The 118,730-nt window shown below is 32.2% G+C and overlaps 5 protein-coding genes and 4 long non-coding RNA genes across 10 annotated transcripts; 4 read left to right on the top strand and 5 right to left on the bottom strand.

Annotated features, from left to right (window-relative positions):
- Window positions 1-5,960: 5,960 nt before the first annotated feature.
- LOC123221392 (probable disease resistance protein RF45) lies at window positions 5,961-14,581 on the bottom strand. Its single transcript, XM_044644247.1, has 3 exons — window positions 13,954-14,581; window positions 12,241-13,835; window positions 5,961-6,212 (listed from the first exon to the last, which is right to left on the bottom strand). Exons 1-2 carry the CDS (start codon window positions 14,579-14,581, stop codon window positions 12,265-12,267), a joined length of 2,199 nt encoding a protein of 732 aa, XP_044500182.1. The 3' UTR covers window positions 5,961-6,212; window positions 12,241-12,264.
- Window positions 14,582-17,199: 2,618 nt separating this feature from the next.
- LOC123221829 lies at window positions 17,200-19,247 on the bottom strand. 2 transcript variants are annotated; one of them, XM_044644751.1, is made up of 4 exons: window positions 19,008-19,247; window positions 18,156-18,268; window positions 17,976-18,074; window positions 17,200-17,826 (listed from the first exon to the last, which is right to left on the bottom strand). In XM_044644751.1, the coding sequence occupies exons 1-4, from the start codon at window positions 19,173-19,175 to the stop codon at window positions 17,754-17,756; spliced, it is 453 nt and encodes a 150-aa protein (XP_044500686.1). In that variant the 5' UTR covers window positions 19,176-19,247; the 3' UTR covers window positions 17,200-17,753. The 2 variants fall into 2 exon arrangements, with proteins under 2 accessions (XP_044500686.1, XP_044500685.1); XM_044644750.1 differs by lacking the exon at window positions 17,200-17,826 and having other exon boundaries at window positions 17,833-18,074.
- A 3,971-nt stretch (window positions 19,248-23,218) lies between these two features.
- On the top strand, window positions 23,219-24,141 carry LOC123221831. The gene is made up of 2 exons (XR_006503295.1): window positions 23,219-23,421; window positions 23,823-24,141. It is a non-coding gene; the product is annotated as an uncharacterized LOC123221831 (long non-coding RNA).
- A 12,117-nt stretch (window positions 24,142-36,258) lies between these two features.
- On the bottom strand, window positions 36,259-36,792 carry LOC123221391 (norbelladine synthase-like). Its single transcript, XM_044644246.1, has 2 exons — window positions 36,663-36,792; window positions 36,259-36,572 (listed from the first exon to the last, which is right to left on the bottom strand). Exons 1-2 carry the CDS (start codon window positions 36,790-36,792, stop codon window positions 36,259-36,261), a joined length of 444 nt encoding a protein of 147 aa, XP_044500181.1.
- Window positions 36,793-38,536: 1,744 nt separating this feature from the next.
- LOC123221830 lies at window positions 38,537-39,350 on the top strand. Its single transcript, XR_006503294.1, has 2 exons — window positions 38,537-38,650; window positions 39,052-39,350. It is a non-coding gene; the product is annotated as an uncharacterized LOC123221830 (long non-coding RNA).
- Window positions 39,351-55,614: 16,264 nt separating this feature from the next.
- LOC123221390 (norbelladine synthase-like) lies at window positions 55,615-56,202 on the bottom strand. The gene is made up of 2 exons (XM_044644245.1): window positions 56,019-56,202; window positions 55,615-55,928 (listed from the first exon to the last, which is right to left on the bottom strand). The coding sequence occupies exons 1-2, from the start codon at window positions 56,200-56,202 to the stop codon at window positions 55,615-55,617; spliced, it is 498 nt and encodes a 165-aa protein (XP_044500180.1).
- Window positions 56,203-57,362: 1,160 nt separating this feature from the next.
- LOC123221832 lies at window positions 57,363-57,845 on the top strand. Its single transcript, XR_006503297.1, has 2 exons — window positions 57,363-57,485; window positions 57,648-57,845. It is a non-coding gene; the product is annotated as an uncharacterized LOC123221832 (long non-coding RNA).
- A 31,669-nt stretch (window positions 57,846-89,514) lies between these two features.
- Window positions 89,515-90,354, top strand: LOC123221946. Its single transcript, XR_006503328.1, has 2 exons — window positions 89,515-89,638; window positions 90,042-90,354. It is a non-coding gene; the product is annotated as an uncharacterized LOC123221946 (long non-coding RNA).
- A 27,372-nt stretch (window positions 90,355-117,726) lies between these two features.
- On the bottom strand, window positions 117,727-118,260 carry LOC123221389 (norbelladine synthase-like). Its single transcript, XM_044644243.1, has 2 exons — window positions 118,131-118,260; window positions 117,727-118,040 (listed from the first exon to the last, which is right to left on the bottom strand). The coding sequence occupies exons 1-2, from the start codon at window positions 118,258-118,260 to the stop codon at window positions 117,727-117,729; spliced, it is 444 nt and encodes a 147-aa protein (XP_044500178.1).
- Between the last annotated feature and the right edge of the window lie 470 nt (window positions 118,261-118,730).

The raw sequence follows: 118,730 nt of genomic DNA, 5'->3' as shown, positions 1-118,730 counted from the left end.
ACAAAAAAAAAAAAAACTAACAGAGAAACATAATAGAATAAAAGCAGAACAGAGAAGACTAGAGCAGAGAAGAACAGAACAAGTAAACAAAACAGAGCAAAAAATAAATAAATAAATAAAATAAAACTGAAGGACAGAATAGTACACAACAGAAAAATAAACAGCAGAAAAATAAAACACAAATAAACCCTCCCCCATACTTAAACCAAACATTGTCCTCAATGTTTAAACAAAACAGAATAATAATAAAACTGAAATTTAAAAGAAAAAGGAAAGAAAACTTCTCTGGATTTAGGGAAAAGGAACAGTAGTTCAAATTATGGAGAGTTGCAATTGATGGAGGATTCTTCAGATTTTGATAACAGCTCTGGTGTAGGAGGCCTCCAATGGGTGGGTTTTTGCTGCTCTTTGATGCTTGTGAACGGGTTCTGACCATGGCGTTGCAGAATGAGGAAAGGGGCTGTTAGGTTTTTATTTTAGTTGGAGAGAAATTGTAAGGTGTAGGTTTGGCGAATATGGTCTCTAGAAGCAAATAAACCGAGCCTTATAATTACGCTAAATCATATGGCCCCCTTGAATTTAAGAAAATAACAAAGTAGAAGTTGGACTTTTGACAAAAGCACATGACCCAGTTCCAGAATACCAAACTGCAGATTCCTCCCTCGTGAACATTTATAGAAAGCTAATTGGGACCTGCAGGAGGAAGAAGACGATTGAACAATAACATTAAAATAAACCTAAGCAAAAATCATAAAATAATTGCTAATTAAATATCTAAAAATCATAAAACTAAAATTTAAAACTAAAATTGGAAAACATAAACCGAAATTAAAAGCAAATTTCTAGAAAATTAAAATTGCAGCGTTAATCAAAATAAGATTGAAAGTTTGGGTTGCCTCCCAAGTAGCGTCTTTGTTTACAGTCATTGGCTCGACGTAATGTCTTCATCTATTTATCTGGGATCTTTCAGCTCCACTTCTCCGATGTTTTCAGCTGGCACTCCTTTGTAAAACAGTTTGAGTCGATGGCCATTAACTTGAAATACTTTTGATGTCGCTAAGCTCTGAATCTCTAGCTTCTTCGGAATTTACACCAGTTTCTCTTCTTGCTGCTCATTTAACTTGTTGGAAATGATCACTGGTAAGATTTGCCCATCTCCTAGGTACACATATTTAAGGTGATTTGGAAGAGGTTTCAGTTCTAGCTCTGGTACCTGCAAAATAGAAGGTAACAATTTTTCATTTGGCACTGGCAGCTCAATATAAAATAAATTACCTGTATTTTTCAGCTCTCTGAACTCATTCATCTTTGTCCCTGCATTCTGCACATCTGAAATTAATTTAAATTCATCTCTTTCTTTCAAAATATTTTTATGGTTAGCCACCTTTAACTCATCATCACCATCGAGTATATCCTGCGCTAGAGAATCAATTAAATCAACTGAATACATAGGAAAATCCACATCAGAATATTTCATAGCATCATAAATATTAAATTGGACAGCTTCACCATCAAACTCCATGGTCAGTGTACCTTTGTGAACATCAATTTTCATTTTAGCTATTTTCAGAAAGGGTCTTCCTAGCAAAATAGGTGTGGATTGGTCATTATTTTCCATGTCAAGAACATAAAAATCAACAGGAAAAATTAATTTATCATTAACCTGAACAAGAACATCTTCAATTAACCCTTTGGGATATACATTTGATTTATCGGCCAACTGAATAACTGTGCCATTTTTTTTTAAAGGTCCAAGATTAAGAGCAGAATAAATGGAATATGACATTACATTAATAGATGCTCCTAAATCTAACATGGCTTTTCCAATTTTTGTGCCTCCTATTGTGCAAGGGATGCAAAACATACTTGGATCTTTACATTTTTCAAGAAGATTTTTACGAATTATGGCTGAAACATTTTCTCCTACCTTTATTTTTTCATACCTTTTGAGTTTTTGCTTTCTTTTCAATGTACACAGCTCTTTCAAAAATTTAGCATAGCAAGGCACTTGTTTTATTGCATCAAATAGTGGAATATTGACTTCACACTCTCGAAAGGTCTCATATAAATCCGCATTATATTCATACTTCAGTTTTAAAGCTTCAGGAAAAGGAGGAATAGGTTTGTATTCGCTGAAAGAAAGATATTTACCTGTCGTTACCCTTTCGGAAGAATTATTTTCTGCTGCCAATTTTTCTCTGTTTTTTGCTGGCTGTGCTGGTACAGGTTGTGCTTTAATCGGTATCTCCAGCTCTTTTCCACTCCTCAACATTATGACACTCACATTCTCCTTTGGGTTCGTCACAGTTTGTGACAGTAGTTTGCTTGAATTTTGTGCTTCCAGCCTACTGATTGCAGTAGCCATCTGACTCATTTGATTTTCTAGATTTTGAATGCTGATTCTGGTTTCCTGCTAAAATTTCACAGTGTTAGTAGCCAAAGTTTTAACAATATTTTCAAGAGATGTACCTGAATCAGAATTTTGAGTTGGTTGCTGCTGTTTAGGAATATAATGCTGCTGGTATGGCTGAAAATTATTCGAAGGCTGATTCGCATTTGCATTCCCATAACGAAAATTAGGATGATCTCTCAAACCGAAGTTGTAAGTATTCGAATAAGGATTATAATTATGATTTCGCTGCTGCTGTTCTAAAAATCCCCCTACTGCATTAGCATGTTCAGAGCAGTCATCTTGAAGTGTTGGGCACATATTAGTTAGATGTCCTCTAATTGAACAGATTCCGCAAACTTTTGCCGCCTCTATTTTTTCTACAGCCATTTGACGTACAAGAGTAGTTAAATCATTAAGTCGTCTCTCAAGAGAAGATACATTTACCTTGTTGACACGCCGAGACGAATGGTCTAATCTGTTCCCAAATTGTTGTGAATTCGACGCCATATTTGCAATTAAATTTTGGGCTGCTTCAGGTGTTTTGTCAGCCAATGCTCCACCACTCGCTGCATCAATCATATTTCTCTCATTTGATAGAAGTCCTTCGTAGAAATATTGAACAAGCAGTTGGTCACTAATTTGGTGATGTGGACAGCTTGCACAGAGTTTTTTAAAGAGCTCCTAGTATTCGTATAAAGACTCTCCACTCTGCTGCCTAATGCCACAAATTTCTTTCCTTATGCTGGCTGTTCTTGATGTTGGAAAAAATTTCTACAGAAATAATCTTTTCATCTCATGCCAAGTAGTGATACTTCCAGCGGGTAAATAATACAACCAATCTTGCGCATCATCTTTCAACGAAACGGAAAAGCCCCCATCTTGATTTGTTCTTCGGTTACTCCATTCGGTTTCATTCCGGTGCACACCACATGAAATTCTTTCAAATGTTTATGAGGATCTTCACCTGCAGAGCCACGAAAAATAGGTAAAAGATGAATTAGTCCAGATTTTAATTCGAAGGTGGTATTAACATCTAAATTCGGAAAAGTAATGCAGTGTGGTTGATTTAAATCTAGAGCAGTAAGCTCCCTTAAATTCTGATTTTCAGCCATGTTTTCCTCTGTTTCGTGAACTGCTTTGTGTGCGTGCAGTCTCCTTTTTGTTTCTTTTCTCAACCCTTTTGCAGTCTTTTCAATTTCTGGATCAAACTATAAACTAATTTGTTTCAAAGATCGCGTAACGAACATACAAATGAAAAAACTCCCCAGCAACGGCGCCAAAATTTGGTACGTGCTGTCGTTGACACCCAAATTAAATCCTAAATTCCTGCAATAAAAATGTAGTAAAGGAACGCAGGGATCGTTCCCTCGAAGAGCTTTGATTAGTATGTCGTCACAAATAAATCGAAACAAATAAATAAAAAGAGGGGTTTTGAAGTGAATGCAAATTATAATGAAAAACACTAATTAAAAATTCAGTAAAATAATTTAAAAGGAATAAATCGATTTAACAAACCTTGGTCTTCGGTCACATCCACCATTGAAACTACGATTGATCATCGAAACCAAAAATATCAAATTAATTATTCAAATATTCGTTGTGGTATTAAATTTACCTGTCATTCCTTACGATTAGTTAACCAAAAATATGTATTCCAATTAACCCTTATTGATTAATAATTCGGATACGATCTCGAATTTAATTAAACAATAACATTACGAATTAGAAAGACCAACGAAACAAGACAACACAAACGTACGACGTTGCATTTAATCTAGTTGATTATTTTCCTAGGATTTAAAGTTTCTGACGCAGCAAACGATAAACCTAGTTGCCACTTCGATTAGGTGGATTGAACAATTACAGATTCAACACCTAAACTAGCAATAGATTATATTAATTGATAAACTAATTGCGCACCTTAGAAATCAACCAACATAATCATGAAAAATAATTCAGAAAGATAACCAATACTCAAATAATTAAAAGATGCATTAAAGAACAAAAATAAATCTCACAATCATTGTAGTTCCATGGTTTCAGATCCCTTCAACCAAGATAAATTATTCAGCCACTGTAGACCATGTTTTTCTCTCTCATTCTCTAAGTACAATGGTTGATAATTCTCAAATAAAAATAAGAGTATATATATTGTCTTCCTACTAAAAATCTGGAAATTGAAAGTCAATCCTAATCTCCTAATCCAACCAAGCAAAGTGATGCATATCTTCCCAAAAAGAAAGGAAAAGATATGTATTTTTAATGTATATCCTTCCTCCAAAAATATCCTTCCTTATCTATCTCAATTAATCCTCTTTCCCAACTGGTAATTATCCCTTTTCTAGGAAGCAAATCTTGATATTTAGTGGACCCTTGCAACAGATCTGGACGTCCAGATTTTATTTCCGCATTCTGTTTTCGTCTTTCACGTGCCCACGCCTAGTCAGCATCACGAAATTTCCAGTTTAATAGATCTGCTCCAGTTTTTCATCTTTTTGGCCCAACTTATTCCAAAAATGCTCAAAGCTTCCTAAATGCAAAAAGATAAGTAATTCCATTAGATTGAATCAAATTTCCACACAATACAAGGGAATTATAAATCAAAATAGTAACAATTAATGACCTTATCATATACACTGATCGCCTCATCATGGTTAAACTATTTTTAGAACATTTGCTTAAACATGTATTAACATACTATAACAAACAAATATAGACATATAAAATTACAATTATAACATTTATTAATAAATTTATATTGTTATGGGGATTGGCTCTAAGGCACCAACCCCAACAATTACCTCCGTTTATAAACAAACTTTTCACTCATTTGATTCATTTAAAAAAATTACTTAACCTTGATATCATCATTATGGTTTTTGTTATAGATCTTAATTATTCATAAAGATCATTTTTATGAATAAAATGGGAAAAAAAGTGATGCATCATAGATATTTATATTTTTATTACTTACATTTTAGAGATTTATATGCGTTTGCAATGTAATAGAGATACCACGAATATAACTTTAAAAGTCTTTTAACTAAGTTTTGGTTTTAGGGTTTATTAATAATTTAATTAGATTGAATGATGAGTGTGTTGTTATGTGTGAATAATAATGTAAATAAAGAGGATTTGAATTGAGTAGTAAGGAAAATAGGCAAGATTAGTGTGGCTGAGGAAGGTTTATTATGGCTTCTATAGTATACATTTCATGCACATAAGGAACAAGTGATGGTGGGGGTTAAATACATATTTCCATGTGCACTATACATAACATGCATAGTGAGGGTTATTGAAATTCTACCATGTGTTTAGCTATAAGTATGCGTAATACACATAGTGGAAGTAGCTTATTAAAAATTTACCATCCATTAATAATAGGTATGCACAATACACATACTCAAGGGCTATGACATTTTACCATGAGTGAAATATTAATATGCATAATAACATTATAGGGTATTTGTGGTATAACATCCATTTTAGAAGTACTATCATCTGGAAGGAAGGATTACAAAACTTGACTATTTGAGCATGCACTTAATATAAATCCTCATTTAAGTATTCATAATTTGTAAATACCATAAATACCCATATAAAAATATTACATATGAAAAACATACAAAGAATATTTGAATAATGTAACCATATACTCCATAAACCAACTAGTATGTAACATATATAGATTGTCCACACATATCCACAAACATAAACTCAAAGTGAATAATGCATAATCTCTAAATAATTGACAATTATGTCCTTATGTCTTACACTGCGCTAACCCTTTTGCACAACAGTCATCATGATCACTTGCTACCTGCAAAAGATGAAAAGTAAATGAGTGACTGATAATCACTCAATAAATTGGATACTCTGCTTTAACTTATACTTAATCTACATTTTACCCTTGACTTAATCCATATTAAACAAGTCATCATGAGTGCAACTTTAGACTCCATATCTTGATGATGTGAAACTTTAGACTCCACACTTAATTTGGGATCTCTTTTAGTCCCATTTGGCTATTTCAAGGAACTTTAAGGTCCCATACGATCATCTATAGGTTCTCTCGGGATCTTAACTTAGATGGTTCTTTAAGCTTATAAATACTTGGGTGAAAACACTTAACTTTAATTTTAACTTTAAGCTATATCATTTGTGATGATCAAACTAACTCAAGACAAGGATCCTACATATTGGCCATATAAGTCATATACCATATAAGTCATATACCATACAATCCTATTTCCCTACACACACTATTAGAATAAAGTATAATAACTCAGACTTACTATGGTCCACTATATTCTGCTATGGGTGATTGTGTTCTATTATAAACTACTACACCTACTATAGGTGACACCTAACAATGACATGTGCAAGGAGTATCTCACGGTCAAACTAACTAGATGATCATGAAAACCTATTAATGTATCTTGAGCCAAGAACTAACCTCAGGCTTATAAGTTACTTTCAACTTAACATCATTTTTCTCACTTTCTTGATATGTTTCGATAACACCACATATACTACATATCTTTACTATCCTTTGAGATCATTGTACGACATTTAACTTTAATACTTAATGTAAACTTATTTCTCACTTAGGTGTACAACCATACACCACAAAAGCACAATCACGTGTCCTTCTTTTTATGCCTAACTTTACCTTTCATAGGTAACTTTGGTCATGATATAGTGCATAGGCGTACATATTAGGTACATATGGGTACATCCTTGCCATGAATGTTCACCAACTTTTCCTCATAGTTAAGCTAAAAACTTAGAGATAATATCATGATTTCATCTTGTGAATAGTCATACACCGCTTTTGTACAATCATTCACCATGACCTAGTCTATATATAAAAAATGGATATGTGTGTCCTTTGCATAGGCATTCGCCAATCATCAAAGATTTCTACTAATAGGTGTACAGACATGCATGGCTACATGCACAACCATGCAATGTGTTATTTTTGTAATTATAAAGTATGTCATAGTTGTGTTTATCCTTAGGATGGGTGTGCATGCATATATATGAAACCTATTTTACTTATTTTTATTAGTTTTTGATATAAATATTCACAACATATTCTAATTATCATTTACAATTTAGTCATCTACATATTTACACAAAAAACCTTTAACACATGGTGAACTCAAATCATATCATTCTTGAATTATAACTATCATAAATAGCATGATTACATATAAAGAGACTGGGATCTAGACCCTTACTTACTTGGTCAACTAAGCAATAAGATTTATTGCTGATTTTCTTCTTTTTCTTCTTTTTGACTCACTATAAAAGGTCATCGGATGCCAAATCCTTTTTTGTTGCATTAAAACACTCTCACACTTGGTGTTGGATAAGAATACATTTAATTAAAAGAGGGGATATGATCCCTCAATGTGTGATACCATGCAATTATATAAATATTTTCCAGAATTAACTACACGAGCATGCATCCTAAGCTTACATGAGCATGCAACCCAAGCAGGCACCACTATGCATCACTTTACATTTTACAACACGACATGTTATCCATATGAATAATATGGTATTAGATAAATGTGCACACAACTTTCGTGAATAGTTGTTCATCAACTTAATGAATCAAAGAAAACATGTTAATTCCTAAGTCATGTTACATCTATTTATAGTCAATACATATATAAAAAGACTATTTTACCCTTGAGGCATTCATGTGGGTTTAACAATTCCTCTTTTTTATCGAAATTGCATCCTCAAAATTCTTGTGAAAGAGCTTCGGATGTTAGCTTTGCATGTCCTACTCCACTTATTAGATAACCTCATCAATTTTATAATTCGTAGTAATGAAACACTGAATACATTATGGATACCGTATATTGATTAGTAGGATATGCGTATATTTTAGTTCCTTAACCTTTTTGTCTAATATTTTCACTAACATTTTCACATAACTCAAATTGCTTGCTAACTCTATCTCGTTGGTTCTCATCACATGCAACATATCTACAAAGTACTTCCATAGTAATGAAACACCGAATACATTATAGATACGGTCCATGCTCGCTAGCAATGTAAACTTATAAGCCACATTATCAACCCGCTCTATTATCTCATATGGGTTGATATATCTTTGAGCCAATTTACCATTTTTTTAAACCTCATGATATGTTTGTATGAGGTTATTCTAACAAAAACTCTATCACCCACAATACTCCAAACTCAATATCTTTGATTGACATAACTTTTCAGTTGATCTTAGATTGGTCTCATGTTTTGTCTAATCATCCAAGCATCCCCAATTATCTTTTAAGTCCTCTCCAACCCAATTGATGGTGCTAATAAGTCTCTCTCACCCCAACGTATAGAAGAATGACACTTCCTAATATACAATGTCTTATAGGATGTCATCTTAATCATTGTCCGATAACTATTATTGTAAGCAAACTTTATTAGAGATAATAGCTTAACCCAACTTGCCTTATGGTATAGACATCAAGCCCTTAAAATGTCTTCTAGCACTTGGTTGTTTTAGGTTAACCATAGGTTTGGGGATGGTAAGTAATCTTGAAAATTAAGTTCATACCTAGTGACCTCTTTAAACTTTATTGAAACATTGGCATAAATCATATGTCTTTATTTAACAAAACTGTCCTAAACACCATATGCAACCTTACTATCCCTATTATATAATTGATCCAACTTATTTGTATAAGTCGTGTCTTTCATCGATAAGAAATGTAATCTATAGCGTATTAAAACCTTATTGTACCTTCAGGAGCCTTATAACAAATCCATGGATATATACTCCTATTTTCACTTCAATACACTTAGAGGCTATAATAATTATGATGGTTTCTAATATTTATCCTTGACTTATTAGCATATGAGACACTTGGCTATGAATTCATTTGCATCTTTCTTCATTATTGACCACCAGGAATTCCTCCTTAAGTCTTAATACATCTTTACACTCCTAGGATGGGTTGTGTAAAATACACTATACACCTCTGCTAGAATCCTTTAACTCAACTCCTCTTCCTTTAAATGTATTTAAGAGGATAAATATTTAGAGATGGGTATTACATCTCTACTGGGAAGCCCTTTAATAGGAGGCAACAAATATAAAACATTATATGCTTTGAAAAGTATTTAGGATCCCCTATCTAAAGGCACCTAACCATTGTTTGTTTTATCATAAATTATAATCATTTGAGAAGCAAGCGTTCTTTGATTTGACTAGAAATTAGAGGGATTGGTGTCTATAATCTTGCTGTTGGGGTGGCTTATATGATTCTTTTGTTTTTATGTTAAGGATGACACACTGAGAATTAGTATCATTTCATCAAATGGTGACTTGAGTAATACATTCACAATTGGAGTCATGACGTGAGTAAACTTACACTTGAGAAATGAGAAATGGTGTATAAGGAAAATAGCACACTACTTGAAATTAAGGGACCTTTTTACTTTAAAGGGTCATAACATGTCACAATTGGGTATTTCTACCATGTATGTTGTTTGCTTTTGGCGAGTTAAATTCTTACACTGGAGAGACACCTATACATTAAATTTTCACTTGATCATGGTGCAAACCTTTTGTTAGGTATGTTTATATATGTATGGGAACATGACTATTTGGAATTTTTTTGTGGAAAGTTTTGAAAAGGATATTTTACTTAATGTCAACACTTCAATAGATTTATTTGCCTTTTGGAAGATGTGGCAAGAGTAATGTGTCTAAGATTGTTGATAAATTGAGATATTTGGCGAAAAGGCCCTTTCTTTAATGCCAAACTGCTGATAAGATTTCTTATTACCAATTGATTTATGCAATCTAGATTCTAACATAAGATAGACTACAATAATGGTAGTAAAGATTAGTTAATTAGTCTTGATATTCACTACAATCTTTAAAGGAAATATATTTTAGAAAACCATTAGCTTTCAATATTATAGCTAGTGCTGGATTTGAAGCGAGTTTGTTTGAACTTGATATGATCTTTGCTGGAATGAACCCAATCTTGAGCTTGACATATACAAACTCAAGCTCAAACCCAATCTAAAATATATTAAAAATTTTTTTTTAATGATGTCATCAAACCATAAGGAAACCAAATTCGAGATAGCAAGTTTGGTGAGTCCAAGCCAAGTTCGGCTTGTCTACAAGAACCCAAACCGAACACAAACTTTTGATCCATTAAGTGAGCCAAACATGAATGAGTTATACTCTAGGCTTGGCAAGCCAGAGCCCAAGCTTGAACTAAGCCCTTTAAAAATGAGTTTTATCTTATTCGGACTCAATTTGGCTTAAATCTAGCCCTAATTGTAACCCCTCAAAATTGCTTACCCTCATTAATCATGACTACCTATCATCTCCAACTATAAAAACAATGTGGCATTTCACATTGCTAAAGAAGGAAAGGTGAAATGATAGTTTTATCCAATGAATTCCTTTAAATTTAACACCAAGTTATATACATGATAACAACTTTTAAGAGAAGCCTAGTTGGTAAATATGCAAACAGTTTTAACTGATGAATTGGATAATCAGATGAAGTGGTTGACTTCTAAATGGCACATAATATGAGTTAGTTTTATTAATAATTTCAATATTAGTGATTAACATTTTTCCCTAAAAATAATTTATTTAAATATCATAATTAAGGGGTTTATACAAAATTGAATAATCAAAAGTATATTTGTAAAAATACTTTTTAAATTTGGATACAAAAGAGATATAAAATGCTTATATACAATCTTAATCCAAAACATAACATAGCCAATTAAATGAGAGAGATAGGAAGATATTCATCATACTACTATCATTCAAGTTCAAAATTTTCTTTTCAATAGAACAATGAAGACCAAAATATATTATTGCAAGACTACTGATATAAAACTAACAAAGTAATAAGTTTCTCACTTTGATCAAGTCACTGATGTAAATTTTTGTTTCCTAGTGTCAACAAATTAAATGATGGAATGATGAATCAATGAAAAGAAAAAATGGAATTGTTTGAAATTTTCAATTTTGGAAGAAAAGGAGTGTAACAATTCATTGCTTGGGTTTAGTTTGTAGACATACTATGTAAAACGATGCCATTTTGTATATTGTAAAATAGTATATTGTAAAATAGTGCCATTTTGTGCTTTGTAAAAGAAAAAAATTCAAAATATGACAATAACTTATGTGATTGTTTAATACAAAAAATATATAAAATAAGTATTGTATATTCACTTTTGATCTAAAGATACAACCAAACATGTTTAAAACCATAAAGAATAATGCTATGTGTACCTATTTTTGGTACATAATTCTTGTATACAGTAATGTGTTATCATATAATTAGGTGATTTTAAAACATGTGTCATCATATGATAAAGAAACATTCAATTATATGATAATACCTTATCTATGTATACAAATTATATATTAAAAATAGGTGCACATAGTTATATTAAACCATAAAATCAACTAACAAAAGAAAAATAGAAAGTATTAAAGAAGCCCGGGCCGTAGGTGGCCCAACCCAGGTTTGGCCCTCCTAAACATATATCAGACCTAGACTGCAGTCTCGAAAATTAGGCTAGGGCATACGTTTGCCTAGGCTCAGGTTTTGGCAGGGAAGTCTGGATGTGCCTAAACTCTGGGTAAAATTCCTAAAACCCTTTATAATAAACAAATTTTAGGAAGCTTCTTAAACTATCCAAATACCTGAATAAACAATAATACTAAATGTACTCAGAAGTGTGCAACTGAAATAAACCCATACTATCAGTGTCAAACAAGGAGGCAACTAGACGTGCATTTTTGAACTTGAAAAAATAATTAAAGAGTTCGTACTCACCGGCAATCGTTAATAAGGAGAGTTTCACCACTGGTTGATTTTGACGGATGTATTTGTATGGTGCCACAGCGAGCGAGATTCTGATGGCATGTTTGTTAATGTTATATCTTTCAAAGTGGTAACATTTTCCAACCCTTGAATAGATGTCAATTTTGTGCAGCTTCTGAGCTCGATTTCTCTGAGGCAAGGCATGGCTTCTTTCTCAATTATCCAACATTCCACTGCTTGTAGCTTCCAAAGTTTCAAGACCTGAAGTTTGGGAAATTCTCCAGATTTACATTCTATTTTTTCACCCGCGTAGGAATCAGCAAAAAGCCTGAGGATGTTCAGTTCAGGCAACTCCCCTAGTATTCGCATTGGGTAGTCTATTATGCCCGACAGCGACAAGGTTAACCTCCTAAGGTTTGGAGGGAAAAAATTTTTTAATTCTGCATAACTCCGTGGTACTAATCTGCCTCTCAAATACAGGTCATTTAGCCTGTACAAGCTTTTCATGTCTCCGAATTCTGGATGATTTTCATTATCTAAGTATGCCAGCTTCAACGATTGAAGTGTAGTAAGTCCAGAAGTCCACTCATATATTTTGCCATTCACGAACAAATGACTGAACTTCAGCTTTAGCTTTCTGAGGAATGTCTGCTTTTTCAGATATTCCATTATACTCCGATCATAATTGCGTATCCTTAGCCCCCATAATGTGCGCACGTTCTTTAGAAGAAATAATGTGTCAGCAAATTCCTCAATAATCCAGTCAAAATAGAGATGTTCCAGCCTGCATGCAGCGAGGCTGGTTAAGTGCGTGCGCTTCAAATCTAAAGTCTTCAGATCTGGCAATTTCCACACAGAATGTGGAAGGTACTCAATAAAAGTTGATCTCAAGCCTAGATACCTCAACAGCAACAGTTTTTCCACAAAATAATCTCCTATCTTAGGCTTGTATACACCCTCAAGATCAAGCACTTTTAGCAAGCAAAAGCTTCTATTAGATATAGAGGAGTTGAGAAAGAATTCAATTCCTACAGTACCCGGGCCTCGTATTTGGGAGTCAAAAGCAACATAAGAACGTACATGGCGAAGATGATGAGGACGATTTGAAGATGACTTGATGTCATTCAAGTAAAGTGAAAGTCGCCGAACAACAATTTGGTTGGATGCATGAGATGAATTTTGTGGATTGTAAACGAACCCCAGATCCGATGCTTTTTGACAGAAGGCATCATATACAACTCTGGGGATGCGACATGATTTTGGACATCCACCATATCTCCATTTAGTTACTTGAATCAAGTTTCTGATAACTAGTTCTTCAAAGTACATCTCTGCAACATCTTCCGGGTCTATATTCTGATAATGAGAGTCAAATGATGTCGTAAATCCTTCAGCACACCACAGATGAATCAACCTCCTCACAGGGATCTCAAATGCTATAGGAAAAAGCATCAAGTAAAGAAAACATGATTTTACTTGTGCAGGTAAATCTTGATAGCTTAAAGCTAACACATCTCCCCTGAAATTAGTAATTGCACGCTCAATCACTTTTGACCACTTATCATGGTTTCCTTCATTAGTAGACAACAAACTTCCAAGCACCACCACTTAGAATATTTTGGATTTGCTCCTTGAATTCTATGACCTTCGACTCATCTTCTGATTCTGATAGTGCCTTCTTTGAGAACAATTTCCAGGCATTCTCGGGGTTTAATCTGCGTACACGTAAAGCTGAATGAGCAGCCTCCAATGGTAAAAATCTTTTCTTGCGAGCAGTGATAATTACTCTGCTATCATGTGATGATGAGGAACAAAGAGCAGCTTGGAGAGATTGAGAAACTTGGAACGCCTCGATATCATCAACGACAATAAGATGCCTGGCCTTTTTTAAGACTTGAGTAAGCTTAACCATTACTTCTTCATCTGAGATTATTGCTTCCAGGAAGAACCCATCTGGATGAATTTGATTTAGTATGTCCATGAACACATCTCTAGCTTTCAACACATTAGAGGCTTGAACCCAAGCACGTTGGGTGAAATGTTGCTTCACATCAGGTCTATTGTATACACTTTTTGCCAAAGTTGTTTTGCCGGAGCCTCCCTCACCAACGACTCCTATAACTTGAGTGGACTGACCTCGATCATCGTCATCGGGTTTGGGAATTAACCGAGCTACCAATTCCTCTATTTGTTGTTCAACACCAACAACATCTGTTTCCTCCTTTAAACAAAAATCAGCAATTCTTTCCCAGGCTCTGTAATTTTCAAAGTTGGTTTGAATTGAGAAGCCAACACTGCCTTCATTTTCAGTTTGACAGCATAAGGCCTGGAGATCAATTTCCAGTTCCTTCATCTCATCGGTGCTAAAAAATGGATGCAATCTTTCTCGCTCTTTATGCAATTTTTCTCTCTCTTTATGCAATCTTTCTCTCTCTTTATGCAGTCTTTCTCTCTCTTTATGCAATCTTTCTTTCCTTTTCTTCAATATTTCTCTTTGTTTCACCCCTTTTTTTCCTTGTTTTCCATTTTCTTTTTTTCCCTCTTCCAGATTCTCTAAATACATGAGCTCTGGTTCTTTGTATAGAAAAACCGTGCTCTTTCTGTGAAATTCCCTAATATCTTTACGCAATCCTTCACTCTTCCTCTCCCTCTCGGCAACTCTTCACTCTCTTTCAGCAACTCTTCTCCCTCTGTAAGCAACTCTTCGCTTTCTTTCAGCAACTTATTATTGTCGAAGTCCTTATCCCTCAAATCCGATTGGAAGTGAACCAATCTGCTTCTCTCTTCGTAAAATTTTTTTCTCCAACTCTTCGATTCCCTCCTTGCAAGCCAGGTGTCAATACAATCCTCTGCGGAATAAACTGCTTGCAGAAGCATGGTCATCTTCTGCTCACTCGTTGAATGACCCTGTAAGAAGAGTTGATTGTCTTTGATGAGAAATTCTTTCAACAAAAGGAGCTGTTTTCTAATCATGGTTTGAGCTGTTGTTGATTCATTTTTCAATTTTTCAATCAAACTAGAAACAATTATTCCAGCATCCATGGATTAAAATATTTCTTGAACGGAAAAAAAGAGAGACTTATTTGTTTGAGTGTTTCTGCTCTTTCTTTCTTGTATTTTATAGGATGAGAAACTAAGGTGTAATACTGTTGTTTCTTGCTTCTTTTTTTCTTTTAATCTTGCATAAGCAAGGCTATGTTCAACTGTTTCACAAACAACGCACCATCATTCTTTTCTTGAAAGTAAATTAAAGAATATAACTTTTGCTTTGTTATATATTCTTTAATTTTGCTTTGGGAAATCTAATTTTTCTTTTCTACGACAAGACAATACTTTTGACACCCCATGTTTGTCGACAGACTTTAATAAATATGGTCCTAATCTTGTATGAACAACTGATTGATGTCTTTCAACGTTATCTTATCTTTATATTAAAGAGAGAATATAATAATTAGTTGATTAATTAATCAGACATATAATTAATTAAAATATTTGTTTAAAGGAAAGAAAAAGAGATTTATTTAAGTGTTTCTGCTCTGCCTTCCAATCATACTGTTGGTTTAAGTGTCTTTTATTTTTTGTTTTTTAAAATCTTCCATCACAAGGTTATGTTCGACTGTTTCACAAACAATGTAGCAACGATTACTTTTTCTTGTAAGCAAATTAAAGGATATAACTTTTGCTTTGTCATATATTCTTTAATTTTGATTTGAGAATTCTTTTCTATGACAAGATAATACTTTTCGTACGCCTTGTTTGCCGTGAGACTTTAATAAAAAATAAATGATTCTAACCTTATATGAACAATTCATAGATTCTTTTTACATCATACCATATCTTTGTATACAAAAAGAGAATATCATAACCAGTTGATTAATTAATTAGTCTTATAATTATTGGATTATGATTATGAAATATAATTAATGTTTGGTACAACTTATAATCATTGGAGTATGAATAATTATAATCAAATTATGACTGTCTGACATAATCTAAAAAACTAAGTATTGACCTTAAAATGTTCAATATACCTAATAATTTAGCTTTTGAATTAGATATGTAAAAAGTTCATTAAGTATAATAATTTTAAAAAAATGTTAATCTTATTAGCTTTTTTAAAAAAAAAAAAATTAGAACAATGTTAGATGCATCAAATTTTGAATATTCAATTAGATATCTAAATAATATTTTATCATGTGATTAGACTATTTTATTCTTAATTTTAAATCGCTGAATATCTTATTAAATATCCAAAATTAGATGTATATAGTTTTATTATTTAAATTATGACTTAAATCAACAATAAATGTGATGATAATCAATAATTAGATTATTCATATAAGTTATCTTAAACATGTCATAATCTAATAATTTGAATTAAATATGCTATACTAAATAGACACACACGTCTAACATAGCTTAAAATGGCTAAATTATAATTATGAATTATGATCATAAAAATAGTTGATTATATGATAATTTATACTCTAAAAAGTATCCTACTTGTACTATGTGAAACATGGTAATGGCTCCATCCTACTTTATAGCTGGAATTGAAGTTTCCATGGTAGACATTCTATGTCATCTTCACAATTCATGAAACTTTAAAAATTGGACATGAGCTAAACTACCCCCTTACCCATCTTGATGCAAATAAAATATTTGATTCTTAAACCAACCTCTATGTTGCTTTATTTTATTTGTTGCTAAAACTCTGCCAACATTTTGTAATGAATTCACTGAGTTCTAAGCTGAGGACTGTGTCACATCCTAAAATCTTGATAGTCAAAATATATCCCAAGCATGTGGTACCAAGGGGAGTCGAAACCGGGGGCTAACTGCTAATATAATAGCATATCTTTGCCTTAACATACACAAGGAAAGACCTAGACTAAATGTATGTTAAATTTTAAAATCCTGCAAGAACAATGAGTTTTAAATAGAAGCTGGGATTCTAGAATCTATAAATGAGGAAATAAGTTGCTTAATTATTTCATGGTCTCCCAAATGAAAGGAAAAAAGGGAAACCACTAAACACATACAAATGATAACTGAAGAAAGCGAAAGTCACATTCTTTGGTTTGGTGTCTTTCGTCTAAAGTCCAAATAAAACTATACTATTAAAGTTTAGGGTTCTATGGTTTCATGTTATAATAGCATCAAGAATAATAGTTGCCTCTCTGTGTCACAATCTAGCCACATCTGTAAAAACTTGCATAATATCATATTATATCCAAGGTGATAACATGCTATCTCATATCTCAAAACTACTGCAATGACTCTTTAAAACCATACAGCATGTGTGTTGTGTTCCCATATAAAGAAAGAATGAACATGATGTAGACCTATTTGCAAGTAAAATACTAAATTATATTTAAAAATTTTTAGATTAATTTAGCACATAATACCAGAACTATAGGCACAAATCTCAGAGTGTGCCCCTTCTTAGTAAGTTCTTGAAGGAGCAGACCATTGCCAGTCTCAGCATCAAGTATACTCCAGTTAGACAAGTACTTGGCAAAATATTACCGCTGCAGTTGAAGACATAGACAGCAAGGCACCAACAAATACCCCTTCTGATGCCTTAGCACCACACAACTGCAAAAGGCAAATAGATTTATCCATCAAAAACTCAAAGTATAATATCAATGAACATAGCAGTAGCAAACATAATAAAAAGAGATGTGCATGCAACATTATAAATCAATAAACATGCTGAAATGAAAATCAAATCAATGGGTTCAGGCCTCTCTGAAGAAACCACATCCAAACGTTGAGAACTAAACGATAGCTTGTCAATCAATGGTTCATCACCACCAATGTGCCTCTCCCAAAATTTATACCACCTGCACAAACACAACAACAACTTAGTCTATTAAAAATAATAATAACAACAACAATTAAGAATAATAAGCATCCAAACTTACAAAATGAAAAGAAAATTTTCCACAAAATTAAGGATGCATGAATGCAAGCAACTCCTTGCGTTCTCTATCATCAAAACCAAAGAATCACGAATTGTTATTTTAGATTTTGCTCCCTATTTACACACATTCAGCAAATCATAGGCATTAGTAATTTTAGCTACACCAAATAATTAATTCTACATACATCATGACTAAACCACTCAAGGCTCATACATGTTAGTAACCTACATTACTCCCAGACTTGATTTCTCTACATTTCACATCTACTTCCTACATATCATCCATAAGCGGCAAAAAAAGATAGAAACAAACAGCTACTCAAACATCATACACAATAGTAATATGTATTGCTCCAACAACCTTAGACTCTGTTTTCTCCACTTTTAACATCTACTACTTTCACATCATCCAATATACCACACACAACTATCGAAACAAACAGCCAAATCTACATATAACAAAACAAAACTCCTCAGACATCATACATATTAGTAATTTAACTAGCTTTGGCAAACCTTGGAAATTATTTCTCCACATTTCCACGTCCACCATCTTCACATCATTCATGAACCACAAACAACAGTCAAACGAACATCCAATTCTACAACTAACGATTCAAAAAAGCGTAAACCACATACACATTTCTAAATCAAATCCTCCACCAACCTTTACAGTTCATTGCCTCTAGATTTTCACAATCACTACCTTCACATAATCGATAAAAATACACTAGACTTTTAAAGCAAACACTGAATTCATCAATTCGCTCAGATCTGTGGAGACGAATCAATCAAGATCATTCGAAACAACTAAAATGAGAAAAAAAGAAAGAAAAAAAAGGATCGGCAATACCTCAGCGGATGAGACACGGACCTCCCTTAAAAATGACTCTCTTGAGGCCGTTGATGCCCTTACAATGCTCGACGAAAAGCTTATCGTTGCCGGAGGACGTCGAGCGATCCATGGATTGGTCTTTTTCTGTGTCTCTGGATCGGATTGAATCGAATCCATTGGAATCATATGGGAGAATTTATAGGAGAGTGAGACTGCAAGAAAGTTTAATAATTTTTAATAGATTTTTGGGGGTCTACTAATCTTGGATGATAAATACGGGAATGAGAAAAAAAAAACATAAATTATGTGAGTATACTATAATAAATAGTAAAAAATATATTTATAAAAAAAGTTTTTAAAATTTATATACGAAAAAAGTACATATATATACGGGTTTAATATGATATATTGTCAATAATATATTTATAAAAATATGACAATATCATAATAATTTTAATACTTTTGAATACTCTTTTATTGTAAATCAATATAATAATTCAAATATAAAATATTTAATTAACTATTAGACCTAATATAACATAATACATAATTAAAATTCTTTGTATAATGAATAACGTACCAGTCAATTGGAAAAAGTAAACAAATTAATCAATTTGGATTTCAGAGTTCAAATCAAAGTGAACTTTGTATAGGCCATAAGAGAAGAAAACACAAAATTAGGAATAAAAATTAAGAAAGAAATGTTTTGGGGTTTTTTTTAAATGACAGTGATATTTTTGTAAATAATTAAAAATAGAAAGGATAATTTTGTAATTTAAGTTTAGTCAAAATTTCAAAAATAATTAGTAATTTTAATTGTTTGTAGAAGGGACTAAGCTCACAGGACAACAATCCCTCAAGGATGCACAACCTGTTTTCTTGATGTAGAATAATTCAAAGATTTTTATATCAATCAACCAAGTTGCTTCCAATAAGCCTATTTTCTTTTATGAGAATTGATCAATAAGTTGACTTTGACATGATGATAATTTGATCTATAATTTACAAATAAAAATATTAGTAATTTTATTTATAATTAAAATTTATTTTAATTATGGATTTAATTAATTAAAATACTCTCACTATTTTTCTCAAGGGTCTAATGAATATAAATATCTCTTAATTTTTCACTTGGTGAAAGTGTATCATTTGCTTTGGTAAACAAGGATCTAATGAATATGAACTTAATTAGGGCATTATATTGAAAAACATCAATTTAATCTAGGACTTGGAAGATTGTGTAACAAGTTGTTCATGGCTACTTGCCCATGGATACATGGCCAATAAATAGGCAAACCCAGGTAATTCTAATCACAACACTTCAAATCAAGTTAAAGTAATTAATCATGTCATTGAATTTTCACTTGTTTATTTATCTTATTATTGATTTCTATGTCATAATTTTAATTGCTCAAGTATCCAAAGGAAAATACCAATCCTACCCATTTGAAATTCATCTAGAGGAAGTATGAATCTAGTGTTACACTTGACAAAACTAATGCAACAACTTAATCCTATGCATAGTAGGATAATAATTTAAAAAATCCCAAGTTCTTATTAATAATTTATATAATTGAAAAATAAAAGACCAATCATAATTAATAAAGATTTTTGCTTTCTTTAATGAATATCCCGGTTAAAATTCTGACCAATCATATGTATCAACTTGAAATAATAATTAATGTTATACGAGATTTTTTTTTAACTTATAAATTAAACAATTAATAAGAAAATTCAATTGCCAAATTCACATCAAGACATAAAACATAAAGGTAAAATATAGTATAAGCATTAAACACTTCAGAAGAAAATGAAACTAAAGAAGAAAACCTTCTACATGGTATTAAAAATTTGTAATAGAAGGGCCATTTTCACTTTTTTTTTCAGAAGGAAATTAAAAAACTTATCATTAATGAGTTTTAATATACGAAGGGTAACAAAATTCCTTCTTAAGAACCAATAATATTTATTCTATTTTCCAAGGGAAATTTCCAGGATGCATGTAAATGTCAAACTAGGAATTCATGTATAATGAAGTCTTTATGGTCAACAGCGTGAACAATATGCACACAGAGAACTGTTCTCTACCTTATTCGCAAGTTAATTTGCTGCTTTCCTTTTCATTGATTTTTCTCATATTTATTTATTTGGTGCCTTAACTTCCGCCAATACTATTGCCATTACCAACTTCAGCCCTCTATTGTCAAGTATTTTAAATATACTGATTTGAGTTGTGGTCTCTTTGTAGTATTAAGATATCTGTATTATGAGTTCATACAAATAGGAAGATTTTCGTCAATCAAGTTCCTCACACCAGTCTTTACACTACATACCCTCTAAAAATCTTGCAATGGTAGATTAAGATTTTTAGTCTGTCTCACTTTACACAGTTTATATTATAATGGTAGATTAAGAAAAAAAACGTGTAAAACTGGCAAGAAAGTGGAGAAACTCAAAGATTCGAGCAGAAAAATATTTAGATAAGTCTAATAAAATTTTGGGGAAGGAATAACCTAATAGGCCTAAAGACTCCAACCCAAGGTTTAGTGCATCGCCAAACACATATTTGGTAACTATCAAAATTTCAAATACCTACTCGTGGATTATTAAAGTTAATAAAATTCATTAGTAGTAAGACTAAAGTCGTCATTTAATTAATTATATTAAAAAAATAAATTTCATCTTATTTTCCCTCATTGGTTTTAAAACTAACAATTTTTCTTAAATTTAAATTTTGAAAAGTTACATTTTTCTTACTAAGGTTTCAATTTCTTTGGTGAAATCTCTCCCTCAAGTTTGTAGATCAACAAAGATCATCGATCAGGAGAGAGTTTGTTGGAGAAATTGAAACCCTAGGGGAAAAACAACTTTTCAAAACTTAAGCTTGAAAGAAAATTGTTAGTTTTTAAAATTAAGATGAAAAATAAGATAAAATTTTATTTTTGTAAGATTACTAATTAAATGACGATTTTAACTTTAATACTAAGAGATTTTGTTAACTTAAAAAGCTCACGGGTAAAGATTTAGAATTTTAATAGTTAGCGAATATATGTCTGACAATGGACTAAATTTTGGGTAGTAATAAGTCTTTTAGCCTAATCAAATAGCAATCAACAAACTGGTGCCTTTGTAGTTGCACAAACACCATCATTTTGCGATTCACAAAACACCATTGTATTGCTTAGTTAGAATAAAAAATACAATAAAAATATATGCAAAAACAATCACACATCATTATATGATTAGATAATTTTGAATTAAAAATAAAATATCACTCAATTATATAGTAAGATGTTATTGTTTATGTACAAGTTTATATTCATTATTTGTATACATAGTACTACTCTAAAAAATAAATTTGAATAAAAATCTGAACCCCATTTTGCCATCGTTTTCTCTTCTCAATGGTTTTTCTTTACCTCACTTGATCGCTCCAACTCCATCATTGAACCCACACCGTTGAATATTTTGATACGCCCATTGGTATGATCACTCCGACGAATGATGATTCGCACCAACCATTAGAGGTTAATATGAAATCTAAGAGTGCCAAAGATACTTGGACTTCTGGCGATCAGGTCCTAAGCCTAATCCATAATTTTAAAACTTTCAATCCTTATGGAATTAGTGTTTAGATACTTAGAAAACATTTTCTTTATTGTGTTGGGAAGTGAAGAGGCAATTAGGATTTTGAATTTGACTTTTAGTTTTAAAAATGAGATTGAATGGAAAGGAGAAATAGATAATAACAGGGTGAAGGAGATTAGATCAATTGTCTGGACTCAAGAGGGGGAAAGATCGTTCTTGTGAGATCAATTGTCGGGACTCAAGAGGGGGAAAGATCGTTCTTGTGTTCAGAGAGATATAATAACTAAACCTTGGGTGGGAAATAGTCCTTCGACCTTTTTTAAATTGTACTCTTAGACTCTTATGTTAGCACCTTTATTTCCTTTTATTTATTTTTATGATATTGATGAGAAAATTGATTTGAGGAAAATATTATTTAAATTAGTAAGCCATCAAAATGAAAGAGGTAATCTCAAATATGGCATTTTACTTGAAAATTTAAACTTCGAAATTGGAAATCAAATTTTCAAAGTCATGCACCCCCGTCCTCACGTCATTTGCCAAAATTAAGAGCGTAGAGAAAAGAACTTTTCCCATGAAAATTGACATCTGAAAAAACTTTTCCCAAGAAATTGGAAATCAAATTTTCAAAGTCATGCACCCCCGTCCTCACGTCAAAAAACTTTTCCCATGAAATCTGCTAAAAATTTATCCACATAACCAATATATTAATATACCATATTCCTAGCTAATTGATCAATCAAAATGGCCAGCAAGTTCCCATTTGTGTACTTTCTGGTGACCTTGGTTTTAATTCTCTTCTGCTCTTCAACGATTCTTCCTCTTGCAGAAGCAGCAAAAACAAGTGAGTCCATCTTCTATATATATTTCTCTTCAAACTCGTATAGTTACTTAAATTAGGATATTGAATTTAAAACAATGGATTTGTATGAAGGATGAGATTGTCACATAAAAATGATGTAATATATAAATGTAAGTCATAATTACTTTTACGAAGAAACAATTAATCGTCTAATTATCTAACCTGTGAATCTTATGGTTTTGCTGCTTTTAATTCTCTTGTACTCTTTGAGCACTACAAAAAAGTCAGCCCATTTCTTTGTATTTCCGTCAATTAATGTCTCTTTGTATAAAATTAATTCATGATTATGTTCATAATTATGAAAGATATATGATACAACTGACAGGTTACGATCATGATAATCGAAAATAACAAAGCAATAATTTTGATGATTTTTGTAAAAGGAAAGATGGCGGCAGCACATGGCCACATGATTAACGGAATTAAAAGCACTGTCGGTGGAAGCTACTCTAAGCGTGCATCTCACGGTTGGGTTTCTTCTGGTGGGCGTTGAGCTCACGGTAAGGTTCCTTCTGAGCCTACACCTCAAAGTGATGCATGTGGTGGCGAGTTGCTCAATCAATCAGCTGTTGCTATTGCTATTAAAATAAGTGTTTGCTTGTATTTGGTTTTTAAGATTCTACTCCAAGTTGGTTTATGATCATGTATGCTATTTCTGTCTACATACAAAAATTATAAATAAATATAATAAATTCTATTGAAGTAATGCCAATTCATGTAATATCTATGGTTTTCGCATTTTCCTGTGATCATAAATATTAATGTAGAAGAAGAAAATCTATACTGTTAGATTATAAAGTTACATGTATAAGGTTATTTGACAAGATTGTCTTTTATGTTAATTTAAAAATCTGGTTCAATTTAAAAATAGGGACAAAAAAACTGAATATTTTCTATGCCTCTTAGTTTATCAATAAATGGGGTTCCAAATTTCACTCGGCCTTACAAAACCTTCCGAAGAAAGTTGAGTTGTATTTGACAAATAATTGCTTTGAGAAGCATAATTAGAGGATGCCGTAAGAGACAAATAAAGATGAAGCAACATGAAAGATGAAAGAAGCTTCATATTTAGGAAGCGTTTTGGATATTGTAAAGTTATGATAAGTGTATCGAGAATGAATTAGGTACTTAAATAATGTGTCATCATATGATTTGGTATTATTTAAACTTTAATTTAAAAATCATTTAATCTAATTACAACATATTATATATTTTTATTGAAAATGAACAACTCCTCACTTTATTGAATCAGTAACAAATTATAGAGAAATGCAGAATTTATACAAGAAATTTCCGGCCAAACTACTGCTAACTATTGATGGCTGTCAACCTAAAATCTGCACCATACACCAGAAAATGCATCTAAGAGATTGTAAAACGACAGCCTTCGCACCTGAATTCTTTGACCACAGTCGCAAGAAACTCAAACGTTTGTACTTCTTCAGAAAATAGAAAGAAAAGCCCTATTCTTCACTCTTCATTATGCGTTTGATTGATACGGTGCGTTTCCCACTCAAAACGCACATCACTGAAGACATCCGTTGCTTGCATATGCACTACCTTCCTCTACTACTCCAAGTAAAATTTACTCTTTCACATCCTCCCTCAATTCTAACTATGAAATAGTTAGAATTGCACTGAAGAGTAAATTTCCCGAAGTAATGGAAACCAAGTTACACTGTTCTTTGAAACTCGTACCTCTTCTTATTTTTACACCTAAAAACACTGCAGTACTCCTCCCTGAACCATTAATCCTCCATGAAGTCCAACTAAACTTCAGCAACTTTCAGTAAGTTCTGTTTCAACAGTGAAGTTCATTGTATTTTCATCCTCTCCTGTAATTTACACTACTCGAAGTCTATCTCTGAGTTATTGAAATCTAGCAGCTGAAAGTGCTTTAGTAAACACATTAGCTGGTTAATGTTGTGATGGCACATACTGGATTGCCATTGACTTGGAAACCACCTGCTCACGGACATAATTCACATCAAACTTAATGCGCTTTGTCCTACCAAGAAATACAAAATTTGCTGCCAAAGAAGCAGCACTATGTTATCACACCATATCACTGCTTCGCTAAACCACTTTAAATCCAACTCACTAAACAAAAATCTTAACCACGTAACCTCTGTAGCAGCCTGACTAAGTGATCTGTACTTTGATTCAATAGATGAAAGAGCAACCACCCTTTGCTTCTTAGAGCTCCTCTGAATCAGAATACCTACAAGATAAATGCAATATCCGCTCATAGACCTTCTATCCTCCAGGTTTCTAGTTTAGTCTGCATCTGAAAAAGCTTCCAGCTTCAGTATTGAAGAAGGCCTAAACATGATGCCATACTCCTGTAACATCCACAGCTAAGCCCAAGGGCATTTCAATTTTTTTCCTAGTTTTAAATTTAGCGATTTTTGAATTTCTATAGTACAACCCATATATGGAGATATACACAGTCTTGTATAGTCAACAAAAAGTTAAACTTTCAAATCAAATAGTGATCGCAACGAAATAAGAAGTTGTCTTAGTTATTCAATTAGACATATAGTTGTGTATAGCCTATACACGCTAGTGTATCGTATCTAGAAATTAAAATAAAAATGTGATAACCCTAACTCTCTCCTATTATCTTTGTTAGCCGCAGAAAGCAGAGAGTTTGAGAGAGAGAAGAGGTATTTTCATTGCCTATAAAGTGCCCAACGATCATCGGAATCACCGTAGATGTTTGATCATGAACTTTATGAAGTTTCTTGTTGTACTCATGATCTAGAGTGATTTAGGCATGATTGTGATGATCTAATTAATGAAATGGATTTCATATGCGAATATGATAAGTTATATGCATGTCTAGTTTCTTGGTTGTGTGTTTTGGCTTGAATATTCATTGTTCTTAGATTTAATGCCATGAAATTTTGTATATATGCATTATGATTAAAAGAATGGTGGAAACAAAATGTTTAGGATGCTTAAAGATGGTTGTTTGTGCATTGGTTGGATGAGTATTGTTGAAATCAAAATCCGAGAGGCGTAGAAACCTTAGGACACGATTTCCAAATTGTGACACACGGTTGTGTATGGTCCTTTACATACTTGTATGTTGTTCCAGAAATTTTGAAAGCCTAAAGATCCTATGCTCGTTCTGAAAGGAGAAATATGTAATCGTGTGGTATAGGACACACACCCATGTATGACTTTCAAAAAGTGGACGACGTGCACCAAAGGACACATGGCTCGTACATATGGATCCAAGTGCATAGAAGTGTGTCCAAGTCAACTCCCCATGTGCATTTGCTCTATATAGTGTCGTGTGTTGAGTGTTACACGCTCGTGTATATGATTCAAGAGGCAAACGAGCGTGGGTTGAGAAGCACATGACCTTGTACCCTAAGACAAAGACAAAAGATGATTATACCCTTAGGCTATGTGCATAAAAAGGGGAGAGTTATGTAAGAGGAATTATGAGCTAATAGAAGATAAAGAATTCAAAAAAGTAGGTGAGGTGTTCGACTGTATGGATGATGACACAAACTTAGACTGAGTAAAATCTGAGTCGAAAAGTCAGTAACCTTAAAGCTAGTGTCATACAACTAGATAGTCATTAGCTATGTACATAAGTGACGATATTTGTGACAACAATAGTGTTGGATACCCATGAGATGGATCATACATTTGGCACCAAAGCACATAACCACCTAATTCAGTTCAAGTGTGCATGGTAAGGATATGACTTTTAGATATTCCTTATGCAATCAATGAGATACACCACATATGTACCCAAGGTAAGGGCCATCTTTGAATGGTTAGTCAGTGGTTCTGATCAGCTTATGTGATAGGGGAAGAAGTTGATATCAAAGATTTTCTTGTATGATTAGGTGTCCTAGTTAGATAGCCCAATAGGTCATTTGTCATGTACATAAGACATACAAGTAACTTTCACTAGAGCAACAGATATGTCAATTTCAGCTTGGGTCTTCATAACCTTCATGGATGACCCATGTTAGGGCACCAAGGTGCTATATACAATAGCTACGGTGTTTGCATATGAAATTTGGAAAAGTTGAAATTTGCTACAGCCATAAGTTCAGTAAAGAATATTCCCGATGAACACCTACTATTGTGAATCATGGACTTCGTATTGTTGCATATTGATTGGTTTAAGAACCATATTGGCAGATTTGAGCACATATCCAGTAAGCTTGTCCTCAGCCCATAACGTTAATAGATGAGATCTTTGACCTATAAAAACAACTAATAAACACAATGAGTAAAAGAAACATCAAACCAATTTTAGTCATACGTACTAGCCATGTTTCGCCAATTGAAAAACCAATGTTGCATTGTGCTCTTCAAAAGTTCAACTAATATGGTGACAGACAAAACACAAGTAGTCCGTGTCAAAGCATTGAAAGACTCAATGATATTGGTCGTCATGATGTTGTATTGTCATCCTCCAAAGTGGGCATGTATCTATCTTTCATAGCCAATGTTAATCAAATAGGCTACTACAATAGGATTTACTTGAGCAATTCTACTCATGGTAGCTAAGAAGTTCCTGAAACGATATGCCTTAGTAGCTTTCCAAAATAATCTTTCAATTTTTGAACTACATACACATGTTATCCTGTATATGGTAATTACAAAACATGATGGGCATGAGGCACTACATTCGCCACTGACGTAATTATTGAATGATGGCGATCAGAAATAATGGTCAATTCTAGCAAATCACCAATGCACATGTGTAGGTATGTCAAAAGGAGTGTCCATGTATTGATTCCCTTTTTGTGCCCAATATCGAAGGTGAGCAGGTAAACTTGTACTTTATAATTTCTTCAAATTAGGCCTTAAATGCAATACCAATACAACCAAGCTTCATACACACGTATTTATAACACATTAAACTATCATATCATCAAGTGATGTATAAATATTGATGAAGGCAAGACAATAAAAAATAGAAGAAAATTATAGTGGCAATTCTATAATTTTTATGCAACTCTATGCCAAGACAAGGAAAACAATGCACACACCAAAATGGCACCAAATTGGAACACAAGCATAACCTAGGCATAAAGGATAAATCCATTAACCTTGGAACTCCACCACCACTCCATAAACACAAGAAAATGGATAAAAGAATATAGAGGAATGAAACATGAAAAATTTAGGAGGGTTGGCCGAAAGCTAATCCTTGGCTTCCGCTAACCTGTTTTTCATCTGGCTTTTTATCCAGACCTAAATTTTCATATTTTTTAACCATCAATATAAAATTAAACAATATTATAAAAACATTAAACAATACAACAATATGAAATCACAACATTAAATAATCTAATAACATGAAATTACAACAAAATTATATTTCACATAAAGTCATAAATATGAATCTACCATACATTATTTGATTTTCAATTTTTCATTTAAAAAACACATAACATAAAGACTTGAATTAAGATTGATTTGAATGTAGATGATTTTTCTATGAAATCTTTGCAACAAATGTTAATTCTCTAAAGAAATTTGACAATTTTCCTCTCTCCCTCTCTTGTGTTTAAGTTGAATATTTTATAATGACTTTTTCTCCTGGGTTCTATTATTCAATTATAGGTGTCTTCTTTGTTGAAGAATATTTTTTCATGTTGCAGAGATGTCTTCCCTTACTAGAAGGCTGAGGAAAAAAAGAAAGATTACTGTTGTAGTATTCTCTCTTTCTGCATGAGTTATATCAATAAGAGTATTTTGGAAAAGCGAATTATTGTTGTGATATTTTTGTTTAAAGTTTGAGATGAGAAAGATATATGTATACATAGTTAAAAAAAGGGTAAAAAATTCAATATCCTTATAATATTTCCTTTCATATGTATTCTTTAATTTTGCTTTGGGAAATCTAATTTTTCTTTTCTATAACAAGATAATATTTTTCATTGCATGTATTCCTTGAGAGACTTTAATCAAATATGGTTGTGACCTTACATGGACAACTGATTGATGCCTTTCTACATCATATCTTACTACTTATACAAAAGAGAATATAATAATTAGTTGTTTAATTAATTAGATTTATTTTGATTATGAATTATAATTAAATGAATATTTGATTATGTTATAATGTTTGGTATAACTTATGGTGATTGAATTATCAGTTACTATAATCTAGTAATGATATTTTGGCAAAATACTAGAAAGCTAATTATTTGCCTAATAATGATCGAAATGTCTTAATTTCGCTTTTGGATTAGAGATGTAAAAAGATCATTAAATCTAATAATTTAGAAAAAAAAAAAAGGGTTACTCTTATTAGCTTTTGGATTAGAGCCATATTATGTATACCCAATTTTAAGTACATAATTGAGTACATAAATTATGTGTTATCATGTGATTAGGTGTTATTTTATACTTGATTGAAAATTATTTAATCATATGATCATACATTATCTAAATATTTAATTAAGTACCCAAAATTAGATGTAAATAGTTTTATCATTTGAATTATGACTTAAATCATTAAAAAATGTGATTATAATCAACAATTAAATTATTCATATAAATTGTATTAAACATGTTGCAATTCAATAATTTGGATTAAATAAACTATAATATATAGACACATTCATTTGACATAACTTAAGATTGCTAAACTTTAATTATGAATTATGATTATTAAAATAAGAGTAATGTTATATGTACACATTTTTTATATACAATTTCGGTACATATGATAATATATCATCCTATGATTGAATCTTACTTTATTTTTAATTCAAAATCATTCAATTATATGATGAAATATCATTTGTGTATTAAAAATATATATACATAGTTTTATTGTAAACATAATTGGTTATACCATAATTAGCATCCATTGATTAAAATATTTGTTAAAAGGAAAGAAACAGTTATTTGTTCAAGTGTTCTTGCTCTTCCTTTCAATCATACTGTTGTAATCCTCTACGGAATAAACAACTTGCAGAAGACTGGTCATCTTCTGGTCACTTGTTGAATGACCATGTACAAAGAGTTGATTATCTTGAGCGTCTTTGATGAGAAATTCTTTCAACAATTGGAACTGTTTTCCAATCATGGTTTGAGTTGTTGTTTCATTTAGGATTTTTCCAATCAAACTAGAAACAATTATTCCAGCATCCATGGATCAAATTACTTGTTTAAAGGAAAGAAAAAGAGACTTATTTGTTGAAGTGTTTCTGCTCTTCCTTTCAATCATATTGTTGTTTAAGTCTCTTTTTTCTTTTTTTTATCTTCCTTCACAAGGTTTTGGTCCACTATTTCACAAAGAATGTAGCATCAATTACTTTTTCTTGTAAGCAAATTAAAGAGTACAACTTTTGCTTTGTCATATACTCTTTAATTTTGATTAGGGAAATCTAATTATTATTATTTTTTTAATGACAAGATAACACTATCATATATGGTTATGGTACGTCATGTTTGCCGAGAGACTTTAATCAAATATGGTTATGGTTCTAACCTTACATGATCAACTTATTGATGTCTTTCTTCATCATACCTTATCTTTGTTAAAAAAAGAGAATATCATAATTAGTTGAATAATTAATTATACTTATAATTATTAGATTGTGATTATGAATTATAATTATATGATAATGTTTGGTAAAACTTAAGATCATTTGGATTACAAGTAATTATAATCCAATTATGATTGTCTAACAAATAATCTAAAAAGCTAATTTTTATCTGAAAATATTCAATGTACCTAATAATTTAGCTTTTGGATTAGATATGTAAAAAGTTCATTAAATCTAATAATTCAAAAGAAAATGTTAATCCTATTAGTTTTCTCATTAGAGTAATGTTATATGTACTTAGTTTTGAGTATTTAATTTGGTATTTAAATAATGTATTATTATCTGATTAAATTATTTTATCTTTAATTCAAAATCAGTTAATTACACTATAACACATCATCTGAATATCCAATTAAGTATCTAAAATTAGATATAAATAGTTTTATTGTTTGAATTACGACTTAAATCATCTGTAAATGTGATTATTATAATAATTATATTATTTATATAATTTATCTTAAACATGTCTTAATCCAATAATTTGGATTAAATAAGCTATACCAAATAGACACACACGTTTGACATAATTTACAAGGCCAAATGACCATTTCCTACCCAAGGTTTGGTGCAAACATAATTTTCTATCTACTAATTGTCGAAAATCTAAATACCCACTCGTTTGCTAAATTTCATTGTTACTGTCAGGGGTAAAATTATCATCTAATAAAAATATTTAAAAACTAAAAATTTATCATATTTCCCCTTAGGTTTAAAAATCTAAAAAATAACCCCTACCCAAAGTATAGAAAAAAGAACATTCCCTCTAGGGTTTTTTTAGCCACTGTGGCCAACAATCGATGGAGATTACGACGGCCACGTTCTCTCTTCCTCCTAGCTTCTCTCTCCTTTCTGTTGCATTCTCGACCATTGTCGACTCAAGAAAGGTGTCAATGAAGACAAATCGCTCATCTCCAAATGAAGATGCGATTCATCTTTGTTGGTGAAGAAGACGTTTTATCTTCATTTGAGATGGAGACGATACGCAGTTGTCATCTGAGAGATGACAATTACACGTCATCTTTATCTTTGATAAAGACAAATCGTATCTTTATCTCGATACGAGTGATTTATCTTCGTTGATACCTTTTGTTGGCCAATAATGGTTGAAAATGGAGTGCGACTGAGAAAGAAGCCAAGAGGGAGGGAGAACGCCACCAACAATGGGCTGGAAAAGCCTTAGGGGGGAAATGTAAGTTTTTAAACTTTGAGTGGGGGAATTTGTTAGTTTTTAAATTTGGGGGTGGAAATGTGATAAATTTTTAGTTTTTAAACATTTTTGTTAAATGATTATTTTACTCCTAATAGTAATTCTGACATATAACAGATGAGTGAGTACTTGGATTATTAATAGTTAGTAGGTGAGAAGTTAGGTTTGTAGCAAACTTTGGGTGGCCTAGTTTAAAATTGTCAAATTATAATTATGAATCATAATTATAAAATTAATTGATGATATGATAATTTAGCATCCATGGATTAAAATATTTGTTAGAAGGAAAGAAAGAGAGACTTGTTTGTTTAAGTGGTTCTAATCTATCTCTATTGTATTACCTATGATGAGAAAGTGAGGTGTAGTACTCTAGTTTCTTATTTCTTTTTTACCTTATTCTAGCTTTTGAAAAAACATTTCGGTGTTTCAAAGCACATGTTTCTAATTCATGCAAGTTTGTTGATTAAGAACCATCACTTTAAATATAAGATATGATCATCTGATAATCTAATTTTGCATGTTGGGACTATATATATAAAATCAGTCGTACTCTCTTAATTGGAAAAGAGATGGTATATAGTCGAAGCATATTCATGCATAAACTTTATCTCTATAATTAATGATCTTGTTCGGACAAGAATATAAAAATTTTTGGGATTGAGTGGATACATTATAGCTTTGCTAAAGAGTGATGCCTAATAATGTACGTGAGAAAATCCATTGCTTTGACGTTATTCCCAAAATTAACGAAATGCGAGGTATTTGACCTATTGCAAATTTCATGTAGACTTTATCATGGATAAAGTGACTATAAGAATGATACAGGTTGATAAAATGGTCTCAATCATAATAGTGATATATTTGTTGTATCACATTTTATAATTGTCAAATGTGGAAATTCTGTGATTGGTCAAATTTAGTGAAATTCTCATCCAAAATTAATATTGGTGCAATTAGATTGAATTTTAAAATGTCAAGCATTTGAGTAATGGAAGATGATTGAGAATATAATAAACTTTCGATTTTATGTCTTATGCTTAATTGATTGAGTTGTGTCTGACGTACGTTTCTGTGATCTAATTAACTATAACATTATAAAACATGATGGGTGATTTTAATTATAATGATACTGAATAAGGATAATTACAATATGTGACATTAAAGATGCACAATATCGTACATGAACAAAAAGCTTTAGAGGTCATAAATCAAGTTATCATAAAATCACAACTAACAAAGGGATAGAAACCTAAATGGTGCCTTACATAAATGTGATGTGGATGTACACCATGCATGTATGAAACAAGACTCACTTCATGTGATATCTTGGCTAGTTCCATGAATAACGATATGGTATACAAGTACCAGTAATGTTTAACTATATATGTCATAAGTATGGTTTTGATAGAGAAGTTTGGAGGAACTGCAATCCTTGAATTAAGGAAGTTGATCACTAAATTTGATAGAATATCAAATATAATTATGGAACAAAAGTCAACTAGGCATAACCTAACAAATGAATAACAGGTTCAGGTAGTTGAATGATCTCTTCCCAAGAGTGAGAGTGTATGAAAGTGCATATGACCCACAATGAGAATATAAGGTCTTTTGTTGGTAGTTCTCGCCATATTGAACTAATGGGCAAGTGCCCTTAAGGCAGTTGGATCATGTACTCATGCATACGTTATAGAATTGAGTTCCAAAAGTTGTTTGTGGTTTCAAAAGCAAATGGCTTAAGTTCGAGTAAGGGAAAGAGGTCCTACGAGACTTAAAGAATAAGAGCAAGGAATTAAAACGAGTGACAAATATATTGGAAGAAGAGACATAAACATGATGAATTGTTACAATAGAAGCAATGAGAGTTATTTCCCCCATGAATAAACAGAGTTGCAAATGATATTGTCTCATTCTATATAAAGTGATGAAACTTTAGTTACACTAGAATCAAACAAAAATGACATCAATATAAATTTTGATCTGATCCCAGTGTATTGAAGTCATTTGGCACCAATTTCACTAACTGTGTTGAATAGCTTTGGCAACAACTTGACAAACTCATGTGCAAAACTAAACATTAACATTAACGTTAAATTAATTTGAGAAGATGAAAATGACCTAGATTTCCGATAGTTAAACAGATGACCACAGATGATTTTCATAAGGTTACAAAGAATGGAAGAAAGATAACGCGGGTGGTCTTTCTAGCTTGTTTTAAATTGACTGTGAACTGAACCCACCAAGCCAAATGCTATTAGCCATTAGAGACACCTATCTCTGCGATAAATTTATAAGATTGGATGAGTGCGCACCTCTGTTTGCTTTTTTAAATATTTATATATTATATAAAATTATATATATATAACAAGTGCATGCAGGTGCAGTATCCTCGTGCATCTGCATGCACCCTTACGCACCTTTTCACATCTATACGCAGCCATACACACCCTTATGCACCCATATGCATCCATACACACCCTTTCGCATCCATAAGTGCCCATATGCACCCTACACACCCATACGCGCACCCATACACACCCTACACACCCTTACGGACCCATACGCATCTGTGCGCACCCTTGCACACCCATACGCACCTTTCTTGCACTTACGTTAATTTTTTTGTTATTATCTTAATTAAAATAAAAATTGATCATTTCAAATAAGTTTTTGAATCTTTGAATCATAACCTAACAAACATAGAATGCTCATAGGTTATCGAAAAAAAATATTCTGATGTAATTAGCCAAGAAGGTAACGTAATTAGCCGAGAGGGGAATTATTAGAAACAAAATTAAATTTACTTAAAAAAGTAAAATCACTGTAAATATGCCTAAAAAAGTTTAAGCTTGTGCCTATTTTAATTAATATCTCTTTTATGATCACTTTTTCATATGGTCTTTTTGCATATAAAAGAATAAAATGTTAATTATAGACATGACATTGCCGAATCGAAAATATATGGTTATGTTATTAGGTTAAACTGTATTGTCCGGCAACGAATTATTGCAGCTTTTTACCCAATGGAATAGGTGGTGTTACTAAACGCGCCTTTGGGACAGCAGCCGGCCACCACCAGTGGTTGATGAATCCAAACACCTTGCTATCTAGTTCCAAACTTCTTTCAGTTTTTTTTTTTTTTAATTTTTATTATATTATATTGATTAAATTAATAAATTGTTTATAAGAAATTAGAATATAGGTAAGCCTTAATGTGTTTTTATAATTAACCATTTCCAAAGCATTTTCTGAATTCTAAAAGCAACAAATTCTTGCTTTGAGAATCCTTTATTAAAACATATTATTTCATAACTAAGCAGCTTGTTGTATGATCATTTTTCGAATTGATTTACCAAACATCTTTCATATTATAGATTATAAAATAAGTTATTATAAAAGAAGCTACAACAACAAACAAAATTCTTACAATCAAGTAATTTGGGATAAATTATTCAACCAATCAAATCTTGGCTGTAACCAAGTAAAACACTCTTCAGCTCTTTCCTGCTCTTATACCTTGGAAAAAAGAATTACATGTGCACGATATTTTTCAAAATAAACTCTCATATAAATGCTTGCTGCCTGCCTTAATAATTTTCATCAATATCTCTTTCATTATTTTCAAATATAGTCTTCAGAGTCTTCTTTTTCAGCGACCTTTCTCACATGCAGTTAACCACAAATTCATGGTGGAATTAACTTGCTAAAAATATTTTGAAAATCAGATGAATATTTTGATATAGGTTATTCAATCGAATACACATGTTCAAATGGAGACAGTAACTGAGCAAAGGAAAACCAGGGTTCACACTCATAACTCGGAATATGAGTTTTTATTACAATATAAATATATCAGAGTAAATTAAGTTGGTAAATTCATAAAATCAAAGTTGTAAACTAATTAATTATGTAAAACTTAAAAAATTGATTTGTTGAATACAATATAAAAGCCAAAGCGTAAAAATATTAATTTTATTTAATATCAATCGATATCACAAAAAAGTCCCTTTGAAGATCCTAGTAAGGAAATGGAGAAGGAGAAGGAGAAGGTGCAATCTCGCTCAGGTACTTTCCAACGGTTTCTGCAAGTGTTTCCACCAGACTGGTGTTGACTAGAGAAGTAAGATTTGCTAACTTATCATCAATCTCATACTTTATTGTTGATCTTATTATACTAGATGTATAATTTTTCTCAATAACTTTGTATTGAGTTATATAACGCTTGAACCCCGATGCTAAAAATCCTCCTTCAGTGGTTTCTGTTTCCTTCACACGCTTCTCATTATCAACCTTTGTGATCTTTTCTTTCATATAGCCAACTCCAGGAGTTCCTGAAACAATAACCATATACAAATATTTAAATAAATATATATTCAGTAGCTGAAATTAATTATTTATTAGATAAATAATTTACTAATTACCAGGTGGAAATGTAACGTTTAGAAGTGTTCCAACATGTCCATCACCTTCAAAGACTTTAACTGTTCCAAGAACATTTGGCAGATATGTGTAAATAATTGTGAGGACCTGAAGGGAGCCGTAGATATCCATCAAGTCTGTAGATCAATGAAGATCATCGATTAAGAGAGATTTTGTTGGAGAAGTTGAAACCTTAGGGGAAAAACAACTTTTCAAAACTTAAACTTTGAAAGAAAATTGTTAGTTTTTAACATTAAGATGAAAATGAGATAAAATTTTATTTGTTTAATATTATTAATTAAATAGTGATTTCATCTTTAATACTAAGGGATTTTGTTAACGTTAATAGCAACGGGTATCCATTTGGCAATGGACTAAATTTTGGGTAGTAATAAGTCTTTTGGCCTATTCAAATAGCAGTCAACAAACTGGTGGCTTTGTAGTTGCATCAAACACTGTCATTTTGCGATTCACAAAACGCCATCATATTGCTTAGACTGAATTAAAAATAAATATATACAAAAACAATAACACATTATTATGTGATTGTGTGATTTTTAATTAAAAATAAAATATCATTCAATTATATAATAATATGTCATTGTTTATATATAAGTTTATATTTATTATTTGTATACATAATACTATTCTAAAAAATAAATTTGAATAAGAATCCAAACCCCATTTTGCCATTGTTTTCTCTTCTCAATGGTTTTTCTTTACCTCCCTTGATCGATCCAACTCCATCATTGAACCCACACTGTTGAATATTTTGATACGCCCACTGGTATGATCACTTCGACGAATGATGATTCGCACCAACCATTAGAGGTTAATATGAAATCTGCGAGTGTCAAAGATATTGTGGCGGTCCACACTGATTCGCGAAACCCCTACATGGGCTTCTGGTGATCAGGTCCTAAGCCTAATCCATATTTTTAAAACTTTCAATCCTTATGGAATTAGTGTTTAGATACTGAGAAAACATTTTCTTTATTGTGTTGGAAAGTGAAGAGGCAATTAGGATTTTGAATTTGACTTTTAGTTTTAAAAATGAGATTGAATGGAAAGGAGAAATAGATAATAACAGGGTGAAGGAGATTATATCAACTCTCTGGACTCCCGGTGTGGGAAAGATTGTTCTTTGTGTTCAGAGAGATAAAATAACTTTTCTTGAATAAATGACTTAGTCAAAATAATCGAAGATAACGGTGGATATGTTTGTAATACATATGGTAATTAAAAATCTTCATTTTTTAAATTTCATTAATTATCATTAATTAATTATGTTGAGTATCATTAATTGAAAATTAGAATTTTAAAATTTTGTAAATTATAATAATTATGTTGATTTAATTTAAATTTTTATATAAGGGTAATTTTGTATTTTTATTAAACAGTATAAAAGTATTATTTTTATTACACTAACAAAGAGTAAATTAGTCATTTATTTTTAAATTAACAAAAATTATTAATTTTAACAGTTTATAAATAAATATATAACATTTTCAAATTTAACGAGTGGAAGTTTGTCATTTCACTAAATCTTGGGTGGAAAATAGCATCTTTATTTTCTGTTAACATCTTTATTTTCTTTATTTATTTTTATGATATTGATCAGAAAATTGATTTGAAGAAAATATTATTTAGATTAGTAAGTCATCAAAGCGAAAAAAGTAGTCTCAAATATGAAATTTCACTTGAAAATTCAAACTTCCAAATTGGAAATCAAACTTTCAAAGTCCTGAACTCCCGGTCCTCACGTCAATTGCCAAAATTAAATGCGTAGAGAAAAAACTTTTCTCATGAATATGGGCATCTGAACATTTCAAATTTGCTATAAATTTGTCCATATGACCAATATATTAATATACCATATGCCTAGCTAATTGATCAATCAAAATGGCTGGCAAGTTCCTTCTGGTGACCTTGGTTTTAATTCTCTTCTGCTCTTCAACGATTCTTCCTCTTGCAGAAGCAGCAAAAACCAGTAAGTCTATCTTTTATATATTTCTCTTCAAACTGACATATTTACTTAAATTAGGATATTGAATTTAAAACAATGGATTTGTATGAAAGATGAGATTGTGTCACATAACAATGATGTAATATATAAATGTAAGTTATAATTACTTTTACGAAGAAACAATTGATCGTCTAATTATCTCACCTGTGAATCTTATGGTTTTGTTGCTTTTAATTCTCTTCTACTCTTTGAGCACTACAAAAAAGTCAGCCCATTTCTTTATATTTCCGTCAATTAATGTCTCTTTGTATAAAATTAATTCATGATTATGTTCATAATTATGAAAGATATATGATACAAATGATAGGTTACGATCATGATAATCGAAAATAACAAAGCAATAATTTTGATGATTTTTGTAAAAGGAAAGACGGCGGCAGCACATGGCCACATGATTAACGGAATTAAAATCGGTGTCGGTGGAAGCTACTCTAAACATGGAGCTCAGGGCTTCCTTCCTTCTGAGCCTACACCTCCCTAAGCCATAGCAAAGTGATGCATGTGGTGGCGGGTTGCTCAATCGATCAGCTCTTGCTATTGCTATTAAAATAAGTGTTTGCTTGTATTTGGTTTTTAAGATTCTACTCCAAGTTGGTTTATGATCATGTATGCTATTTCTGTCTACATACAAAAATTATAAATAAATATAATAAATTCTATTGAAGTAATGCCAATTCATGTAATATCTATGGTTTTCGCATTTTCCTGTGATCATAAATATTAATGTAGAAGAAGAAAATCTATCCTGTTAGATTATAAAGTTACATGTATAAGGTTATTTGACAAGATTGTCTTTTATGTTAATTTAAAAATCTGGTTCAATTTAAAAATAGGGACAAAAAATGGGGAAATTTTCAATTCCTCTTAGTTTATCAATAAATGGGGTTCCAAATTTCACTCGGCCTTACAAAACCTTCCACTGAAAGTTGAATTGATTGAGCCGTATTTGACAAAATAATTGCTTTGAGAAGCATAATTAGAGGATGCCGTAAGAGACAAATAAAGATGAAGTAACATGAAAGATGAAAGAAGCTTCATATTTAGGAAGCGCTTTGGATATTGTAAAGTTATGATAAGTGTATCGAGAATGGATTAGGTATCTAAATAATGTGTCACCATATGATTTGATATTATTTAAATTTTAATTTAAAAATCATTTAATCACATTATAACATATTATTAGATACTCAATTGGATGTTTAAAATTGAGTATATATACTTTTATTGAATCAGTAACAAATTATAGAAAAATGAAGAAATTAATACAAGAAATTTCCCGCCAAACTACTGCTAACTATTGATGGCTGTCAACCTAAAATCTGCACCATACACCAGAAAATGCATCTAAGAGGTTGTAAAACGACAGCCTTCGCACAGTCGCAAGAAACTCAAACGTTTGTACTTCTTCAGAAAAGAGAAAGAAAAGCCCAATTCTTCACTCTTCATTATGCGTTTGATTGATACAGTGCGTTTCCCACTCAAAACGCACATCACTGAAGACATCCGTTGCTTGCACATACACTACCTCCCTCTACTACTCCAAGTAAAATTTACTCTTTCACATCCTCCCTCAATTCTAACTATGAAATAGTTAGAATTGCAATGAAGAGTAAATTTCCCGAAGTAATGAAAACCAAGTTACTCTGTTCTTTGAAACTCTTACCTCTTCTTATTTATACACATAAAAACACTGCAGTACTCCTCCCTGAACCATTAATCCTCCATGAAGTCCAACTAAACTTCAGAAACTTTCAGTAAGTTCTGTTTCAACAGTGAAGTTCATTGTATTTTCATCCTCTCCTGTAATTTACACCACTCGAAGTCTATCTCTGAGTTATTGAAATCTAGCAGCTGAAAGTGCTTTAGTAAACACATTAGCTGGTTAATGTTGTGATGGCACATACTGGATTGCCATTGACTTGGAAACCACCTGCTCACGGACATAATGCACATCAAACTTAATGTGCTTTGTCCTACCAAGAAATACAAAATTTTCTGCCAAAGAAGCAGCACTATGTTATCACACCATATCACTGCTTCGCTAAACCACTTTAAATCAAACTCACTAAACAAAAATCTTAACCACGTAACCTCTGTAGCAGCCTGACTAATGATCTGTCCTTTGATTCAATAGATGAAAGAGCAACCACCTTTTGCTTCTTAGAGCTCAACTGAATCAGAATACCTACAAGATAAATGCAATATCCGCTCATAGACCTTCTATCCTCCAGGTTTCTAGTTTAGTCTGCATCTAAAAAAGCTTCCAGCTTCAGTATTGAAGAAGGCCTAAACATGATGCCATACTCCTGTAACATCCATAGCTAAGCCCAAAGGCATTTTAATTTTTTTCCTAGTTTTAAATTTAGTGATTTTTGAATTTCTATAGTACACACCCATGTATGGAGATATACACGGTCGTGCATAGTCAGCAGAAAGTTAAACTTTCAAATCAAATAGTGATCACAACAAAATAAGAAGTTGTCTTAGTTATGCAATTAGACATATGGTTGTATATAGCCTATACACGCCAGTGTATCGTAACTAGAAATTAAAATAAAAATGCGATAACCCTAACTTTCTCCTATTATCTTTGATAGCTGCAGTAAGCAAAGAGTTTGAGAGAGAGAAGGGGTATTTTTATCGCCTATAAAGTCCCCAACGATCATCAGAATAGCCGTAGATGTGCAATGGAAATGCTTTCACGGAAATCCAAGTGGAATGACTTCCCTTGTTTGATCATGAACTTTATGAAGTTTCTTGTTGTACTCATGATCTAGAGTGATTTAGACATGATTGTGATGATCTAATTAATGAAATGGATTTCATATGCGAATATGATAAGTTATGCATGTCTAGTTTCTTGGTTGTGTGTTTTGGCTTGAATGTTCATTGTTCTTAGATTTAATGCCATGAAATTCTGTATATATGCATTATGATTAAAAGAATGGTGGAAACAAAATGTTTAGGATGCTTAAAGACTGTTTTCGTTGAGTGAGTATTGTTGAAATCAAAATTAGAGAGGCTTAGAAACCTTAGGACACGATTTCCAAGTTGTGACACACGGTCGTGTATAGTCCTTTACATACTTGTATGTTGTTTCAGAAATTTTGAAAGCCTAAAGATCCTATGCTCATTCTGAGGGGAGAAATGCATGATCGTATGGTATAGGACACACACCCGTGTATGATTTTCGAAAAGTGGATGACATGCACCAAAGGACACATGGCTCATACACATGGATCCAAGTGCATAGGAGTGTGTTGAAGTTAACTCCCCATGTGCATTTGCTCTATATAGTAACATGTGTTGAGTGTTACATGCCCGTGTATATGATTCAAGAGGCAAACGAGCGTGGGTTGAGAAGCACATGACCGTGTACCCTAAGACAAAGACAAAAGATGATTATACGCTTAGGCTATGCGCATAAAAGGGGGAGAGTTATGTAAGAAGGATTATGAGCTAATAGAAGATAAAGAATTCAATAAAGTAGGTGAGGTGTTCGACTGTATGGATGATGACATAAACTTAGACTGAGTCAAATTTGAGTAGAAAAGTCAGCAACCTTAAAACTAGTGTCACACAACTAGATAGTCACTAGCTATGTGCATAAGTGATGATATTTGTGAGAGCAATAGTGTTGGATACCCATGAGATGCATCATGCATTTGGCACCAAGGCGCAAAACCACCTAATTCAGTTTAGATATGCATGGTAAGAATATGACTTTAGATATTCCTTATACGATCAATGAGATACACCACATATGTACCCAAGGTAAGGGCTATCTTTGGATGGTTAGTTAGTAGTTTTAATAAGCTTATGTGATAAGGGAAGGAGTTGCTATAAAAGATTTTCTTGTATGATTAGGTGTCCTAGTTAGATAGCCCAATAGGTCATTTGGCATGTACACAAGACATACGAGTAACTTTCACTAGAGCATTAGATATGTCAATTTCAGCTTAGGTCTTCATAACCTTCATGCATGACCTATGTTAAGGCACCAAGGTATTATATACAATAGTTACGGTGTCTGTAAATTAAATTTGGAAAAGTTGAAATTTCCCACAGTCATAAGTTTAGTAAAGAATATTCCCAATAAACACCTACTATTGTGAATCATGGACTTTGTATTGTTGCATATTGATTGGTTTAACAACTATATTAGCAGATTTGAGCACATATCTAGCAAGTTTGTCCTCAACCCATGACGTTAATAGATGAGATCTCTGACCTATAAAAACAACTAATAAACACAATGAATAAAAAAAACATCAAACCAATTTTAGTCATACATACCAACCATGTTTCACCTATTGAAAAACCAATGTTGCATTGTGTTCTTCAAAAGCTTAATTAATATGGTGACAGACAAAATGCGAGTAGTCCGTGTCAAAGCATTAAAAGACTCAATGATATTGGTTGTCATGATGTTGTATTATCATCCTCCAAAGTGGACATGTACCTATCTTTCATACCCAATGTCAATCAAATAGGCTGCTATAGTAGGATTTACTTGAGCAATTCTACTCATGGCAGCTTGGAAGTTTCTAAAGTGATATGTCTTAGCAGCTTTCCAAAATAATCCTTCAATTTTTGAACTACATACACATGTTACCCTTTATATGGTAATTAAAAAACATGACGGGCATGAGACATTACATTTGCCACTAATGTAATTATTGAATGATGGCGATCAAAAATAATGGTTAAATTTGGCAAATCACCAATGCACATGTGTAGATATATCAAAAAGGGTGTCCATGTATTGATTCCCTTTTTGTGCCCAATATCGAAGGTAAGCAGGTAAACTTGTACTTTACAATTTCTTCAAATTAGGCCTTAAATGCAATACCAATACAACCAAGCTTCATACGCACGTATTTATAACACATTAAACTATCATATCATCAAGTGATGTATAAATATTGATCAAGGCAAGACAATAAGACAATAAAAAATAGAAGAAAATGATAGTGGCAATTCTGTAATTTTTATGCAACTCTCTGCCAAGACAAGGAAAACAATGCACACACCAAAATGGCACCAAACTTGGACACAAGCATAACCTAGACATAAAGGATAAATCCATTAACCTTGGAACTCCACCACCACTCCATAAACACAAGAAAATGGATAAAAGAATTTAGAGGAATGGAAAATGAAAAAATTTAGGAGGTTGGCCAAAAGCCAATCCTTGGCTTCCTCTGACTTGTTCTTCATCTAGCTTTTTATCCAGACCTAAATTTTTGTATTTTTTAACCATCAATATAAAATTAAACAATATTATGAAAACATTAAACAATACAATAACATGAAATCACAACATTAAATAATCTAACAACATGAAATTATAATAAAATTATATTTCACATAAAGTCATAAATATGAATCTACCATACATTATTTGATTTTCAATTTTTCATTTAAAAAACACATAACATAAAGACTTGAATCAAGACTGATTTGAATGTAGATGATTTTGCTATGAAATCTTTGCAACAAATATTAATTCTCTAAAGAAATTTGACAATTTTCCCCTCTCCCTTTCTTGTGTTCAAGTTGAATCCTTTATAATGGTTTTTTCTCCCAGGTTTTATTCTTCAATTATAGGTGTCTTTTTTGTTGAAGAATATTTTTTCATATTGCAGAGATTTCTTCTCTTACTAAAAGGCTGAGGAAAAAAAGAAAAATTAGTGTTATAGTATTATCTCTTTCTGCATAAGTTACATCAATAAGGGTATTTTGGAAAAAACGAATTATTGTTGTGATATTTTTGTTTAAAGTCTGAGATGAGCGACATATATGTGTACATAGTTAAAAAAAGGGTAAAAAATTCAATATTCTTATAATATTTCCTTTCATATGTACTCTTTAATTTTGCTTTGGGAAATCTAATTTTTCTTTTCTATGACAAGATAATATTTTTCATTGCATGTATTCCTTGGGAGACTTTAATCAAATATGGTTGTGACCTTACATGGACAACTGATTGATGCCTTTCTACATCATATCTTATCTACTTATACAAAAGAGAATATAATAATTAGTTGTTTAATTAATTAGATTTATTTTGATTATGAATTATAATTAAATGAATATTTGATTATGTTATAATGTTTGGTATAACTTATGGTGATTGAATTATCAGTTACTATAATCTAGTAATGATATTTTGGCAAAATACTAGAAAGCTAATTATTTGCCTAATAATGATCGAAATGTCTTAATTTCGCTTTTGGATTAGAGATGTAAAAAGATCATTAAATCTAATAATTTAGAAAAAAAAAAGTTACTCTTATTAGCTTTTGGATTAGAGCCATATTATGTATACCCAATTTTAAGTACATAATTGAGTACATAAATTATGTGTTATCATATGATTAGGTGTTACTTTATACTTTATTGAAAATTATTTAATCATATGATCATACATTATCTAAATATTTAATTAAGTATCCAAAATTAGATGTAAATAGTTTTGTTGTTTGAATTATGACTTAAATCATTAAAAAATGTGATTATAATCAACAATTAAATTATTCATATAAATTGTATTAAACATATGGCAATTCAATAATTTGGATTAAATAAACTATAATATATAGACACATTCATTTGACATAACTTAAGAATGCTAAACTTAATTACGAATTATGATTATTAAAATAAGAGTAATATTATATTTACACACTTTTGATATACAATTTCGGTACATATGATAATATATCATCCTATGATTGAATCTTACTTTAATTTTAATTCAAAATCATTCAATTATATGATGAAATATCATTTGTGTATTAAAAATATATATACATAGTTTTATTGTAAACATAATTGGTTATACCATAATTAGCATCCATTGATTAAAATATTTGTTAAAAGGAAAGAAACAGTTATTTGTTTAAGTGTTCTTGCTCTTTCTTTCAATCATACTGTTGTAATCCTCTACGGAATAAACAACTTGCAGAAGACTGGTCATCTTCTGGTCACTTGTTGAATGACCATGTACAAAGAGTTGATTATCTTTTGCGTCTTTGATGAGAAATTCTTTCAACAATCGGAACTGTTTTCCAATCATGGTTTGAGTTGTTGTTTCACTTGGGATTTTTTCAATCAAACTAGAAACAATTATTCCAGCATCCATGGATCAAATTACTTGTTTAAAGGAAAGAAAAAGAGACTTATTTGTTGAAGTGTTTCTGCTCTTCCTTTCAATCATATTGTTGTTTAAGTGTCTTTTTTCTTTTTTTAATCTTCCTTCACAAGGTTTTGGTCCACTATTTCACAAAGAATGTAGCAGCAATTACTTTTTCTTGTAAGCAAATTAAAGAGTACAACTTTTGCTTTGTCATATAATCTTTAATTTTGATTAGGGAAATCTAATTTTTTTTTTTAATAACAAGATAACACTATCATATATGGTTATGGTACGTCATGTTTGCCGAGAGACTTTAATCAAATATATATGGTTCTAGCTATACATGATCAACTTATTGATGTCTTTCTTCATCATACCTTATCTTTGTTAAAAAAAGAGAATATCATAATTAGTTGAACAATTAATTATACTTATAATTATTAGATTGTGATTATGAATTATAATTATATGAATAATTAATTATATGATAATGGCTGGTACAACTTATGATCATTTGGATTACAAGTAATTATAATCCAATTATGATTGTCTGACAAATAATCTAAAAAGCTAATTTTTACCTGAAAATATTCAATGTACCTAATAATTTAGCTTTTGGATTAGATATGTAAAAAGTTCATTAAATCTAATAATTCAAAAGAAAATGTTAATCTTATTAGTTTTCTCATTAGAGCAATGTTATATGTATTTAGTTTTAAGTATTTAATTTAGTATTTAAATAATATATTATTATCTGATTAAGTTATTTTATCTTTAATTCAAAATCAGTTAATCACATTATAATACATTATCTGAATATCCAATTAAGTATCTAAAATTAGAAACAAATAGTTTTATTGTTTGAATTATGACTTATCTGGAAATGTGATTATAATAAATAATTATATTATTTATATAATTTATATAATTTATCTTAAACATGTCTTAATCCAATAATTTGGATTAAATAAACTATGCCAAATAGACACACACGTTTGACATAGTTTAAAAGGCCAAATGACCATTTCCTACCCAAGGTTTGGTCTAAACCTAATTTTCTATCCACTAATTGTCGAAAATCTAAATACCCACTTATTTGTTAAATTTTATTGTTACTGTCAGGGGTAAAATTATCATTTAACAAAAATATTTAAAAACTAAAAATTTATCACATTTCCCCCCTAGGTTTAAAAATCTAAAAAATAACCCCCACCCAAAGTATAGAAAAATGAACATTCCCCCTAGGATTTTTTTAGCCACTATGGCCAACGATCGATGGAGATTACGACAGCCACGTTCTCTCTTCCTCCTGGCTTCTATTTCTTTTCTTTTGCATTCTTGACCATTGCCGACTCAAGAAAGTTGTCAATGAAGATAAATCGCTCATCTCCAAATGAAGACGTGATTCATCTTTGTTGGAGAAGAAGACGTTTTATCTTCGTTTGAGATTGAGACGATATGTAGTTGTCATTTGAGAGACGACAATTACACATCATCTTCATCTTTGATAAAGACGAATCGTATCTTCATCTGGAGACGAGTGATTTATCTTCATTGATAGCTTTCGTTGGCCAATAATGGTTGAAAATGGAGTGCAACTAAGAGAGAAGCCAAGAGGGAGGGAGAATGCCATCGAGAATGGGCTGGAAAAGCCTTAAGGGGGAAATGTAGGTTTTTAAAAGTTTGAGTGGGGGAATTTGTTAGTTTTTAAATTTGGGGATGGAAATGTGATGAGTGAGTATTTGAATTTTTAATAGTTAGTGGGTGGGAAGCTGGGTTTATAGCAAACTTTAGGTGGCCTAGTTTAAAATTATCGAATTATAATTATGAATCATAATTATAAAATTAATTTATGATATGATAATTTAGCATCCATGGATTAAAATATTTGTTAGAAGGAAAGAAAGAGAGACTTGTTTGTTTAAGCGGTTCTAATCGGTCTGTATTATATTGCCTATGATGAGAAAGTGAGGTGTAGTACTCTAGTTTCTTATTTCTTTTTTACCTTATTCTGGTTTTTGAAAACACATTTCGGTGTTTCGAAATGTGTTTCAAAGCACATGTTTCTAATTCATGCAAGTTTGTTGATTAAGGACCATCACATTAAGTATAAGATATGATCATCTGATAATCTAATTTTGCATGTTGGGACTATGTAAATATAATCAGTCGTACTCTCTTAATTAGAAAAGAGATGGCATATAGTCTAAGCATATTCATGCATAAACATTATCTCTATAATTAATGATCTCGTTCGGACAAGAATATGAAAATTTTTGGGACTGAGTGGATATATTATAGCTTGCTAAGGAGTAATGCATAATAATGTATGTGAGAAAATCCATTGTTTTGACATTATTCCCAAAATTACTTGACCTATTGCAAATTTCATGTAAACTTTATCATGGATAAAGTGACTATAAGAATGATACAGGTTGATAAAATGGTCTCAATCATAATAGTGATATATTTGTTGTATCACATTTTATAATTGTCAAATGTAGAAATTCTAAGATTGGTCAAATTTAGTGAAATTCTTATCCAAAATTAATATTGATGCAATTAGATTGAATTTTAAAATGCCAAGCATTTGAGTAATGGAAGATGATTAGGAATATAGTAAACTTTCAATTTTGTGCCATATGCATAATTGATTGAGTTGTGTTTGATGTATGTTTCTATGATCTAATTAACTATAACATTATAGAACATGATGGTTGATTTTAATTATAATGATGCTGAATAAGGATAATTACAATATGTGACATTTAAAGATGCATAATATCCTAAATGAGAAAAAAGCTTTAGAAACCTAAATGGTGTCTTACATAAATGTGATGTGGATGTACATCACACATGTATGAAACAAGACTCATTTCATGTGATATCTTGAGTAGTTCCAAGAATAACGATATAGTATACAAGTATCAGTAATGTTTAACTGTATATGTCATAAGTATGGTTTTAATAGAGAAGTTTGGAGGAATTGCAATCCCTGAATTAAGGCAATTGATTGCTAAATTTGATAGAATATCAAATATGATTATGGAACTAAAGTCAACTAGACATAATCTAACAAATGAATAACAGGTTCAAGTAGTGAAATGATCTATTCCCAAGAGTGGGAGCGTATGGAAGTGCATATGACCCACAATGAGAATATAAGGTCTTTTGTTGATAGTTCTCGCCACATAGAATTAGTGGACAAACTCCCTTAAGGCAGTTGGATCATGTACTCATGCATACATTATAGAATTGAGTTCCAAAAGTTGTTTGTCATTTCAAAAGTAAATGGCTTAAGTTCGAGTAAGGGAAAGAGGTCCTATGAGACTTAAAGGATAAGAACAAGGAATTAAAATGAGTGACAAATGTACTAGAAGAAGAGACATAAACATGATGAATTGTTATAATAGAAGCAATGAGAGTTATTTCCCTCATGAATAAACAGAGTTGAAAATGATATTGTCTCATTCTATATAAAGTGATGAAACTTTAGTTACACTAGAATCCAACAAAAATGACATCAATATAAATTCTGATCTGATCCTAGTGTATTGAAGTCATTTGGCACCAATTTCATTGACTGTGTTGAACAGCTTTGGCAACAACTTGACAAACTCATCTGCAAAACCAAACATTAACATTAACGTTAACGTTAAATTAATTTGAGAAGATGAAAATGACCTAGATTCTAGTAGTTAAGCAGACGACCATAGATGATTTTCATAAGGTTACAAAGAATGGAAGGAAGAGAACGTGGGTGGTCTCTCTAACTTGTTTGAAATTGACTATGAACAGAACCCACCAAGCCAAATGCTATTAGCCATTAGAGACACCTATCTCTATGATAAATTTATAAAACTGGATAATATCACTAAAGTCTTTCATATGATTGTATCAATTCAATTTTGCCCTAACAAAATATATAATAAGTTTTATTAGTATCATATTTAACTATATAATTTAGGCCAAATGAATATTTCTCACCCAAGGTTTGCTGCAAACCCAACTTCTCACCCGCAAACTATCAAAAATCTAACTCTTCATCTGTTTGTTAAATTTCACTATTACTGTCAAAGGTAAAATTGTTATTTATTAAAATATTAAAAAAATTAAAAATTTATCACATTTCTATCCTCAGGTTTAAAAACTAACAAATTCTCTTGATCCAAACTTTGGAAAACTTACATTTTCGCCTTGAGTTTTTCCAACACATTGCTACTGGTTGGAGACAACAGCATAGACGGTGTTCGCTCCCCCTATCAGCTTCTTTGTCAATCCCATTCTATTCCCAGTCAACCTCAACCAATGAAAGCTAGAGATGAAGGCATTTCTTTGTCTCTTGATGAAGATGAGGATGATGCGTTATCTATTGCCATCTCCAACAGCTAGTAGTAGGCTAGTTTCCTCGATCGGTGAGGGTTGGAAATGGAGCGAGATTGAGAGAGAAGTTGGAAGGGAGGGAGAATGCCACTATTGCCATCTCCAATAGCTAGTAGTGGTGGTTGAAAAAACCTTAAGGGGAAATGTTAATTTTTCAAACCTTGAGTAGGGAGAAATTTGTTAGATTTTTAATCTGAGTGGGGAAATATGATAATTTTTAGTTTTTAAAAATATTTTAATTAACTAATAATTTTACCCCTGAAGAGTGGAAAAGTGGATTAGAGGACGCTTGTAGGGCCTTAGAATCCATGGTTGTTGACTAGTGCAGTGTGGTGTCCCAATTTATCAGTTCACTCTGTTTAAACTTCTCTTTTGTTCCTATGTGCAGGTCCATTTTGATCTTTAGAATTTGTCTAGTGTTGTTAAATATTATAAAGATACTGGAATATGACAGTCTAATAGGTAGGAACTAGATTTAAGAAATTTGATGCAAAAAAAAAGAATAATTAGACTCTTAAAGCCTGTTGATGAGATAATTTTGGATATTTGTTCTGTCTATCAGTAGAATTCTGTCAATAGAAGCATTGTGTTAGATTTTGAGAAAGATAAGAACTTTCTTCCTGTTTTTCCCTTACTCCAAATCAAAAGTTACGATCTGATTTATACTGAAAAACACCCCGGAAAATGAACTGGTAGCTGCTTAAGCCGCCCGACACTGTCCACATGGCTGACACAAGTAGCTGACCGATGCTCTAATTCCACAACCTACAACTGACACTTATTCTTCCACACATTGGCAGCTCCTTTCTCCTTGAGCCGATACTCATTTTGGATATGGTTATGCAGCAATCACTTCCTTTGGTATATGATTTTAAGTCTGGGTTGCCCATGTAAATTTGCATGTTGTAATATGTCGCATTTAGCTGGATTTTCTGAGCCATGTTAATGAATGGTTGTATTAGCACCCTTGATTTGTTGAGTAAAATAAGCTTAGAAAATGCGAAAAAATCTCTGATGTTAGGTTAGGTTATAAGAAGTCAATTTGGCTGACATGGTAAAGTTAGTCTGCAATTTTACAAGAATGATTTGGGTAAAAAGATTTTGGTCAAATAATAGTTGAAACATTTATTAGATGTACCCATCAAGTTCTTCCGAAAAATAGTTTTGTTATCAAGAAGCCAAAATACTTTATTCTATTTTGGAAAATTTACCATTAAATTAAACCACGGTCACAGTAATTTTGATTAATGTTATCTAACCAATTTTAAGTAGGACGTAACAATTTTTTTAATAAGATTAGATATTATTTTTTAAATCAAAGTAAAAATAATATTTTGCTCCCAAACAACCAATAACTTCGGTTAGAAAAAAATTAGGATTAATTTTGTTGACCTGACCTAATCTTTAACGTAATTTTAATAGAACCCCTATAATTTGGAAATTATTGTTAACTTAATATTGGTAACATATCTTCGTATTTACTCATTATCAGTACTCCGTGGACAAAGAAGCAATCACTGGTCAATAATACTTAAAAGAAATGTGGTAAATAATTTTCCAACTATATTAAAATTAGTACAAACTTATAAATTTACAAATAATTCAAAAAACATAGATGATAAAATCAAGGCCAAAATACTTATTCCCACCCAAGGTTTGGTCAAAACTCAAACTTTTACTCGCTAATTTTTAAAAACCCAAATATTCATCATTCTGTTAAAATTCTCTGTTAGGATTAAGGGTAAAAATTGTCATTTAAAAAATATATAAAGAAATCAAAATTTTATCTCATTCCCCCATTAGTTTAAAAAACTAATAATTTCCCCATGTCCAAAGGTTTGAAAACTCACCTTTGACCCCCTAGGGTCTATATTCTTCTTCCTTTTTCTCTGGTACTCTTTTGGCCGACAGTTGGCATTCTTTATTTGCTATGGATGATGAGTTCTTTCTGTAGCACCACTCTTGATGACACATGGTGGCAAAATCATGCTCGGTGATGACACCTGATGGCGTAATCAACCTTCTTCTCCTTCTATGTTCTTAGTCTGAAAATCGAAAGTCTTCACCTTTGTTCTTTGTTCTTCATCTTAAAATCGAGGAGAACTCTTCACCTTCCTCTTCTTCGTTCTTCATCTAAAAATCACTGGATGAAGAACAAAGAAGAAGAAGAAGGCTAAGACCAAGACCGATTCCGTCGTTGTGTGTCTTTGGGAGTGAACGAAGCATCGAAGGAAGAAGGTCGGTTATGGAGACAGAGAAAGAACTCTGACTGTTAGTCAAAAAGGGCATTAGAGAAAAAAAAAGGAAAATATAAACCCTAGGGGGGAAAGGTGAGTTTTCAAAACTTTAGGTAGGGAGAAATTGTTAGTTTTTTAAATTAAGGAGGCAAAATGAGATAAAATTTTAATTTCTTTATATGTTTTTTAAATGATAGTTTTATCCTTAACTTTGATAGAGAATTTTAACAGAATGGTGGGTTTTTGGGTTTTCGAAAGATAACGAGTAGGAATTGGGTTTATACCAAGCCTTGGGTGGGAACAAGTCTTTTGGCCTAAAATCAATGAGGTTTAACTAAGAATTTTCACAATTTCCCTGATACTTGAAAAATAGTCTTTGCAAGAGTCAGATTTACCTCTGGATAATGTGATTCAAATATTTGAATGTGAAATTAAATTTAGGTGTGTGAAAAGAAGACATCTGCCCCAATGGGTGGTCAAGTTCAGACAAATGAGATTTTCCCGGATAAAAAAGGGAAAAAGAAAGGAAAGAAGTGAATTGAAGGAGAGTGGTAAGGTGCAAGATAATTTTCAAAGATATTAATACAATTAGGGAGGGGTTGCTTCTTGGTTTGATTCTTAAAAATACGAAGTTGTTTAAGAAATTGATCCTAAAGGAAATTACCAAAATTATGACTAACTATTTACTTTTTAATTTATTTATTATATTTATACAGAAGTATCCAAAGAAAATCACAAATTGGTAATATTGGTTGATTAAGATATTCTTGACAAACCATGAACAACTGTGAACACAAATATTGTAGCCTTTTATAACAATGTTGTGTGTTCATAAAATGGATATTAATTAAAATCAGTAATAATTTTCCCACCTAAACCATTTTAGGCAAACATACAATGATTTTATTTTTATAAACAACTTTAATTTTAATTTCAAGAATACCCTCTCGGCTAATTACGTCATTCTCGGCTAATTACGTCATTCTTGGCTAATTATGTTGAATTTAATGTAATTTTTTCGAAGATTTGATAAGTTTCGATTTGAAGATTCAGTAAGTCATGTTTCAAATATTCAAAACATATTTGAAAATTGATAAATTTTTGTTTAAATATAGATAGAAACCAAAAGATGAGTATAAACAAGGAGAATGGTAAGTGCGAATAGGTGTTGCGTAAGGTGCGTAAAGTACGTAAAGGGTGTCTAGGGTGAGTAAAGAGTGTGTAGAATGCAAAAAAGGTGTATAGGGTGCGCGAGTTGAGGAAAATTGTAAGCTAACTACTCTTATTATGAAAACACTTGTCATTGTACAATTGCATGACTACAATTTATATAAAGAAAATTGATTTTAGCAATTTATATTTAAAAAATATAATATATAATATTTTAAAAATATAATATATATATATATATATATATATATATACATATATATTGGGTGCGAGACGTGCGAGATGCGTGCTCACCTCTGTTTGCTTTTTTTAATATTTATATATTATATAAAATTATATATATATATAACAAGTGCATGCGGTGCGGTATCCTCGTGCATCCGCACGTATCCTTACGCATCTATACGCATTCATACACAACTTTTCGCATCTATACGCACCCATACACACCTTTATGCACCCATATGCATCCATGCACACTCTTTCGCATTCATAAGTGTCCATATGCACCCTACACACCCTTATGCATTGATACGCACCCTACACACCAATATGCACCCTGTACACACCCTACACACCCTTACGCACCCATGCGCATCTGTGTGCACTCTCACACACCCATACGCACCTTTCTTACATTTATGTTAATCTTTTCGTTATTATCTTAATTAAAACAAAAATTGATCATTTCAAATAAGTTTTTGAATATTTGAATCATAACTTAACAAACATGGAGTGCTCATAGATTATCAAAAAAAAATATTCTGATGTAATTAGCCGAGAGGGTATTATTAGAAACAAAATTAAATTTACTTAAAAAAGTAAAATCACTGTAAGTATGCCTAAAAAAGTTTAAGCAAAAAAAATTGTGCTTATTTTAATTAATATCCCTTTTATGATCACTTTTTCATATGGTCTTTTTGCATATAAAAGAATAAAATGTTAATTATAGACATGACATTGCCGAATCGAAAATATATGGTTATGTTATTAGGTTAAACTGTATTGTCCGGCAACGAATTATTGCAGCTTTTTACCCAATGGAATAGGTAGTGTTACTAAAAGCGCCTTTGGGACAGCAGCCGGCCACCACCAGTGGTTGATGAATTCAAACACGTTGCTATGTAGTTCCAAACTTCTTTTAGTTTTTTTTTTTTAAAGTTTTATTATATTATATTCATTAAATTAATAAATTGTTTATAAGAAATTAGAATATAGGTAAGCCTTAATGTGTTTTTATAATTAACCATTTCCAAAGCAATTTCTGAATTGTAAAAGCAACAAATTCTTGCTTTGAGAATCCTTTATTAAAACATATTATTTCATAACTAAGCAGCTTGTTGTATAATCATTTTTCGAATTGATTTACCATACATCTTTCATATTATAGATTATAAAATAAGTTATTATAAAAGAAGTTATTAAAAGAAGTTATACAACAAACAAAATTCTTACAATCAAGTAATTTGGGATAAATTATTCAACCAATCAAATCTTGGCCGTAACCAAGTAAAACACTCTTCAGCTCTTTCCTACTCTTATACCTTGGAAAAAAGAATTACATGTGCACAATATTTTTCAAAATAAACTCTCATATAAATACTTGCTGCCTGCCTTAGTAGTAAATAATTTTCATCAATATCTCTTTTATTATTTTCAAATATTCATGGTGGAATTAACTTGCAAAAAATATTTTGAAAATCAGATGAATATTTTGATATAGGTTATTCAATCGAATACACATGCTCAAATGGAGACAGTAACTGAGTAAGGGAAAACCAGGGTTCACACTCATAACTTGGAATATGAGTTTTTATTACAATATAAATATATCAGTGTAAATTAAGTTGGTAAATTCATAAAATCAAAGTTGTAAACTAATTAATTATGTAAAACTTAAAAAATAGATTTGTTGAATACAATATAAAAGCCAAAGCGTAAAAATATTAATTTTATTTAATATCAATCGATATCACAACAAAGTCCCTTTGAAGATTCTAGTAAGGAAATGGAGAAGGAGAAGGAGAAGGTGCAATCTCGGTCAGGTATTTTCCAACGGTTTCTGCAAGTATTTCTACCAGATTGGTGTTGACTAGAGAAGTAAGATTTGCTAACTTATCATCAATCTCATACTTTATTGTTGATCTTATTATACTAGATGTATAATTTTTCTCGATAACTTTGTATTGAGTTATATAACGCTTGAACCCCGATGCTAAAAATCCTCCTTCAATGGTTTCTGTTTCCTTCACACGCTTTTCGTTATCAACTTTTGTGATCTTTTCTTTCATATAACCAACTCCAGGGGTTCCTGAAACAATAACCATATACAGATATTTAAATAAATATATCTTCAGTAGCTGAAATTAATTATTCATTAGATAAATAATTTACTAATTACCAGGTGGAAATGTAACGTTTAGAAGTGTTCCAACATGTCCATCACCTTCAAGGACTTTTACCGTTCCAAGAACATTTGGCAGATATGTGTTAATAATTGTGAGGACCTGAAGGGAGCCGTAGATATCCCACACCGAACAAGCCGTTGCTGCCACCACTGTATTTGCTGCAACAAGGCCGTGCATTTTGATGGATGTTATGAATTTGGTTTTCGGATGTGGTCGTTTGTTGTGGAAGTGTTTGTATTTATAATGTCTTAATTGAAGAAATAGTCAACCGATCTAAATGGGAAAGAGCCAGCGTCGTTTATAAACAATCATTACAACTAATATCAAATAGAAAGGTAGTATGTATTTATAATGTTTTATTGGAAGAAGTCGATTAAAAGACCTAAGTGGCAAAGAGCGAACGCCGTTTATAAACAATCATAATAAATTATTATCAATTAAAAAGATAGAGCTACGAAGTAGCAAAAAGTTTTCTTCAGAGCAGGGCATGACTTTCTGTTTGTTTTAAGGATAAAACACTTGCCTCATCAAAGACTTTTTCTTCAGAGCAGGGCATGAGCCGGCATATCAAGTGAAATGGCCGGCCAATGGTCATAAAATTATTAATAATCTGACAAAATAATTAAAAAAAAAAGTTCCTGTGATTTACTTCAAGCAAAAAGCGGTAGACAAGAACATGGAAGTAAAGGAAAAGATTCTGAAACAATTTTAAAAAAAATAACAATTTAGAAGTCTATCGAATTTACTTTTGTAATAAATAAGAAAAATATAAAATTAAATTATTAGATTACAATATTAAAATTGAAAGATGTTTATACTCTTGGACACTGTTAAAGCAATTCCTTGTCATCAATTGATACACACAATTTTGAGTTTTGTATAAAATAAGTTATATTAGTAGTTTGAAGAGACTTGAATATATCAAGTATGGTGTATGGTAAAAAAGAAGAAAAATAATTGAGAGACAAGATTTTTGACATAATATAACACAATAATCGGAATACTTTTGTCCACAATTATAGTAATGTATTATGCAAAAGAATGATATTTTAGTGATCCATTTCCCTTTTTTCTACCTCTTTTTTCTCATGCCTCTCTACCTGCACATTAAGACTATTTTGGACTCAAAAGATGCGTTTAACTTAGGCAAAATTCTTTTAAATTTTCTTGGAGGTTTAATTAATACATTTTGTTGGGCACTCCACATCCCCACAACATTTTCAAAGTCATTTGCGTAAATTACATGCATGGAAAAAATCTTTCCCCACGAAAATTGACATCTTAACGTTCCAAATTTGCTATAAATTTGTCCATACGACCCATATATCAATGTACCATATTCTCTAGCTAATTAATTAAAATGGCCAGCAAGTTCTCATTTGTGTACTTTCTGGTGACCTTGCTTTTAATTTTTCTCTGCTCTTCAATGATTCTTCCTCTCGTAGATGCAGCAAAAACCAGTGAGTCCATCTTCTATCTATATATTTCTCTTCAAATTCATACATTAGGATATTGAATTAAAAACAATGGATTTATACGAAGGTTGAGTCCATCTTTTTGTCTCCATCTTCTTGGGTAATTTGCTTGTATCAATATTAGTAATTGTTCTGATTTTTGCGCAGAAGAGAAAAGTGTCGGAGTTAATGGCTATGGGCATATTAGGGGGCTCAAATCCTAAGTCGATCCAAGCAAATCGCACCCAGATCATATAGTTCACTAGCGTTACACCATCAATCAGCTACGAAGAACGTATATATGTATGTATTCGAGAGTGGCAACTCCATTTGTGATGAATTTCTAAAATATTAAATTTTGTTTTAAATTCGGGCTCTTGATTTTATCAAATAATCTTTTTCATCTTTTATTTATAAATTCTTTGATTACACTGGAGTCTATGGTTTATTTTTAATTTAGTTACAAGACAATCTTCCATTAAATCTAATGCATATTCAAAATAATATGGCTATTAAAAAATCGGTTATGAATAAAAATTTCTCTATATTATGACATCGGAAATCAAAATTAGGACATATCTTCGTAAATAGTATTAAAATATTAATGAATAAGAAAATATTTAACACTCTAGATTGGACGACTTTGGTACTTGTGTGGTCAGCAAATTAGTGTTATATTCTTCATAATCTTAATTTGAATTTATCTATGTGCTACTTGGATTTGTGCCCAGATAGATGATTTAGTTTGCTAGCACATGAAACTCGTCACATAATTGACTGAATTTCGTATTTAGCTATCTAGCCCATCCTTTACAATCAAATTCAAAATATAAATAAAACATCCCATGTGAAAAAACTTACTGTTCATAATTAAATTATTTTGATTAATTAATCTATCATATAAATCGCCACATCATTAATACCATATTCAAGAAAACATTTCTCCACCAATTCCTCCGTCTCCTTACCGACTCTTAATTAATGGTAAAAAATATATAGGATTCTTTTGTGTGAAAGTCAATTCTCCTCACCGATATATGTAGTGAGACGTAAATAGTTTAGATTTTGAATGAAAGTCTATATATTCGTTGTAAGAGTAATCCTAAAATTCAAATATGTCAAATTAATTTGCAACAATAACTTCTTACTCAAACAATGTTTGCTCCCCAACAAATACCATTTTAGCAAGCATTGTCATAGCACGCTCAAGTGCATAGATCATTATTATCCCTTCTCCTCTATTAGTGGCCTTAACGAGTGTAAGAAATTTCTCTTTTATATTTATATACTCTTGTTAGCTAGTTTATATTTTCCTTAGTTTCAAAGAGACGGCTAACCTAATTTTATTTTTAGGAATATACTTTAAGCATTCTCTATCAAATTTGTTTGAAAGTTGACTTCAATTATCTGGAAATTACCCAGACGTAGACGATGACTAGATTGTGCTTTACCGATAAATTATGTTGAACACCCAAAATCAACTGAATATGCCTCCATCCTTCTTATTGAAAGGTAAGAAATAATTACAGAAGTTTTTATACGAGATTCTTACCATGATAGCCGGAATTTATCTTTTACAACTATTCCTAGCCTTTGAATCGTAATAACTCCATCAAAAAATCAATACGGTAAGAGATCTGATTTGGATGAGGATTATCGAAGAAGAAGGGTCTCAAAACCCTTATTTTTTTAAGAATGAAGAATGAATCCATCCCTTCAATATTTTAGAATAAACAGTATTATCCATATTCACTTTTGAATATATAAATAAATACACATATGATGTGTTTTCATATGATTAAATGTTATTTTATTTTTAATATGAAATTACTCAATCACTTAAGGACATATAACAAATATATATTCATTTATATACTAAAAAAGGTATACATATATAGTTTTATTGATTTAAAAATAATGAAATGAGTTTCAGTTTTAATTTCCTACTTAATTTGGAAATTAAAAATATGTCTATGGTTAATAATTTTAACAAGAGAAATTATACAATAAATAAAAATATCATAATAGAAGGTTTACTAATACAAAACGTAACCATCTATCTAAATCTTAGGATTTCACTTGTTTATTTATCTAATTATTGATTTCTATGTCATAATTTTAATTGCACAAGTATCGAAAGGAAAATACCAGTCCTACCCATTTTGAAATTCATATAGAGGAAGCATGAGTCTAGTCATACACTTGATAAAACTTGTGCAACAACTTAATCCAATCATATGCAGGTAGAGTTACTTTTTAAGGGGCTAAAACGAGCCCCAAAGACGTAGATGTCAATGTTAATGTACAGTAGGATAATAATTTAAAATATCCAAAGTTGTTATTATTAATTTATCTAATTGAAAAAAAAATGGACTAATCATAATTGATAAAGATTTTTGCTTTCTTTAATGAAGATCCTGATTTAAATTCTGACAAAAAGGGTAAGCTCACTTATATGTCAACTTGACATAATAATTAATGTTATATTTTGTTTTAACTTACAAATTAAATCCATAAATAAGAAAATTCAATTGTCAAATTCACATCATGGCATAAAACATAAAGGTAAAACATAAAATTTGGATTATTCAAAGCATAAACACTTCAGAATAAATTAAACTAAAAAACAAAGCCTTCTACATGGTATTTAAAAATTTGTAATAAAAGGGCCATTTTCACATACTTTTTAGAGGGAAATTAAAAACTGATCATTAAAGAGTTTTTATATATGAAGGGAAATAAAATTCATTTTTAAGAACTAATAAAATTTATTATATTTTCCAAGGGATTAATGCATGTAAACATCGAGGAATTCATATACCATGAAGTTTTTATGATCAATAGCGCGAATAATATGCAAAGAGAGAATGGCTCTCTACCCTATTGTGCCTTCTCATAGAATTTTCTTATGTTTATTTTTTTCTTAGCGTTTACCTCCACCAATTTTATTGATTGTCATTACGGACTTCAGCCCTAAATTATCCGGTACTTTGATCATATTGATGATTTGTACTGTGGTCTCTTCGTAGTATTAAGATATCTGTATTATGAGTTGATACAAATACGGGAATTTTTCATAAAGAATATGTAGAACACTGAATCAAATATACTTTTGTAAATATAGTTCCTGCCACGAGTTGGTATATTACAGACTCTCTAGGATTCATAAAACTTAATGTTTTTCATTGTGTTGCTTTCCACAGTTTATATTCTAACAGTCAATTAAGAAAATAAAAGGGTAAAACTAATAAAAACGTTGGACAACTCAAATAGAAGAAAAATATTCCATAAGACGGTTCATTGATTAAGAATTGATTGAAGCAAACTCTAAAATTTGACAATACCCAAATGAATAGCTGGTAAGAAGGCAATAAGTGTACCTCTGATGAAGAATTGAAGAAGAATCGATGGAGATTTGAGGAATTCGGGAGGAATAATCAAATCGTATGTATGCCAAATTTTGAAAATAGGGCAAAAAACTATTGAGACAAGTATAAAATTTTGGGGAAGGAATAATCAAATAACAGCTGATAAAATGGTGGCATAGCATCAAACAATGTTGTTTGTGATTCACACAACAACATCATTTTGTTTAGTTAGAATTTAAAAAATAAAATGAAGTTGGGTCAGGTACCCAATAATTCGTGTCAATTTCAATTTCTTAGAGAATCAAATTTGAATCAAACCAAAAACCTATTGATTCCCTCAAAATTTTAAAAAAAGTCTACCCAATATTTATGGATTTAGAAAGAAACCCGAATTGATAATAGGATACCCAATGGTTCCAACTCCAATAAGGTAATTTCCTGAGCTCTAGCATAGCCTAAGCCAAGTAGGGTTGAGTGGGGCTCAAGCCCCCACAGACTTGATAATTTTTAGTTGTAACCTTAGAGTCTTATGTTAACACCAATATTTCCTTTATTTCTTCTAAGTAATTGAGGAGAAAATTGATTCATAAAAGATATTATTTCAATTAGTAAGTCATCACAGTGAAAAAAAGTTATCTAAAACACGGTATTTTAGTTGATTTGTAAAAAATATTTTAATTTAAAGTTGGAAATTGGAAATCAAATTTTCAAAGTCATTGCACCCCACAACACTTTCAAAGTCATTTGCCAAAATTAAACGCATAGAAAAAAACACTTTCAAAGTCATTTGCCAAAATTAAACGCATAGAAAAAACTTTTTTCCATGGAAATTAACATCTAAACATTTAAAATTTGCTATAAATATGTCATATAATCAATATACCATATTCTCAAGCATTAATCAATCAAAATGGTTGGCAAGTTCCCACTTGGTTGAACAAGTAATTGTTTGATGGTTGAGAATTGGAATGTGCATTTTGAGGAAGAAGTAAATAGTTTTGGTTTTAGGTAACACAGAATGCCAAAGAGTTACAAGATTGATGTTGGTGCCTGTGCTTTGCTTATTGCCTGTATAGTTGTATCAATGAGTTCATGGCCTGCGGTTACAGAAGCGAGGATTTCCAAGTTCTCAGCTATCCAAGGTGGGAATCTTGAAAAAATCATATTTATTTTTGACAACTCTAGATATTGTTTGGTAAGAATTAATATTTTATTTGAACTGTGAATAACAGAAAGTTTAGTCCGTGAGAGTACAGAAGGACGTCGTCAAAGTCCGAGGGAAATTCCAGTACCTAAGGCGACTCCCTTACTAGCTCCGCCCGACAGACATGATTGAAGTTGCTGGTGTTTTAGATTGCAAATTCATGTAGGAAATAGAGTTAAGTATGGTATGGGTGATGATACTGGAACAGAACGTCAAGTTTCCTTTTGTGAAATTTCTAGGTTTCAAATTTTATTGTTGTAACTTTTGTGTTGGGATTGTAAGACCCTGCCCTTTGAAAGAAAACTACTAGCTGCAACACAAAATCACATATCTGTTAAAAATTGATGCAAAGTTAATTTTTTATTTGTGGCTTGGGTTAGTTAAATGTGTCCTAATATTTAGTCTAATGGGTATTGTTAGTAGATTAATTTTATCCTAGTCTTTAGCTTAATAGGTGTAGTTAGTGGATTGAATTTATTTTAATATTTAATTTAATAGTGTTGTTAGTGGGTGTTGTTAGTGGGTGTTATTAGTGGGTGTAGTTAACAACCACTAAGTCATATGGCATTTTTTTCTCATTTGTTTACCTATATATATGTGTGTCTTGTTGATAGATTGTATGGTGAATTGAAGCCACATTTTGTTTAGTATCTTGTTCTTAGTTCATTTTCCTTGCCTACAAATTATATGATAAAATTTCTGTGATACTATCTTTATTCTGAATTCTCTTCATCAACCCATATTTCATTACTTTATTCCAACAATTGTGGTATCAGAGCCAGATTCCGATTAGAGTGGGCGTATTGTGTGATCAAGATTATAGCTGAAGCAAGTAAAGAGCTTTGTATTCATCATGTCTAACGGTGTGAATACTCTGAATGTTTCTCAAACATTGGTGCCCATCTTCAATGGAGAAAATTATGCTTTTTGGAGCATAAAGATGAAGACATTTTTCATTGCCCAAGAGTTGTGGGATCTTGTAGAAAATGAGGATACAGAATCTGGTATACCTGAAAGAGAGGTAGAGATGAGAGAATGACGGAAGAAGAATGCGAAGGCATTGCTTATATTGCAACAAGCAGTGATAAACTCAATTTTCCCTCGTATTGCTAATGCGACAAAAGCAAATGAAGCTTGGACCATTCTGTATAAAGAATTTCATGGAGATAATAAGGTAACAGTTGTGAAACTCCAAACTCTTCGTAGAGAATTTGAGAATCTATGTATGAAAGGTAATGAGTCGGTTCAAGATTATATTGGTAGAGTTTCTGTCATTGTGAATCAAATGAAAACTTATGGAGAACAAATTAAAGATCAAACAATAGTAGAAAAAGTCTGAAGAAGTTTACCTTCTAAATTTAATCATGTTGTTGCTACTATTGAGGAGTCAAAAAATCTGTCTACTTATTCTCTTAATGAGCTGATAGGTTCACTCTTAATACATGAAGAGAGGTTGAACAGGTGTGAAGAGAAGAGCATGGAGCAAGCCTTTCAGACGAAGATAGAGATTTCTGGCAAGGATAAAAAATACAATGATACTAATTTTGCTGGCAGAGACAAAGCAAAAGGTAGAGATGGCTATCGAGGTAATGGTAGAGGTCGAGGAAGATCATATTTCAGTCGCCAAGAAACTGAAAATGGTGACAAAGGTAATCAGAGGCCAAGTTATAAGGGTAAGTAGTGCTATTTTTGCAAGAAGATGGGGTACATAGAGGCAAACTGTTGGAGAAAGACAAAACAACAAGCAAATTTTGTTGAAGAAAAAGAAGATGAAGGTAACCTGTTTTTGACTTGTATGAATCCAAAGGAGATTAACTGTGATCTTTGGTTTCTAGATAGTGGATGTAGTAACCACATGACAGGAATTAAAAGCCTTTTTCAAAATATTGATGAATCGGTGAAGTTGCAAGTTCGCCTCGAAAATGACAAGCAAGTGCAAATTGAAGGCAAAGGAACAGTAACGGTGAAAACCAAGTCAGGTATCGAAAGGTTGATTCATGATGTTTATTACATTCCTAGCTTGGCACATAATTTACTTAGTGTGGGGCAGTTGGTTCAGAAAGGATATTCAATTTTGTTTCACAATGGTGTATGTGAAATCAAGAGCGAAAAATCTGATGCTTCTTTTGTTAAAATTCCTATGGCTGAAAATAAAATGTTCCCTCTTGAAATTTCATGTTTGGATGATTGCGCACTTGTTGCTAGTATTAAAAATGACTCATGGTTGTGGCATTTGAGATATGGGCATTTGCATTTTAATGGGTTGAAGCTATTGAGTCAGAAAAATATGGTTCATAGTTTGCCTTCTATTTCTTTTACTGATGAAGTTTGTGAAGGTTGTATTTATGGAAAACAACATAGATAATCATTTCCGATTGGGAAAGCATGGAGAGCGAAAGAACCTTTAGAGTTGGTGCATACAGATATTTATGGGCCAATGAACACCCCATCCTTGAACAAGAGTAGATATTTTTTGTTATTTACTGATGATTTTACTCGGATGAGTTGGGTGTTTTTTCTTGTTCAAAAATCAGAAGCGTTGGTGAAGTTTCAAGAATTTAAAGCCTTCGTAGAAAAAGAATCTGGTCATCAATTAAAAATTCTTCGAACCGATAGGGGAGGAGAATTTTTATTTGATGAGTTTACATTATTCTGTAAGCAAAATGGGATCAAGAGGCAGCTAACTGTGAGAAGAACACCAGAGCAAAATGGAGTTGCTGAAAGGAAGAATCGAACGGTAGTGGAGATGGCAAAGAGTATGTTGAGTGAGAAAAAGCTTTCAAATGATTTTTGGGCTGAAGCAATTGCTACATCAGTTTATCTTCTCAATATCTCACCAACAAAAGTAGTGCGTAATACAACTCCTTATGAAGCGTGGTGAAACCGCAAACCCAATGTAAGTGCTTTGAAGATTTTTGGGTGTATTGCTTATGCCATGCTAGCTACTAATGATCGAACGAAGATGGATAAGAAGAGTGAAAAGTGCATTTTTGTTGGGTATAGTGATGAGACAAAAGGATATAGGTTGTATAATCCTATTACTAAAAAACTAATCATTCGAAGAGATGTTATTTTTGATGAGAATAGTTTTTGGGAGTGGAATGCAGAAAAAATCCAGCATCTTTCATACGAAGAAAATGAGTCAAAAGGGTTACAAGACAATGAGAATGAAGTGACACAAGAAGATTCTCTTACATCTAATTCTCCAAGGTTGTTATCGCAAGCTTCTCTAACTCCCCAATCATCAAGAATGACTACTAGAAGCATGTCTGGAGTTCTTCCAAGAAAGGTAAAACCTTGGGAAAATGTTTATGACTCTAATACATTTGCTCTTTTAGTGACAGCACCCATGAGTTTTGAAGAAGCATGTGGAAAAGATGATTGGGAGATAGCTATGAAGGAGGAAATGACTTCTATTGAAAAAAATAACACTTGGGAACTAGTTGATATGCCAAAGGGAAAAGAAGCAATTGGTGTGAAATGGATCTACAAAGTGAAGTATCATGCAGATGGAAGTGTGCAAAAATATAAGGCAAGGGTGGTGGCTAAAGGATATGTGCAAAAGTATGGTAAAGATTTCTTTGAAACCTTCTCTCCTGTTGCTAGATTTGAGACTGTAAGATTGATATTAGCATTGGCAGCTCATATGAAGTGGAGTGTATTCCAATTTGATGTGAAATATGCTTTTTTGAATGGTTACTTGGCTGAAAATATTTATGTTGAGCAGCCACAAGGTTTTTTTTGTTGAAGGAAAAGAAGATAAAGTGTACAAGCTCAAGAAGGCCCTTTATGGACTCAAGCAAGCACCATGAGCATGGTATGGTAGACTTGATTCTTATTTGAATGACAATGGTTTTTATCGTAGTAGCAACGAACCCACTTTATATGTAAAGGGAAGAGGAGATGATATTCTCATTGTTTGTGTTTATGTGGATGACATTATTTACTCTAGTTCTTCTGAAATTCTTATTAAGGAATTCAAGAAGAGCATGACTAATGAATTTGAAATGTCAGACTTGGGGTTATTGCATTATTTTCTTGGGTTGCAAATTTGCCAAACTGATTATTGTATTTTTGTTTCACAAGAAAAATATGCTTTAGATTTGTTAAAGAAGTTTAACATACAGAATTGTAAGATGTTCTTTACTCCCATGAACACAAATGAGAAGTTAACAATGGATGATGGAACCTCAAGGGCTAATGAGAAGTATTTCAGAAGTTTGGTTGGAGGGTTGATGTATTTAACTCATACCCGTCCAGATATCATGTTCCCAGTCAGTTTAGTCTTAAGGTTTATGCATAATTCCTCCTTACATCACCTTGGGGTAGCAAAGCAAATTCTTCGCTATATTCGAGCTACAAGCAATTTTGGAATTTGGTACAAACCAGTTCCTAACTTTAAACTATCTGGTTTCACTGACAGTGATTGGGCAGGTTTTGTAGATGATAGAAAGAGTACAAATGGCTTTATTTTCAATTTTGGCTCAGGAGCTGTGTCATGGAGGTCAAAGAAGCAAACAAGCATAACATTATCATCTTCAGAAGCTAAGTATATTGCTGCAACCTTAGCTGCTTGTCAAGCAATTTGGATGCGGAGGATTATGGAAGATTTACACCAAGCTCAAGCAAATGCTACAGAGATTTTTTGTGATAACAAAACAACAATCTCAATAACTAAGAACCCAGTGTTTCACGGAAGAACAAAGCACATCGAGCTTCGTCATCATTTTATTCGAGATGTCGTGGCAGAAGGGTTGATTGTGATGAAGTACTGCTCAACAAATGATCAAGTGGCTGATGGCTTTACTAAGGGACTTGGTTACTCCAAATTTGTCAAGTTTCGATCATCACTTGGAGTTGCTGACTTTGCATCAAAGGAGGATGTTAAAAATTGATGCAAAGTTAATTTTTTATTTGTGGCTTGGGTTAGTTAAATGTGTCCTAATATTTAGTCCAATGGGTATTGTTAGTAGATTAATTTTATCCTAGTCTTTAGCTTAATAGATGTAGTTAGTGGATTGAATTTATTTTAATATTTAATTTAATAGTGTTGTTAATGGGTGTTGTTAGTGGATGTTATTAGTGGGTGTAGTTAACAACCACTAAGTCATAATGTGGCATTTTTTTCTCATTTGTTTACCTATATATATGTGTGTCTTGTTGATAGATTGTATGGTGAATTGAAGCCACATTTTGTTTAGTATCTTGTTCTTAGTTCATTTTCCTTGCCTACAAATTATATGATAAAATTTCTGTGATACTATCTTTATTCTGAATTCTCTTCATCAACCCATATTTCATTACTTTATTCCAACAATATCAAGAGAAAAGGAGCCAAGATTATACGAAAAATAGCACAGATCTTATATTCAAGAATTAGGAATTACAAGTCGATTTATACAAAAAAAAATTAACAAATAAATCAATTGCCAGCTAAGATAATTACCAAACTCAACTACCATCATCGATCTCTAACTCACTGATTAACTACTGTCTGATCTTCAGTTACAACTTATGCATTCTACTGCTTCAGTTCCAGAAGCACAGAGAAACTGAAGCGTTGGCATCCAGCCTTCCAATATCAAACGAAGCCTAAGGCAAATAGAAAATATCCACAAAAGTGAAACAGTGCGCGTTCCACATCCTTTTTAGCATCCTCAAGCCTAATACTCTATTTATAGAGTGTGTGGCTTGCTCCCAATCAAAACAACACCAATACATTGCACAAATGAAAAAATACAGCAGCCCAAAAAAGCTGTAACAAGTTCATCCCTCTATAATTCTTCTTTGGTCTATAACTAGTACTGTTCACAAAGGCAGTTTGATTACCAAGTCAGGAATAACAGTGCAAATCTTCTGCTCATAAAGAAAAAACAGAAGAGTAATAGAAGAAGAGCAGAATACATCTGACACAGAAGTAGAACAGAATACATCTGGTATTCCTATTTGAGATGGAAACCATCAAACCAAAAAATCAAGAACTCCTCCTTGTGATGAAACTTTATGATACGAATCCTAGGAGAACCACACCTCAAAAGCTAGCTATTGAAATGGGAGAGCCCAAGGCTATATAAACCCCATACTAGTTGTCCATACTTTCCAATGTAGGATCCAAGTCTCATACCTTACACTTGGGATCCTAACATACCACCACGCTCTGCAGCCCTGACGTCTACGCGAGCTGGCTGTGTGCTAGCTCCCTGCTAGCTCCGGGTGAACACTGCAATGTTGACGTCACCATCTGCGCCGCATAATTACAACTGGGAGATATGGTGGTGGCTCTGATACCAAATGATACGAACCCTAGGAGAACCATACCTCAAAAGCTAGCTATTGAGATGGGAGAGCCCAAGGCCATATAAACCCTACACTAGTTGTCCATACTTTCAAATGTGGGATCCAAGTCCCATACCTTGTACTTGGGATCCTAACACTTTATCAAATCATTAAAAAAAATCATGAACTCCTCTTTAAGATAACACTCTATCTCACCATCAAGAATGACTGACCTCTACCAGACCAAAAATAATCAAGAGCACCTCCCTGAGATAATACTCCATCGCATCATCAATAAAGACTGAATTGAACTCCTCCCTAAAATAAACTGTACTCAATATCACATATAGAATAGCCTGACCAACCAAAAAGACCAATTAACGTGAGACTGATATAATGAAAACTAGCAATTAGTCTATCCTCCCTTGAAGCAATAATTCCTCAATATTACATCTGACTATTCCTTATCAGCTATATGGCACATCATTGTCTATGAGGTCTATGCTGCTGATTTTTCAACTTCTGTTAATTCTTCTGAATTCAATAGTTGATCAGTAGAGCCACCTGACCCAGTTTGAGGAGAACTCAGCCAGCTCAAAACATTCAGTTTATCCCTCAACTCCTAAAACCTTGCAACAGACAAAGACTTAGTGAGAATGTCAGCAATTTGATGTTGAGTTGGAACATACTATACCTTCAGACTTTTGGATACTACTTGGTCCCTAACAAAGTGGACATCAATCTTTGCTAGGAAATACAACATTTGATGCCAACTGCCCTACACTAGCAGCCATGGGAGTTTTACAAGCCTTTGCATCTACCATTTGTGTCTTAACCAGTAACTCTGCAACATATTTGGCTTGACATAAATGCGACCCATTCTCACTTTTGTGGGCTTCAATGCCTAGAAAGAAATTCACTTCTCCTAGATCTTTTGAAGAGAATTGGTTATCAGGATATAACATTAAAGATTTAATGTAAGCACTATCAAACCTTGTTAATAGAATATCATCTACATAAATAAAAACAAACGTTATTATTTGTTGGATTCCTAAAACAAAGAGGCTAGAATCAGAGACAGTGTTAACAAACCCCCTGTCAATTAGAGTATTTCAACTTATCATACCAAACTCTAGGGGCCTATTTTAGACCATACAGAGCTTTCTTTAGTTTACACACATAATGTGGTCTAGAACTAACAACAAACCCTTGAGGCTAACTCATATATATTTCCTCTTGCAAATCCCCATTGAGTAAGACATTATTGATGTTGATTTGATGAACAACCCAACCGTAGGTCAGTGCTAGTGTAAGAATCACCCTAATAGTTACTGCCTTGACCATAAGATTGAAGGTATCAATATAGTCAACACCAACATTTTGTTCGAACTCCTTAGCCATCAATCTAGCCTTTAGTTTTTGCATATACCCATCAACATTTAACTTTGTTTTGTAAACCTACTTGTGACTTACTAAGTGTTGAGTAACAGTAGGTGGAGCTAACTTCCATGTCTAGTTTTTAACTAAGGCTTCATATTTTACCTCTGTGGCTCTAAACCAACTAGGATGATTGAGTGCTTCATGGATTAACCCAAGTTCCTTAGGCACAAATTCAGACAAGAAAGAAAACGTTCTAGGAGTTGGAAGATGACCTCTCTTGGCTCTTGTTAACATAGTATGAATAGAAATATTTTTAGAAGCAATAGCTATTAATTTTGGACTCCCAAGAAGTGCAACTCGTAGATGATCTACATTATGAGTGCTTAAGGATGGTATTGTCTGTGGGAAGGATGAATTTGTGTGTGCAGATTGGTGATCTAAAAATGAGGTGACAAGATATTTAGGTATAGAGAGCTATAGATATTCAGGGGAACAAGGTTAGTTAATGTGGTGTTGTGATCTGTAGGTGATAAGTCAAAAAGACAGGCTTGATCCAAAGAGTGCAAGGAATGAGAGTTGTATGTATTGGTGTCATGTGCACCATGAGAACTTGTAGTAATGAAGTTTGTAAAAACTAGAAAATCAGCATTGTTTTTAGGACTATTGGAACCAGAAGTCGAGAAAAAATTCAAAATGGAAAAAGAAGGTTTTGATGTTGAGACTACAAAAATCAAATTAGTAAAATTAGATTTAACAGATGCTAAAAGGAAAACTTTACTAGATTTACTAAGGCATTTATAACCCTTATGTTGCAAGTTATACCCAAGGAACTAGGGTTGGATTCAAGCCAAACCAAGTTTGAACATGGTTTGGCTCAATTTTGACTCGTTTTACATAAGGCGATCTTGAACTTCAACTCGAGATCAATGAACCTAACAAAATGGCTACTCATGATTGACTCACTCGATGGCTATAAAGTTCGGGATCGGCTCATGCATACTTGGGACAATGCAACCAGAAGTAGAAGTCGTGTTTAGCTCTGTTACAAACGAAAGTATTGAGCTTGGAGGCAAAAGAAATGTCAAAGAGTTATTATCTAAACCAATGGCACCTCAAAGTCAAAAAAAGAGGCAGGATGAGGTGTAGTTGCGGCGGAAAAACAAAAGAAATGGAGCCAATAGCACCAAAAAATTGATGACAAAAGAAGAGGAGGTGCGATAGCCTGCTGGAGAAATTAAAGATAGAAAAAGAAGAGGCCCTGCAGCCTGCTAGTGAAGATGTGAAGATGAGGCATCTTCCTTTTTTTATTTATAACTAAAATATATTGTTTTTGGAAGTTAAAGGATAAGGTAAGTTAAAGATAAGGTTAAGGAGATTCTCAGCCAATTACATTTCTCTTCATCTTTCTAGGAAATTATAAGGTAATGCATTATATTATTGTTTAGTTTAGAATATACTCTATAGCCTTGAAATTGAACCCAATTTACCGTTTGTTTTTAGTTACTTGATAATAGTAACTGTAGGTCTAATCATTATGTCTCAAAGAGTTTATTTGTTTAACAAAATAAGATAGAATTAACAAAAAAAAAAAAAAAAAACTAAAGAGGAAAACCATTTACATGGTTAGACTAATTATATGTCTTAAAATGTTCTGTATACCTAATAATTTAGCTTTTGGATTTGATATGTAGAAAGTTCATTAAATCTAATAATTAAAAAAAAAAAAGAACAAGTTTATCCTATTAGCTTTTGAATTAGAGCAATACTATATGTGATTAATTTTGAGTATCTAATTAAATATATAGATGATTTATAATTATATAATTGAGTATTACATTATCTTTAATTTAAAATTATTTAATTATAAAATATATCGTCTGAGTATCTAGGTACCCTTGGACACACATAGTTTTATGGTTTGGATTATGACTTAAATCATCTAAAAATGTGATTATAATCAACAATTACATTATTCAAATAACTTATCTTAAACATATCATAATCCAATAATTTGGATTCAAAAAGCTTTGCTAAACAGACACACTTGTTTAACATAGCGTAAGATTGCTGTATTATGATTATGAATTATGATTATAAACATAATTGATTATAAGATAATCTAGCATACATGGATTGAAATATTTGTTTAAAAAAAGGAAAGAGAGACGTATTATTTTAGGTGTTTCTGCTCTTCCTTTGCTGTATTGCCCATGATGAGAAAGCGAGGTGTAATACTCTTGTTTCTTGCTTCTTTTTTCATCTTCCGTCACAAGGCTATGTTTTTCTGTTGCACAGAAAATGCAGCATGGAATACTTTTTCTTGGATGAAAATTAAAGAATATAACTTTTGCTTTGTTATTTATTCTTTAATTTATTTGTTGGAAATTCTATTTTTCTTTTCTATGGCCAGATAATACTTCAGTTAGGACATGTTTGTTGAGAGACTTTACTCAGATGCGGTTCTAACCTTATATGGGCAAGTGATTAATTAATTAGATTATTCAGCGTTTTAACACAACTTATGAATATTAAATTATATTGATAGATTATAGTTAATTATGATTATAGCTTATAATTATAAAAATAATTAATTATTTGATAATGCATGATACAATTTATGATTATTAAATTTTGAATAATAATAATTCAGCTATGACTATTTGATAAATAATATCAATAGCTAATTAATACATTAAATTATAATCTGTAATTAGATTATTCATATAAACTATCCTAAATATGTCATAATCCAATAATCTGGATTAAATAAGGTAAACTAAACAGATATACTGTTTGACATAGCTTGATAATATTGGATAATAATTATGAATTATCATTATAAAAATAATTGGTTCTATGTTAATTAATAAGTGCATATTTGATTTAGCTTGTGATTGTAGTATAAGTAAATATAATCTATTTATGATTATTTGAAATAAATAAACATACAGTTGGTTTATTTGAAAGCTTAATTAAAGTCCACACATACACACAGGATCCAGTAATAATTATTATAAAACAGAGTGAAGTGAAAATAATTAATTAAATACCATGGCAGACTTTCTCTCTCTTAACCTACTTTGCAATCACATTTGCATAATAATGTTGGTCTGATATCTGAAAGTGGTCGGTTAATCCAAAATGTGCCATGAGAAGCCATACATGAGTGAGCAACTCTCCCCCATTTCTAAGCTGTTGGCCATGCTCCTTCCCTTTGCATTTTTTTGCTGCATTGCCCATCATTTCCATCCAAATCTCACGAAGCATCTCCCACTTCTCTTTTAAATCCTTACAAAATCATAATTATAGGTATATATATATATGTTAAGTCTAACAGGCAGTTCAGTTTGTAATTTTCAGACATTTATTAAAATGAGGGAAACAAATTTAACTAGTACGTATGATGACACTTTTTAAAAAAAATTAACTCTCAGGATTTTAGAATCTCACCAAAATCTTGAGGGAACTAATTAGAATCTCTCCAATAAATAACAGAGTTTACTAAAACTAATCTATCTTTATTCATCATAATAGGGCCTTAAATAGCCATCTAATACGAAAGCGAAAATGAGAATTTTAAGCAACTAACAAACGTGCATCAACAACTAATAACAAATAAACAAAAATCAAGGACCCATGTTCTACAGTTTGTTCACATAAACAAGGGAAAGTGGGCTATTATATAATTGACAATAAAACAGTAAAGACTTGGTCAACCACATGACTGCCCATGTTACGAAGTAACCACCCATGCTAGTGTCCATGCAACTGCATCAATTGCCTCCCTCCCAAAGAACTTGCCTCCGACAAGTATTTCTGCACGTAGGCGTTATATAAATCAGCATTGAGACGATTAATCTCTTCACCTTGCAACCAAACTGATTCAGAAATAGGTTTATTTGTCCAACGAACCAAAAATTTGTAGTAACCTCCTCTACGTGTGGACACAAATTGATGGTCTAAAATGGCACTTACAATATCAACTTGCTTAGAAGAGGAAGGAATTCGAATAGGAGTGTCGGTCAAAGATTTTGGAGGGACTTCTTCATCCTTGAATTCTGTCAGATCTTCCACGTTAAAAACAGAGCTGATGGAATAGTCAGGTGAAAGGTCAATCACATAAGCATTTGGACCCAATTTCTTCAAAACCTGGAATGGACCGGCTCGACGAGCATGAAGCTTGCTGTAACTTCTAGGAGGAATCGTTCTGGGCGTAAGCGAATCATCACTTGATCTCCAACGGCAAACTATTTATCTTGTCTTCTTAGATTGGCATGTTGGGCATATGCGTCAATTTGAAGAGCAATCTTCCTCCGAACCTCCTCGTGAACGGACACCATGTGAGTTGCAAAATCAAGTCCAGCTTCACTAGTTCGTTGTGGTAGAGGCAACGAAATTGTATCCAAGGGTGTGCGTGGGTTCATATCGTAAACAAGTTGAAACGGTGTGGTTCCAATAGTACGGTTGACTGAATTATTAAAGGCAAATTCAGCCTGTGGCAGGATGAGATCCCAAGTTGAAGCATGGTCTTGAATTAAGCATCGAAGTAAATTTCCCAAACTACGATTTACAACCTCCATTTGCCTATCGGTTTGGGGATGAAATGCACTAGAGAAAGACAACTTCGTACCTAATTTCGACCAAAGTGTCTTCCAAAAGTAGATGATGAATTTAACATCACGATCGGAAATAATAGTGTTAGGGAGGCCATGTAACCGGATAATTTCCTTCAAAAAGAGTGTAGCAATATTAGAAGCATCATATGTTTTTCGACAAGGAATAAAATGGGCCATACGAGAGAAACGATCCACAACCACCATGATAGAGTCATTATTGTGTTGGGTGCGTGGCAATCCAAGAACAAAATCCATGCTGATATCAATCCAAGGATGATGAGGAATTGGCAGTGGTCTATAGAGTCTGGTGTTATGTTTTGTACCTTTATTAATCTGGCAAGTACGGCATCTAGCAACAATTTTGTGCACATCACGACGTAAATGTGGCCAAAAAAATCTTTCAGCTACTAGGAGGAAAGTTTTATCAAACCCAAAATGCCCTGCTAAAACCCCTTTATGTAACTCTAAGATAATAAAATCCCTCAGTGAACCATATGGAATACATATGCGGCCATTCTTGGTAAGGTACCCATTTATTAAAGAAAAATCAGTCCTGTGGGGTAAAGAACCATTTTGTAGGGCTGTCCATATTTCTTTGAAGTCCGGATCAGCTGCATAATCATCTTTTATGACATCAAAACCTACAGTTTTGATAGTGAATATAGCAAGGATATGGGATCTTCGACTTAAAGCATCAGCCACCTTGTTTTCACGACCAGATGTGTGCCTAATGATGAAGTCAAATTGTTACAGGTAATCAAACCATCTAGCATGCTTGGAATTCATTCTGCTTTAAGAATGGAGATGCTTCAAAGAATCATGATTAGTGAATAAAATGAATTCGTGATGGATTAGGTAATTACGCCAATGTTTTAATGTTTGAATCAAAGCATAAAATTCCACCTCATAAGCCGAATACTTCCTTCTAGCTTCGTTGAGTTTCTTACTAAAGAAAGCAATGGGATGGCCCTCTTGACTCAATACTCCGCCAATGCCAACATGGGAAGCGTCACATGCTACTTCAAAAACTTTGGAGAAGTCTGGCAGTTTCAAAACTGGGGTAGTTGACATTTTCTGTTTAATTGCATGAAATGCTTTGGCCGCCAATGAAGTCCATATGAAGGTCTTGGATTTGAGACACTTAGTAATTTGAGATGTTATGGTACTGAATCCTTGTATAAACCTTCGATAAAATGTCACTAACCCAATAAAGCTACGAATATCAAAGAAAGACTGTGGTTCAGGCCACTCTTGAATTGCTTGAACTTTCACTGGGTCAACTTCAACACCTTGATGCGATACAATAAATCCCAAGAAATTGGTATTTTCTTTGAGAAAAGAACACTTGCCTTTGTTAATATAAAGATGTTCTTTTCGGAGTGTTTCAAAGACTTGTCATAAATGTTCCAAATGATCTGCAACAGACTTGCTAAAAATGAGTATATCGTCAAAATATACTACAATAAACTTACCCAAGAAAGGTTGTAGTGCTTGTGTCATCACGCGCATAAATGTACTGGGTGCATTGGTAAGACCAAATGGCATTACAAGCCATTCATACAATCCTTCTTTAGTTTTGAAGGTTGTTTTCCATTCGTCTCCAGGCCTTATCCGGATTTGGTGATATCCACTTCGAAGATCAATTTTTGTGAAGATCATAACACCTCCTAGCTAGTCGAGCATGTCATCTAAGCATGGAATTGGAAACCGATATTTGACTATGATCCGGTTCACTACTCGGCTATCAACACACATTCTGTAGCTGCCATCTTTTTTTGGAGTGAGTAATGCGGGCACAACGCATGGGCTAAGACTTTCACGGATGAAGCCTCTGTTAAGCAAATCTTGAACCTGCCTTTGGAGTTCTTCATGCTCAGTTGGGCTCATTCTATAATGAGGTAAATTTGGTAAAGACGACCCATGTACCAAATCGATTGCATGTTGGATGTCGTAAAATGGTGGCAGTTGCTGTGGGAGTTCATCTGGCATCAGGTCATGAAATTCCTGGAGAAGAACTTTGACACATTCGGGTACCATGCCATCCATTTGTTTCAACTCACGTCCAACTAGGAATAGTATAGTAGTACCTTTTTGTACAACTTCTTCCACTTGACGAAGAGTTAGCATGTTATTAAACTTCTTTGGGTTGTCAAATTCTATAATTGGTAGGGGTTCTAACACAATCCTTCGTCCTTGGAATCGGAACGCATAAGTATTCTCCTTACCATCATAGCTAACCTGATGATCATACATCCATGGTCTTCCTAACAGTAAGTGACAAACGGTCATGGGTATCATATCACACCACACTTGGTCTACATGATTCTTACCCAATGAAAACTTCACAAGGCAGCGAGTTTGGACCAGAACTGAATTACTATTGTTGATTCAGCTGACTTTGTATGGAATAGGATACGTTTCTTGAGGCAAACCGAGTCGTTCAACTACTTCTTTAGCCACAACATTCATGCTGCTTCCGTTGTCGATGATTACATTCAAAGCTTTATCTCCGTGTTCGACTCTAGTATGGAAGATATTGGTTCGCTTCCAGTCATGTTCTAAGCGATCCACCTTTGTTTTGCTTCCTATTAACACATGCTGAATCACACAAAGAGGTAAATCTGTGGCTTGTAGCCGTTCCTCCACATATTCAGACTCTTTATGGTCATTGATGTCTTGAGTATTGTTTGGCTCTTCATCGAACATCAAGTCTTTTTCACATACGAATGCTATCCTTTGGTCTCGCGTTGGACAAACTATTGCAAAGTGGCCAAACCCTTTGCATTTATAACATTGGGGTCCTTCACCGAAAGCCTTACCCTTGCCTTTGCTATCACTAACCATCACTCCTTTAGGTGTGTCAACAGAAGGCTTTGAGCTAATAGGAGCTGGAAAACGAAAAGTTCCCGAATCAGTATTGTAAAAGCGACGAAAATTACCTGATGGCTGCCGTTGAAACTACAAAGCAAGTTGATATGCTTCCTCTACATTATAAAAGCGAGCAGACAACATTTCTCTGTGAATATCAGGTTTCGACCCCTTTAAATACCGCGCTAACACTTGGACTTCTGTTTCAGCTGACTTGCTTCTAACTGTCAACTCATAGAACCGTTCTGTATATTGATCCACTATAATTTTAGCGCTTTGACTCCATTGAAGCATGTCTTCATAAATAAGTTGTTCATAATTGAGGGGGAGGTATTTTGATTCCAAACGTTCTTTCATTTCGTCCCACTCTGTGATAGGAGCTTGACGGGTCCTTCTAAGTCGTTCTTCCACATTGCTCCACTATGCACAGGCTGGTCCTTTCAGCTTGAGCTTAACAAATCAAACTTTACGATCATCAGGTACCGCAAACCAATCAAAATAATCTTCAAGAGCAATAATCCAATCATAGAAAGCATCTGGATCAAGTTTCCCTACAAAGTCTGGTACTTCAACTTTCATTCGTTTGGTCAATTCGTCTATGGAGTTCCTTCGAGCATCTACATCGTGTGGTTGTCGATGATCAATCCTAGGCTCCTTATGTCTGACCCTGCCCAGCTGCACTTCCTCAAACTCGTCTTCATTGTCGCTAATCCCTTCCCTGCCTCTAGGAATACGTCTTCCTTCCCTTGGTGGTCGTCCCACTTCTCGGCTGCTACGTTCATCTATCACATCCAGACGGTGCATTACTACATTCAAAGTTTGGGATAATTGATAAATTTGTTGCTGCACACTAGAAGATGCTTGGGCTGTGTTGGTGTTTGGGTTTGGTGGGTTGTTAGAACTTTGCTCCATGAAATTATAAGATTGACCACTCCTAGTTTTTGGCATAAAGGAAGTGCTGTCAACGGAACCTGGCTCTGATACCAAATCTTGATGACACTTTTTAAAAAAAATTAACTCTTAGGATTTCGGAATCTCACCAAAATCTTCAGGGAACTAATTGGAATCTCTCTAATAAATAACAAAGTTTACTAAAACTAATCTATCTTTATTCATCATAACAGGGCCTTAAATAGCCATCTAATACAAAAGCGAAAATGAGAATTTTAAGCAACTAACAAACGTGCATCAACAACTAATAACAAATAAACACAAATCAAGGACCCATGTTCCACAGTTTGTTCACATAAACAGGGGAAAGTGGGCTATTATTTAATTGACAATAAAACAGTAAAGACTTGGTCAACCACGTGACTGCCCATGTTACGAAGTAACCACCCATGCTAGTGTCCATGCAACTGCATCAACGTACCTTTTTCTCTTGCTTCACTCTTTTGATACACGAAATCGCATCAACTAAAGTTTGATCTCCTCTAATTTTTCTTTCTAACAACCTTTTGCATACTTTTTCAGTTGAATTGTAAAATCACCACCTGTGAGCGGCGTTAGCTGTCCTTTGAAGGTTAACCTAAGTTATGCCAACGGATACCATGGAAGGATGCTTAACTAAGAGATAGAACATGTATTTAGAGATCCGTCTGCTAATTTCAGAACTTGCAACAATTTCAGCAAACTGCTTCTTAGTATCCTCTCCATCTCGATCCAAATAGAAGGAAACTTCTGTAACAATGTGCCAGAATAAAATGGCTTTTGCTGGGCCTTGCTCAAACTTGGGAGCTTCACTGACCATCCAATCATCACCGCGTTCTGTTCTTTGTAAACTATTGTTTTCTCTTCGGCTTGTGGCAGTTTTTTCTTTGAAATACTAGAAGACTGATTTTTGAAAGTCTTTGGAGATTTCTTCAGGTGGACCGAGCAACCATAGCTTTTCTAACATCTCATCTAGCAGTTCATCTAATCCTTCACAGATCAATTTGGAACGCAACCACGGGAGCTTCAAGAAGCAGCTCAGAAAGCTCATCTGACACATTTTATTTGACCACCTAGGACCCTTCGATGGTTGAGAACAAATTCGGAATTTTGAGGTGGAGACCTTTTTATCAAAATTTAACCTAGCGTAAAATCTGTCTGAGGAGAGTATGAGTAATGCTGAATATATGTCTAGAAAAATACCTACGACTAGTAAAAGGAATGTTATGCAAATGTCAATCTTTGAATACTTGTCTTTGCTATGAAGAAAAGTAAGAAAAAGGAAGACAAAACAGGTGAGAAGAAAAGTGATGAGGCGCAGGATGAAGATGTAACGTCCATAGAGTAAAGTTGCCTTGGTATAAGGACGATCATATATCAATCCAAGCTCCATTTCAATCACTCTAAAAGCATTTTGAGGAGACATGTTTCTGAAAAGAGAATGAACTCTATCTCTTAAACCAATGTTTAATGTAGAGTCTAAGATAAGACTCAAAGTTGCTTTCTCTAATGCATAGGCTACCTGTAATTTATCTCCATCTGAAGGCAAATTGTAATTAGAGACGACTGTGTGATGTAATGGAAATTCCAGCATCCATGACCGCATTTAAACTGGCTGTTCATTGCCGATAAACCCTGCACAGTCACTGTTGAGTTAATAGATAAAATGTAAAATAAATTAATAAAATATTGTTTTTTATTATGTCACAGTATTTTACTAAACCTTTTCTTTTTGATCATTTTTATTTTACGTAAACCACTTCAACAGAAACTCTTTTCAGTGTTGTCGTCGTTGCTCCAATCCAGACCTACGTTGCTGTTGACGTCATTGCTTCAGTCCTATGTACTCAAAACGGTGTGAAGTACTATGAGGTTTTTGATGTAAAGAGAGTGGAATATAAGTCCTTCTGGAATACATTAAGTGTTGAGAAGAAAAGGGATTTCTTTAAAGTGAGTCTTGAAGAGCTTCAAAGACATTGGAAATCAATAAATGTTCATTTGGCAGACAAGGAAGCCATTGATTTTGCTAAAGAACACAAAACTTGGATGTGCTGGGAGTGTTGTCATTGTCGCCTGAAGTTCGGAGATTTGGGGTTGTATAGAAAACATTCCAGAAAGTTTCATTGGAGGAATCTTGATAGAGTGGGATTGGAGTTTCAGATTCCTGGTAAAGTGATTATGTTTATTGAGAATGGTGAGTGGAAGCCTTTAGATGCTGAATATTGGGTAGATAAAATTCTAAGTAAGATAGAATCAGAGTCTTTTAGTTCCTCCAAATTGTGATTTGTTTGATGAGTAGAGTTTAAATGAGAGTCTGCAAGATTTGATTGGTTGTGAAACTAATGAGAATGAATTAGCTGAGCGTGCAGTGATTCACAAGGGTATCCATGGGATGTTTCGCTTGTTTCTCCTACATAACTGTCTGCGAAAACATATCTTGATTGGGCAATACAATTTACAGTTGAAAAGTTTGAGGATCTAATTCCATTTTCACAGCGTCTTGGGGTGGAAGACATTCAGATCATATGCCTTTTGAGAGCAACAGAGCTGAGACAGGTCCGCCAATTCTTTTAGAAACATACTGATACTAGTGGCGAACTTATAAATCCTAAGTTGGTTAGTCCTATTGATGATAATTTTAGTTGTGTTCAAGAATCCGGTAGAACTGGGCAGTTTAAACGATTCGATTGGTCCAATCGAAACTAATACTCAAAACAATTTTTACTTTGGTCCGATTCTAAAACCCTTGAATTGAATAATTGAATACACCGAAATGTTTGGTACAACTTATAATCATTGGAGTATGAATAATTATAATCAAATAATGATTGTCTGACATAATCTAAAAAACTAATTATTGACCTTAAAATGTTCAATATACCTAATTATTTAGCTTTTGAATTAGATATGTAAAAAGTTCATTAAGTATAATAATTTAAAAAAAAACGTTAATCTTATTAGCTTTTTTTTAAAAAAAAAAAATTAGAACAATGTTAAATGCATTAAATTTTGAATATTCAATTAGATATCTAAATATTATTTTATCATGTGATTATACTATTTTATTCTTAATTTAAAATATTTGAATATCTTATTAGATATCCAAAATTAGATGTATATAGTTTTATTACTTAAAGTATGACTTAAATCAACAATAAATGTGATGATAATCAATAATTAGTTATTCATATAAGTTATCTTAAACATGTCATGATCTAATAATTTGAATTAAATAAGTTATACTAAATAGACACACACGTCTAACATAGCCTAAAATGGCTAAATTATAATTATGAATTATGATCATAAAAGTAGTTGATTATATGATAATTTATACTCTAAAAAGTATCCTACTTGTACTATGTGAAACATGGTAATGGCTCCATGCCACTTTATAGCTGGAATTGAAGTTTCCATGGTAGACATTCTATGTCATCTTCACAATTCATGAAACTTTAAAAATTGGACATGAGCTAAACTACCCCTTTACCCATCTTGATGCAAATAAAATATTTGATTCTTAAACCAACCTCTATGTTGCTTTATTTTATTTGTTGCTAAAACTCTGCCAACATTTTGTAATGAATTCACTGAGTTCTAAGCTGAGGACTGTGTCACATCCTAAAATCTTGATAGTCAAAATATGTCCCAAGCATGTGGTACCACGGGGAGTTGAAACCAGGGGCTAACTGCTAATATAATAGCATATCTTTGCCTTAACATACACAAGGAAAGACTTAGACTAAACGTATGTTAAATTTTAAAATCCTGCAAGAACAATGAGTTTTACATAGAAGCTGGGATTCTAGAATCTATAAATGTGGAAATAAGTTGCTTAATTTTTTCATGGTCTCCCAAATGAAAGGAGAAAAGGGAAACCACTAAACACATACCAATGATAACTGAAGAAAGCGAAAGTCACATTCTTTGGTTTGGCGTCTTTCGTCTGAAGTCCAACTAAGACTATACTATTAAAGTTTAGGATTCAATGGTTTCATGTTATAATAGCATCAAGAATAATTGTGAAGATGACATAGAATGTCTAGCCACATCTGTAAAAACTTGCATAATATCATATTATATCCTAGATGATAACATGCTATCTCATATCTCAAAACTACTGCAACGACTCTTCAATACCATAAAGCATGTGTGTTGTGTTCCCATATAAAGAAAGAATGAACATGATGTAGATCTATTTGCAAGTAAAATACTAAATTATTTTAAAAAATTTTTAGATTTATATAGCACATAATACCAGAACTATAGGCAAAAATCTCAGAGTGTGCCCCTTCCTGGCAAGTTCTTGCAGGAGCAGACCATTGCCAGTCCCAGCATCAAGTATACTCCAGCTAGACAAGTACTTGGCAAAATATTACTGCTGCAGTTGAAGACATAGACAGCAAGGCACCAACAAATACCCCTTCTGATGCCTTACCACCACACAACTGCAAAAGGCAAATAGATGTATCCATCAAAAACTCAAAGTATAATATCAATGAACATAGCAGTAGCAAACATAATAAAAAGAGATGTGCATGCAACATTATAAATCAATAAACATGCTGAAATGAAAATCAAATCAATGGGTTCAGGCCTCTCTAAAGAAACCACATCCAAACATTGAGAGTCAAATGATAGTTTGTCAATCACTGGTTCATCACAACCAACGTGCCTCTCCCAAATTTTATACCACCTGCACAAACACAACAACAACTTAGTCTATTAAAAATAATAATAACAGTAACAATTAAGAATAATGAGCATCCAAATTTACAAAATGAAAAGAAAATTTTCCACAAAATTAAGAATGCATGAATGCAAGCAACTCCTTGCATTCTCCATCATCAGAACCGAAGAATCACGAATTGTCATTTTAGATTTTGCTCCTTATATACGCACATTCAGCAAATCATAGGCATTAGTAATTTTAGTTACAACAAATAATTAATTCTACGTACATCATGACTAAACCACTCAAAGCTCATACACGTTAGTAACCTACATTACTCCCAGACTTGATTTCTCTACATTTCACATCCACTGCCTTCATATCATCCATAAGCGGCAAAAAAACGATAGAAACAAACGGCTACTCAAACATCATACACAATAGTAATATGTATTACTCCAACAACCTTAGACTCTGTTTTCTCCACTTTTAGCATCTACTACTTTCACATCATCCAATATACTACAGACAACTATCGAAACAAACAGCCAAATCTACATATACCAAAACAAAACTCCTAAGACATCATACATATTAGTAATTTAACTAACTTTGGCAAACCTTGGAAATTATTTCTCCACATTTCCACATCCACCACCTTCACATCATTCATGAACCACAAACAACAGTTAAACGAACATCCAATTCTACAACTAACGATTCAAAAAAGCGTAAGCCACATACACATTTCTAAATCAAATCCTCCACCAACCTTTACAGTTCATTGCCTCTACATTTTCACAATCACTACCTTCACATAATCGATAAAAATACACTAGACTGTTAAAGCAAAAACTGAATTCATCAATTCGCTCAGATCTGTGGAGACGAATCAATCAAGATCATTCGAAACAACTAAAATGAGAAAAAAAGAAAGAAAAAAAAAGGATCGGCAATACCTCAGCGGATGAGCCACGGACCTCCCTTAAAATTACTCTCTTAAGGCCGTTGATGCCCTTACAATGCTCGACGAAAAGCTTGTCGTTGCCAGAGGAGGTCGAGCGATCCATGGATTGGTCTTTTTCTGTGTCTCTGGATCGGATTGAATCGAATCCATTGGAATGATGTGGGAGAATTTATAGGAGATTGAGACTGCAAGAAAGTTCAATATTTTTTAATAGATTTATGGGGTCTACTAATCTTAGATGGTAAAAACCGAACGTGAAGAGAAAGTAAACAAATTATATGATTATAATATGACAAATAATAAAAAATATATTTATAAAAATAATTCTTAAAATTTACATACGAAAATAGTATGTGTGTATATGGGTTTAATATGACACATCGTCAATACTCAATATAACAATATAACAATTTAAATATAAAGTATTTAATTAACTATTAGACTTAATATAATATAATACATAATCAAAATTCTTTGTATAATAAGCAATGTACCAATCAATTGGGAAAAACAAACAAATTAATCAACTTAGATTTCAGATTTCAGATCAAAGTGAACCTTGTATAGGCCACAAGAGAAGAAAATACAAAATTAGGAATGAGAATTAAGAAAGAAATGTTTTGGGTATTTTTTTAAATGACAATGATATTTTCGTAAATAATTAAGTATAGAAGAAACAATTTTATAATTTAAGTTTAGCTAAAATTTCAAAAATAATTAATAATTTTAATTATTAATAGAAGCGACTAAGCTCATAGGGCAACAATCCCTCAATGATGTATAACCTCTTTCCTTGATGGAAAATAATTCAAAGATTTATGTACTAATTAGTGGAGTTGCTTCCAATGAGCGTATTTTTTTTATGAGAATTGATCAACAAGTTGAGTTTGATATGGTGATAATTTAATTTATAATTTATAGATCAAGATAATTAGTAATTTTATTCATAATTAATATTTATTTTAATTATAGATTTAATTAATTAAAATGTTCTCACTATTTTTCTCAAGCAAATAGCCTTTACTATTGTACTCAAAAAGTTATAATAAACTTTCTAGTAGACCGAGATCCTATCGCATTAATTCTCCTTTTCGCTTTAACAAACAAGTTTGAATAATTGAATAGGGAAATTTCACATTAAGCACCAAAAGTGATGGAGGCATCATGGGACCATCAAGCTATCAAGGAGATTCATTACACATTCCGGTTGGGCCAACTACGAGAAACAGAGCTAAAAAAGTGCAATAGGTCTTAGTAGGGCTTGTGGAGGGCTTAAAACTAAAACCAACTCATTCAAGGACGACTGAATGCTTGAAGGAGCCAACAGAGAGGTCAACCTAATTTAGGCCCAAGCCCGTGGAGAAATCTAATCCAAAATGTGCAAACAGATTTTGAACGGTCATAACTTTTGATTCGGGAAGGTTATTGGGCTTGTAACCTATCAACGCAAAGCTCATTTCTAGCTCTATTTCAACAACTGCTTTGCCAATTGTGCTCAATTTGTAGACTCAAATAAAATCCATTTCAGTGTGTTTTAGATGGTTTTTGTTTTACCAAATTTAGGATTTTTAGGTTTTCATAAATTTTGGTCTTTCTTGTGACCGAGCTAGACTTTATTGAGCCTAATTGTCACGTTACATTTTAATTAGAGTTTTGGGTAGTTAATTAGGTAATGTGCTTAGGAAGTTTTGAAGTCCATTGGGTCATGGATAATTTTAGGATTAAGTTGGCACTATATAAACTACATTTTTATCATGAATGAAGACTTCTGGCCAACTTTTTGCTTGGTTTTGCCTATTGTTGAATTACCAATCTTTTGAACCTATCAAAATTCATCTTGTGGCGGTTACCATTAATGATATCAGGGTTCATTCAATTCTATATCGATTTAGGTCAAAGTTTGCGTTGATGAAACTGATTCAATCTGTAGACTCAAATAAAGTCTATTTTAGTGTGTATTATATGGTTTTTGTTTTACCAAATTTAGGATTTTTAGGTTTTCATGAATTTTGGTCTTTCTTGTGACCGAGCTAGACTTTATTGAGCCTAATTGTCATGTTACATTTTAATTAGAGTTTTGGGTAGTTAATTAGGTAATGTGCTTAGGAAGTTTTGAAGTTCATTGGGTCATGGGTAATTTTAGGGTTAAGTTGGCACTATATAAACTACATTTTAATCATGAATGAAGACTTTTGGCCAACTTTTTGCTTGGTTTTGCCTATTGTTGAATTACCAACCTTTTGAATTTATCAAGATTCATCTTGTGGCTTTTACCATTAATGACACTAGGGTTCGTTCAATTCCATATCGATTCAAGTCAAAGTTTGCGTTGATGAAACTGATTCAATCTTGGGGAGGATATCTTTTTAAACGTTGGGTCTTGTGTCATATCATCAAGGTTTGCATCAAAAAGCCCATAATCTCAAGTTAGGTTTTGACCTAACAAATCATGTAGCCTTAAATGTGACTCTCGATACCAAGAGGGTGGATACCACGTATCACCTTGCATTGATAAATACATTCCCTACTCATGCCTCTAATATACTTCATATTTGATTTGGGGAACAGGCAAAGTACAATAGTTAAGTCGAACCTAATATGAACATCTCCTAATTTTTTACTTGGTAGAAATATACCCTTCACTTTAACAAATAAGATTCGAATGAATATGAACTTAATTAGGGTATCATATTGGAAGGTACATATTTAATCTAAGACTTGGAAGATTGTGTAACAAGTTGTTTATGGCTACTTGCCCATGGATGCATGGCCAATAAGTAAGCAAACCCAGGTAATTCTAATCACAACACTTCAAATCAAGTTAAAGTAATTAATCATGTCATTGAATTTTCACTTGTTTATTTATCTTATTATTGATTTCTATGTCATAATTTTAATTGCTCAAGTATCCAAAGGAAAATACCAATCCTACCCATTTGAAATTCATCTAGAGGAAGTTTGAATCTAGTCTTACACTTGACAAAACTAATGCAACAACTTAATCCTATGCATAGTAGGATAATAATTTAAAAAATCCAAAGTTGTTATTAATAATTTATATAATTGAAAAATAAAAGACCAATCATAATTAATAAAGATTTTTGCTTTCTTTAATGAATATCCCGGTTAAAATTCTGACCAATCAGATGTATCAACTTGACATAATAATTAATGTTATACGAGATTTTTTTTTTTAACTTACAAATTAAACAATTAATAAGAAAATTCAATTACCAAATTCACATCAAGACATAAAACATAAAGGTAAAATACAGTGTAAGCATTAAACACTTAAGAAGAAAATGAAACTAAAGAACAAAACCTTCTACATGGTATTAAAAATTTGTAATAGAAGGGTCATTTTCACTTTTTTTTCAGAAGGAAATTAAAAAACTTATCATTAATGAGTTTTAATATACGAAGGGTAACAAAATTCCTTCTTAAGAACCAATAATATTTATTCTATTTTCCAAGGGAAATTTCCAGGATGCATGTAAATGTCAAACTAGGAATTCATATATAATGAAGTCTTTATGGTCAACAGCGTGAACAATATGCAAATAGAGAACTGTTCTCTACCTTATTCACAAGTTAATTTGGTGCTTTCCTTTTCATTGATTTTTCTCATATTTATTTATTTGATGCCTTAACTTCCGCCAATACTATTGCCATTACCAACTTCAGCCCTCTATTGTCAAGTATTTTAAATATACTGATTTGAGTTGTGGTCTCTTTGTAGTATTAAGATATCTGTATTATGAGTTCATACAAATAGGAAGATTTTCGTCAATCAAGTTCCTCACACCAGTCTCTACACTACATAACCTCTAAAAATCTTGCAATGGTAGATTAAGATTTTTAGTCTGTCTCACTTTACACAGTTTATATTATAATGGTAGATTAAGAAAAAAAACGTGTAGAACTGGCAAGAAAGTGGAGAAACTCAAAGATTCGAGCAGAAAAATATTTAGATAAGTCTAATAAAATTTTGGAGAAGGAATAACCTAATAGGCCTAAAGACTCCAACCCAAGGTTTAGTGCATCGCCAAACACATATTTGGTAACTATCAAAATTTCAAATACCTACTCGTGGATTGTTAAAGTTAATAAAATTCATTAGTAGTAAAACTAAAGTCATCATTTAATTAATTATATTAAAAAAATAAATTTCATCTCATTTTCCCTCATTGGTTTTAAAACTAACAATTTTTCTTAAGCTTAAATTTTGAAAAGTTACATTTTTCCTACTAAGGTTTCAATTTCTTTGGTGAAATCTCTCCCTCAAGTTTGTAGATCAACAAAGATCATCAATCAGGAGAGACTTTGTTGGAGAAATTGAAACCCTAGGGGAAAAACAACTTTTCAAAACTTAAACTTGAAAGAAAATTGTTAGTTTTTAAAATTAAGATGAAAAATAAGATAAAATTTTATTTTTGTAATATTACTAATTAAATGACGATTTTAACTTTAATACTAAGAGATTTTGTTAACTTAAAAAGCTCACGGGTAAAGATTTAGAATTTTAATAGTTAGCGGCTATATGACTGACAATGGACTAAATTTTGGGTAGTAATATGTCTTTTAACCTAATCAAATAGCAATCAACAAACTGGTGCCTTTGTAGTTGCACAAACACCATCATTTTGCGATTCACAAAACACCATCGTATTGCTTAGTTAGAATAAAAAATACAATAAAAATATATGCAAAAACAATCACATATCATCATATGATTAGATAATTTTTAATTAAAAATAAAATATCACTTAATTATATAGTAATATGTTATTGTTTATGTACAAGTTTATATTCATTATTTGTACACAGAGTACTACTCTAAAAAATAACTTTGGATAAAAATCTGAACCCCATTTTGCCATCGTTTTCTCTTCTCAATGGTTTTTCTTTACCTCACTTGATCGCTCCAACTCCATCATTGAACCCACACCGTTGAATATTTTGATACGCCCATTGGTATGATCACTCCGACGAATGATGATTCGCACCAACCATTAGAGGTTAATATGAAATCTAAGAGTGTCAAAGATACTTGGACTTCTGGCGATCAGGTCCTAAGCCTAATCCATAATTTTAAAACTTTCAATCCTCATGGAATTAGTGTTTAGATACTTAGAAAACATTTTCTTTATTGTGTTGGGAAGTGAAGAGGCAATTAGGATTTTGAATTTGACTTTTAGTTTTAAAAATGAGATTGAATGGAAAGGAGAAATAGATAATAACAGGGTGAAGAGATTAGATCAATTGTCTGGACTCAAGAGGGGGAAAGATCATTCTTGTGTCCAAAGAGATATAATAACTAAACCTTGGGTGGGATATAGTCCTTTGACCTTTTTTAAAATGTGCTCTTAGACTCTTATGGTAGTACCTTTATTTCCTTTTATTTATTTTTATGATATTGATGAGAAAATTGATTTGAGGAAAATATTATTTAAATTAGTAAGTCATCAAAGTGAAAAAGGTAATCTCAAATATGGCATTTTACTTGAAAATTTAAACTTCGAAATTGGAAATCAAATTTTCAAAGTCATGCACCCCCGTCCACACGTCATTTGCCAAAATTAAGAGCGTAGAGAAAAAAACTTTTCCCATGAAAATTGACATCTGAAAAAACTTTTCCCATGAAGTTGGAAATCAAATTTTCAAAGTCATGCACCCCCGTCCTCACGTCAAAAACTTTTTCCCATGAAATCTGCTATAAATTTATCCACATAACCAATATATTAATATACCATATTCCGAGCTAATTGATCAATCAAAATGGCCAGCAAGTTCCCATTTGTGTACTTTCTGGTGACCTTGGTTTTAATTCTCTTCTGCTCTTCAACGATTCTTCCTCTTGCAGAAGCAGCAAAAACAAGTGAGTCCATCTTCTCTATATATTTCTCTTCAAACTCGTATATTTGCTTAAATTAGGATATTGAATTTAAAACAATGGATTTGTATGAAGGATGAAATTGTGTCACATAAAAATGATGTAATATATAAATGTAAGTCATAATTACTTTTGTGAAGAAACAATTAATCGTCTAATTATCTAACCTGTGAATCTTATGGTTTTGTTGCTTTTAATTCTCTTCTACTCTTTGAGCACTACAAAAAAGTCAGCCCATTTCTTTATATTTCGGTCAATTAATGTCTCTTTGTGTAAAATTAATTCATGATTATGTTCATAATTATGAATGATATACGATACAACTGATAGGTTACGATCATGATAATCGAAAATAACAAAGCAATAATTTTGATGATTTTTGTAAAAGGAAAGACGGCGGCAGCACATGGCCACATGATTAACGGAATTAAAATCGGTGTCAGTGGAAGCTACTCTAAACATGGAGCTCAGGGTTTCGTTCCTTCTAAGCCTACACCTCCCTAAGCCATAGCAAAGTGATGCATGTGGTGGCGGGTTGCTCAATCGATCAGCTCTTGCTATTGCTATTAAAATAAGTGTTTGCTTGTATTTGGTTTTTAAGATTCTACTCCAAGTTGGTATATGATCATGTATGCTATTTCTGTCTACATACAAAAATTATAAATAAATATAATAAATTCTATTGAAGTAATGCCAATTCATGTAATATCTATGGTTTTCGCATTTTCCTGTGATCATAAATATTAATGTAGAAGAAGAAAATCTATACTGTTAGATTATAAAGTTACATGTATAAGGTTATTTGACAAGATTGTCTTTTATGTTAATTTAAAAATCTGGTTCAATTTAAAAATGGGAACAAAAAAAACTGGATATTTTCTATGCCTCTTAGTTTATCCATAAATGGGGTTCCAAATTTCACTTGGCCTTACAAAACCTTCCGAAGAAACTTGAATTGATTGAGTTGTATTTGACAAATAATTGCTTTGAGAAGCATAATTAGAGGATGCCGTAAGAGACCAATAAAGATGAAGTAACATGAAAGATGAAAGAAGCTTCATATTTAGGAAGCGCTTTGGATATTGTAAAGTTATGATAAGTGTATCGAGAATGGATTAGGTATTTAAGTAATATGTCACTATATGATTTGATATTATTTAAATTTTAATTTAAAAATCATTTAATCACATTATAATATATTATTAGATACTCAATCGGATGTTTAAAACTGAGTATATATACTTTTATTAAAAATGAACAACTACTCACTTTATTGAATCAGTAACAAATTATAGAGAAATGAAGAAATTTATACAAGAAATTTCCCGCCAAACTACTGCCAACTATTGATGGCTGTCAACCTAAAATCTGCGCCATACACCAGAAAATGCATCTAAGAGATTGCAAAACGACAGCCTTCGCACCTGAATTCTTTGACCACAGTCGCAAGAAACTCAAACGTTTGTACTTCTTCAGAAAAGAGAAAGAAAAGCCCAATTCTTCACTCTTCATTATGCGTTTGATTGATACAGTGCGTTTCCCACTCAAAACGCACATCACTGAAGACATCCGTTGCTTGCACATACACTACCTTCCTCTACTACTCCAAGTAAAATTTACTCTTTCACATCCTCCCTCAATTCTAACTAAGAAATAGTTACAAATGCAATGAAGAGTAAATTTCCCGAAGTAATGAAAACCAAGTTACACCGTTCTTTGAAACTCTTACCTCTTCTTATTTTTACACCTAAAAACACTGCAGTACTCCTCCCTGAACCATTAATCCTCCATGAAGTCCAACTAAACTTCAGCAACTTTCAGTAAGTTCTGTTTCAACAGTGAAGTTCTTTGTATTTTCATCCTCTCCTGTAATTTACACTACTCGAAGTCTATCTCTGAGTTATTGAAATCTAGCAGTTGAAAGTGCTTTAGTAAACACATTAGCTGGTTAATGTTGTGATGGCACATACTGGATTGCCATTGACATGGAAACCACCTGCTCACGGACATAATGCACATCAAACTTAATGTGCTTTGTCCTACCATGAAATACAAAATTTGCTGCCAAAGAAGCAGCACTATGTTATCACACCATATCACTGCTTCGCTAAACCACTTTAAATCCAACTCACTAAACAAAAATCTTAACCACGTAACCTCAGTAGCAGCCTGACTAAGTGCTCTGTACATTGATTCAATAGATGAAAGAGCAACCACCCTTTGCTTCTTAGAGCTCCACTGAATCAGAATACCTACAAGATAAATGCAATATCCGCTCATAGACCTTCTATCCTCCAGGTTTCTAGTTTAGTCTGCATCTGAAAAAGCTTCCAGCTTCAGTATTGAAGAAGGCCTAAACATGATGCCATACTCCTGTAACATCCACAACTAAGCCCAAGGGCATTTCAATTTTTTTCCTAGTTTTAAATTTAGTGATTTTTGAATTTCTATAGTACACTCCCATGTATGGAGATATACACGGTTGTGTATGGTCAGCAGAAAGTTAAACTTTCAAATCAAATAGTGATCGCAGCGAAATAAAAAGTTGTTTTAGTTATGCAATTAGACATACGGCCGTGTATAGCCTATACACGCCAGTGTATTGCATCTAGAAATTAAAATAAAAATGTGATAACCCTAACTCTCTCCTATTATCTTTGATAGTCGCAGAAAGCAGAGAGTGTGAGAGAGAGAAGGGGTATTTTCATCGCCTATAGAGTTGCCAACGATTATCGGAATCGCCATAGATGTGCAATGGAAATGCTTTCACCGAAATCCAAGTAAGTGGAATGACTTCCCTTGTTTGATCATGAACTTTATGAAGTTTCTTGTTATACTCATGATCTAGAGTGATTTAGGCATGATTGTGATAATCTAATTAATGAAATGGATTTCATATGCGAATACGATAAGTTATATGCATGTCTAGTTTCTTGGTTGTGTGTTTTGGCTTGAATGTTCATTGTTCTTAGATTAAATGCCATGAAATTCTGTATATATGCATTATGATTAAAAGAATGGTGGAAACAAAATGTTTAGGATGCTTAAAGACTATTGTTTGTGCATTGGTTGGGTGAGTATTGTTGAAACCAAAATCAGAGAGGCGTAGAAACCTTAGGACACGATTTCCAGATTATGACACACAGTCGTGTATGGTCCCTTACATACTTGTATATCGTTCCAGAAAGTTTGAAAGCCTAAAGATCCTATGCTCGTTCTGAGGGGAGAAATGCATGATCGTGTGGTATGGGACACACACTCATGTATGACTTTCAAAAAGTGGACGACGTGCACCAAAGTACACATGGCTTGTACACATGGATCCAAGTGCACAAGAGTGTGTCCAAGTCAACTCTCCATGTGCATTTGCTCTATATAGTACCGTGTGTTGAGTGTTACACACCCGTGTATATGATTCAAGAGGCAAACGAGCATGGGTTGAGAAGCACATGACCGTGTACCCTTAGACAAAGATAAAAGATGATTATACCCTTAGGCTATGTGCATAAAAAGGGGAGAGTTATGTAAGATGAATTATGAGCTAATAGAAGATAAAAAATTCAATAAAGTAGGTGAGGTGTTCGACTATGTGGATGATGACACAAACTTAGACGAAGTCAAATCTGAGTGGAAAAGTCAGCAACCTTAAAGCTAGTGTCACACAACTAGATAGTCACTAGCTATGTGCATAAGTGATGATATTTGTGAGAGCAATAATATTGGATACCCACGAGATGCATCATGAATTTGGCACCAAGGCGCAAAACCACCCAATTCAGTTCATGTAACATCCCTCCCCAGAAGTACTACCCACTGAAGGAGAAATATTATGAATTAATATCCAAAGCGTCTATTTTTCTTTTTTCTTTTTTTAAAAAAACTACTTTAAACTCAACTCATTACTGAAAGTGTTTAGAAATTATTCTAAGAAAACTAAAAATCTGGAAATGACCAAAAGATATAAATATCTTATATGAAAACTCATTTGAAAGCATTTGAAAACATGGAGTAATCATATACAGTTGTACAATCATCTCAAAAAGGTCAAAAGTCAACAAGAACATGCGACTGTATGCATGTAATATAAACCAGAGATAACCTGCTCCAGTTAGATCTATCTTCGCTGACTTGACCCTACCTCGTAACTGTCACGATCACCTGTACCTACAATCATGAAAGAAAAGGAAGTCAGAGATAAAAACCTTAGTAAGGGGTTCTAACTCATTTTCGAAACTCAATCTCACATCATAACCTTCATAAGAAATTGAGGGGATAATCTAGTTCATTCTTTACTATTTGGGTCATATTTTGTCCCATATAGTGTTTATTTGATACTTTTTGGAAGCTGACTATAGGGATTTGACACTTTTCTAAGCTCGAGCTCTCTTCTTTTCTCTCACTACACTATTTTTGAATCTAAATTTTTACTCTACTATGAGTATGCTCTACTGCGAGCAGACCCTACTGGGGGTCTATGTTCTATTGTAGACGTGTCCTACTGTGGGTAGTGTACTGTAAAGTGCTCCTTCATAGTTCATAGTATACATGCGTGCCTTATATCTTACTAATCTTGCTTCCATCTAAATCTATTCATAACTCACCAGACCATACTCTTGGGACGACCTCTGAATCTTGAGCCCCAAATTCCTTTTCTTACTTTTCTTTTTTTTCTTTTTCTCTCCTTTCTCTCCTTTCTTTCCTTTCCTTTCCTTTTTTTCTTTCTTCCTTTCTTTTTTCTCCTCCTTTTCTTTCTTTCCAAAAACTATGAAATATTGTTTATTTGGTAGGGCAGCCTTTTTTTTCATGCAATTTAATAGTCCAAATGGTCTCTAATAGCATTGAAAAGAGGATTCAAAGATCTTTCCAACAAGATATAATAGCACTCATAATTCATTAGATAAGACAGTCAAAATGTGAGATGAAATCAATGGCAAAAACTGTCTTCACTGTTTATTTGGTAAAACTGTCATTTTGGTTCATACAATATTTAACAGTCCAAACGGTCTCTAATGCATACAAGCTATATATCATTGAAAAGAGGATTAAGAGAGCTTTCCAATGAGCTATAATAGCACTCATGATTCATCAGACAAGACAACCAAAATGTCGGATGAATTCGGTGGTAAAATTGTAAATATTATCCAACTCTCTACCATCAACAAAATCATACACATAGTTACCCCAAATGGCAAAACAACATTTCGCAACTTCAAAATCATTATTTATAACATAGATCCAAGGAACCGAAAGCATAAAACATGAAACATATCAAGGAAAATACCCCTTACCTTGTTTCAAGCCAAATCTTTACAAGTTGGCTCCCTCCTTTTTGTTTTGCTTCCTTTATCACCAAAACCACTTTAAATTAACACCAAAACACACTAACATATTCGCATAACATGCATACAATATATATAAACATAGGAAAAGGGAAAAAGAAAGAGATTTTTTGGTTACCAAAGCTCCAAAAGTGTTTCCTCTTCTTTTATTTCCTTACTTTTCTTTCAAACCCTTCAAATCATCCACTTTCCTTCTAAAAACAAAGAAAACAAGCATGCAGGAGGCTGCTTTTTTGGAAGAGGCAGAGAAGATGATGGAAAAAGGTAGAATTGCCTTTTTTTTACTTTTCTCTTTTTACATGCATATTTATTTCTCTATCTTTATCTTTATCTCTTTTATCTTTATCTTTTTTTTGTATTTCTTTATATATATATATACACAAACACACACATACATGTGAATATATATCTATATATTTAAAATTGGAAATATCTCAAAACAGCGTCAAAAGGGATAAATGTCCTTGGAACAGATCTGAGGGTATTACAGTTCAGGTGTGCATGGTAAGGATATGACTTTTAAATATTCCTTATGTGATCAATGGGATACACTACATATGTACCCAAGGTAAGGGCTATCTTTGGATGGTTAGTCAGTAGTTCTGATCAACTTATGTGATAAGGGAAGAAGTTGCTATCAAAGATTTTCTTGTATGATCAGGGTGTCCTAGTTAGATAGCCCAATAGGTCGTTTGGCATGTGCACAAGATATACGAGTAACTTTCACTAGAGCATCAGATATATCGATTTCAGCTTGGGTCTTCATAACCTTCATAGATGACCTATGTTAGGGCACTGAGGTGTCATAGTGTGACCACATTTAGCTTACAAATGGAACACAAGATTTATTGTCAAATATTTTGATAGCCATGGATGCTTAAAGTCTCCACTGGCTAAGTTTTACTCATGTGTTTTCTTTTGCATGTTTTACAAGTAGAGGTGAGTAGTAAGATAGTAGGGATACAGTAGTCCAATGAGTAGTTGCACAAGCAAAGAAACATTTATGTCATTTCAGTATTAGTAAATATATTTATCTTTGTTATTATTATCATTATTTTTAAACAAATTATTTTACTTATGATTTATACAGTCATTTTATAATAATGATTTTCATATAATTGTTATTTTATAAGTTTGATTAATAAAGCAGTTATTTCTATTACATCACCTTTTTGCACATTTTATATATGATCATGCATTAAAGTTTTCAAATAGTTCAGTTGCACACGTCTCTTTTGGTATATTCCCATCAGGGGTATATATATGGAAAGGTGTGTTACAATTCTAATATTCCTTGAATATATTGCAACTCCCTTTAAACTATCTGCAATTGAAGCTAGGTTGGCTCTTGCAAATGAAAGATCAAGCTTGGTAAGTGTAAAATACTATAGAGCACCAATGACACTTCTATACATTATTGGCTTGTCAAACACAAGGTTATCTCCAAGAAACAACCTACTACCCATTAGGCTAAGTGACTTAAAGCCAATCGCATTTGACATTTGTAATTGTAATTTTATATTAATGATTAGTAATAGATTTATTATTGTTCACTTCATATGTGTATTAATAATATGATCGTATAGATAATATATCCTTATAATGATAAAACTATGGTGAGAGGATTAGACAACTAATCATGAAAACCTTATACACACATTAAGTGAGCATTCTAGAAATGTCTGTAATCTTGATATTTCTATGACCAAGAGCACTAGTAATGATGATAAGATTATCCTAGTGTTGAGTTTTCAAACTATCTCATGGTCAAAATTGTTTATAGACAACTCAATACAACACATAAGTGGACATTGTAGATGTGTTCACCAGACTAATCTGACCAAAGTATATTTATATGGATGGTTACTTCAATATTTATGAAATAAATTTTTTGAACACCATGGGTGTATGTGATCTTTTAATTTGAGGTTGTCAAACTATCTCGATTAAGTATCGATATGGCTTGATATTATCCAACATGTTATCATAACTACAGTAACCATAAAGGAAATAAATGGCCATACAGTGAGATATGTAGAGGTTATGATTGATCAAAAAATAATTCAACACTCATAAATGCGGTAAAATATATATGACATGAGAATATTAAAGACATCCATGATCACTTGAATTTGTGGCTATAATGGGATTAGATTGTTGGTTGATCTATGTTTGTCATTAATGTTTATTAGTTCATACCAAGGAACTACTAAGATAGACACACTTCTATATCTTGGCCTTGAGAGATATTGATTGATGAAAAGATTGAATTGCATGTAATTGTGATATTGTAAAGGCTTAAGAGATGTCTATTGACTGGGTGGTCATGATACCTTATTGTAGGACAATCTTGGTCTGTATCCAAATTCAATTTGAATTTGGGTACGACTAGCTTAATAGAGAGCTTATGGATCATGCGCATAGAGTAGTTGATTCAAACTCAAAGGCAAGGGTTATTTGATAATAATTTTGGTGCTTAAAAATAAGGTGAGACTATGAATAGATTAGACTTGTCCAATAAGATTGAAAAGCTTAGTTTGACTTTTCCTTAACCATACACAATTGTGCATAGTATTTGTCACTTATGTACCACCATGAGGGAAGGAACTGTCATTCCTTGCTAGGGAGCCCACTGTTCCTAGCGTCTAGACATTATAAATAGACACGTTTTATGGAAAAATATATGTGTGCTTATTTTGCCAACCCTAGTAATTCCTTTCACCCTAAACAGATATACATTTAATCACAGAGCCCTAGTAACCTTTTGTAATAGAACTAGCCTCCTTTCAAGTTTGTGCTTCATGTGGATACCAAGACGTTGTCTCTTAAGGGTTGTAGCCATGTAAAAAACGAATAAGCCATCTAACGCAGGTATAATCTCATTAACACCTATGTTTGCTACCATATAGTTTAATCAAACAGGAGAGAGTTTGATTTTAGTCTTATTAGTTTAATTGTTTTCTTCCCAATTATGTGGACCTCTATTGTTGAAAAACTGTACAAATGGTGGGTTGAAATCACTAATACCCGCAATCTTCTAAGATGAAGATAATGAATTAAGCTAGTTCGATTGGAAAATTAGCTTGATGAGTTATAGATGTGGTGTTGTAGTAGCTGTTTCTATTTGATATATTATATTTACAACAAGGAAACCATAATGGTTTGTAGGGATGGTTGAAAGAGTGTAGGCAATGATGCCAAGAAGGTTGAATGGAAGATACAAAGGAAAAAGAAATTAGTAAGTTGAATTCTATTGTTGGGTTGTGGTTACTCTATTGTCAAAAACTAATACCTTTGATGTTCATTTTTTTAGATTTCAAATAGTTTGATTCCATGGGATAGCAGCATCTGGGAGAGAGCATGAGAAACTACCACATGTATCTTTGAACTTGGATTTAGGAGTTGAAATGTTCAAAGTTTCTGATGTATGAATACATATATATAAAAAGACTATTTTACTCTTATTGGAATTCCATCCCCTCTATTAGAATTTCATCCTCAAAATTGTTTCAAAATAGCTTGGGATGTCACCTTTACATATCTTACTCCACCTATCAAACAACCTCATTGATTTTATAATTCCTCTAAAGGATATTAACTAGCAGAATATGCTTTTTTTTAAGTTTCTTAACCCTTTTGTCCAGTATCTACATTGACCTTTTCTTATAGCTCATATTGTTTACTGACTCTATCTCATTGTTTCTCAACACATATAACATATCTACAATGTACTTGGGTAGTAATGAAACATATAATATATTATAGATATTATCTATGCTCATAAGAAATGTATACATGTAGGCCACATTATTGACCTACTCCACTATCTTATATGGGCTAATGTATCTTGAAGCCAATTTACCATTTTCTTGAACCTCATGATATGCTTGTAATGGGGCTACTCTAATGAAAAATCTATCACCTATGCTATTACGAATCTCGATGTCTTTGATGACATAACTTTTCTAGTTGATCCTAGGCTAGTCTCATCTACTGTCTAATCATCCAAACATCCTCAATCATCCTTTAGGTATTCTTCAACCTAACTAATTACACTAATAAGTCTCTTGCATCCATCTCATCTAAATGTAAAGTATAATGACACCTTCTAACATACAATGTCTTATTGGATGTCATTTTAATCATTGCTTGATAACTATTATTTTAAGTAAGCAAACTCTATTAGAGGTAATAACTAAACCTAACTCACCCTATGGTCCAAACAACAAACCCTTAACATGTCCTCTAACACTTAGTCATTTTAGTCTAACCATAAGTTTAAAGATAATATGTCATGTTAAAAGTGAAGTTCATACCTAATGGCCTTCATAAACTCCTTCAAAACATCAACACTCTGGTTTCTTGCTTTTTTTTTGTTTTTCCCTAATCTTCCACCTCAAGGCTATTCTTTACTGCTTCACAAACAATGTGGCATCCATTACCTTTTCTTGAAAGCAAAATAAAGAATATAATATTAGGATATTGAATTTTTTACCCTAATTTAGCCCTATGTATACATTTATATCATACTTTTCACACTCTAGACATTTTTACCTCTTTATATGTTGAAATGCCTAAATTATCCTTATCTTTAAACTTGAGAAACTAGACAAGACAACACCATTATTTCGTTTATGCATTATAGAGAGAGAACATGTATAGATATTTAGTATCAATATTTTAAACAAGATTTATATATATGTGTTAGATAAGATAAAATGAATTTAAAAATTTTTGAGTTTAAATTTTTTAGATTAAATCTAAAAAAATTTTAAACTTACTTGATCATATTTTCCTAAATTCTGGCTAGCGTTAATCTCATATTGAAGCAGCACATGAAAAAATAATCCAATAAGCCACCTGTGAAGAGCATGAAGTGAAAGTCTTGGCGTAGAATATGCAAAGAATTTGGTATACTGTAAAGAAGCAAATAAGCAAAGAATTTAGGCCTTGCCGTAGAATAGCAAATAAGCAAATATAATATAACATAATATGTAGAGAATATTTGCATAGATAAGCAAAGAATATTTGCATAAATAAGTTGCATAAAATATTGCAGCGAAGCATAAAATATTGCAGAGAATACTCTTGGCATGCTTGTTTGCTTCCATGTGTTCATTCACGTGAATGTACATGCTTGTTTGTAATTATTTTTTGCAAAAGCTATTTGTTTGCTTTTCCATGAAACTCATATGTAATATATAACATGAGAGTATTAAACATATACAATATAGATCATCAGATTGCTTTTCAGTGCAAGAAAAAAATTTAGTGAACAACTTTGTCAATCGTCGACCAATGAAAAAACTTTATGGATTGGCAACAATGACATAATGACAGTATGATAGGTGAGGTTTCTTTATAAAAATGGAAGCATAATTGTATCGTACCAAATTTAATTCAATCTGAATTCAATTAAGTAATTCAATGTAAATTACCAATATCAATTAAATTAAATTTGATATAAATTCAATTAAGTAATTCAATGTAAATCTCAATTTGATTAGGATTGAGTTATTGTTTAATTCAAGGTTGAAGGTGAAATTCATTGGTGCGTAAAAGGGGAACAGGTAGGCGGAGCCACCAAGGGTTGGTAGCGATGCCAAGGGTTGGCATTACTACCAAACTTTTTTGTTAAGTCACCAACTGTTTTGATTCTACTTTTTTTTTTTTTACATCTTCTCTTTTTAAATGTTACTGATGGAAAAATTCATTTTAAAATATAACTTTAAGGTCATTATTAATTTTGAAAAACAAAAGAGTCAATTGAATTAGTTGATGCCAACCATATTAATTTAATGATAATCCAGTTTGTTTGATTAATTTTTGATTAAAAATAATTGTCTTTCATTAATGTAATTAACAAATTAATATATTTTTCAGACATTTGCAATCAACTACCAGAAGGGGGCATACAAATTCCATTAGGCATACAAATTATGAGTGCACATATTGCTTCAAACAAAGATGAACACTGTAACTATAATTAAGAACAAACTAACGCTTACTTAGAGAGCTATTTTTCGGACAACATGTTTCGAACATTTATTAGATTTGGTGGAGCCAAGGTTTACTGTTGTTTTGATGCATGCAATGTTATTTCGTATGATTAACTGTGGGGACCCAATAAGAGAAATATGGTTCAAATTAAATGGTCTTGAGTTCTGAGTCAATGCTGTTGATTTTGTGCTAGTCATTGGTCTGATATTCGGGGAGGACATAAAAGTGTCCAACTATATTGATTGTACAAAGACACCTCGATTGAGAGAAAAATACTTTCTAGGAATTAACAGGTTGTTATCCCATAAGGAGATTGAGCAAGCAGGTGGCGATTAAATTTAGGAAAATAATGATGAGGATGCAGTGAAGTTTGCAATATTGTATTTTGCGTTTACAAGAATATTAGGGGCAAACAACAAAAAAAAATACCTAATTGTGTTTTGCATTTAGCTGACAATTTAGATACATTTAGTTTGTACCCATGAAGGTCGCTAACATGGAATAAAATAGTTGAATCGATGCGGAAGGGTATACATAACAAATATCAGTATTGTGTACAACACTACCTGTCTTACATGAGTCCACTCGCAATGCTTAGCTACAATATTTTGGGATACTCGATTACTTTTCAGGTAAGTATTGCATAATGGATAAAGTTAATATTCACACTGACAATTATAAATACTAACCATAAATGTTGTACATTATGCAATATTGGATTTATGAGATGATTCACAATTTATCACCTTATGTCTGTCTAGAAGAAAATGATCAAGTCCTCCATATCCTTAAATGAAGACAATTGTACTACTGACCTGGGATAACATATCGATGCTTTGGGATGCTCCTTTGGTAAGTTACTCATTGGTAGATTTATATCTTATCATTCCATCTTTCATTTCATTAATTTTTATAAATTTCTTTCATGTTCCAAGAGGGGTTTACAACTACATTATGTCCAACTAAGACTAATCACAACTCTAAGTGGTACATATAGGCTTTAAAGTTTATGGGAGAACAGGTACCACAAACATCATCAGATGATGAGTTTACATATTTAGATGATGATGATGATACCCAGTCGATTCGTTTTGCTGCTTTTTAGGTAGCCTTCAGAGAGTCTTCGCGATCCTTAATTGCTACGTCTCAATTGCCCTATATCCCAATAGCATCTTTCCCAGTATAGGTTTTCCCTACCCATGTGACCAACCCTCATATCTTTACCTTTTCTATATGGATATCTTTATCATAAGGGTCTTGATTCGTTGTTCTTAGTATTTCTCATATTGGACAAGCATCTCTTTCACAGGTGTAATCTTCCTGCATCATGTACCCCTAAGAGTAATATAGGGCCTCTTATGATGTACGTGTATTCCCTCCACAGATGTCTATCTCTTATGCCTTTTATCCTCAAGAATGTTAGAGGGCCTCCCCTGCAAGACACTCAATTCACTGGACTTTGTATAGTAGTGTATCGTATGACTTTCTTCAATAACTCTTAATGAATAGTGGAAGAGTAATTAGCTTTCAGATACAACAGCAACTTAACTAGCACATTGTGATGATGTGCCTCGAGTGGGAGCAATATACATCGATGATTCATAAAGAAATATAAGGGCAAACATCAATGCTTCATGAGAAGATATAAGAGTAGTGTCAGCAACAAGAATTGGTGTTTCATAGGGAGATGCATAAATAGTGGTAACAATAGACATCGATGTTTCATGGGGAGATGCAAGAGCAGTAGCAATAGTAGGCATCGATGCTTCATAGAGAGATGTAGGAAGTCCAATCCTTATTAAAGCATCGAATTATGAGACTTAAGGATTCTTCTATTCAAGCATCAAGACTAGTACAAGTTATTATCCACTATACTTTTTTTCATTATTTCAATTAGTTATGTTACAGAATAATGAGAACTATAATTTTTTTTAATTGGACAACTCATCGAATGATGATGTGCAACAACAAGAGAAGGACCAACTGACAACTATTGAGAAGCCATCGACGGCCAAAAAAGTGTCAGCATTTGGACCTATGCTATAAAAAGGAAAATAGTTAGTAAGTCCTTTCATAGATCTAATAAAGACGCCAAAAAACAAAAAACCTGTTCCTGAGGATCGTCCTATGGACTTGTGATTGGCTAAGGACTACTTAAAGTTATTATTGCGGTACTGCAGTGCTTCAAATGATGACAATTGATGTGTCTTCCTTGGGGGACCAAACAGAATGACAACCAATATAAGCAAACTCTAGTAGACCCAAATTGTGAATCAGGAGCAATGGTTGGAAAACACAATATGCACCATTCCTTTATCTTCGTTCATATTGATTATCATTTTCAACTTATGGTCTAACTTATTTATGTACATAACACATCGAAGCTTTCATGAGAATACTTCATAAATATTTTTGAGGTAGTAACTAGATGACTATTTTGACCTAATTCGTTGCATATCTCTCACAATGCTATAATGAGTTCAAATGTTTGGTGCAACTATAAAGTGGCCCTCGTTTTTCCTAGATCAAATTAATGGCATTTCATGTGTACAATCCAATGAATAGTTTCAACCATGGAACAATGTGAACAAGGTGGTTTATAAATGTAAGTCGTTTAAGGTATACGATTATCAATAACTGTACTTATTTGTTTTTCATTTGTTGACAGGTATTCATTCTCTTTAACTTCGATAACTAATATTGGGTGTGCGGCGTATTGGATATCAATTACTAGAAGTTGTATGTAGACGACTCCGCCAAATATATCAGTAGTTTAGAGAGAATAAAGAAATTGATGATGTCATATAGGACATTGACATACCTAATGAAGGCAAGTAATTTTTATACATCAAAGGGAATCCAACTGCTAGAGATTCTACCAACGTTATAATACAAATGTGTTTGTGACATACCAAAACAAGATGTAGCAAGTGGAGACTGTGACCTTTTTTTTTAACTTATGTTTATAGAATACCTTGTGTAAGATCGTTCATTTAACTTCACATCGAAACATTCTAGGAGGCTAAGAAGGCGTATGGCCACAACCATATTCCAAGGGAAGACCCTTAGTAAGTATTTATGGTTTAGGGTTTGTTTATTTGTTCTCAAACTTTACTTAATTAGTCATATTTATTAAATTCAATTGGATTGTCAAAATGTAGGTTTCAAGGATTTCACTTAAGGCATGGATGGGCATGCATATAAATTGGATTATATTTTATTATTGTTTCAGTGATGTATTTGCATTTTATATAATAACTTTCTTTTGATGATCCCTTAATGCTTATTCGTGAAATAAAATCAATTAGTAAAATATGTTGATACAAAATACTTGGTGTGATACAATGAAATCAAATATATATATAAAATGAATAATAATAAATAAATGTTATGGCAATTCCATTCTGCTGTTTTGACCCACAACCATCATATATAGGTAAGAGCTAGAAAATAAAAAATTAATACATTGAAATTTAAACAAAACTCAGAAGATAAATTAAACATGCAATATATAGACACTTAAAATTACAATATCAGCCAATAAAGAAAATTAACTATGATAAGCTATTCAGCCATATGGGTTGCACCGCGACTACGATAACCTTGTTCTCGTTTGCTACTTGATGTATTAGACAAGCCAACCACTAGTATCAGAGCTAGACTCGAACAATTCAAGCAATTATAGTCAGGTTGATGACATCGAGTGCAGTTTTAATGTTAGACTTCCTCTCCCTATGAAGGTCTTATTGCATGGCTAAAAGACAACTAGAGTATCGTTGTTCCATCACTAGAGGATAGATTGCAAGCATATTGATAGTACCCAAATTGATTGATTCCCTAGTGGATTAATTTCTTCTCTATACACCCTTCGTAAATATTCCGTCAGGTAATATGCACTAACTTATCCTACACAATCTGAGAGGTTATTGTACCTTACAACAACTACGGTGTCTACACATGAAATTTGGAAAAGTTTAAATTTCTCACAGTCATAAGTTCAATAAAGAATATTCTTGATGAACACCTGCTATTGTGAATCATGGACTTTGTATTGTTGCATATTGATTGGTTTAACAACCATATTGGTAGAATTGAGCATATATCTAACAAGCTTGTCTTCAGCCCATGACGTTAATAGGTGAGATCTCTGACCTATAAAAACAACTAATAAACACAATGAATAAAAGAAACATCAAACCAATTTTAGTCATATGTACCAGCCATGTTTCACCCCTTGAAAAACCAATGTTGCATTGTGCTCTTCAGAAGCTCAACTAATATAGTGACAAACAAAATGCGAGCAGTTCATGTCAAAGCATTGAAGGACTCAACGATATTGGTCGTCATGATGTTGTATTGCTATCCTCCAAAGTGGGCATCTACCCATCTTTCATACCCAATGTCAGTTAATTAGGCTACTGCAATAGGATTTACTTAAGCAATTTTATTCATGGTAGTTTGGACGTTCCTGAAGCGATATGCTGTAATAGCTTTACAAAATAATCCTTCAATTTTTGAACTATGTACACATGTTACCCTTTATATGGTAATTACAAAACATGACGGGCATGAGGCACTACAATTCGCCATCGACATACTTATTGAATGATGGCCATAAAAAATAATGGTCAAATATGGCAAATCACCAATGCACATGTGCAGGTATGTCAAAAAGGGTGTCCATGTATTGATTCCCTTTTTGTGCCCAATATGAAAGGTGAGCAGGTAAACTTGTACTTTACAATTTCTTCAAATTAGGCCTTAAATGCAATACCAATACAACCAAGCTTCATACACACGTATTTATAACACATTAAACTATCATATCATCAAGTGATGTATAAATATTGATCAAGGCAAGACAATAAAAAATAGAAGAAAACAATAGTGGCAATTTTGTATTTTTTATGCAACTCTCTGCCAAGACAAGGGAAACAATGCACACACCAAAATGGCACCAAACTGGAACACAAGCATAATCCAGACATAAAGGATAAATCCACTAACCTTGGAACTCCACCACCACTCCATAAACACAAGAAAATGGATAAAAGAATTTAGAGGAATGGAACATGAAAAATTTAGGGGGGTTGGCCGAAAGCCAATCCTTGGCTTCGGCTAACCTGTTCTTCATTTGGTTTTTTATCCAGACCTAAATTTTCGTATTTTTTAACCATCACTATAAAATTAAACAATATTATAACAACATTAAACGATACAATAACATGAAATCACAACATTAAACAATCTAACAACATGAAATTACAATAAAATTGTATTTCACATAAATTCATAAATATGAATCTACCATACATTATTTGATTTTCAATTTTTTATTTAAAAAACACATAACATAAAGACTTGAATCAAGACTGATCTGAATGTAGATGATTTTGCTATAAAATCTTTGCAACAAATGTTAATTCTCTAAAGAAATTTGACAATTTTCCTCTCTCCCTCTCCTGTGTCCAAGTTGAATCTTTTATAATGGTTTTTTCTTTTAGGTTTTATTATTCAATCATAGGTGTCTTCTCTGTTGAATAATATTTTTTCATATTGCAGAGATTCTTTCCCTTACTATAAGGCTGAGGAAAAAAAGAGAGATTACTGTTGTAGTATTCTCTCTTTCTGCATGAGTTACATTAATAAGGGTATTTTGGAAAAGTGAACTACTGTTGTGATATTTTTGTTTAAAGTTTGAGATGAGTGACATATATGTATACGTAGTTAAAAAAAGGGTAAAAAATTCAATATTCTTATAATATTTCCTTTCATATGTGTTCTTTAATTTTGCTTTGGGAAATCTAATTTTTCTTTTCTATGACAAGATAATACTTTTCATTGCATATATTCCTTGAGAGACTTTAATCAAATATGGTTGCGACCTTACATGGACAACTGATTGATGCCTTTCTGCATCATATCTTATCTACGTATACAAAAGAGAATATAATAATTAGTTGTTTAATTAATTAGATTTATTTTGATTATGAATTATAATTAAATGAATATTTGATTATGTTATAATGTTTGGTATAACTTATGATTATTGAATTATGAGTTACTATAATCTAGTAATGATATTTTGACAAAATACTGGAAAGCTAATTATTTGACTAATAATGTTCAAAATGTCTTAATTTCGCTTTTGGATTAGAGATGTAAAAAGATCATTAAATCTAACAATTTAGAAAAAAAAAAAAGTTACTCTTATTAGCTTTTGGATTAGAGCCATATTATGTACACTCAATTTTAAGTATATAATTGAGTACATAAATTATGTGTTATCATGTGATTAGGTATTACTCTATACTTGATTGAAAATTATTTAATCATATGATCATATATTATCTAAAGTTAAATCATTAAAAAATGTGATTATAATCAACAATTAAATTATTCATATCAATTGTATTAAACATGTCGCAATTCAATAATTTGGATTAAATAAACTATAATATATAGACACATTCATTTGACATAACTTAAGATTGCTAAACTTTAATTATGAATTATGATTATTAAAATAAGAGTAATATTATATGTACATATTTTTTATATATAATTTTGGTACATATGATAATATATCATCCTATGATTGAATTTTACTTTATTTTTAATTCAAAATCATTCAATTATATGATGACATATCATTTGTGTATTAAAAATATATATACATAGTTTTATTGTAAAAATAATTGGTTATACCATAATTAGCAACCATTGATTAAAATATTTGTTAAAAGGAAAGAAACAATTATTTGTTTAAGTGTTCTTGCTCTTCCTTTCAATCATACTGTTTTCCAATCATGGTTTGAGTTGTTGTTTCATTTGGGATTTTTTCAATCAAACTAGAAACAATTATTCCAACATCCATGGATCAAATTACTTGTTTAAAGGAAAGAAAAAGAGACTTATTTGTTGAAGTGTTTCTGCTCTTCCTTTCAATCATATTGTTGTTTAAGTGTCTTTTTCCTTTTTTTTAATCTTCCTTCACAAGGTTTTGGTCCACTATTTCACAAAGAATGTAGCATCAATTACTTTTTCTTGTAAGCAAATTAAAGAGTACAACTTTTGCTTTGTCATATACTCTTTAATTTTGATTAGGGAAATCTAATTATTATTTTTTTTTAATGACAAGATAACACTATCATATATGGTTATGGTACGTCATGTTTGCCGAGAGACTTTAATCAAATATGGTTATGGTTCTAACCATACATGATCAACTTATTGATGTCTTTCTTCATCATACCTTATCTTTGTAAAAAAAAGAGAATATCATAATTAGTTGAATAATTAATTATACTTATAATTATTAGATTGTGATTATATATTATAATTATATGAATAATTAATTATATGGTAATGTTTGGTAAAACTTTAGATCATTTGGATTACAAGTAATTATAATCCAATTATGATTGTCTGACAAATAATCTAAAAAGCTAATTTTTATCTGAAAATATTCAATGTACCTAATAATTTAGCTTTTGGATTAGATATGTAAAAAGTTCATTAAATCTAATAATTCAAAAGAAAATGTTAATCCTATTAGTTTTCTCATTAGATTAATGTTATATGTACTTAGTTTTGAGTATTTAATTTGGTATTTAAATAATGTATTATTATCTGATTAAGTTATTTTATCCTTAATTCAAAATCAGTTAATTACATTATAACACATCATCTAAATATCCAATTAAGTATCTAAAATTATATACAAATAGTTTTATTGTTTGAATTACAACTTAAATCATCTGTAAATGTGATTATTATAATAATTATATTATTTATATAATTTATCTTAAACATGTCTTAATCCAATAATTTGGATTAAATAAGCTATACCAAATAGACACACACGTTTGACATAGTTTACGAGGCCAAATGACCATTTCCTACCCAAGGTTTGGTGCAAACCTAATTTTCTATCTACTAATTGTTGAAAATCTAAATACCCACTCGTTTGATAAATTTCATTGTTACTGTCAGGGGTAAAATTATCATTTAATAAAAATATTTAAAAAACTAAAAATTTATCACAATTTCCCCCTAGGTTTAAAAATCTAAAAAATAACCCCTACCCAAAGTATAGAAAAATGAACATTCCCCCTAGGGTTTTTTTAGCAACTGTGGCCAACAATCGATGGAGATTACGACGGCCACGTTCTCTCTTCCTCCTAGCTTCTCTCTCCTTTTTGTTGCATTCTCGACCATTGTCGACTCAAGAAAGTTGTCAATGAAGACAAATCGCTCATCTCCAAATGAAGATGCGATTCATCTTTGTTGGAGAAGAAGACGTTTTATTTTCGTTTGAGATGGAGACGATACACAGTTGTCATCTAAGAGATGACAATTACACGTCATCTTCATCTTTGATAAAGACAAATCGTATCTTCATCTGGAGATGAGTGATTTATCTTTGTTGATACCTTTCGTTGGCCAATAATGGTTGAAAATGGAGTGCGACTGAGAGAGAAGCCAAGAGGGAGGGAGAACGCCATCGACAATGTGTTGGAAAAGCCTTAGGGGGGAAATGTAAGTTTTTAAACTTTGAGTGGGGGAATTTGTTAGTTTTTAAATTTGGGGGTGGAAATGTGATAAATTTTTAGTTTTTTAAATATTTTTGTTAAATGATAATTTTACTCCTAATAGTAATACTAACATTTAACAGATGAGTGAGTACTTGGATTATTAATAGTTAGTGGGTGGGAAGTTAGGTTTGTAGCAAACTTTGGGTGGCCTAGTTTAAAATTGTCAAATTATAATTATGAATCATAATTATAAAATTAATTGATGATATGATAATTTAGCATCCATGGATTAAAATATTTGTTAGAAGGAAAGAAAGAGAGACTTGTTTGTTTAAGTGGTTCTAATCTATCTCTATTGTATTACCTATGATGAGAAAGTGAGGTGTAGTACTCTAGTTTCTTATTTCTTTTTTACCTTATTCTAGCTTTTGAAAACACATTTCGGTGTTTCAAAGCACATGTTTCTAATTCATGCAAGTTTGTTGATTAAGAACCATCACTTTAAGTATAAGATATGATCATCTGATAATCTAATTTTGCATGTTGGGACTATATATGTATAATCAGTCGTACTCTCTTAATTGGAAAAGAGATGGTATATAGTCTAAGCATATTCATGCATAAACATTATCTCTATAATTAATGATCTTGTTCAGACAAGAATATGAAAATTTTTGGGACTGAGTGGATACATTATAGTTTTGCTAAAGAGTGATGCATAATAATGTACGTGAGAAAATCCATTGCTTTGACGTTATTCCCAAAATTAACGAAATACGAGGTATTTGACCTATTGAAAATTTCATGTAGACTTTATCATGGATAAAGTGACTATAAGAATGATACAGGTTGATAAAATGGTCTCAATCATAATAGTGATATATTTGTTGTATCACATTTTATAATTGTCAAATGTGGAAATTCTGTGATTGGTCGAATTTAGTGAAATTCTCATCCAAAATTAATATTAGTGCAATTAGATTGAATTTTAAAATGTCAAGCATTTGAGTAATGGAAGATGATTGGAAACATAGTAAACTTTCGATTTTATGCCTTATGCTTAATTGATTGAGTTGTGTCTGATGTATGTTTCTGTGATCTAATTAACTATAACATTGTAAAACATGATGGGTGATTTTAATTATAATGATACTGAATAAGGATAATTATAATATGTGACATTAAAGATGCACAATATCCTAGATGAACAAAAAGCTTTAGAGGTCGTAAATGAAGTTATCATAAAATCACAACTAACAAAGGGATAGAAACCTAAATGGTGCCTTACATAAATGTGATGTGGATGTACACCACACATGTATGAAACAAGACTCACTTCATGTGATATCTTGGCTAGTTCCATGAATAACGATATGGTATACTAGTAATGTTTAACTATATATGTCATAAGTATGGTTTTGATAGAAAAGTTTGGAGGAACTGCAATCCCTGAATTAAGGAAGTTGATCACTAAATTTGATAGAATATCAAATATAATTATGGAACAAAAGTCAACTAGGCATAACCTAACAAATGAATAACAGGTTCAGGTAGTTGAATGATCTCTTCCCAAGAGTGGGAGCGTATGAAAGTGCATATAACCCACAATAAGACTATAAGGTCTTTTGTTGGTAGTTCTCGCCATATAGAACTAATGGACAAGCGCCCTTAAGGCAGTTGGATCATGTACTCATGCATACGTTATAGAATTGAGTTCCAAAAGTTGTTTGTCATTTCAAAAGAAAATGGCTTAAGTTCGAGTAAGGGAAAGAGGTCATACGAGACTCAAAGAATAAGAACAAGGAATTAAAACGAGTGAGAAATGTATTGGAAGAAGTGACATAAACATGATGAATTGTTACAATAGAAGCAATGAGAGTTATTTCCCCCATGAATAAACAAAGTTGCGAATGATATTGTCTCATTCTATATAAAGTGATGAAACTTTAGTTACACTAGAATCTAACAAAAATGACATCAATATAAATTCTGATCTGATCCCAGTGTATTGAAGTCATTTGGCACCAATTTCACTGACTGTGTTGAATAGCTTTGGCAACAACTTGACAAACTCATGTGCAAAACTAAACATTAACATTAACGTTAACGTTAAATTAATTTGAGAAGATGAAAATGACCTAGATTTCCGATAGTTAAGCAGATGACCACAGATGATTTTCATAAGGTTACAAAGAATGGAAGGAAGATAACGTGGGTGGTCTTTCTAGCTTGTTTGAAATTGATTGTGAACTGAACCTACCAAGCCAAATGCTATTAGCCATTAGAGACACCTATCTCTGCGATAAATTTATAAGATTGGATAATATCACTAAAGTCTTTCATATGATTATATCAATTCAATTTTGCACTAACAAAATATATAATAAGTTTTATTAGTATCATATTTAACTATATAATTTAGGCCAAATGAATATTTCTCACCAAAGGTTTGCTGCAAACCCAACTTCTCACTCGCAAACTATCAAAAATCTAACAATTTATCTGTCTGTTAAATTTTATTGTTACTATCAAGGGTAAAATCGTCATTTATTAAAATATTAAAAAACTAAAAATTTATCACATTGTCATCCTCATGTTTAAAAACTAACAAATTCTCTCGACCCAAAGTTTGGAAAACTTACATTTCCACCTAGAGTTTTTCCAACACATTGCTGTTGGCTGGAGACAACAACACAGATGGTGTTCACTCCCCTTCTCAGCTTCTTTGTCAATCTCATTCTATTCCCAGTCAACCTCAACCAACGAAAGCTAGAGATGAAGGCATTTCTTTGTCTCCCGATGAAGATGAGGACAATGCGTCATCTATTGCCATCTTCAACAGCTAGTAGTAGGCTAGTTTTCTTGATCGGTGAGGGTTGGAAATGGAGCGAGATTGAGAGAGAAGTTGGAAGGGAGGGAGAACGCCACTATTGCCATCTCCAACAGCTAGTAATGGTGGCTGGAAAAACCCTAAGGGAAAATGTTGATTTTTCAAACCTTGAGTAGGGAGAAATTTGTTAGATTTTTAATCTTAGTGGGGAAATATAATAATTTTTAGTTTTTTAAAATATTTAAATTAAATAACAATTTTACCCTTGAAGAGTGGAAAAGTGGATTAGAGGATGCTTGTGGGGCCTCAGAATCCATGGCTGTTGACTAGTGCAGTGTGGTGTCCCAATTTATCAGTTGTAAGGTTGTCACTCTGTTGAAACTTTTCTTTTGTTCCTATGTGCAGGTTTATTTTGTTCTTTAGAATTTGTCTAGTGTTGTTAAATATTATAAAGATACTGGAATATGACAGTCTAATAGGTAGGAACTAGATTTAAGAAATTTGATGCAAAAAAAAAAAGAATAATTAGACTCTTAAAGCCTTTGATGAGATAATTTTGGATATTTGTTCTGTCTATCAGTAGAATTCTGTCAATAGAAGGATTGTGTTAGATTTTGAGAAAGATAAGAACTTTTTTCTTGTTTTTCCCTTACTCCAAGTCAAAAGTTACGATCTGATTTATACTGAAAAACACCCCGGAAATGTCTGACACATGACAAATCAAAAGTTAGATAAGAACTGGTAGCTGCTTAAGCCGCCCGACACTGTCCACATGGCTGACACAAGTAGCTGACCGATGCTCTAATTCCACAACCTACAACTGACACTTATTCTTCCACACATTGGCAGCTCCTTTCTCCTTGAGCCGATACTCATTTTGGATATGATTATGCAGCAATCACTTCCTTTGGTATATGATTTTAAGTCTGGGTTGCCCATGTTAATTTGCATGTTATAATATGTCGCATTTAGCTGGATTTTCTGGGCCAAGTTAATGAATGGTTGTATTAGCACCCTTGATTTGTTGAGTAAATTAACCTTAGAAAATGCGAAAAAATCTCTGATGTTAGGTTAGGTTATAAGAAGTCAATTTGGCTGACATGGTAAAGTTAGTCTGCAATTTTACAAGAATGATTTGGGAAAAAAAATTTTGGTCAAATAATATTTGAAACATTTATTAGATGTTTCGTTATCAAGAAGCCAAAATACTTTATTCTATTTTGGAAAATTTACCATTAAATTAAACCACGGTCACAGTAATTTTGATTAATGTTATCTAACCAATTTTAAGTTGGACGTAACAATTTTTTGAATAAGATTAGATATTATTTTTTAAATCAAAGTAAAAATAATATTTTGCTCCCAAACAACCAATAACTTTGGTTAGAAAAAAATTAAGATTAATTTTGTTGACCTGACCTAATCTTTAACGTAATTTTCAATAGAACCCCTATAATTTGGAAATTATGGTTAACTTCCCCTATGAATATTGGTAACATATCTTCATATTTACTCATTATCAATACTCTGTGGACAAAGAAGCGATCATTGGTCAATAATACTTAAAAGAAATGTGGTAAATAATTTTCCAACTATATTAAAATTAGTACAAACTTATAAATTTACAAATAATTCAAAAAACATAGATGATAAAATCAAGTCCAAAAAACTTATTCCCACCAAAGGTTTGGTCTAAACTCAAACTTTCACTCGCTAATTTTCAAAAACCCAAATATTCATCATTTTGTTAAAATTCTCTGTTAGAATTAAAGGTAAAAATTGTCATTTAAAAAAATATATAAAGAAATTAAAATTTTATCTTATTCACCCATTAGTTTAAAAAACTAATAATTTTCCCATGTCAAAAGGTTTGAAAACTCACCTTTTACCCCCTAGGGTCTATATTCTTCTTCCTTTTTCTCTGGTGCTCTTTTGGCCGACAGTTGGCATTCTTTCTTTGATGTGGATGATGAGTTCTTTCTCTAGCACCACTCTCGATGACACATGGTGGCAAAATCATTCTCGGTGATGACACATGATGGCGTAATTGACCTTCTTCTCCTTCTTTGTTCTTAGTCTGAAAATCAAAAGTCTTCACCTTTGTTCTTCATTCTTCATCTTAAAATCGAGGAGAACTCTTCACCTTCCTCTTCTTCGTCTAAAAATCACTAGACGAAGAACAAAGAAGAAGAAGGCAAAGAGTTCTTAGATGAAGAATGAAGAAGAAGAAGAAGGCTAAGACCAAGACCAATTCCATTGTTGTGTGTCTTTGGGAGTGAAGGGAGCACCAAAGGAAGAAGGTCGGTTATGGAGATAGAGAAAGAACTCTGACTGTTAGTCAAAAAGGGCATCAGAGAAAAAAAAAAGGAAAATATAAACCCTAGGGGGGAAAGGTTCAAAACTTTAGGTAGAGAGAAATTATTAGTTTTTTAAATTAAGAAGGCAAAATGAGATAAAATTATAATTTCTTTATATATTTTTTAAATGATAGTTTTATCCTTAACTTTGACAGAGAATTTTAATAGAATGGTGGGTTTTTGGGTTTTCGAAAGTCAACAAGTAAGAATTGGGTTTAAACCAAACCTTGGGTGGGAACAAGTCTATTGGCCTAAAATCAATGAGGTTTAACCAAGAATTTTCACAATTTCCCCGACACTTGAAAAGTAGTCTTCGGGAGAGTCAGATTTACCTCTGGATAATGTGATTCAAATATTTGAATAAGGTTAATTGAATGTGAAATTAAATTTAGGTGTGTGAAAAGAAGACATCTGCCCCAATGGGTGGTCAAGGTCAGACAAATGAGATTTTCCCGGATAAAAAAGGGAAAAAGAAAGGAAAGAAGTGAATTGAAGGAGAGTGGTAAGGTGCAAGATAATTTTCAAAGATATTAATACAATTAGAGAGGGGTTGCTTCTTGGTTTGATTCTTAAAAATACGAAGTTGTAAGAAATTGATCCTAAAGGAAATCACAAATTTATAATATTGGTTGATTAAGATATTCTTGACAAACCATGAACAACTGTGAACACAAATATTATAGCCTTTTATAATAATGTTGTGTGTTCATAAAATGGATAGTAGTTAAAATCGATAATAATTTTCTTGTCTAAACTTTTTTAGGCAAACATACAATGATTTTATTTTCATAAACAACTTTAATTTTAATTTCAAGAATATCCTCTCGTCTAATTACGTTATTTTCGATTATTTACGTCACTCTCAATTAATTACATTGAATTTGGTGTAATTTTTTTGAAGATTTGATAAGTTCTGATTTGAAGATTTACTAAGTCATGTTTCAAGGATTCAAAACATATTTGAAAATTGATAAATTTTTGTTCAAATACAGATAAAAACGAAAAGATGAGTATAAATGAGGAGAATGGTGAGTGCATAAGGTGTGTAGAGTACGTAAAGGGTGTCTAGGGTGAGTAAAGAATGCGTAAAGGGTGCGCAAAATGCGTAGAATGCGAAAAAGGTGCATAGGGTGCACGAGTTGCGGAAAATTGTAAGCTAACTGCTCTTACTATGAAAACACTTGTCATTAAACAATTGCATGACTACAATTTATATAAAGAAAATTGATTTTAGCAATTTATATTTAAAAAAAATAATATATAATTTTTATATGATATAATATTTTAAAAATATAACATATATATATATATTGGGTGCGAGAGGTGCGCGGATGCGTGCACACCTCTATTTGCTTTTTTAAATATTTATATATTATATAAAATTATATATATATATAACAAGTGCATGCGGGTGCAGTATCCTCGTGCATCCGCATGCACCCTTACGCACCTTTTCGCATCTATACGCAGCCATACACACCCTTATGCACCCATATGCATCCATACACACCCTTTCACATCCATAAGTGCCCATATGCACCCTACACACCCATACGCGCACCCATACACACCCATACGTGCACCCATACACACCCTACACACCCTTACGGACCCATATGCATCTGTGCGCACCCTTGCACACCCATACGCACCTTTCTTGCACTTACGTTAATTTTTTTGTTATTATCTTAATTAAAACAAAAATTGATCATTTCAAATAAGTTTTTGAATCTTTGAATCATAACCTAACAAACATAGAATGCTCATAGGTTATCGAAAAAAAATATTCTGATGTAATTAGCCAAGAAGGTAACGTAATTAGCCGAGAGGGGAATTATTAGAAACAAAATTAAATTTACTTAAAAAAGTAAAATCACTGTAAATATGCCTAAAAAAGTTTAGGCTTGTGCCTATTTTAATTAATATCTCTTTTATGATCACTTTTTCATATGGTCTTTTTGCATATAAAAGAATAAAATGTTAATTATAGACATGACATTGCCGAATCGAAAATATATGGTTATGTTATTAGGTTAAACTGTATTGTCCGGCAACGAATTATTGCAGCTTTTTACCCAATGGAATAGGTGGTGTTACTAAACGCGCCTTTGGGACAGCAGCCGGCCACCACCAGTGGTTGATGAATCCAAACACCTTGCTATCTAGTTCCAAACTTCTTTCAGTTTTTTTTTTTTAATTTTTATTATATTATATTCATTAAATTAATAAATTGTTTATAAGAAATTAGAATATAGGTAAGCCTTAATGTGTTTTTATAATTAACCATTTCCAAAGCATTTTCTGAATTCTAAAAGCAACAAATTCTTGCTTTGAGAATCCTTTATTAAAACATATTATTTCATAACTAAGCAGTTTGTTGTAAGATCATTTTTCGAATTGATTTACCAAACATCTTTCATATTATAGATTATAAAATAAGTTATTATAAAAGAAGCTACAACAACAAACAAAATTCTTACAATCAAGTAATTTGGGATAAATTATTCAACCAATCAAATCTTGGCTGTAACCAAGTAAAACACTCTTCAGCTCTTTCCTGCTCTTATACCTTGGAAAAAAGAATTACATGTGCACAATATCTCTTTCATTATTTTCAAATATAGTCTTCAGAGTCTTCTTTTTCAGCGACCTTTCTCACATGCAGTTAACCACAAATTCATGGTGGAATTAACTTGCTAAAAATATTTTGAAAATCAGATGAATATTTTGATATAGGTTATTCAATCGAATACACATGTTCAAATGGAGACAGTAACTGAGCAAAGGAAAACCAGGGTTCACACTCATAACTCGGAATATGAGTTTTTATTACAATATAAATATATCAGAGTAAATTAAGTTGGTAAATTCATAAAATCAAAGTTGTAAACTAATTAATTATGTAAAACTTAAAAAATAGATTTGTTGAATACAATATAAAAGCCAAAGCGTAAAAATATTAATTTTATTTAATATCAATCGATATCACAAAAAAGTCCCTTTGAAGATCCTAGTAAGGAAATGGAGAAGGAGAAGGAGAAGGTGCAATCTCGCTCAGGTACTTTCCAACGGTTTCTGCAAGTGTTTCCACCAGACTGGTGTTGACTAGAGAAGTGAGATTTGCTAACTTATCATCAATCTCATACTTTATTGTTGATCTTATTATACTAGATGTATAATTTTTCTCAATAACTTTGTATTGAGTTATATAACGCTTGAACCCCGATGCTAAAAATCCTCCTTCAGTGGTTTCTGTTTCCTTCACACGCTTCTCATTATCAACCTTTGTGATCTTTTCTTTCATATAGCCAACTCCAGGAGTTCCTGAAACAATAACCATATACAAATATTTAAATAAATATATATTCAGTAGCTGAAATTAATTATTTATTAGATAAATAATTTACTAATTACCAGGTGGAAATGTAACGTTTAGAAGTGTTCCAACATGTCCATCACCTTCAAAGACTTTTACTGTTCCAAGAACATTTGGCAGATATGTGTTAATAATTGTGAGGACCTGAAGGGAGCCGTAGATATCCATCAAGTCTGTAGATCAATGAAGATCATCGATTAAGAGAGATTTTGTTGGAGAAGTTGAAACCTTAGGGGAAAAACAACTTTTCAAAACTTAAACTTGAAAGAAAATTGTTAGTTTTTAACATTAAGATGAAAATGAGATAAAATTTTATTTTTTTAATATTATTAATTAAATGGTGATTTCATCTTTAATACTAAGGGATTTTTGTTAACGTTAATAGCAACGGGTATCCATTTGGCAATGGACTAAATTTTGGGTAGTAATAAGTCTTTTGGCCTATTCAAATAGCAGTCAACAAACTGGTGGCTTTGTAGTTGCATCAAACACTGTCATTTTGCGATTCACAAAACGCCATCATATTGCTTAGTCTGAATTAAAAATAAATATATACAAAAACAATAACACATTATTATATGATTGAGTAATTTTTAATTAAAAATAAAATATCATTCAATTATATAATAATATGTCAT

The sequence above is a fragment of the Mangifera indica genome, chromosome 7, assembly GCF_011075055.1.
Source record: "Mangifera indica cultivar Alphonso chromosome 7, CATAS_Mindica_2.1, whole genome shotgun sequence".
Classification (NCBI taxonomy): Eukaryota; Viridiplantae; Streptophyta; class Magnoliopsida; order Sapindales; family Anacardiaceae; genus Mangifera; species Mangifera indica.
This window is presented reverse-complemented; position numbering and strand designations above follow the sequence as displayed.

Bases quoted from the DNA above. Each gene is read 5' to 3' on its own strand.
- LOC123221829 (XM_044644750.1), bottom strand. From the start codon at position 19,175: ATGATTCCAATGGATTCGATTCAATCCGATCCAGAGACACAGAAAAAG. The intron at 18,269-19,007 runs GTATTGCCGATC...GTGTGTAAATAG, and splicing joins TCCGTGTCTCATCCGCTGAG to GGAGCAAAATCTAAAATAAC. The intron at 18,075-18,155 runs GTAAGTTTGGAT...GTGTTTGTGCAG, and splicing joins GAAAATTTTCTTTTCATTTT to GTGGTATAAATTTTGGGAGA.
- LOC123221391 (XM_044644246.1), bottom strand. From the start codon at position 36,792: ATGGATATCTACGGCTCCCTTCAGGTCCTCACAATTATTTACACATAT. The intron at 36,573-36,662 runs GTAATTAGTAAA...TTATTGTTTCAG, and splicing joins AAACGTTACATTTCCACCTG to GAACTCCTGGAGTTGGCTAT.
- LOC123221392 (XM_044644247.1), bottom strand. From the start codon at position 14,581: ATGAAGGAACTGGAAATTGATCTCCAGGCCTTATGCTGTCAAACTGAA. The intron at 13,836-13,953 runs GTGTACGCAGAT...AAATATTCTAAG, and splicing joins GGCTGCTCATTCAGCTTTAC to TGGTGGTGCTTGGAAGTTTG.
- LOC123221389 (XM_044644243.1), bottom strand. From the start codon at position 118,260: ATGGATATCTACGGCTCCCTTCAGGTCCTCACAATTATTAACACATAT. The intron at 118,041-118,130 runs GTAATTAGTAAA...TTATTGTTTCAG, and splicing joins AAACGTTACATTTCCACCTG to GAACTCCTGGAGTTGGCTAT.
- LOC123221390 (XM_044644245.1), bottom strand. From the start codon at position 56,202: ATGCACGGCCTTGTTGCAGCAAATACAGTGGTGGCAGCAACGGCTTGT. The intron at 55,929-56,018 runs GTAATTAGTAAA...TTATTGTTTCAG, and splicing joins AAACGTTACATTTCCACCTG to GAACCCCTGGAGTTGGTTAT.